Consider the following 121286-nt stretch of genomic DNA (forward strand, 5'->3'; position numbering starts at 1 on the left):
GATCCTGGTTCAGTACCTAAACAATGCCCTAAATGAAAAATGACCCCTAAGAAAGTCATGGTATCTGTTTGGTGGTCTAGTGCCGGTGTAATTTATCACAGCTTCTAACCAAACGGCATGAGCATTACTACCGATATGTACTGTGAAGAACTAAACACATTAATAGGGAAGTTCACACGTCTCCAACCAGCTTTTGTCAATCGCTCTGCTCCGCTGCTCCTGCACGACAACGCGCGATCTCATACTGCACAGCAGACTATCTCGAAGTTACAAGAGCTGGGGTTGGAAGTTCTCCGTCATCCGCCGTACTCACCAGATCTTGCCCCTACAGACTTCCACTTTTTCCAGAATTTGGATAACTTTTTGACGGGGAAAAAATTCAATACCCGAGACGCAGTACAAAATGCCTTGAAAGAGTTTGTTGCCTCCCGTCCAGCAGAGTTTTTCAAGAAAGGCATCAATAAGCTACCACTAAGTTGGCAAAAGTGCATTGATTCCAGGAATAGTTACTTTGAATAATAAAAATATAAAATAAAAGTGTGTTAACTTATTTCATCAAAAACGGCAATTTCATAGATAAAGACCTATTATTAGTTATTATACTTACATTTTTTATTAATATAAACGTAAAAGTATTATTTTACTAAAAAGTAGAAGTAAGTATAGGTAAATGTACCTAATAATGACTAACAAAGAAATGTTTAGTTTTTCATATTTCCTTTATCGTCAAAGTCTTAACTTAAGCCTATCGTAGTCCACTGCTAGACATAGGCCTCCACAAGTTCGCGCCAAAAATGGCGTACTCATGTGTTTTACCCATAGTCACCTAGTAGTCACCACGCTGGGTAGGCGGGTCGGTGACCGCAGGGCTGGCTTTATCGCACCGAAGACACTGCTGCCCGTCTTCGGCCTGTGTATTTCAAAGCCAGCAGTTGGTTGGTTATCCCGCCATCGGTCGGCTTTTAAAGTTCCAAGGCGGTAGTGGAACTGTGTTAATCTTTAGTCACTTCTTACGACACACACGGAAAGAGGGAAAGACTATATTCTTTACTACTGTAACCATACAGCATGCACTTAAGGATTAAGAAAGAAAAACAAACATGGTTGGTAGTGATAAATAATAATATTATCGCAAAACAGGGGATTTTTGTGACTCATGTTCTTAAAACAGTACAGTAGTACGAGGTTCTTCCCCAAGCACGCTTCCGTCATACGAAACCTTGAAACTGTGATACCAGTAAATAATTACCTTTAATTGTGGCAATTCTACGTACAAAAAGAAAATGACAAGCTTCCTAGCTAAATAGTTTCCGTATAATCCTTCTTATTTTTCCCTTAAAATTAATTTACAGAAAAATGACGGTTACTTTTTAAATATCGTATTCTTGTATATCAAATACACAAATTATTATTGAAGTAAAACTTTTTTTACGCACGCTTGACTTCGGAGTAATCTGGTGAATGTGTGACGAGAGCGTTACGAAAAGTGCGATCGGACGAGGCAAACGCAGCAAGAGAGAGGTGCAAACACATATTTCTTTCTTTTATAGCCAGTTACGCTTTGTATATCTAATACACAGTGCAGACCTATTGTGCAGAAGTTTTACTTCAGTCGTGTGGTCTTAGACACACTCGTTTTTTTTTTCTTTTAACTCAAAAAATCAAAAATATAAATTAAAATTAATCACTAAGAAACAAACAATAATCGTGAACACTTTATATAAATCTAAAAATCTATTTATTTAGGAAACAATTGGTTTTATGTACTTATTTAACATTGGTGAAGGTCTTAAACTTAAAAATAATTAAAGATTTAAAAATTACTTCTACAACATTTCCATTGTGCAGAAAAAATAAAATAGGAAAATATGTAAATAGGTGTAGTAACATTTTAAAAATGTCAAACAAGTGACATTATCGTGTTGTGTTGAGTTGTTTATGTGTTAATTCTTATTGCAATCATATTGCAATTGCAAAGATTAAGACTACATACATATTTGTATTTTTAGCAAGTACCTGATGCAATTTTTAAAGTGCCCCTTAAAAGTGCCTCCGCTAGAACGTAACAAAGAAAAATATATTTTCAAATCTCAGTGTTGACATTAACGAACTACATATAATCTTAGTGATCAAGTTGCAAAATAACTTTTTGTAAGATGTCTACCAGTGATACTATGAGTGAATCCAATTCTCCATATTCTCAAATGGAATCGCCATACAGTTCGCCTTCACAGCAAGTGCCCCAGCTTGCAAATAATATTTCAGAGTTATCTTGCGCAGACGACGCGTTTATACACAAAGGTATAAAGTATCTGATAATGAGGAAAACCTTTGTTAACAATAAAAATATTTTATAAGTTGAAAAAGTGTGTTAAATAAACTTTTGTTCACTTTTTATTAACTTTAATAATGTTATTGAAAATAGAAATTTTTCTATATAAATACCTAAAATTCACACCTAAAATACATACCTACTCATCTTTTTATTTTTTTGTAATTGTCACACTTGCTATTTATTACTTACTTTACTGTGTTTTTATTTTATAAAATGTAGTGTTATTACTTGGTTTGGTAATAATGTACATCGGCGGCAGGAAATTTATGGGGTTGGGGGGAAAGGGGGTGTGGGAGGGAGTGTGGGTTTTTCTCCCCCCCCCCCCCCCCGGACAACTATTTTCGTGTAAACCCCGTTGTTACAGAGATATCGTGGTTGAAGTTTTGAGGTTCAATTTGTAAATCGAAAAAAATTAACCTAAGAATAACGCTTGGCTCTGGCGCTGTGGGAAGTGCAGCCCTTCCGCCCTTGCGTGCGAAGCGAAGAAAAAAAAAACAACCAAAAACATTAATGACTGTCTAGAAATTTGTATCACAATGCTTGTGTATTTAAATAAAATATTCTGAGAATTACAATTTCTTAGCAGAAAAAATTACACGTGATCTTCGCATGGGAAGGGGGCAGTTTATAACCTCACCAAATATCACCAAGGGGGTAGGGGGTCCAAAAATTTTTAAAAATTACGTGATTAATGGACGACCCCTTATCATTATTTATAACCTGGATCTCAAAAATTAATATCATATAAACTTGTTTTCTCCATTTAACTCCTTTAGGGCTGCAATATATCCAAAATGTATTTATTTCTAATCAGAAATAGTAATATGTATATACAATAAGAAACTTTAAAGACATAGCTTTTCAAAAAACTGATCTAAGAGTAAAATTTTCATAGTTGATTTTTTACCTGTCTGAATGGTTACATTTTTCAAATTTCGTGTTTTGTTTTCAGTTACGTCTTTTGGATAGGCACTGGCGAATCATTTAGTTATTCAGTCAGGATGGACCGACTAGTTTTTGCAATAATTAATTTCTTGATTAATTTTGTAACAACATAATTAAAACTATAATAACTATTATCAATTTTTGTTACAGGCAGGCGACCTGAACTGCGCATTGTGGAGCAACCTCACAACTACTTTAGATTTAGGTATAGAAGTGAAATGCTTGGAACACATGGATCACTTCAAGGCAAGTCGTCCACGACAAATAAGCCTAAAACTCATCCAGCTGTTGAGGTAAAATATTTAGTTACTGTAGACATAACCAATTTAAAAAAAAAGATATTTCTAAGATTTTTGTTTTATTTGATAGTTAATAGAAATAAACTTATTTCTATTAATTGGGTTGTCTGGATGCATCGTCGATGGTCGTCTTACAGCATATGATTTAAATGAATATTTTCGAAGATATTACAGATTTAAAAATCGCGGTACGTAGCGTTTGCGGCGGTTCCGGCCGGCTTTTACTCTAAGTTAACGCGTGCGGGCCACGGGCAGTAATGAATAAATCAAAACTACTGGATCGATTTTAATCATTTTTTCAGTGAATGACATAGGCTATAATTATATTTTATACCCGTGCGAAGCCGGAGCGGGTCGCTAGTTTTGTACTAAAACACAGTTTATATATTATTTTTCAAAAGAGTAACTGCGGAGTTTCTTGCCGAGTATTCACTGCAGAATCTACATTCCGAATCGGTGGTAGCTTTACTTTTACAAAAATAATAATTTATTTTTAAAGTTTTAATTTGTAAAATGACGATTCGAAGGTGCTCTTGAGGCCTATTTGAATAAAGCTGTTTTTGATTTTGATTTTGATTTATATACAAACGATGATATATGAAGCGGATGATATATGGAGTTTTTTTGATAAATCCATCCCACTCCCGTCTCTCTGCCATCACGTGACATTCCTCCTACCTCATGTTTTATTGCGACAGCAGTTCCGAACAATTTTTTTTTATTATTACTATCTAAACCTATTTAAATTTGACGATTATATTCATCATGGAGAAGCCAGATACTTTTGTCATGGCGAGTATACTCGTAATGTGTAAAAGATAGTTTGTAATGTGTAGTAGTAGCAACATAACTTTAATTTCAATCAATCAAACAGGTATAAAAAATAAAATTATTTTAATACGAACAATTATACATTTATATTATATTCTGAAATGTGATATCACGAAATTTTGGACCCCTCCTCACCCCCTGTCACTCAAAGTCACACTTCGTGGACCCCCTTAACGTGTGACATAATTTATGGATGACCCCTAATAATCTGTTAATTTCAATATACTTTCATTTAAATTTTTCAATTTTATTATTAACAATAAAATAAAATAAAAATTATTTTATTAATTATTATATATTATAACTACATTCTATGCAATGCTATTAAGCAACACACGATAAAAATGTATTTTATTCGTTTTTTTTAGTTGAAAAATTTTTCTGGCAAAGCTCTCATAAGATGTACATTGGCTCGTCACGATAGCTCCGAAGAGCACCCACATAAATTACTTGAAGATGACCTAGATCGAGACGTGAGCAGTATCCTACCGCACCACGGAAGTTACAGAGTGGCGTATGTTGTTACATTTTATGTATTTAGATTAAAGTCAGGTTTTCTATATTTAAAAAAACTATTCGTTTTGCTCACGTGTTTGAAATTGATCCCTCCCTGATATAATGGCTTTTCCACTACAAACGGTACGTATGTATATAATACGTGTCTATGTAACTTAAATACATTTTTTAATGTTTTTTAAAAACTCTTTCCTCTCCCAATGAAAGTAAAAAACATATAAACATATTTTTCAATTTAATTTCTTGTGTAGCATATTCAAACAAACATCGACTGTTTCAATTTATAAAAAGAGCTCATTTGTTCTACTTGATCATATTTTTAATGCTTAATTAATAAGCATGTAACAAAATGCATAATCGTAAAAATAATCTTTCCTTCGGGCGGATTTTGAAAATATTATTTTAATATCGTGCTAATAAAATGTGTTAAGAACAGAAGTGGAATAAAATTTTTTTGAAAAGGTATTAACGACAAGCTATAAAAACTTTAATTTTTCCAACAGGTTCAGCGGTATGGGTATAATACAAACGGCGAAAAAAGATATCGCTTCCATATTATATAAAAAATATGTAACTGCACCTAATTCACCATACAATGAAAACAAGGTAGGTTTGGGTTACCTTCTTCCAAATTATCGTATGCTACCACATATTTTAGCGTTTAATAAACGCTGAAGAGGCTTACAATAACATACACCCGGACCTATGATATAAACAATTATATGCATGCAAATATTTGCTACGAACAGGAACCGATCCCGCGACCGTCGACGTTGTGGAACAGTTCGTAAATCAAGTTCTCCTGGTTCTTGTCTTTGTAGTAATCACACATAAAACGTCTAATATATTCTCTAAAGCTTGTGAGTTTCTTGTAGGAGCATTCTCTGAAACTGCTGAACCAGTATTAAAATTTTTTCACTAGCTGAAAGCTACATTACTTCTGAATGTCATAGAATATTTTATATTTAATCTTGGACAAAGTACTTGGGATTACTACTGGGACTTTTAATGTTTTGTTAATTGCATTAATATCTCTCTTATCTAAACAAATATTCGTATTATATATAAAGTACCTGGGTGACCGAGCTTAGCTCGGTATTTTTAAGAAATCGTGTTTTTGGAAATCATATTTAAATACGGATAGCATATTTATAAAATATGAATAATATGTTTTTTTACCGACAATAATAAAAAAATATGAAGAAATATAAAAAAATCAAATTTAATAAATAATTTAAAAAATAATAATGATAAAATATGAATAATATTTTTTGATTTTACCAACATAATAAAAAAATAAGAACTGGCTATTTAAATAATTGTGTTTGCAGGCAAACGAAGAAAAACCGACTTCAATTATATCGACAAGTAATACAACGTAGGTAGACGAAAAAATAGTCAAGCAAATACGCATTATCAAAGATTATTCCAAAAGTTATAATCAGATCATGGTTTCCTTATAATGCTACCAAACTAGGGATATCTCCTTTATAAAAAAAAAAGAATTATCAAAATCGGTTCATAAACGACGGAGTTATCCCCGAACAAACATAAAAAAAATATATATATATACGGTCGAATTGAGTAACCTCCTCTTTTTTTGGAAGTCGGTTAAAAAACGACTAAATATAGTAATCGAACTGGAAATTTGAGGATTTGAACCAAGGTCTTTTCGGTCGATCGCGACCGGCCGATTTTCCACCTGAGCTAATGACAAGTGCGAAATTTACCTTCGTATTCTAACGATATTGTAGCCATTTCTTCATTGTGTGTGTATATATATACAAGAATTGCTAGTTTAATAGTATTAGATTATAATGAATACGTTCATACATTTAGACATATAACGGATTCGGGCTACGCGGATAACTCCGAATTGAGTAAATTTTTGTTTGGTGTGTGTTATTATCATGGCAAAGTTTTTATAAAGAAGAATTTAAAAAAAAAATCGACACATTCACGAAAAAAAAGTATGGCTCTAAGAAGTTTTGCTGTTTAGTTTCAGGTAGCTTTACACATAGTTCTTAAAAGTGATTTATAAGTATTAACACTCGTGTTTGGCCTTGACGTTTCAAGTTTATATTGACAGCACGACCGGAAGATATAACGACCTTTTTTTTTTTTATTGTGGTCGTGGCTGATAAAAGCTAAACAGCATTATCAGTCGAATAGAAACCGCTAATAAGTATCTGCACTTCTAGGAAATATTATTCAAACTTGAATTTTTTTGCATAAGCAGTTAGCTTAATTTAGAAAAAAATTTAAGAAACAAAAAATATTGTGTAATTTGATCTTTATAAGTACAGTGACATCGAAAACTTACTTTTTACATGTAAACAATTTTTATTACAGTCACATTTTCTTTAATGGTATACATTAACAACAATCATATTTAAATGTATTTAATATACTTAATTCGGTATTTTCAGTGACCTTTTTTGTTTTTTTTCACGTATAAAAGCCTACCTATATAATATATAAAATCTGAAATAGTACCTACAATTAATTTAAAGGAGTGACAACTAAAAATACAATGGGCAGTCACATTTTGCCTAGAGGTCAATTCTTACTTTTCAACGTAACTAATATTTCTCTATCATTCCAAGAATCATATTATAACGATTATAAATTATATTACGTAAAGTTAAAGACCTTTTTAATTTTGTTAAATATTGCATCGCTTGAACTATTGAGTAAATCTTCTAGTCAAGGTACGCTTAATAATTGTATTTGTTCGCAAACGAGAATAATTGTGTTTACTCGCAAACGAAAAAAACCGACTTCAATTACATCGACGAGTATTACAACGTAGATCGACGAAAAAATAGTCAAGTAACTACGCGTTATCAAAGATTATTAAAAAAGTAGTTATCAGATCTCGATAAAATTTATATGTGACCACATGATAAACATCAGCTTTCGATTAAATTAAAAATTATCAACATCGGTACACCCAGTAAAAAGTTATTGCGGATTTTCGAGAGTTTCCCTCGATTTCTCTGGGATCCCATCATCAGATCCTGGTTTCCTTATCATGGTACCAAACTAGAGATATTCCCTTTCTAACAAAAAAGAATTATCAAAAACGGTACATCCAGTAGAAAGTTACGCGGTATAATACAACGTAGGTCGATGAAAAAAGCGCATCAAAAACGCATTATTAGATATAACTCGAAAAGTAATTGTTAGATCTCAAATAAATTTAAATGAGATCAAATGACACACACCACCTTTCGATCAAAAGAAAATTTGTCGAAATCGCTCCACTCAGTCAAAAGTTCTGAAGTAACATACATAAAAAAAAAAACAGTCGAATTGAGAACCTCCTCCTTTTTTGGAAGTCGGTTAAAAAACGACTATTAATCTATGAAAAAATCTCAAGTTAATATGCATTTTTAGAGATTACAAAATCCAGGTACACCAAGTAAAAAGTTACGCGGTAACACATAAATAATACAGTCGAATTAAGAACTCCTCCTTTTTTGAAGTCGGCTAAAGACTTAAAAAGTAGATAAGTGATAAATAACATACTATTATATATTAACTTAGAACGAGAGAAAAAACGCTAGCTTTTATCATTTTCTCAAAAAAGATATTTTGGATGTAAAGGATTTACTGTAAGAACAAAAGGTCACCAAAACCTTTTTTAGTAAACAGAGAATTTTTAAACGGTGGTCTTTAATAGAGTGTGAACAATACTGCGTAATCACTAATCAGTACGTTCCGTATGCCCAACTACGCTGGTCCTGCGTCACCATAACTATTAAATATTTTTAAATGACTGGCATATGTTCAATTAGCATCGAGATGTTCTTCTGTAAGGGTTGCGGTACGTTAATTGTACATTTATTATTTTAGCTTCGTGCCCAATGCGAGAAAGAAGCAAAGAGTATCAATTTAAATATCGTCCGGCTCAAGTTTACCGCTCACGATTTGGTAACAGAAAAGGAAATCTGTCCACCGGTGTTTTCAGAACCCATTCATAACATGAGTAAGTTTTAAAACTTAAGTATACATTTGATCTTTTAATCTTTAAAGGTTTTATGTAAATAATTTTAATTTATTTGTGTCTAATCGAAAGCGGATATTATGTTTATTTTTATGATGTCCGTATTATATTTATTGCGATTTTTTGTGTTGAAATATATTTAAAAGCTGTATTATAAATTAGATTATTATATAATTATAAATTTTTTACGTGATTTTAAATATTTTACCTGAATATCTTTCGATGCAGTCACAAATTGTATTGTGATATGTTGTTTCACATAAAGACATTTTATTTTTAATTTGTTACATAGGAATCCAACACAGTGTAGACCATTATGCAACGATACAATTTTTTAATAAAAAAAAAATGTTTATTTTAGAGAGCGCTGCGACGAACGACTTAAAAATATGCCGCATCAGCCGATGCTACGGTAGACCGAAGGGAGGGGATGATGTTTTTATATTCGTCGAAAAAGTTAACAAAAGTAAGTTTTCAATTTTCTTTTTTCTGTTCGTTCCTTTTGTACGCTACTGTACTATAAAGTTAAGTGAACCGAATAAGCCTTCAAATGGCTTACTGCTAGGCATATGACTCCTCTTCATATAGGCGGAGTTAGCAATTTAATCAACCGCTACTACAGAATTTGGGGATAAGTTATTTACCATAAACATATTGATAAATACCAGATGTGTTTGACAGAACAGGTACTAAGGGCTCTATGCGTTTTCCTAGATGTCGGAGGCCCATTACGACAGACATCCAAACCAGAAACAAATATTTGCCTTGAGCGGGAGTTGAACCCATGACTTTTAAGGCGACTACTTGTACCGATACATCAAAATGAAAAATTAAATTAAGCTGTTTTCTACCATTATACTAATCATTCGAAAGCAAAGTGCTGCGCTGCTAAATTCATTATAATTTTATTTAGTTAATATAATGATTTATTTTAGAATAGACAGTATAAGTACATGCTATATAATATTTCTTTACTTGTTTTTTTCTATATTACAATAATCGTGTATTTATTTGAAACATTAATACTTAATTGAAGAAAATAATTGTTATAGTCTTAATTTAAAGAACATAAACGTATCGAAAATCCAAAAAAAAAACGAGATGTTCGCAATTTCTGTATTTTTTTTTTTTTTCAGAAAATATTAAGATAAGATTTTTCGAACTGGACGAAAACGGTGTTCGCGTGTGGGAATCTATGGGTACGTTTTTGCAAAGCGACGTCCACCATCAATACGGCATAGTATTTAGGTAAGTTAGTATTTGTTGACTTTTAAAACAACTGTTGTTTAATTAATTAATTTATTTATCTATGTGTAGTATAGATTACAGTTACAGAGTATAGTTTATCTAATATTTTAAAGAGGCAAGATTCAATTTTTTCTTTATTTGTATACTGCACACAATGTATAAATACAAAAACTTTTTAAACAATTCTATCACCAGTAGAATGCTACAATACCAGTTTATGACTTGTTCTTGCGTGAATTATTTCTTTGAATGTAATTTATTTTTGGCCCTATGCTGTTGTAAGTTTGCTTATTGCTTATTGAGTTTGCGTCTGTGGCCACACAAAATATATCTAAATTTAATAGCTGAAAACAATTTTACATATTGTGTATATTGTGTACATGAAAATAAAAATTAAAAATTTAGAATAAAAATACACTCGAGAACATAAGAATCGCACACCCCTACATTTTCATTTTGACCGCAAATATTTTTTAAAATTTATTCTTGTTTGCGAATACAACTTAAATTACAAAGTCTGCAAATAAGCGTCACATCACTTCTTCTTCTTCAGCCTATCGCAGTCCACTACTGGAAATAGGTCTCTACAAGTTCGCGCCACAAATGGCGTGAACTCGTGTGTGTTGTCCATAGTCACCACGCTAGGCAGGCGGGTTGGTGACCGCAGGGCTGGCTTTGTCGCACCGAAGTCGCTGCTGCCCGTCTTACGCTTGTGTATTTCAAAGCAGTATTGGATGGTTATCCCGCCATTGATCGGCTTTATAACTTCCTAGGTGGTAGTGGAACTGTGTTACCCCTTAGTCGCCTCTTACGACACCCACGGGAAGAGAGGGAGTGGCTATATTCTTTACTGTTGGTCCACCAACACCAGAAGCATCGCAAGCGCCTTGCCAAACCTAACCCTCCAACCCGTTTCATGAGCTCTGGCCACCATACCACAGGAACACGACACGACTTGAGTTCCAGTGAGCAGGATATACTGCTATGGCCTACCTCAGAAAGGATATTTTATCGGAGATTCAATCGAAGTTTACAATACCAACCACTACCTCAATGAAATTGCTCAACGGATCAATTGATAATAATTTAAAATTCCAACAGGACCCCGCAGTACCGCAACGGGCAGATAACGTCCGACGTGAAGGTGTTTGTAGAGCTGGTGAGGCCTAGCGATGGTCGAACTAGCGAACCACGCGAGTTCATCTACAAGGTACTACCTATGTACTTTAATTTATTCATTGCAATCTATACTAATATCATAAAGCTGAAGAGTTTTTCGAACGCACAAAGGTAAGAAACTACTGGTTCGAGTTGAAAAATTCGTGATGGGTTGAATTATAGGAATATATAGTGTTCAAATTAACGCGGGTAAAACCGCGGAGAACAGGTAGTATTTAATAAAATGGATGACATAATAGGAAAGTGATGTCTACCGAGAACTAAGATTTAGTGTGCACTGAGTATTGTGACTGAGTTAAGGTTGCTGGATACCACTGGGAACATTACCTAAGTTTGTAATATTAAGTTGTAGCAATTTTTTTAATTGATTGTTGTTTTTGTAAAAGGCCGACTACAGCCAAAGCAAGAAGCGGAAGAATAATTCGTCGTACTCTTCGCTGGACAGTATTTCTGGTATGTGACTCGTTTATAATACACAACAGTCTGACCGCTGTGAGAATGTTCCTTCAAATGTAACTATGTAATCAATAAAATGTTACCTAAAATTTATTTCATCGGATAAAGCGTATGTGGGTGGTGTGGTGATTGGTGGCTTTTTTCTCGTCTTTAAAACTTAAAACGTTAATTTGCTATTTACTGATAACTAAATTCATATACCATCATATCGTTTTCTATTAATGAATCCTTTTCGAGAAGCCCTATTTGCCAAGCAATGAAATAGTAGTAGGAATTTGTGAATTTGTTTTATTTGCTTTTATTACGAATGACGATTTTTTTAAATTAATTTATGGAGGTTACCCCGATGTAAGGACCCTTGATAAGACATAAAATTGGGAACGAAATCGTGTGAAATAGTAACGCTGAACAGTGACGCTCCAAGTAACTCTTGCAAGCAAGATATATATATGTTGCAGTCAAAACTCTTAACCAGTCAAAAGCACTACTGACTAGCAAAATCAGTCAGAAGTACTTTTGACCGTTTGCTTTAGTCAATAATACTTTTGACTAAAATAACAGTTAAAAGTACTTTTGCCCAATGGAGCTGGTTAAAAGTACTTTTGACTAAATGGTTCCGTCAAAAGTGGTTTTGACTGGTTGTATCAGTCAAAACTCTTAAAAAGTTAAGGTGGTCGATAAAAATAACGACAAACGCACATATAAACTTTTTTTTATATTACTCATTATTAGTGGACAACGTGCTGATATTAGAACAAAAATGAGTGACTACGAAAAGAAAGAAGGCTTTTTGCAGAGAATTTTAGCGATGGAAGATATGAAAGATAGTCATTTCAATGTGATGACAAAAGAAATATTTAAAAAGTTTGCAATGGATGTGGAAGACGCGAAATTTAATGAAAAGGAAACACCATTACAGTACAGTAGACTACAGCGCTTTAACACATTGAAGTTTGTGATATAAAAAAATTAGTTACAAACACAGAACCTGTCAAATATTTTTGCGAAGGATGAGTCAGGCTTAGAAACCGATCCTGCACACTGAAATGAACAGCCGCTGCCAAGTCGATCTGATTGACATGCAGTCCCAAGAAGATCGTGGGCATAAATTTATTATGGTTTATCAGGATCATTTGACTAAATTTATTCACATCTAACGAGTTAATAGTGCTTTTGACTGACGCTTTTTTGCAGTTTAAAATACATTTGACGGAGAGCGTCAGTCAAAACTATTTTTAACCGTGAATTTGCAGTCAAAAGTACTAATAACCAATAATTTTCAGTCATAACCACTTTTGACCAACTTGTCCAGTCAAAAGTACTTTTGACTGATTTCGCTAGTCAATAGTACTTTTGACTGGTTAAGAGTTCTGACTGCAACCAATATATATATATATATATATATATATATATATATATATATATATATATATATATATATATATATATATATATATATATACATCCTGCTAATAATTAGGCGTCCCACATGGGCCGAAATGCATCTAAACTGGCGTCCACCTCCTTTAGACGTCCGCATATCGGACGCCACTTTTTTAATCGATGTCCCATTAGTCCTTTTGGCTCTAGCTACCTGTACAACAAAAATCGCCGGAAGCCAAAAAATCGTTGAGACATTTGCATTTGTATAACTAAAACTTCCGCGAAATTCCGCACCAACGGTGCAGCGCTAGTCTAGCGCGTATATCGACAGAGCGTATACTCTGCTAAAACTCTTCCGATACAACCGATTATTTGACGTCCTATTGCGACGTTGCCAAACTGACTGTATTTGAAGGTTTTGAAATATTCAATTAAGTCAAAACAAATTATTTAAAAACAGTTTGCCGAAGTTGCTACGCACGTGTCGCTGTTTATTTGACGCTCGGTTGCAATATACTGCTTAAGTAGTAAAATAAAATAAAAGTACACTTAAAAGGAAAAAGTGAGGCTTTAACGAATTTACGAATTGAATTTACATATTAAACGGAAAAGTGACACTATTTTGTCATAAAAATAAAAATATTTCTATAAGTTAATATACATTATCTATACTTTTTTTGCATGCACATGGAAGCCAGGCTGGGTAACAGTCTTTGAATTTGAAAAAACAAAGGTTCTGTTACATTTAATACATTTTTTCAATGATTTTTTATTTGGTTACTGAGCGCCCCTACTGAAAATTTGTGTTTTTTGTTTAGTGACGGTTTGGTCATGGACGTCGAATATGTAGTGGTTCGAATAGTAGGTATACAGGTTTACGACGTCCGTATATAAGGTAAGGGCTACGCAATACGTAACACATATACGGACGTTAGTTTGACGCATACTGTTATTAAGGATACGAAGTTTTTTTTGCAGCTGTTCTGGCTTTTGACCCAATCCAGGCTACACGCAATGCCGTCAAAAAACTTTGGGACACTTTTAGACAATGAAAGTTTTAGAATTGCTCTCGGTCTCCGGTTGGGAGCTCCACTGTGCTTTGAACACAGATCTCCGTGCGGAAAAGAGGTCGATTCTTTCGGACTACACGGGCTTTCCTGTAACAAGAGTTCAGGTAGGTTTTCCCGCCACGGTTCCCTAAACGATACCATAAAAAAGCTCTTGCCACCATCAACGTTCCTGCTCTTATCGAGCCTACTGGAATTAGTCGCAATGATGGCAAGAGACCTGATGGATTGACGTTGGTTCCCTGGGAAAGGGGACGGGCGCTTTTGTGGGACGCAACCTGCGTTGACACACTTGCTCCTTCTCATGTCAGGGAAACAGCCTTAAAAGCGGGAGCCACAGCGGAAAAAGCTGAAACGACTAAACGGCACAAGTATTCGTCATTAATTTCAAATTACATCTTTGTGCCATTTGCAGTCGAAACACTTGGACCTTGAAGTAGCAGTGCTAAATTTTTTTTTAAATGAGATAACTCCTCGCCTTATTGCCTCCACTGGTGACAAGAGGGCTGGTGCATTTTTTTGCCCAGAGAATCGGCATATCGATTCAACGAGAAAATGCTGTCAGCATTCTTGCCACGATTCCACGCGGACATGATTTATACCAAAACTATCTGTAAATATTTAGTTCTTAAGTTGTGAATTGTAAATATGTATAATGTTTAATAAACTATTGTTATCCACTTAAAAAAAATTAGAAACCTACTTAAAATATATACTTTATATTTTATAAGTAAATATTGTTTGACGACGTTTAAATTTGCCAGACGACGACTTAGGTAAATCATTCTAGTGAAATAGAGTTAAATAGTTAGACTATTTAGTCTGTATAAAAAATATTTTAGCCATGAGACATTTTTATATTGAAAATGATAATAATATGTTGTTTGTAAAAGCAGGTGACACAACTATTTGTGGCTATAAAACTTAATTAACCTATAAGATTCGTCAGCGAAGAAGAAAAAATAATATCCTCGTATTCTTGGATACCCAGTTACCCATGTTCTAAAATTACTTGAAATCCGTTTAGCTGTTTTGGCGTGATGAAGACACAACGACACATACAAACATATAAAAAAAATGTTCGATTCAGTAACCTGTATTCATAGACCGTATCACTTTTTTTAAATATCTTCAATGTACAGAAAGTATCCGTGGCAAGATAAGGGAACATTATTTATTATTATTCTTTGAGTCAAAGAATACTTATAACAAATGGACACAACGATAAATAATTATTTATTATATTATTATTCTGATGATGTGCTACGTCGTCAATAATTAAAATGTTAAAAGCCTAAATAAAATATATGTTACAGCTTATTAAGAGAGCTACTATAAGATGAAAAATTGGAGGTGTTCCTATGACCGTTACATGTTAAAATTTCAACGAGGGTTATAGAATTATTTCTTAAGTTAACGATAGATGATCACACCTACTAGAAAACTGGCAACGTCGCATTTCAGCTTACTTCTCATTCATTTTATCATTACTTATATAGGACGCTAAATAATCGGTGCATTAAGTGAGGTTATATGGATATATGGAGGAAGCAATAACATAAGTATCATGAAAGGGGTTCATAAATGGTTGGGCACAACTGTAAGCAGAATATTCTCAAAAAAGAACTTTAAAGAAATTGATATAACCCACGGAATTTAAAATGAAAAAAATAAGCAACATTCGCAGAAAAAACATATAAAATGTAAGCATAACTGAGGGACGTCGTAATAACGCAGTTCGTGCTTGACGCCAAAAATGTATCTGGATGTATATATTTATATAAATAAATATATATATATATATATATATACACATACATATATATACAGACACACAAACTTTTGCATTTCGTACATATTATTTATCAATGTATTCAATATTTTTTGTACATACATTTTATCCGCGTTAAATTGTCTATTGCACGCCTCCGATGAGGCGCATTAATATGCTAAAAATTACACACTTTTAAACAGAATACTGCTGCGTGGTTACGGCATTAAAGAATATAGCCACCCCCTTTCTTCTCGTGGGTGTCGTAAGAGGCGACTAAGGGATAACACAGTTTCACTACCACCTTGGAACTTAAAAAGCCGACTGATGGTGGGATAACCATCCCAACTACTGGCTTTAAAATACACAGGCCAAAGACGAGCAGCGGCGTCTTCGGTGCGACAAAGCCAGCCTTGGGGTCACCAACCCGCCTGCCCAGCGTGGTGACTATGGACAACACACATGAGTTCATGCATTTTTGGCGCGAACTTGTGGAGACCTGTGTCCAGCAGTAGACTGCAATAGGCTGAAATGATGATGATGATGATGAAACAGAATACACATCAAACTATAAACTAAATATCATTTGAAGTCTTTTTTGAATACTATTATAGTGAAAAGAATCGATTAAACTATTATTTAAATTATGTTGGACATTAACATTTTGGATGTACGGATGGTAGCAAAATAACACGAGAACCACTTGAAATAAGCTATTTTTTTTTTTATTATATCCGGAAACTATTAACTAAAAAGCCTATTGAATATGAAGGCTGAATAATTCTTTAATTATTTACAATAAATATTATTAGTTTCATACTACACAATAAAATAATGAATATATATATAACATAATAAAATAATGAATCAGTGCCATCTCTGATTATCTGCAAGAACCAAATCAACTAATCGAACTTATTATCGTTGTACGGTTGATCATTAAGTTCTAAACAAGCTAGTAGAGGCGTGGAGGCACGCGCTTTTTTTCTAATTATTGCCGTAATACAATAGCGGTGTAACTTGTTTCTATTTACAGGTAGCTCTGACAGGAGCTTCTATGAAATACCCGCGACCATAGACTTCATAAATGTAAGTTTACCCATCTTTATTATTTGTTTTTTACTTATTTCTTATCGACTTCCTTATACTTCTTCTAAATATTTTAATTTGAATTTATATGTAAATGGGACATTTAACCAGATTTGATAATATCCCGTATTATTGTGACGACCTGAGGTAATTTTGAGTTCCCAACATTCCAGAATATTGCGTGTTGCACACCGTGTATGTATGTGTGTATACAATTACCTGTTTCGGTTAGTCCATTTATTCTGATAAACGGATTTAAATTATAAGCTAACCATAATCTAAAAAGCTTTGTTTAAAAAAGAAAAACCTTTTTTTGCAGCGCAATGGTAATTTTAAAAATACGCAGGATGAAATCATGAAGGAGCCACCGCCGTATTCTGTGAAAGTAAGTATTTTTCTATAAATTATACAAAATTATACAAAAAGTTTTCGATTGTACATACTTTTAATTTTTTTTTTTGTGATACCTCAATCTACTATAAACTAAGGTATTTCGAAATACAAACATAGATTGGACGCTCTTAGGTCAGTATGAACCAAATTGATATTTAATATTGATTTTCATTAGACAGTCACGATAATTACGATTTATAGTATTGGAGCGAGAATTATAAACCTAAAGACGAGTAACGTCGCACTAATCGTATAGTATACATACATCGTAAAGAGAGAAAGACCCGTTTTACCCAATTTAGAATTTTAGCAATTAAAAAGTGTTTGAGGAAATAAAGCTTAAATGTCAACATCCACATTGCTCTTTTGTGTCATAAAGTATTGTGGGAAATCAACTTATAATATTAGTTACAAAAATTGCATAATATTCGATCTGTAATTGAAGTAAATATAATTCACACATTCAAACTATTAAATATATTCTACCCACTTCACATGATTGTACAGTGTGAGTAGACACTAAGCATACTCCAAAATAATAAGTGCCGTTTCTTACGACGTTGCAGAATAGCTGTATATATGTGTGTATTATTTGTATGTACGCTTACCAAAACACAAACAAATCTATTATCGCTATATCAGTCGTCTGTTATCTATAACACAAGCATTAAGTTGCTTATTATAGGAAAAGACGACCTTGTGTGTATGTTATAGATATTTACGATTCATCTGTGACATCCCAATGCTAGGTATAGGCATCTTTCTTCATGTAGGAGAGGAATTAGAGTTTAATCCACCACGCTGCTCCACTGCGGGTTGAATATAGGGAAGATATTATAATGACTACATAATACTATGGGTAACGATTGTTATCGGGTATTCATGATAACAACCAGGATGGAGGGCTTAAAGTGCTCTCTCCATTAAAAACGGAAAGAAATATTTGTACAAATACAAATACCCATCCCAATCGGTAATAAAAAAAAACCTACAACGCGCCGGTGTTTAGGCTCGTACATGACACACGAACCACTATACCAAAACAGTGGATATTTATTTACGATATACGATCTTATCAAGTGTACGAATGTCGTCAGTTACCGACGGGCTCGACGGCAGGGGACCTCTTCGCTGACGCCATCTGGAGCTCACAAGTGAGTGCAGGGGCGGGCGGGGTGGCGCTGGGCGGGGCGGGGGCGGGCGGGTTCGCCCCGCTGCTGAGCGCGCCCAGCGTGCCCGCACCGCCAGTGCTGGCGCTGCACTCGTCCGAGATGGACCGCATCCTCGAGCACCCTGTCGACATTACACCCGAGGAGAAGCGCCAGTTCCTCGGCGCGGACCTCAGCGGTACGTCTCGACGAACACAAATAACATTTTGATTTTGATACAACTAGGTCGGCAAACAAGCGTACGGCTCACCGATAACCGTAGCTTATAGACGCCTGCAAGACCGGAAGCGTTATAAACTCGTTGCCCACCCTATCCCCGACCTTGCCACAGGAACACAACCAGTTTGAGAGCAGTATTATTTAGCTGTGATCTACTTGTACTTTTGAGGTACTTCCGCAGACGGGCTGCTCCAGATTTGAGCATGATATTTCCTGCTGTGCCTTTCGAAATGAATAGTTTATCGGATTTACAATTGGTGTATGTACAATACCCACGTGACCTGGAAGCGAAAATAAAGATAGAGGGCGCTGTGCTAGCAACTACACGCTTTTCCACAGACCCTAAAAGAGACGTTCTTACTACTTAATAAGTTATTATACGAATGAACGACTTCTGTCCACCACTGTCATACCCTCTTCTTGGATTAAATATATATTTTTAACCGATTTAAAAAGAAAGAAGGAGGTTCCCAATTTGACTGTCTGTTACCTCATAGCTTTTTAATAATAATAATAATAATATTAGATAATAATTTATTTCTGACATCAGTCCATATTTTTGTTAGTTACATTTTTTCTTAAACTGTGTTAGTTTCAATAATTGTAACAAACAAATAATAGTGAATCAATATGCAATCTAGCTTAAAATTAAAATCAAAACAAAAATCAATATTAAAATTTAATCAAACAAAATTAAAATACTACTCTTTACTCGACGTGCTGAGTTTGATGATTCTTTTCTTATATTCGAAAGCTGATGCTTGTCGTGTGGTCCCATTTAGATTTAATAATAATAAAAATTATAATAAAAAACTTTATTGCACACAGTGACATATAACAATTACATAAGAATAAAGCTCAAAGGTTATCCCGCCATCGGTCGGCTTCTTAAGTTCCAAGATGGTTGTGGAACCTTGTTATCCCTTAGTCGCCTCTTACGACACCCACGGGAAGAGAGGGGGTGGCTAAATTCTTTAGTGCCGTAGCCACACAGCACCAACTGCTGGCTTTGAAATACACAGGCCGAAGACGGGCAGCAGCGTCTTTGGTGCGACAAAGCCAGTACTGCGGTCACCAACCCGCCTGCCCAGCGTGGTGACTATGGGCAAAACACATGAGTTCACGTTATTTTTGACGTAAACTTGTGGAGGCCTATGTCCAGCAGTGGACTGTATAGGCTGTAATGATGAAAGCTCAAAGGAAAAAAAATTACATCGCTTGCAACGGGCGGTCTTATCATATCAGATAACTCACCAGAAAGGAATTTGTTGAATTTAAGGGGAGGTGATAGACGTACGAACTTAAATTACGCGGTTTTTAAGATTGCAAACTTACTCGGCTCGACGTCGGTGACACACGTGAAGCTTATTCAGTCTGTATTGCGATGTCGTCGACAGAAGAAGATTTGTGTTGTTTAGAAATTGTATCGTATTATATTTTAAAAACCAAAAAAAGACGAAGTTCGGAAATTATTTAGTAATTTCTCAATCAAAAGCAACAAAATTTACAAAGACCAACAAACACTACAAGCGTTGCGCGCCCACAGACTGGCGAAACATAATCGTCGACAAGTAACACATCGTAGGTAAACGAAAAAACAGTCACGTAAATACGTATTATAAGATATAACCCAAAAACTACTTATTAGTTCGCAATCAAATTTAAATCGGAACACACGACATACAACACCTTTTGATTAAAACAAAAATCATGGAAATTGGTCCACCCAGTCAAAAGTTCCAAGGTTTTTAATCGAATTGAGAATCTCCTCCATTTTTAGAAGTCAGTTAAAATTGGCGGCTCGCGGCACCTACCCTACCCCAGCCTGCAAAATAATGATATTAGTAATAAAAACAAAATACTAATCGATAGATTTTCAATGGCTCAATTCAACTACGTCGTCCTTTTAAATTGCTCACCTTAAACTATTTAATTAAAAATCAATAAAGTCGTTGAAAAAAATTCATTTATCAATATTTTCAAACTCCTACATATAGTTAAAACTATTAATAAGTTAAACTATTTATATTTATTTAAAAATTAAGGAAAGTGGATCTGTTCCAAACTACTTGAGCAATTATAAATGTAACTTGAGCAGTTTTTTAACACATTGAGCAATTTAAAATATTGTATACATCAAAAGATATAGAAGTTTAAAAATTATTGATAAATGAATATTTTTATACGCCGCCGCGTTGGCGCAACGGTTACAGCCATGGATTGTACCTGTTGCGTTGGCGGTTGCGGGTTCGATCCCCGCTCATGACAAACATTTGTATTGGCCATACAGGTGTTTGCCGTGGTCGGGGTGTATGTGCAGTCCTTGTGGGTCTCCCCAGCGTGCCTCGGAGAGCACGTTAAGCCGTCGGTCCCGGTTGTTATCATGTACACCTGATAGCGATCGTTACTCGTAGTAGGATTGGAGCAGCGTGGTGGATTAAGCTCTGATCCTTTTCCTACATGGGGAAAGAGGCCTATGCCCAGTAGTGGGATATTACAGGCTGAAGCAAATATTTTTCAACGACTTTTTTGATTTTTAATTAAATAATTTAAGATGAGCAATTTAAAAGGACAACGTAGTTGAATTGAGCCATTGAAAATCTATCGATTAGTATTTTTTTATTACAACTATCATTATTTTGCAGTCGGGTGGGGTAGGTGCTCGCGGCTCGCAGTGCTGCCACAGGCGGGTTACGAGCAAAATTTCAAACTTGTCAGATCGCCAACGAACTTACTCGGTTTTAAAGTACGCCTACTTAGGGTGACGACACACGAGCGAAAAAGGTCGTCGAGACACAAGTACGCGAACTTACTCGCACGTCTATCACCCACTTAATAATTCGTATTTACTTAACTATTTTTCCGTCTACCTATTGTTCTATTACTTTTCGATGTAACTGAAGTCGATTTTTTTTGTTCGTGATCAGTTATCGTGTAATATATCGTGAACAGTTATGTTTGAGTAATAAATGACTTTGTTTCTAATTATTATTTTTTTTACTATTATTGATATACGTGTATTTGTGTATGTATGTGTATGTGTATGTATATGTATGTGTATGTATGTGTATATATCTGAATATATGTATATGTAAGTATTATGTATATGTAAGTAAATGTATTTGGTTTACATGTACGTTTGTGACTATAACATGTTCATATGTATGTTACATAACATTTTTGCGCCCCATCCCACACTTCTTATTTAGTCCTCTGCCCAAAGGTTGCCTGGAAGAGATCGCTGTAATAGCGATAAGGCCGCCTGTTGCATCTGATGCAAATTTTATTTTTATATTTCATTAGTTATGCTGTTAAAACCTTGTATTAGTGTGCGAAAGTGTAAATAAATAAATATCTTATGTTTTATGTGACCTTCAGATAACATAATATCAATTGTTTATTTTCCAGAATATTTCGCACAGTTCGATGGGAATGACAGGGTATTTATATTTTTATACTTTTTTATTGAAACTAATAAAATCATTTAGTACCTGAGAGATTATAGTTAAAATTGCAAATTATATATGCTTAAATTTTAACATTATTCGATTCTATTATTATTATTGTTCAGTTTTTATTGAAATAAATATGTAATTATATATTATTATGTGATATGCAAGGTTTTCTATTTTCAGCCGAGTGAGATGAATTTTCTTAAGGACGCAATGATGGTCGCAGATTCGGCAAAAGTGACGGTGAGTTTGTTTATTACGTATTTTGTTTATCGTGATTTGAAAAAAAACATAATGGAAAAAAATTAAATAAATATTAATGTGACTACTTAACTATTTTAAGGCAGGGCAAAGTTCGCTTGATTTTTTTCACACGTTGTTTTTAGACTGCTCATATTTATTGCTTTATTAATTATTTTTTTTTTGTGTGTCATAACTTAATGTAATACAATAATTACAAATACAATGAAAATAATTGCAGAAACTTAATAATTTCGACACAATCACCATAAAAGAAGAAAAAGGAATAAAAAAGAAACCAACGGGCGAATATTCCGCGGTATACAAGTCCGAGGACGGCGTGCTCGTGAAAAAAGTAAGTAAAAAATGAATCAACACAATGATACACTCACTCCATTAAATTACACGTGTAACAAATTTGTAGAAGATATTTCGATAAAAGGTGCTTAAGATTTTTTATCGCTTTTAAAAAATTATTATTTTACTTTTAATATTGTTTCCTGTAATAGTAGCAAAGAGTCTAAAGTATATTTTAAATAAATATGTGCACCGTTTAGAAGCGAAGTCATTAAATATCGAATTCCATTTACAAAAGTAATAAAACTGTTTAATAAAAATGAATATTAAATTAAGATCAACATCGTTAACAAACAAATTGGACTATGTTTTTTTTATTTTATTTTTTTATTTACGTCAGATTTTTTTTCGCACGTCTTTAATTTACTTACTTTTTTCTAATAAAAATTAAACCTAGCAGTTATCATGGTGATCATTGTTCTCCAGATGTCTTATGAAAATATACTGTATCCATTTAAATAATATGCACAGTATGAGTTATACTAACAGCAGTTCGTATTTTTATATACATATAACCTTTAAAAAAAGTTTTGTTTTGTTTGTTTATATATATAACCATTTATTAAAAGAGGACATTATCATTTCGATTGTATTTTTATGCGTGTTACCGAAAGCTGGTTCTTGTCACATGATAAAATTTAAATTTGAGCAATATATGACGCGTAGTTAAATGAGTTATCCTTAACGTATACTTGTCCTTAGCGTATTTTATTTACGTTGATGATGTTTTCATTTTATTGCTTGTCAATATAAATTGAAGTTAGCGGTTGTTTAACAACAAACACAATTATTATTTCTTTATATCATTTTGTTAAATTTTACCATGAATGTTATCATTAATCATTGTTTATTGTGGAAATTTTATTTTGTTTAATTAATAAGCTCTCAAGTTAACCATTGTTTTATTTTATTTTTCCAAATTGAATGAATTAAATTATTTACTTTAAAGTATCTATGATAATAAGCAACTTATTAGCCCATATCAACGCCTTCAAAAAAATGTTTTAAGGAACTAATTTATGGGCTAAATATCGAAATATTATGTACTAAACATAACTTTTGACCGTCGCACAAGATAAGCACATGATACAATTTTCCAAGAATATCTATTTACACCTCCATAACCACATATAAAATCGCAACATAAAATTAAATAGTTTAAAATCAAAGAAATCAGCTTAAAAGGAAGGTACGCATTTCAACATAGCAAGGAAGGTACCCAAGAAATATGCCTTTTTAACCGACTTAAAAAAAATCGAACCTTCCTCTACTTCTTTCTTCTATGATTCTTTTTCACGTGCAAAAGCTGGTGCTTGTCGTGTGGTCCCATTTAAATTTGAGCTAGATCTGACGAGTAGTTTTTGGGTTATCCTTAATAATTTACTACTTTTTCAACTAACCTGCGTTCACGATGTTCTCATTTTAGTACTTGTTGATTTTAATTGGTCTTATTATTATTATTATTTTTTGAGATCAAACACATGTACCATGTTTAAGCTCCATCTTATAAGTAAATAAATAAAAATCTAAATAAACAATACAGTGACCAAAACCCTGTCTCTTACTCCCAATTAAAAAAGGTTTGTATATCCTGCTTGGTATTACACAAAAACAATGAAATTAATACTCGTAATTTTAAAGTACCTTTTATTATATAGTAGTAAGTAATTGTGCTAAAATATCTCAGGTAGTTAGTTAGGTAGTTAAGTAAACTAATAATATACTGGTATAACCTTACTAGGCTTAATTTTCTTTTTTTTTTTAGTTGGTGGAAAAAATATATATGATGACTTCTTTAGTCATTAGTAGTAGTCTGTACCGTATGTGGTACACTGAGCTTTAACTATATCAATTTTTTTTTTAAATAAATGGTAAATACATACAAACACAAACACATACACATACATAGACATACATAGTGACATAGTGTGTTCTTGACATTTTTCACAAGATTCAAAAGTTTTTCTTTTGAAACCGGAATATTTAGATCTTTATCTTTTTTTCACCGCAGCCGTCACATCTGACAAAACATGGAGATAGGACTGTGTTAAGCTTCTTTTTTTAATGTCGTCAGAAAACTATGATTGTCTAACTCTATTCTTGTAGAAGATGTATGGTTAAGATGTACATAAACTTTTCCTTAATTTATAATTGGAATATTTATGTTGCATGGGCTTATGCTTCTATTCCCCGACTCCTTTGTACAGTAACAAGCAAGAGAGTAACATAAAGACGTTGATAAAATAACCTATTTTTGCTGCTAATATTTTTTTAGCTTTGAACAATAAAAGTGGCTGTTCCGTATATGGTACCAGGTCCCTTGAAGGGGTAAAATGGGAAATTTGACCAAAACTTACACTAAAGTAGTAATAATCAGCAGTTAGTGAATTTCATATTGTGCAAATTATGTAAATGGGTCGGCTATATTTTAGCTCGTCAGCGAATTGTGCGAGATGTTACGAAACAAAAAAGGTTACAGGAAGCAACTCGTCAGAGATAAACTGGAACGACTCTTCGAAATGAGATTAAGCAATGGTGACACGTACGTAGTATTAGTCCTAATAGTTTAATATTTATAAATAAGTATTTATTTTACAGATAACTTAGTATAAAGATACCTTGTATTAGAAAAAGTTTTTCCACCGTTGTAATACTGAATTCCATGTACACTTTTTGACTCTGACTTTTCCAGATTTTTACATATGACGTTGTGTAGTAACCAGCCCAGTCTGGAGTATATAGTGAAGCTGATCCACAGTGTTAAAATGTTTAAACTTTTGAATTTGAAAAACGATGAGATGCAAACAGTTTTACACCTCGCTATCGTTTACAACTTGCCAAGACTTGTTTCATTTCTCGTGTCAAAGGGTAAGTTGTTTTTATTGCTTTTTTAAGGTTAAATAATGTGTACCATACCATTTGCTACATGTCTTTCTTTCATATTAAAGCTATTAAAATTACAACTATATATGATCTCTGCAGGCCTAGCATGCGCGCCACGACAAAATTTTTAACCGACTTCCAAAAAAGGAGGAGGTTCTCAATTCGACTGTATTTTTTTTTTTTTTTTTTATGTATGTTACATCAGAACTTTTCACCGGGTAGACCGATTTCGACAAATTTTGTTTTAATCGAAAGGTGGTGTGTGCCAATTGGTCCCATTTAAATTTATTTGAGATCTAACAACTACTTTTCGAGTTATATCTAATAATGCGTTTTTACTTGACGCTTTTTTCGTCGACCTACGTTGTATTATACCGCATAACTTTCTACTGGATGTACCGATTTTGATAATTTTTAATTTAATCGAAAGCTGATGTTTATCATGTAGTCACATAAAAATTTTGTCGAGATCTGATAACTACTTTTTGAGTAATCTTTGATAACGCGTAGTTACTTGACTATTTTTTCGTCGATCTACGTTGTATTACTTGTCGATGTAATTGAAGTCGGTTTTTTTTTCGTTTGCGAGCAAACACAATTATGTCTACCCCTTTTCTCGTATTATCTCTCTATGTCTACAGTAGCTAACATGCGTGCACGCGATACTCTTCTCGTTACGTCAATAGAAGAGATAATCATTAAATTTTAGTGATCTGTGATATTTATCTCTACGGAAGCTAACATGACATCGTAATTTTGTCGTTTTAGGAAGAGAAACTTCTCGTTTTCAATATTATCGACGAGAAAGACGATAAATAAAAAATAAATAAAACCGGGTGCCTATTTTTTGTATACCATGGCGTTTCCCTATTATAATTATATAATTTCGGTATACGAAGAGCGGGAAATGCGAAAAGTCGAGTGAAGTGTGACATATAATGACACAAAAAACGTATTTGCGCCCTGTTGCTTCTTATTCTAAATAATAATAATAATAATACTTTATTTCAGACCAAAGTATAAGTCCATATTGGGTTAGTACAACAAGACAAGACAACATTCAGAATAAAAAACAAAACAAAATTATATTAAAAAAATCAATAAGTAAAAATAAAATTAAATAGAATAAAAGTAAAATCAATAATCAAAAAAAAAAAATTCAAAAATTCAAAAAATTTTAAAAATTAAAAAAAAAAAAAACTGCGTGATAGAATTACAATTATCTAATGTGCGACAAGATATAAAGCACAACACGAGCATATTGTTTTACATATATAATTAAATTCATTTACTTACGCCGTTTTATTTTCCATATTAGATTTTTTAAATTAGATATACACTTTTTATCTTAGCCAAAAGGCCGAGAACATTGTTAAATAAAACATGTGTCACTGGTTTTGAAATTATACAAATGTTGGCTCATCCCGGTTTGGCACGATTGGTCAATAACCTTGTAAATTCAACTTTACGACATAAGAAATAAGAATGATATTCAGTTGTGATTATGGTTGATAATGTTTCTCTACTCGACAAGGCGAAGTCTTCGGAAGAGAATTTTGTCTCTCGTAGTGCGCATGTTAGGGTAATCGAGAAAATACTCGATGTAGACATTATCTCTCTCTCTCGTCAAGAGATATCTCGTTGTATGCATGCTAGGCCGGCTGGTGTCTACTAATCCTAGTTTAATTATTATTTACTACTTCATTGAACTGTAAGTGAGCTATAAATGTATCAATGTAGGGCGAAAGCCTCCATTGTGCTGCTTCATTGCGGACTGGCTTCCCTATCATAAGAAACGATCGCTATTGTGTATTTTTTATAACAGCCAGAACCAACGGCTTATGTGCTTTCTTTAAAAAACAAAGGATGCAAGTATAGTTCGCGTCATGTAAAAAGAACGCTGGCCTTGAAGCTGCGCAGAAGCGATTTATCGGTCTATTTGGTGGTACGGGGTAGGGGGACGGGAGTGTTTATCACTGTCGCATGCTTGCCGGTGTGCTATTGGTTGACAGCGGTTGACAGTTCGACGTCGACTCAAATTATTATCGCGCACAAAAGTTTTAAATTACAAAATTCTCCATTTACTATTTATTTCACTAAAAAACAATTATCAATTTATCATTTTAAACACATAAAAACTATTAAGATACGAATATCGAGAGTACAGATAATTATTATTTTTGAATACGACATTTCAATAACTAAAAAATTTGTTATTGCTTTTGTTTAAAAAAAAATTGTAATTTTGTAAAGTGATAATTATTATACTTATTTAGTCCGAATTATTCGCACTTGTATTTCTAGTATTTTTTAATGTACCTACCAATAACTATTATACGAAGCCGCGAGTGAAAGCCTAATTAAAAAATAAAACAGTAGTACTTGTGCGCGAGTATACCCATGCGCAAACGCACCCCCTCCAGTTTCTTTCAGCGTTCTTTTTACATGACGCGAACTATACAAAATCACACAGAAGACAATATTTGTCTGAAATCCATAGGAATCTACCCCAAGCAGATGGTGAAACTGTGAGTGATGGTGTTAAAGCAATGTATTATGAGTTTCATTGAAATTTAAAATATATTGTAATCCCTCCCAGGTTGCCATCCAATGGAAGAAGACAGTGAGGGTAACAATGCCATTCACTACGCTGTCGTATATGAGTCTTGCATCGGACCTCTATTGGATGCTATCAAGAACTACCATGTGCACAATTGTGATATCAACGCATTTAACAATGGTAAGAAAAAACAGAATATTAAAAAAAACAGCAAAATATAAATTTTATAAATATAGATTATCTGCATATTGTCTATGGCAGTGTCTGGCAGTGTTGAATTTTTTTTTAAATTTATTTCTTAAGAAAACCAACAGCGTTTCAGTTCATACATACTATAAACAATTACAAAAAATAAGGCCAATAAGAGGTTTCCTTTATAATATTTATAAGTATAGTTACATTGTTGCATTCAGACCAATGGGATGGCGCGCTTACAATAGTCACAGCTATGAATCAATTTTTTTTATTATTCAATAAATTTATACGAATATTATATACTAGCTGCTGCCCGCGACGTCGTCTGCGTGAACGCTATACAGCGCCAAAAATACCTACGATTATACCCTTTAAAATAACATTCATTTACCTGTTTCTTCTTTACATTTCATATCTACAGAAAAATCTCATAGACGGCGCTACTTTAAAATTGTCTTGTTTACTTATATTCATTTAATCATGTTTATTGGCTTAGTTACTTATATTGCGTGATTTTTATAATATGAAGCTAGCTTATATAGTATGGTTATTAACATAATAACAACAACATTCAAATATGCTTCGTTAGATTACACGTTGTTACAGAATGCGTTGAGGAAATAAAGGTTCACTGCTCGTTCCCGGTAGGTGATAAGCATGATAATATGTAGCCTATATGTTGACCCGACTTCTTAATAACATTCGTGCCAAATTTGAAGTAAATCCATGCGGTACTTTTTGAGGTTATCCCGGACATACATACAGACAAACAGACAAAAATTCTAAAAACTATATTTTTGGCTTCGGTATCGATTGTAGATCACACCCCAAGTATTCTTTTAAAAAAATATTCAATGTACAGTTTTGACTTTCCTACCATTTTATTATATGTATAGATAAAGTACAGCGTGTTTGTCGATGTTTCAATATGTATAATATATAATAATGTTTTTTATCATATAATAAAAAGTAATTTTAATAATATTCACTAGTTAATTAAATAGGTATTAGGCAGACATATTATGTTGTCATCACACACTGTGTTGTGTGGATTAAGAGTTGACGCCCTAGCCCTACGATGTCAATATCTTGGGATCGGTACATGACTACTAAGGGGCGTTAGCTTGCAATAATGCTTATTATCTCGATAGCTAAAGATTCAAAAATATTTAGCGAAAGTCGTGCACATTTATTTACCTTTAGTTTTTAGTTTTAAGATTAGTTTCTTTTAAAATTAGCTTTAGAGAATGCAAATAAATCTATATCTTTGAATGATTCATTAAAGATACGTGGTAATCTAGTCAGTGCAGAATTGGCAGAGTAATTTCTGCTACTACAAGGAACAGACAACAGAGGCGTATCACGTGTACGACGTGTAGGTTCACAATATGACAGTGTACTTACTAGCTCCGGGGAATCCACGTGTCCATTAGCTATATCATACAAAAAACACATATCTAAGACATTGCGGCGTTCCTCAAGGGATAATAGGTTATTTCGGTGGCAATCTTCAATATAAGATTTGGAGAACTGTTGACTGCGATAAAGAATGTGTTTTAAAAAAATTTTTGGACCCAAGTCGGTCCTTATAAATATTATACATTGGTGACCAGATAGGACTTGCATATTCGAGAACTGCGAACGTACGAGAAGTATACAGTTTTGATGGCCTCAATGTCAGTAAAATAATGACAAATCCGAATTACAAAACCCAAATTCCTAAATGCTTTCTGCGTGATCAAAAGATTATGATTGGAAAATGTCATTTTGTCATCAAAATATACACCGTGGTCCCGAACGATGTTGACTCTTGCTATCGTATTACCATCACATTCATAAGAAAACTAAATGGGATGTCTTCTACGTGTGAATGTTATACATTGACATTTTTTTACCTTGTCACTTATTTTGTTTCGAGCATAGAACGTATAAAGGGAGTTAAGGTCTGAATGCAACAAGTTACAATCTTCAAGGTTTTTTATTTTTAAGTATAGTTTTTTATCGTCCGCATACATTACGTGATTTGCATTTTTGAAACAGGTTTTGATGTCATATAAGTACGAATTGTAAAGAGGCCCCAAGTGGGAGCCCCGTGGGGTGCCTGTAAGTACGCTCACGTAGTTAGATCTATAGCCACCTACGACTAATGCTTGGGACCTATTTGTTAAATAATATTTTATCTATCTCAACAGATCTCCGTGTATTGCCAAACTATATATGCAATGAATAGAGGTCCAATAAATAAAAATTAAACAGCTTGGTAACAAAAAATAAATTAACTATTGAACCGATATAAGCAAACTAGTACATAAATTAAAAACAAACAAGCTTATAATCCGCTTAATGGTAAGCGGATACTGGAGCTTATGAATATCTACAATACTAAAGTATTACAAGCTCCAGCTCTTCCAGAGCTCCTGGGGAGGGCTGGGGATAGGGTCGGTAGCACGCTGGCAATATTCCCGGTGTTGTTGGCAACCACAGCTACCATTTTTATCATGTGCCTATGTTTGCTATCCTTGTAATAAAAGAAAAACTCACCGCCTCTCTTCCCGTGGGTGTCGTAAGAGGCGACTAAGGGATAACACAGTTCAACTACCACCTTAAAAAAAAAAAAAAGCCAACCGATGGCGGGATAACCATCCAACTACTGGCAATGAAATACACAGGCCGTAGACGGGCAGCAGCGTCTTCGGTGCGACAAAGCCAGCCCTGCGGTCACCAACCCGCCTGCCTAGCGTGGTGACTATGGGCAACATACATGAGTTCACACCATTTTTGGCGTGAACTTGTGGAGGCCTATGTCTAGCAGTGGCTGTGATAGGCTGAAATGATGAATAAAAGAAAAAATCACGTCGGTGACTCTACCCCCGTCCTCACCACAGAAACATAACACAATTTAAAAGCAGTGGTAGTGTGAGACATAATCCAGTGACGTATGTATAAAAAGTAAGAAAAAATAAATTGATTAAAAATAATATTTTAAATTATATTAAGATCGGGTGACTTGATGCATGACCAAATACGTATACTTGTAAATCTACTACAAAAACACTCGTTTTTCCTTCAATACATACAACAGTCGATAATCAATTTTCGCTGTATTATTTTATACGCCGCACATCGCCGGCTGTATTATTTATCAACGACGATCTGTAAGGTCCCAGTCGGGCTGCTCCTAATTGTGAGCACGATATGTGCTATACCCCAATAAAGCGTTACGTGTGATGCAGAAAAGCAGACGGCGCTGCACGTGGCGGCCGTGTACGGCAGCGCAGAGAGCGCGGAGAAGCTGCTGGCGCACGGCGCCAGCTTGGCGGCGCGCGACGCGGCCGGCCGCACGCCGCTGCACCTCGCCGCCTACGACGACTGCCGCGCCGTCGCCGCCGCGCTGCTGGGCGCCACCGCCGCCGTACGTACTGTCACACGTAGTCTATGTACGCGGCCGGCCGCACGCCGCTGCACCTCGCCGCCTACGACGACTGCCGCGCCGTCGCCGCCGCGCTGCTGGGCGCCACCGCCGCCGTACGTACTGTCACACGTAGTCTATGTACGCGGCCGGCCGCACGCCGCTGCACCTCGCCGCCTACGACGACTGCCGCGCCGTCGCCGCCGCGCTGCTGGGCGCCACCGCCGCCGTACGTACTGTCACACGTAGTCTATGTACGCGGCCGGCCGCACGCCGCTGCACCTCGCCGCCTACGACGACTGCCGCGCCGTCGCCGCCGCGCTGCTGGGCGCCACCGCCGCCGTACGTACTGTCACACGTAGTCTATGTACGCGGCCGGCCGCACGTCGCTGCACCTCGCCGCCTACGACGATTGCCTCTTAAAATCGTATAAAATTAATCTTAGTTATCAACCTCTTCTCACATAAGTTATAAAAGTATAAAGCTATAAAATACAATAAGGGTATTTATTTATTAAAATCACTGAATTTGTTACAGATATGAAACAGTAATTTGTGTTTAAAAAATTTCAGAGTACGATTGACATGTTGGACGGGAATGGATATACAGCACTCCAAATAGTTTGTGAAGGAGAAATGAGAGCAAATACACTCGAAATAGCAAAACTTCTTTTAGAAAAAAAAGTAAGTTATACGTTGGATATACCTAGTAGTTCATGTAGATATAGCCCGTATTGTAGTAATCTTGCTGTTGATCCAATTAGTCGTAGATAACATATTGTATAAAGGTATTTGGCAAAGATCTCTGATCTTATGAATATTCGAATTTTAATTAAGAACTCGACTTAATGTTAAGGAATATTAACATTTGTTTAAATATCTGTATCAGAAATGAAACTATTATACTGAACAATGTAACAAGTTTAAAAAGTTTTAGTTCAGAGCCCAATATATGATAAATTATCTAGTAAAAATAAATATTAATATTAAAGGCGGATCCAAAAAAACACGAAGAATTCAATCAACCGGCGTGGAAATTAGCTCGCGACAAGCCAGAGTTATTGAAACTATTACAACAGTACATGGACCCGCTCGAAGACGTCAAATCTGAACCTGAAGACATAAAGTCTGAACCCGAAGAAGATTATGAGTCCGCTGACGATGATGTAAGTGATATTATAGTCTAGTGCTACCACAAACTTATTATTATTACAGTTGCATCGAGCCAAAATGCAGCAATGTATGCTACTTTTTGGACGTAGTTAGTAGATATATACTTTTAATTAAATTACATCCCAATACACGTTCAAGAAAAAATTAAGAATTTGATTTATTCAAAATATTAAAAGATTATTTTTGTCCAAACACGAATACCAAAATTAATTTTGCATACAACCTTAGTCATATCACATAGATTATAAACTTAAATAGCTAATTATTTAACTGAGATAGGGCAGAACATCCTGCTCAAAATCTGGAGTAGCAAGACTGGGGAAGTACCTCGACCTTAGAAGATTACAGCTAAATAATGCTGCTTTCGAGCAGTGTTGTGATCATGTGGTGAGTAAGGTGGCCAGAGCTCACAGGGAAGGGTCAGGGCTAGCGTCGGCAACGCGTTTGCGACGCTTCTAGAGTACGATCATTTGCCGACCTAGTCTAAAAAATGTCCGAGGTAAATTTCTGCGCCGATAAGTATAGCCAGCTCGATAACGTAAGTGTGACGCTCGCGCAGGAGATGCAGGAAGCGACGGAGGGCGGCGCGGGGCTGGCGGAGCTGGCCGGCTACGTGGACGAGCTGAGCGCGGCGCTGGAGCGCAGCGGCGCGTGGCGCGAGCTGGCGCGGCGGCGTTGCGGCGCGCTGCTCGGCCGCCTCGCCGCCGCGCCGCGCCCCGCGCACGCGCTGCTGCTGCATCTCAGGGTGGGTGTGTGTGCTTGTGCGTGTGCGTGTGCGTGTGCGTGTGGGTGTGCGTGTGCATGTGCGTGTGCGTGCGCGTGTGGGAATTTTCGCATAAGAAAATAATACTCCTTGAACGTATTTAACTTTTGCAGTTAATTTTTATTTCATGAGTTTAAATATTTCGTTGTATATTCAATACAATACAATACAAATATACTTTATTGTACAACCAAAAACAATACAAATAACATTTTCTAAATGCAAATTATTTTCAGGACTTTGACGATATTACATCAAAATCCTTGGCTCTTATATTAGAAGACATGGGACAACCTGAAGCAGCTTCCATTGTAAAACGATACATCTAATAAAAAGACGCAGACCAAAGGAATTACAATTTTCTAATTGACAAATATGGATGTTTTATTTTATGTTATGATACATTTTTTATATTTATGCATTCCAAAAAACCAGACTAGAGAGAGAATATTCAATAGATCTATTGAATATTGTATGAAATTATGTGTATGTAATGTCCATATATTTCTTAATATTTGATAATTATCATTATTGTGATGAATCGTGTTGATAAAAATGTGGATGTTTAAATTTAAAATATATAAAGTTCATTGTTGTATTCATTATTTAAATTGTAAATAATGTAAATACAGGGTGACTCCATTTTAATGAAATCAATATTATTAATGCAATAGACATCAATTTCACTAAGTTTGCAACTGTAGGTAATACATTATATTGATAAGGAAAGTTATTTTTAAGTGTTTAAAAATATTTATATTTTTAATTAATAAAAGTATGAGACATAAACTAAATTTTTTTCTTATATTAAATACTAGCTGACCCGGCGAACTTCGTATCGCCTAACACAAACTTTATCGTATGGTATTAAAGTTCAAATTGACTTTTAAGTATTATCACAGGAGGGAGTATAGAAAAGTGTTGTTTTTAGACTTTTTCAGAAAATTTTAAAAATTTTTTTTTAGAATTTTTCTCCGTAAGAACCATCCTCGTACTTCAAGGAATATTTTTAAAAAAGAATTAGCGAAATCGGTCCAACCGTTCTCGAGTTTTGCGCTTAGCAACACATTCAGCGACTCATTTTTATATTAAAGATTTTATAAAATAATCTGTATAATTTTCATTGGGAAATTATAAGTCTAGCCAAAGATTTCATTATTGGCCACGTGAACTAACTTCTTATTTTATAACTAATCAACGAGAAAACGAGATAACCTCTAATAAACTAATTCTTCTTTGTTACAACGCCAACTAAATATTCTATAGAAAGCGTCAAATAAAGATCAACAATTATTTTTACTTGTCCTTCTTGTTTTTATTTGCCATCTAATTTTAGTAACTCAGCCACGAATCTTACATCTTATCACCTCAAAAAAAAAAAAATATAATTCAAGCTTTCATAGACAGTATCATTTATTATACAGCGACCGGCCATTTGCACTAATCAGAGAGTGCCATTCGATTCATGTACCTACCGACGACAAGTTAGACACGTTTATTGTCGTTGTTGCGTTCGTATTGCAATTGTTTCATTTGTAATTAGTTTCCACCATACTCCTCCATACCACTCGCAATACAAGGTAATCCACCATTTTTGAAAAAAAGAAATCCCATAGACCTAAGCTCAAAATTAGACCGTTTATCGGCATAATTTCGTTCCGTGACATCTTCGGCGCTACGGTAGCCCTTCGCTCTTGCGTTAAAAAAACAGACGTACTACGCGCTTGGAATGAACGCAATGGTCATTTTTTTTTATTTGAGAGGAATCTAACGGAAATTGACATGTCTCGAAACGGTCACAAAACGGAAATAGCTTACCCCGACTCCACGTCGTCTTTTTGCCCTACCCCTTAGAGTGCTCTCTAAAAGCCGGAAGCACGGAGGGAGGGCAGCCCCCGCCCGCTGTAACAAAACGCAGACCCCCGGGCGAACCGGAGTGGCTGAGCCGAGCGTGGGTGTCTGCATTTTGTTACGCAAGGGCGAAGGGGCTGCATCTTCCGAAGCGCCGGAGACGTCACGGAACGATATTTAAATATACAAATTGATTTTTCAAAAATAAGGTATTATTTAGTTTATCTCCTCTCAATAATTTCTGGGTAATATTAGTGGCCATTATGTAACTATTTGATGGCAATTTTAGCTAAATTTTGACGATCAATTTTGGAACGAAGTTCCTTACGGCAGGCTTGACATTTGGCTGGGCGAGCGAACTGAAAAAAATTGTGATACTAAAACCGTAAGAAAAACATATAACGGAAGTGACGTAATATCAGTCACACGATTGTATAATATGACGTTTGTAAAGCTAAAATATTACTAGTAAACGTTTTTTTTAAATTATTTATGTAATTTTATACTGTCGACAAAAATAAATATATAATAGGAATAATAATAGGATACACTTCGGAGTGTGCGCAGGAACTCCATAACTTGATTCCCCCTTCCCCCTTCCATCATCGTACAACCAGACGCTCTGCGTTACGCCACCCTTATATGGTTGACATTCCCCTTATACGCACTAAGCGATTCGCTAGTACATTCTTGATCCGTACAGCCAAAGAATGGAACTCTCTACCAGCGTCTGTGTTTCCAGAAAATTATAACCTGGGGATCTTTAAGTCGCGAGTGAATAGGTTACTTCTAGGTAAGCGTGCTCCATCTTAGACCGCATTTTCACTTATCATCAGGTGAAATAGTGGTCAAACGCAAGCCTATCATTGTATTAAAAAAAAAAATTAATAAAGCCATATGTTTTTTTTTATTTCACTTACCTAATAGTTTAAATTATTATTATTATTTTGTTTGATTTATTTTATTTTGTGGTATTTGTTATTTTCTAAAATACTAAATTTCCTAAATACTTTTATGTACTTATCTAATTAAAAACCAATCAACAAAATTTAAAATAAAAATCAAGAACTAGAAAATATGTAAAATTCAACATTTTTTTTTTCAAATTGTTGCTTCTATACTATCCGAAGGAACTTCGTTCCTACCTGGTGTCCCAGGACACCGCATAATTTTTTGTTATTAATGTGGTATGAGTTAATTTAAAACGTTCCGATTTGAAAAATTAAAAGCTAATAGAATATCTATTTTGTCATAAATTATATTAATATTTTACAAGCTTATTGCTTGAATGCATGTTACAAATGCTAAAAATTAACCACCAGTTGCAGAGTTGTATTTAGAGTGGCTGACATAGAAGATATGCGTGTGGTTATGGCAATAAAGAATATAGCCTCTTCCCGTGGATGTCATAAGACGTGACTAAAGGATAAAAAAGTTCCACTACCTCCTCGGAAAAAGCCGATCGCGGAATAACCATCCAACTGCTGGCTTTGAGTTACACAGTCCAAAGACGAGCAGCAGCATCTTCGGTGTGACAAAGCCAGCTCTGCGGTCACCGACCCGCCTCACAGTGGTCCCGATTTAATAACATATGGATATTGATGCTAGAGGCACGAAATTTTTACTGATGGTAATTATACGGTATAAAGTATTGCTGTTTCTCTGCAATATTCCCTTAAAAGGCTAGTATTAATGTGTTGCCCAGATGAAATAGTTTGTAAAATAACTGCAAACCTTTTGATTAAATCAGGGTGAATGCTAGTTATTTCTTGAATTTTGTGTTTGTGATATTTCGAAATTTGTGAAAAACCTTCGTGCTGTATTACCGTCGTTGGTAGTGCCAAATCCCTGTTTATATCGATTAACAAACCAGTTCTACTAATACTCAGAATCACTTGTTTTCTAACATGTGTGATCGCCATCTCGACAACTCTTAGAAATTTCGAGAAATTAACAGAAATGTAATTTCTTTCGTACAAGTTTTTTTTCTTCTTTTTACCAAGAAATAGTCGTGGTAGGATAATAATATTTTTTTGTCTTATTAGTTATCCTAATGTTAACCACCAGTAAAATTTTCGTGCCTCTAGGATCAATGTCCATATTTTATTAAATCGGGACCACTGTGGCCTGCCCAACGCGGTGACTATGGGCAAAACACATGGGTTCGCGCCATAATGTCTGGCGCGAACTTGGGGGGGCCTATCGCAGTTCAGCAGTGGACTATGATAGGCTGAAGCGACATAGACGATAGCTAGTGGCTAAGATAGTATCATTCAGACGCTGGTTATTTGTGGCTGACTTATTAATTTGGAAGACAATGTAGATTTTTAGAAGCAAAAAATGCTATGAAAATAAGTCTGTTTAATTAGCACCCATTTCCATTTGTGTTCAATATAGGGGAACTAAATTATACAAAATATAATTTTGAGAAGTGTTTATTTATAATTATAGTCGGCATTACTCTAATATTTAAGCAGTTGAATTAATTTAAAACTAAACCATGCCCATGATTTATATTTTTGATATTGGCAGACCTAAACATTTTGTTTTGTATTTGGTCAAACGGAGCTCAGCAGTGAAAACGATTTCTTCTACATTGATTCTATACAAACAAAATATGTCGAAGTACATTATGCTAGTTTTATTATTTCTCTACAATAAACATGAAAATCACAGTGACAATAGCTTAAATATCAAACGCATACATCACATTACATACAAAAATCGACCTAATCAACATGAATTCTGGTACCATATGTATTGATAATATTATTTAGTTGGTGAAATGGCGATAATATGTTGTATAAATATCATAGGATGTATAACTGCGATAGAGGAGTTGGCGAACGAAAAGGGGTAACTGCAACATATCTTATTACAGTAGGAGAAAATGCTGAAACACCAAATTCCAGACCATATCTCAAACTGATCTTATATAACTTTTTTTGCTTGTAGATGATATATAAATGATAGATGAAAAGACGCAAAAAATTAATTTATTGAAAAAAAAATTGTACTAAATTTTATAATGCAATTACACCGTTTGGTTCGTTAAGCTTCTTGCATATGATAGTAGATAGCTTGAGTAACGGCGTGTATCGGTAGCGGCCGCTAGCCCGTAGCGCACTGCACGCGGTTGACGCCGGGGTGGTCGTCATCCTCTTCGTAGGCGTGACCCTGCGCAGCGCGCCGGCGCCGAGACTCTTGCTCGGGGTCTAGGTCCATCAACATGCACTCCTCTGCTAGTTCGGGGATTTCCACCTGTACGTTATTAATTAATAACTTTATTGTACACCAAAACTACATGTGCACATTAAACATATTTGAAAATAGTTACTGAGTAGTATGACAGTGTACAAATAAAAAACCTAGTGATCTAACGCCTTTGATGTTTGACGAAAACCCCACCTGCATGTCGTACTCCGCACCACGTAGGTATGTCACAGTTTTTGTTATAATTTCATTAAAAGATAGTATAATTATTTAGTTACATATTTTGAGTTTTTCAACTAAAAATTTTTATTTATTAAATTAAAACATCACGTTCGATATTATCTTTATTTTTTTGTGACTAATAATTAGATCTATTTGAAATATGATGTCTCAAAATTTAGAATCCCTCCCCACCCCTTGTCATACAATGTCACGTTTTGTCGATACCCTCCCTCCCCCTTACGGTATCAAATAATTCATGACATGGGCAAGACAAATATTTTCGGTTCCTAGATTTACTGCATTTGAAATTTCTGTTATTGAACTTAGCTTATTTATGAACCAATTGACATGAAACAAACACTACTGATTAAAAAACCACCACATGTGAACAGTCATCCGTCGTCGTAGCATTCGCCACCTCGCCCCGGATCTCCTACTGTACTCTACCTCAGGTCTTTGTTTTGTGTTTTTTGTCTGTCTTATTGTCTTATATAAAGGTGTTATTGAGGAATTTGTTTCAGTGTAATATGTTACTATATACCCCATATGTTACATATATTATGTTGTCTAAAAATGATTTAAATGTTATAAAATTTGCATCTTACCCTCGGTCTAGGCGGAAGACAGTTCTCCAATGCTGGAATGACTTCATGTGGAATGCTATTGGGGAAATTGACTAAAAATTGTATAATAAGTTGTCCCTTCTCAAATGGATTCTTGTAAATTGGCATACCTGAAAATTAAAAAACCCCATTTCATACCTTATTTCACATATTGTAAAAAATTTCAGAATCTAAGTTTATATAATTAATGAAAGCTACTACTAAAAAGAAAAAATAAAATGATTACCTTCATTCAAAACACATTTCACTTCACCATGCTTAGTAACCTCCCCAGGTAATACTGTGATGACAATATCTCTATCATCCAAAGTTCTAATAACCTTCTGAAAGCCACATAAAGCTTCAACTAGTTCAATATTAAGTCTTATAATAAGATCATTGCCAGATCTTTTGAACACCTGAAACAGGAACATTAGTTTTAATTCAACAAAGTACTTAACAAATTTTAAATTATAATTACTCTAAAAGCACCCACATCCACATTTCCAAGAATTTTCATAAAAATGTTTATGTTAAAACTGGAATCTCTTTATTTCATAACTGCGGACATGAATGATGTAGTGTTGACATTTTATAGTTAGTGTTAAAAAAGAAAACACTTACATCATGCTCCTTCTCATCTAAAACAATAATAAGGTCTCCAGGCTCCAGCTCAGGTTCCTGGTCACCTTCACCACCAAAAACAATCTTCTGCCCATCTGACATACCCTTATCTACATGAACTTCAAGAATCTTCCTATCGCGCACTGTTTTGCGTCCCTGTAATAGTTATGGTATTATTTTCGTAGCTTAGATAAAATACATTTTTATACATATTCACAAGCAATGTTAAAACATTGCATTGATGGTAAAACTTACTTGACAAACTTTGCAGCGATCTTTGGGGTCGATAATTTCCCGCTGACCTCTGCACTCAGTACACATAGTCTGGATCTGTTGGATCATACCAGGGCCAAGCTGTTGTATCTGGAATTGCATTCCCGTCCCTCTGCAAGTTGGACAAACTTGTACAGCCCCCTGTAAAGAAAGCACTATTTAGTTTCTAAAAAATTATTATAATAATAACACAACATAACATGAATGCACAAATATTTACTATTTACATACCTTTTTTCCTCCTCTACCTTCACATTTTTCACAAATAACACTCTTCTGTAAGGCAAGTTTTCGTACAGCACCTTTGTAAAGTTCTTCCAGGGTCACCGACAATTGATGAATGACATCCTTGCCCTTCCTCTCGCGTCCACGGCGTCGGCCCCCACTGAAGCCTCCACCAAAGAACATGTCAAACAAGTCCATGGGGGAAGAGAAACCACTGCCACCACCTCCACCTTCCTTCAATGCTTGCTCACCACCTTACACAAAGAGTTCAATTGTGTTAAATATATAAAACTATTAATAACACAATACAAAAACATTGGGCTATGATGTACATTACAGGTAGATTTTTTTATGGAAGGTTAAATTTTTGTTATTTCTGTCTCTACCTTAATTTCGGTGCTGCGGGAAATGTACTCATGCTCCGTTCTGCGACTATCACGCGTTATTTTCGAACAAATTTACGTAAAAACGATCTTTACTGCAAGATCAAAATACGATACGAACTGACCTTTAACGACTGACAAATAGACACTTTTAAACAAAATAAGGCATCAGACATAATATTCTAATAAAATTAGTAACATTACGTGCTAGAATATAAATATTGTATATAAGAGTTAAATTGTGTTAAATATGTAAAACTATTTGTTTTTTTTTTTTTGTATTTGTATTGGGCTCGATTTTCCGCATTTAGACGCAAAGGTGGTCCATTATGCGTGAAAAGTGGGCTGGCTAAACTAGTCAGCTCCTTCCAGAAGCTCAGAAGCCTCCTGGGGCGTTCACAGGCTTCTCGGAGCGTCCTTATTTCCTACTAATTAATATTACTATTAATAACATAATACAAAAATATTGTATATTATTTATGGCATCTTACCTTGATCATAAATTTTCCTTTTATCTGGATTTGAAAGGACCTCATAAGCTTGTGATATTTGCTTGAAACGTTCACCCTCATTTGGATTTTTGTCAGGATGATACTTGAGAGCTAGCTTCCGATATGCCTTCTTCAATTCATCAGACGTGCAATTGGGTTTCACTCCAAGAATATCATAGTATGTTGTTTCCTTCACCATTTTGACACCTTCAATAACTACAATAATGTTAATATAAAGTAAATTAATCAATACTGCCAAGTTACCAAAATATAATATAACAGATAATGAAGTATTATTTTGTTACATTAAACACTATGAATTTAACACTTATTGGATATTTATAATTGTTAAAGACTTAACATTCATAAAAAAAAATGTTTTTTTTTCTCTTACAAATTTTTTCTCCTCGACCGGTCGATTTCCCACCTGAGCTATTATAACGTTGTAAACAAAGGCAAAATTTACCTTCGTATTCTAATAATATTGTAACAGGTTATCTTAGACTGAAAACACAGACACAACGACATTTTCTAAAAATGAATCCTAGCTTGATCGATTTATCATCCCCAAACCCCTGCATACTTTTTTTTTTGGAATTCATTTTCATGAAAATCGTTGGAGCTGTTTCCGAGATTCAGATTATATACGAATTTAGAACTATTAGAATACAACAATATTTTAATGTGTATCCTTTTAAAGTGCCTTGATAACCTTTGATAATTATTTAAGAGTAATTGATAAAATTTAATTAGCTATATAGGTACACATACATATCATAATCGTACAAAAATTAATAATAGTATTGAATGCACAAATTGTTCAATTATGAACAATGAACGTTCGATACTTTACATTCATTAAAAAATGCCATTTAAAATAACTATAACTTATTCATAGCCGTACCACTACCTACTTAAGTACTTAGTGTCAAATAATAATAAAAATGGAGTTCCGTACGATTTTAGGTTTAGGATATAAAGGTTACACTTCAGCCTGTAATAATATGTAATATGCCTCTTTCCCCATGTAGGAGAAAGATAAAGATTACAATAAAAATATTAAAATCCGAATACAAGATTCCATGAAGCGTCGACATATTACAGTAACAGAAAAATACCATAGCAATTTCTTACCTTTTTGTTCCTTGATATAACACGACTATACTGAACCAGGTAGATATTTTCTAGTATCACTTATAAATGCGATTTACGCACGCGAGTCTGAGCACAAGTTTAGTTCACAAAAATCGTATGACGTCTGAAGCTACTACTGTGAGACAGCGAGAACCTTCGGTTTTCTATACCATTCTATACCTCTGTGCAGCAGTCGATTGCAAAAACGTGTTCGTTCGAGAATTTTCTAGCTATTCATTTTTTTTATTGTACTCTATATGCTCAGTTACGTTCCTTTCTACACTTCAGTAATAAAGATTATATCTATTATAAGTGCTAGTTCTGTTTTAATTACTCGAAAATATTATTAAAGCATATCGGTATATGTTTTTAAAACTTTTTCCCAATATACAAATTACTAATTTTGTATTATAATATACTAATTATAAATTGTTTACCATTAACTAAGTAGGCTTTAATAAATTTTAAACTTTATTGTTTTTAATTAGCTTAGCTATAAAGTAATATTAAAAAAAAATCAGATACAGGTTTTAGTTTAAAAATTCTGCGTTAAAACAACTGGTAAGCTTTTGTCATTGCTGAATTGCTCTATATGAAAAAAAAAGTTTTAACCAAAGAGTTATTGAAAGAGTTATTTATTGTGTGCTATTGTGAGTAAATTTTTTTAAAATAACATTTTGAAGAAAACTAATTATTGCAATATAAAAAAGATATTGTCATCAAAATCTTTATTTTAACCTCTGTTAGACCGGACTCCACCGAGTGCTAGCCCCAGTAGTCTCCTGCGGGGTTGAATTCAACATTTCAACCCCAATACTCTGTCTACCGCATCGCCTGCAGGGCGCTGACCTCGCATCTCCCGCTTAATATGATTTGATAAGCGCGCGCTACTTGAAACGTAGTTTTTTGCTCATAACTCACAAGTTTCTACACTTAGAACAAAAACGTTTATATTATTTTGAAGAGTATGAACTAACCTTTAATTTACTGTATAAAAAGTGTTGTACATGTGCGTATATCAATTATAAAATTGCGATATATTCTGACCTTCATCCTATTTCAATACTTCCTTTTTTGTCTAAAGTTCTTGAGCGTCTTGTCCATGAACAACTATCACTGTTCCTTTCCTCAAATAATCTCCTAAACCCCTATCAGTCCGGTTTCCGTATAGTATAGTACGGCTACGGCTCTCGTCTAAATCTCCGACGACATTACACTTGCAATGGATAATCGAAATCTTACGGTGTTGAAACTGCTCGACTTTAGCAACGCGTTTAGTACAGTAGATTTTGATTTATTGTTGGCTGTATTATACTCTCATAACATATCTCCATCAGTAACTGATTGGTTTCATACTTACCTTTACGGACGTCGGCAGCGGTTGCGTGTCCAGGATTCATACTCTGACTGGTCAATCGTAAACGCTGACGTGCGTTTCCTATTTTCAAATATCTTCTCTCTACCACTTGTATGCAGATGATCTTCAACTTTACTGCCATTCTAAATTGAGTGATCTGCCTATATGTATAAATAAGATAAACAATGACTTGGACAACATCTATAGTTGGAGTAACTCATTTGGACTAAAGGTTAATCCTGAAAAATGTCAAGTAATTGTAATTGGCAGTCCAAAACTAGCCGGTCGAATAGATTGGTCACTTGTTCCACCTGTCATCTTTAACAAAACTGCTATTAACTTCTGTGACAAAGTTAAAAATCTTGGTGTGATTTTTGATAACTGTCTCTCCTGGACACCTCAGGTGAACGAGTTGCGCCGCAAGGTGTTTGCTGCAATCAATTCACTTCGTCGACTACAATATTTCCTTCTACTGCCCACCAAAATTGCGTTAGCACAGTCACTCCTTCTACCAATTCTTGACTATGCTGATACTTGCTTTCTCGACCTTGAGGAGGAGCAATTAAATAAACTTGAGCGCCTCCAAAATCTCTGTATACGGTTCATATTTGGTCTTCGCAAATATGACCATGTCTCCAATTTCCGCAATCAACTCAAGTGGTTCCCAATCCGCTTCCACAGGAATACTCATATCCTTTCACTGCTATATCGCGTGTTGTTTCGTCCTGATTCACCTTCTTACCTCAAGGAACGCTTTGAGTTTCTTTGCGACACCCATGATCGTTCCCTTCGATCTGACACCAATTTAATCCTTAAAACTCCGTCTCATACCACTTCTAATTACTCTAACTCTTTCTCTGTTAAAGCTGTCCAACTTTGGAACTCTCTTCCTCTTCCTATTAGACAAGCTCAATCTCTCTTCTCCTTCAAATAATTGTGTTTGCTCGCAAACGAAAAAAAAACCGACTTCAATTACATCGACGAGTAATACAACATAGATCGACGAAAAAATAGTCAAGTAACTACGCGTTATCAAAGATTACTCAAAAAGTAGTTATCAGATCTCGATAAAATTTATATGAGACCACATGATAAACATCAACTTTTGATTAAATTAAAAATTATCAAAATCGGTACACCCAGTAAAAAGTTATTGCGGATTTTCGAGAGTTTCCCTCGATTTCTCTGGGATTCCATCATCAGATCCTGGTTTCCTTCATCAGATCATGGTACCAAACTAGGGATATTCCCTTTCCAATAAAAAAAGAATTATCAAAATCGGTACATCCGGTAGAAAGTTATGCGGTATAATACAACGTAGGTCGACGAAAAAGCGTCAAGTAAAAACGCATTATTAGATATAACTCGAAAAGTAGATGTTAGATCTCAAATAAATTTAAATGGGACCAATTAACACACACCACCTTTCGATAAAAAAAAATTGTCGAAATCGGTCCACCCGGTCAAAAGTTCTGATGTAACATACATAAAAAAAAAAATACAGTCGAATTGAGAAACTCCTCCTTTTTTCGAAGTCGGTTAAAATACCTTAAACTACATTATTTGTCACTAAGCACGTCATGATCGCCTATATCGTCTTTGTATGATATAATATATATTTACTATATATATATACATATATATATATATGTGTGTGTATTTTATATATGTAAGTGTTATGTATGTTTATTATTATTATATATCGTCTATTAGTACTTTGTTCGAGTATTCTAATTCGCACAATAAAGCGTTTGTTTACTTCCTAACTGCAGTTTCTATTTCGTGTCCTAGACCCAAAGGTTGTCTGGAAGAGATCGCTCTTTCAGCGATAAGACCGCCTTTGTACATCTTTCATTTTATGTTTTTTTTCTCTGTTGTTTCTTTTAATGGTGTACAATAAAGAGAATTATTATTATTAGCACCGTGGACCACATCCATACTGTTCGGCAGATTATTCAAATGACAGAAGAATATAATCAACCGCTGTGTATGACATTTGTGGACTACGAGAGAGCCTTCGACTATGTCGAGACCTGGGCTGTCCTGGAATCTCTGCAGAGATGTCATATCGGCTGGCGATATATCGTGGTACTGAAATCTATATAAGACGTGGCGACGATGACCGTTCATGTCCAGGACCAGAGAACAGGACCTATTTCCCTCCGGCGTGGGGTAAGACAGGGAGATGTAATATCACCGAAACTGTTTACCACTCCGCTGGAGGATGTTTTTAAGACCTTAGATTGGGGAGAACGAGGCATTAACGTAAACGGTGAATTCATCTCTCACATTTGTTTCGCCGACGATATTGTCATCTTTGCGAAGACGTTGGATGAGCTAGGCTACATGCTGGTCGGCCTAAACGAGTCCTCCCAGTGTGTCGGTCTCTGTATGAACTTGGACAAGACGAAAGTTATGTTTAACAACCAAGTCATACCGAGACCGGTATCGGTCGATGGTACCGTTCTCGAAGTTGTTCAGGATTATATTTACCTAGGTCATACTATGCAACTAGGCCGCAACAACTTCGAGAAGGAGACCGACAGGATGATTCGATTGGGCTAGGCGGCGTTTGGCTGGCTTCGTCGAGTCTTCATTTCGAAAATTCCGCAATGTTTGAAGACAAAAGTGTTCGAGCAATGCGTCCTGCCTGTGTTAACATACGGAGCCGAGACGTGGACACTGACGAAGGAACTGGTCCACAAATTAAAGTCGCTCAACGTGCAATGTAACGGGCTATGCTTGCGGTCTCTCTCAAAGACAGGATTAGAAATGAGACTATCCGCGAGAGAACGAAAGTAACCGACATAGCCCACAGAATTAGCAAGTTGAAGTGGCAGTGGGCTGGTCATCTGTGTCGCAGGACCGATGGCCGTTGGAGTAGACGGGTCCTAGAGTGGAGACCGCGTCTTGGCAAACGCAGTGTAGGACGTCCTCCGGCTCGTTGGACCGACGATCTACGTAAGATTGCCGGTGTTGGCTGGATGAGGATTGCGGAAGACCGGGATGTGTGGCGCGAACTTGGGGAGGCCTATGTCCAGCAGTGGACTGCTATAGGCTGAAGTGAGTGAGTGAGTGAAGCAGTAGGGATGTGTACCCCATTATACCACCATTATACACCTGATACTGCTCTTAATACATTAAGTGATTTTTCACACTTTTTGGAAATATATTCTATGTGGGAAAATTCAATTTGTTGTCGAGTATTATACCAAGAAAATTTTGCCTTGTCCACCGGGTTGATGCGTTCACCCTCATAAACATAATAAAGAAGAAGAAGAAAGAAGAAATCTTACTGTCAGTTATGTATTCTGTCAACGTCAAATTGACAAACGCCAGGTTACCAACTCTTTGCCATGTTGCCAATTTTGATTTCAAAACAAAATGTGTTGCACGTGTTCATTCAGTATATGTGCTTGACATAAACACGAAATTAACAATAATACTAAACATTTAGTTATAGTAAAAGTGACACCATGGTTCGACCCCTAAGAGACGGAGATGACCTCCCCGGCTTTGAAGCGCCTGTAGAAGATAATTCGGAAATTAATACTCTGTCAACTAAAAAACAAAAAAAGAATTCTGGAGGTTTTCAGTCAATGGGACTAAGTTTTCCTATTCTTAAAGGCATTACTAAAAGAGGTTACAAGCAACCGACACCCATACAGCGTAAGGTCAGTGGACGGTTTTATTATTATAACCTATAAATGAAATATTTTTACCAATATGTTTTAGTAAGATTTTCTTTTTATATTACTTCACTCATAGATCAACAAAAAATTCACATAACTTGTAGATTAATACTTGTGTTGTTTTGTTTAATTAGAGATTTTTAATTTAGCATAATTCTTTTAAGACAATCCCTATAGCGCTGGATGACAAAGATGTGGTGGCTATGGCACGCACTGGATCAGGCAAAACTGCTTGTTTTGTACTTCCAATTCTCGAAAAACTTCTGTCGCCAGTAAATAAACCTCTGCCCGGAAAGAATTTCAGAGCGCTTATTCTATCTCCTACAAGAGAGTTAGCCTTACAGGTATTTTTTTTTCTCTATAAAAAAATAATTAAAGTACTAATATAAATTGTCTTAAAAGTACATTACCTATCACAGTAATTAAAAAATTAGATATGTATAAAACTATAATTTATGTTATTCATAAAATAATTTTCGAAAATCATTACTTACTCCTGATGGATGCTTACTTCACTTTAATTACTGTAATATAATGTTTCAATCATTTTAACATACTTTGTATAACCTGAATAATACTTTTTACTTGTAGAGAAAAACATCTTTCTAATATTAGTTAACTATCTTCATATGAATCATTTAAAATTTAAATTGCAGACACTAAGATTTACACGTGAATTAGGAAAATTCACTGGACTAACTTCAGCAGCGATTCTCGGTGGTGAATCTATAGAACAGCAATTTGGAGTTATGTCAGGAACTTCTCCAGACATTGTTGTTGCCACACCTGGCCGTTTCCTTCACATATGTATAGAGATGAACCTCAAGCTAGATAATATAAGTAAGTAGGAAAGAGTTTCGCAATACTGAAGACATGATTTTTTTTAATAATTTAATGTTTCTAAAATTTAGATTGATTTAAATACTGTAAGCAAAATTATTTATTTTCATTGTCTATAAATTAAATTTTTAAAATAATTATTGTGATTGATTACTTTGTTGCAGAAATTGTAGTATTTGATGAAGCTGACAGATTATTTGAACTTGGGTTTGGAGAGCAATTACAAGAAATAGTAGCTCGTCTACCATCAAACCGACAAACACTTTTATTTTCTGCAACACTACCTAAGATGTTAGTAGAGTTTGCCCGTGCAGGTCTTAGCAATCCTGTCCTGATACGCCTAGACGTTGACTGGAAGTTACCTTCAACGTTATGGCTTGGTTGGATATATGTCAGATCAGAACTGAAAACAGCAGCATTATTATTCTTGTTAGACAGAGTATTGACTCCTACCACTCCTCAGGCAGTAGTTTTTGCTGCTACCAAACATCACGTGGAATACTTGCATTTGGTAAGTAATAATCATCATTTTATTGATTCTTCTGACCATCTATCTTTTACACCATTAGAAGAAGAATGACAGGTAGACAGTTGCAGTTTTCTAGATATATGCATTATATTGTGGGCAATGGCAGCTATTCAACATAAGATGGTATTGTCTATTACTTTGCTCTTTTTTTTTAAATATTTTTTAACCCTTCGAGCGCCACGCCTCAAATCCAATACCGTGCCCTGTACGCCAAGGCATAAAGTAAACAAAAATACTTACAAAGAAAATAGTGTTGCCAAGAGTGGTTATCGAGTACCACACAGTGACTTGTTTTTGTTAGTTTTTATGCAATAAATGACTAGTTATATAATCTAGGATGGTTTATTCTTTTGATATTTTTTTGTGTTATCTTGCACTCGTTATATAAACTTTCAATGACATAAATCAAAAACAAACCTTACAAAAAAAATCGTAGTAAAGCACAACACTATTCTCTATATGGTCATGATGTCACAGTCACGACTGGACGACTACGGCGCAGCTGACCTACGCTTTTGAAACTTTCTTAGAGACGTGCTGTGCCGCACGCTGTATATCGATTTCGAATCGAATAGATATGTAAATGAAAGGTAATTTTAAAAAATTTAACCGAATTTTAATTTTTAATTCTATATATTAGATAATTAATAACTAAAAATGCCTACTATTTAATTAGGGGTCGGTGCCAGCCTGAATATTTAATATATTCGTGTAAATATTTCTTTTAAACTAAGGCCGACCACACCGATTAAATTGTCACTTTATCGGACCAACTACTGAAGTTCATTTTTATTCGCAGCTGTGTAAACTTGGCACCCGACTTTGGAAAAAAATTTTTTTTTTTGGATTCATTTAATAGATATTGGTTAGTTAGGAAATTTTTTTCGGCACCAATAAATATTGCATCCCCCCACATTATAAAAAAAAATCTTTGATTCTTATAGAGGAACGTTAGTAGATGATTGTAGTGCATTTTGTTTTGTTTGTAGTAAGTTAGAAAAAAAATAATTAAAAATATAAAAATAATAAATTGAGAACAATTCGCGTCATGAATTTTACCTCTATAAAATCAATTTGAAAGCCTAAATATTTACAATTACAGGTAAATTTAATTTGCGTAGCGATCTGTAGTCATAGTTTTTTTTTTTTAGTTTGTAATTTAATTAATGTGACATACTCATATTATATAAAAGTATCAGATGCAGTGGAAGTAAGAAAAACCTGCTTGTTTTATATACTCAAATGTTGCTGGGATTATTTTGAGAAATATTGAATTAAAATACTAGAAATATTTTTTAAATGATTTTATTCAATATTTTTGTGATCCGGGTTTTTTGTCGCCTATAGACGTCGTTTGCGCACAGGGTTTTCAAGTACTTTTCAAGTATAGTTGACTTAGGCGTTCAAAGGATTAATGGTCAGCTCAAACATAAATAATAATGACAAGTAACTTTAAAAATTAAACTAAGTTAAAGTTTTATGAAAAGTTTAATATTAAAGTCGATTTGATTGCTTTCTTTATAATTTTTGTTCTATTTTCTTCCAGATACTACAACAAGCAGGAATCACATCGACATATGCTTATTCTGGACTGGATCCGTCGGCCCGAAAGATTGCTCTTGGAAAGTTTATGAATAAGAAATGTGCCGTACTTCTAGTAACAGACGTTGCTGCCAGAGGACTGGATTTACCTTCTTTAGATACTGTCATCAATTATAATTTCCCCGCCAAACCCAAACTGTTCGTACACAGAGTTGGTGAGTTGACTTTAAAACCCTTAAGCCTAGCCAAGGAAAGATTTCTCTTCAGATTATAATGTAGACTTTCTATTACATTATTATTTTACAGTATTTTTAGATGGTCTTATTCATGAAGTCTTACAGCAACTGTTAATTGTCAACAACCATAGCAATACATTTCAGGTATTGCAATAAACAAGTCAACTTTTGTTATTGCTACTCGCTTCAGCTTGTAATATACCATTGCTGAGGCCTCTTTCCTTATGTAGGCGATGGATAAGAGCTTAATCCAATGCGGGTTGGCGGATATATTCCCTGCTACGAGTAACGATCGCTATCAGATGTACATCATAACAACCGGGACCGACGGCTTGTTCTCCGAGGCACGGTGGGGAGACCCACAATGACTGCACAAACACCCAGACCACGGCAAACACCTGTATGGCCAATACAAATCTGTTTCCATCCGCCAGCGCAACAGATACAATCCATGGCTGTAACTGTTGCGCCAACGCGTTGTCTATCAAGTGTACAAGATAACAACCGGGATCGACAGCTTAACGTACTCTCCGAGGCACGGTGGGGAGACTCACAGAGACTAACAACCAGACCGGAAATAGATATTTGTACAAACATAAATATCCACTCCGAGCGGGAATCGAACCCGCCGACCGTCGGTATCTAGGCGCCTTCGACTCGGCACACGCACCAATACACCAGAGCGGTCGTCGGTTTGTTATTGTTACTGGTAGCTGTTAATAAATAGATATAAAAAGTTGATGATCATCTAAAGTTGCTATTTTTCTGCAACGCTGTGATGATCATGTCATCTTAGTGTCAGAGTCATGATCCTCACTAATAGTCATTTGCTCAAGGGCGCAGTGCGAGAGCTGGTCGTGCGGGGCGAGCTCTTTCCCTGGTATCAGCTGAAGACGTGGCTCACTTGCTGGACTTGCATCTATTCCTGGGTGCGAAGCTGATCATGCCTGACGAGGTTTGTACACGAATATACTACCGTGTACCGATACAAAGGTAGTAAAGTATAAAAACTGGAATTAGAGGAAATTCGGCTCAATGTTTTGGATTTCTTTTGAACTATATAAATGATATTATAATGATAATATAGGCCTAATAGTATATTTTACTACAATCATTAAAGAAACGCAATAGCGTCAAAATTTTATAAAAGCAGTAAATAAAGGTTACATAAAAACCTAAGCTTGGCAATATAGAATATATTTTTAAGTATTCTAGTATTCATGGTTTTTAATGATTACACAGTGACGGGTGTATCCATACGAAAATCTACAAGATTTATTTTTATTACTTATTTATTTAAATGATGGTTGTTAACGAAGACTACGATAAAAATTATCCAATAATGTTCATAAAATTGCTGCTCTAATTATAGGCAACACTGCATTCATACAAGTAACAAAATTTAAAAATTAACACCAGCAAAAACAACAACGAAAATCAAATAACTAACGATAAACTAAAATAACTTAAAGTTAATCTTATATATAATAAATAAACAAGTAAAAATATAAAATAAAAAAGTGTATTAATATAAGTAAAATATGAGATATAGATCGACGGGCCCGAAGAACAAAATCGTATCTGCAAAATTACCAAATTACAGTATGTAGCTTAGAAGTTCTGTTGAAATACAATCATTTACTATTTACGCAAATAAAGATGATGTTTGGAAAATTGTTGTAAAAGCTAATCAGGAACTTTGTTTATTTATTTCTACGTGTTTATAATGACTTTAACTTTTATTTTAGGCTAAAATTAATTCTTATAATATTATAGGGATTTGTTCTTCTGAACTACCCAGCAGTTATCTAAATATACGATTTTGTTTTAGGAAATTGAATAAAAAAATAGTAACCCATGTAAACATATGATGTTTTTCTCCGATAATTTAGTCGACAATATAATAGTATGTGCATATTTGTATTAAAGAAAACACGTTTATTTCAAATAATCAAAGCTTTAATAATATAAAAGTAACGTGGGATCTTCGTTACAAAAAAACTGTTAAAAATTCTCTTATTATTACTAGATAAATCATCATAAAATATAAAAGAAAATAACTTTAACAAAAAATAAAACAATTACTCTTATATGTTGGTCCATTCAGGAGATTATTTTTTTAAAATCACAGTTTTAATTATACGGTCTTACTTATAAAAATCTCGCTAAGCAATACTTAGCCACCGCTTAGTTAAACCGCTCTTAAACTATAAATCCATGTTTAACTTTTGTTTACTTATAAACGTTGATTAGCTGTTACTTAGTTAAGAAATGAACAAAGAACGATACATAGATGGTTGACACAGATTATACCTAAAATAATCGATTAAATAGAGAAATTGAATGAACGAAATTGTTAAAAGTTCTATTTTTTCCATATTATATCATCTATGACAATGTCCGAGTGTCGTGAATTTGACAGATAACGCTCATTTAGTAGGTATATTTTATAGCGGGAATTTCTATCTTAATAATTTTTTATCTTTCATTTTTAATAGTAGTACTTATTTAATTTTCAACATTTTCATTTAATTTATTAAAATTAAAAAAAATGAATGAGTTTTATTATAAACATGTTATTGAGTGTTAGTGTGATTATTGTATTCTAATTAAATTTTCATCTATACAAATAAATAAGATTAGAGTATCTGTTTGTAATATTAAAGTAATTGGAAAATTAAAAAAAAGACAGTTTTATTGTGATTATTGTATTCTAATTAAATTGTCATCTATACAACTAAATAAAACTGGTATGGCTGTTTGTAATATTAAAATAACCGCTTTTTTATTCATATGTATGCATACACGGTACATATACCAAAAAAACATTTTTTATAATTTTCTTCTCCTCAAAATCAGCTACTATCTATCTAGCTTAAATCAACTACGTCATTTTGGAAATCACGAAGATCTTCCAATCCATCCATGGTTTAAGCACAAATAAGTATAATATTTTTTTCTAACAAACAAACGCAATTAAGTAGATCAGACGTCATAATAGAACAGCAACAGCTGATGTATGTGAAATCCGCCATCTTGCCGCTTAGCGAGAGTTAAACTATGTCTCGGCAGTGTTTAATTTTGACGGCTATATAAACACTACTTAACGACTTCTTAACGCTAAATAGTGTTTATAAGTGAGGTTTTTGCTAATCCGTTGTTAAGCAATTGATTAAATATTAAGAAACGTTTATAAGTAAGACCGATAATTACTAGTTAAGTCCTAAACTTTCTACTTAGTTTTTATATTATATATTAGTTTTTTTAATCACAGCAAGTTAAAATTAAATCAGTCTCAAACTTTCTATCATTATTACATAAATCAATATTATGGTTAAGATTCATCGTCATATTATATATCGTTTCTTTCATCATTGCAATCAGAATTATAATATGGTAAAGATTTAAAGAATACTGCATTGCATGAATTTATGACACCAGAATCACACATGCTCAGTAAATCTTTATATTTAGCTTTTGTTAGCTTGAGAGGTGACGAATAAGCATACTCTAATACAGGTAAAATATTAGCTGAGTTTCTTGTATCGCTGCGAACAATTAAGCATTCATAAGTTTCTTGGTTTAAATCATACTTATAATACAATTTATTCGGTTCCAATTTATCAACGAAAACTTCCTTAATCTTAGTCCACAATATTTTCTGTTGTCTAAAATTCTTGTTCCACAATTTGTCATTTACGTGAGCCTTAAAATTAAGAAAATTTTCTTGTGTCATATTTTTTACTACATACGGTTCTCCTTCTGTTTTTGCCCATCTTACAAGTAAACGCCATTCATCTGGAGTGTAAATAGTTTTTGAAGAAGAGGACCGCTCTATAAGGGCATGCACACTGTCTCCCTCGTTCTGTGTATGTCCCTTTTCAAGAAATCGATGTGTGATTGATACCTTGTACTTTTTGGCTGCATACAAATATGAAAAAAAGACAAATCTATTCCGATTTTGACCAGCACAATTATCTGACCAGAAACGAAATTCTTCGGCTCCTTGTTCTACATGACGTTGAATATAATCTAGTAAACAGCTGCTAACTTCGTTAGCACCGCGTTTTGCTACTGTCTCGTCCCACATGTAGCAAACAGATTTTTTTTCGGCCATATTAAAAACAGTAAAATTAAGAACAGATAATTTTCTTTTATAGTAGAATATGCTTATTTGACCATGGGGACAATTTAAAATTTTTTGAAAGTCAAACACTGCAGCCACAACGGATCCTTGAGATTCTAATGCATCCTGTTTATCTCTTTGTTTTATGTTCCGGGCAGTTTTCTTTGCATTGACGTGGTCCTCATAACTCTTTTTATCATCACTAGTTGGCTCTGGATTATTACGATAAATATGGCACACTTCGCACTGATCTTTCTTCGGGATGTGAAAGCCAAGATTATAGTTTTTATTTACAATTTCGCGATATTGACGCGTGGTTTTAGCCTTTGTTGTGTACACAGTTTCATCAAACCATTCATTATATAGTTTGTACATTCGGCTTATACTGAGGCTGCCATCAAGATATAACTTACTTGAATCCTTGCGAATAAAATGCGATTCGACAGGAACAAAAGAATTTATGTGGTCACAAACACTTTTTATCATGTCATTATTAAGAACGGAATAATGGTGCTTATGTTTTCCCCGATAATCTTCCTCAATATTAGCGATGCCATCGTATTTTTGGAATGTTGTCTTTATTATATTTTCACTAACAGCAAGAGTTTGTAAAAACATTTTCTTACAAACATTGACAGTGGTTTTGTCTCTGCCAGGTAATTTGAGTGGTAAAAAGTATTTAAATGTATACTGACGATTATTTGGAGTGCTACGGTTTAAGCATCGCTTCTTTACTGTTTTATTTACATATTTTGCAACATAACTCCACTGTTTTTCTCTGCTTCCCAGCTTCCAGAATGTATTAAAGCATTCAAGTCTTTGTTCTTTTGTTATTTTATCCACACACTTATTCCTACAACTACAGGGCTTTCCCATTATTTTTTTACTAACAAATTTACCTCGCTTTGATACATAGCTCTTTCCAAGATTTGTCAAACTCTTTCTTTTCACGTCAGACCAGTCTTGCTTATGTACCAAGCGTTTCTTTGATCTTTGCTTTCGCGTCATTTCTGGTATTAAGTTAGATGCGCTAATGTTTACCGATCGAATTGAATCAACCCAACTAGTATGATCGGGACAAAAAGGGTCATTACATTTTATGTGTATATTCACGGGGGAAGGCATTGGAGTAGCTAAAACCATGTGTGACGATGATGGCGTAGAAATTCCAGGATCTTCAAATTCTTCAATGTAAACAGCTGGTGAGTTATTGAAACTAGAGGTTACTTCTATATTTAATGGTGTAAGCACTTCTTCAGTATTTGAGGTTTGTACTAAATGAGTAGGTGGTGAATCAAGATGCTCGCGGTTGGCCTGAAAAGTATCGGTGTTAACTTCGTGTTGATAGCCTAATACATCTGTGTGAACCTTTTCATCAAAAACATCATGCCAAATTTCTGCCATATCGACGTCGATATTCTGAGCCGCTAGTGGCAAAGGAGACGTGTTGGTGTTACGTTGACCGGCAGATTCTGTCAAAATGAAAATAAAAATGGTTTTAATTTGTGCGGTATTATATTTAAAAACTATTGATTTACATGCTAGTTATATATTTTTTCTTAAAAGTGGTTAAATTACATACTTTTGAGTAGAACATGCTCGCATGTTAAAACTTATACGACGAACAAAATCGTTTATTTAGATACAGCAACATTTTTTTGGTACAAATTCGAAAAACAAGATCGTATGTGCTTATGCGATGAATGATTTTGAACAGATTTTTGTCGAACAAAAACTTATGTGAAATTACTGCGGTAAAATTAAATACACCACAATTAAGTATTTTAGTGTCTATAAAATATAGGTAAATGAAATATGTTGATTATTAAGGAACAATTAAATAGGTTATAGATTTCTGTAGAACAACATTGTAAATTAACAAACGATCAAAAGATACACATTTTAGATAATTTTGTTAAATTACTTTCTAGACTAATAAAGTAACACCAGTAACAATTTTTTAATTACCACAATGAAAAAAAAAATATCTATTACTTACCTTGTTTAGATATTTCTTCGTCCTCGTTACTACAAGTAGTTGGATCGTCACTAATTTTATCCAAAAGAAGGGCTAAATTTAATATTCTTCTCTTTCTAGACACGCCAGACATTGTTACAATCACTTATTACTCACGAAACCTGAAATTATGATATTAAACCGAATTCTCGAGGAATTTTCGATGTCTTGCTAAAACATCTGACTTTGCCGAGTACAAACACGTAAATGACGATGGGTCGCGGCACGCGCGGTTTCGGAGTGTAAAGAACAAGCTCGTACATGTGAATACACGTTTGTTCGATGCAATACATTGTAGATAAGATGATGTTCGCTTGAGTATTTAGAAAAATAAAAGACCAATAAATAAAAAAAATATATTGCCATGTAGCTTTTTGCATGTTTAATACGAATCAATAATAAAACAGATTTCATCTTATTTTTCCATAAGATTTTGTTCTTGGGACCCGTCGAGATAGAACCCAATATAGTTAAAAATATTATATTGTATACAATTACCTGCAGGTAAACTGATTGTACTGCTTATTTTTTATCACTGGTAATGCTGAAATAACATTTTAATTACCTAAAGTAACTAGTAGTAGTAAATTATAGCGCGTTTAATTTTTATGCCGATATTTAAAATGAATTTAAATTTATGTCTTAAAGCAAGTTTTACGCCAAACATATAAATTCAAAAATAAGGTAATTTTCTTTTAAGGTAATTTTTGTAGTCTAACTTAGATTTAAGTCGAACGCTTTTGTGCCAAATTTATTAAAATGAGATATAATTATGTCAATTTGTTATGTTTGCTTATGATTATATATCATCGTTTCGTATTATATTATGCTATGTCAAGGTGACCGAGTGTGGGGACGCGTGTCCGAGTGGAGTGTGGGGGAGCGTCCCCGCCAGCGCGCTGGAGCTACGACACCAGGACGTGCTTGCCTGGGAGAAGAACCACTCGGAGATCGTGAGCAATGAACATACTTCCTAATCGAGCATACGTTTTATTTGATCGATCTCGGTTTCCACTCGGTTATCTCGAAATTTCACCGTTTGTAAGCAAATCGAATCAATCGAATCAACGGTTTTTTAGAACTGTTTCTTAAGTTACCTCTTACTACTACTTACTTATGGCCAGTTTCAATACTCTATCTATCTCTAAATTTGCTTACTAGAGATAGAATTTTGACGTTAACTCCATATAAATTGTGTCAAAAATCTATCGCTAGTAAGCAAATTTAGAGATAGATAGAGTATTGAAACTGGCCATTAATGTTACTTCGAAGTCTCTAAATTTTGTTTGAAAGGTAGCACGATTGCAGGCGTGCATAACGGTTTACGCTTACTACTAGGTTGAACGTACGCTTCTTTTTTATATAAAAAAAAAAATATGTGGTCGATTCAGCTTGTAACATCCTACTGCTGGGCATAGGCCTCTGTCTCTATGTAGGAGAAGGATCGAAGCTTAACACGCCACGCTGCTCCACTGCGAGTTGGCGGATATATTCCCTACTATGAGTAAGGATCAGTTGTACTCGTATATGATGGCAATAGGCAGTTTAACGTCCACTTCGAGGCACGGTGGGGAGATCCTTGTGAGTCCTTGTGGACGGACAACCAGGTCGGAAAGAAATATGATAAGGAATCGAACCCGCAATACCACTACGCCAGAGCGATGTCTAAGAACCATTGATTCGTGTGATCAGTCGGTACGGTTAATCGTAGCCATAAATAGGGTGCGTGGAGCAGTAGAGTTGAAGGCGAGAGTGGTCGGGCAGGAGGAGGCGGCGCGCACGTGCTCGCGCGGCTGGCAGCAGTACGTGCGCTGGCGCGAGCCCGCGTCCGCGGAAGCCAACCGCAAGGCCAAGGCCGCGCCGGCCCCCGCGCGCGCGCACCCCTTCCTGGCGCACGCGCCCGACCGCGCCCCGGACCTCGCCGACCTCGTGCGCAACTACACGCCTAAAGGGGTGAGTGACGTCGTCTTCACTTCGGATCGACTTTTGTTGTATGTGTTCGTGCATATTTCAGGCCTTTGATTATATTCTGTTATATAGGTTTGAATACATAGACTGTCCACTGCACTATGGTGGATGGTAAAACTTGCACAAATTGCTTACACTATCTTTGACAAATCATAATAATGACGAAGCGTTAGCGCAACGATCACATCGTCGCCCTGGCAGATGAGTAAGATGGGGGAAAGTCTCTGAAAAATCTTGCTATTCTTGTAGTGAGGCAGTAGGTACTGCTAGGCACCTATTGGTAGGTTGCAAGGTACTGCTTGATGGGGGTTATTACTCACGTCGACATGATAGAGTAGGTACTTGAAGTCATACGTGAAACAGTAAGTCTTTCAGTAGCTAGAGCCCAAAAAGGATTGACCACAAATAAACGACAAATTAACTTTATAAAGGATGGCTCAACTGTCAACTCTAAAAGCAAGCCTTTCTCAATCATAGGTTCGGCACCTGATTGGACTATTTTAATATACACGTATGACAAGCAATATAAAATCCCAGAGGATGTTGGCGTTTCGTCATCCAGACCTGACATATTCCTCTTTTCTAGACGCATTAAACATATAATACTTGTAGAGCTCACTGTACCATGGGAAACCAACATCTCTAAAGACCACACAATAAAATTAATAAATATTACGACCTAACAAACGAGCTTAACAAAAATAGTTATGTGGTTAATTTATACGCGGTAGAAGTAGGAGCGAGAGGTATACCAGCAAAATCTCTCTACTAGTTTCTGAAAGACCTTAGCCTGTCGAGAACTGCAGTAAATTCTATTTTAGAACGAGTGTCTAAGGCTGCACTAACAGGTTCCTACCAAATTTGGTTAGGCAGGGCGGGAAACTCGAGCAGTGAAGGTGAGCGTTGATGCGCATCTCAGAGGGGGCTTCCTTACAGCTACACCTAGGTCACAAGTCCTGGGAACTGCTCTGAGTTTCTCCTTCTGTCACACGATGAACCCGGCACCCGCACGGTGAATCCATGGAATGCTAAGAAGTTTGTCTCTCTTTCAGACAATTCTGGAGCTCGGTGGAAAACACGACTCTCCGATGTGTCTCGCCATGAAAGCAAAGAGACGTGTGCACGGAAAGACGATCCAGAAAACGAGGGAGAATAAAAATCAACAGGTAAATAAAACTGAATTATCTATAATTCTATATTATAGTCGTCACAAAATAAGAGGCCTGTTTTTATATTTGACAAATACGCGATTGAACGTAACTTGGTACGCGAAATTGTAAGAAACAATAAAAGAATTATTAATAACATAGAGTTTTTAGTAAATACATACATACATATTGTACTGTACATATTTTGACGCATTAAATAATATGATAGAATATATTGGGAGTATTCTTTTCGCGCTTACTTTATAGTAGCATTTCAAATTACCTACAATATTAAAGTTTAAGTTAACATTCTGATCAAAATTTAAATTAAATGCACTTTACATTACATATACGTCGGTAAATTGTATGCGAAAGTGTTGATTGAAAGGGTTGTGAATGAAACAGATGAAAAAGTATGGGATGCACAAACGGGATTTAGAAAGGGAATGGGATGTACGGATCAGGTCTTTTCCTTGCGGTGCATAGCCGAAAAGTTTTTAGCAAAAAACAAAAAGGTCTATTGCGCGTTCGTGGATCTGGAAAAGGCCTATGATAGAGTGGTGAGGAATGAATTGTGGTCAGCATTGTCCGTGTACGGTGTGAGCGGCGCACTCATGCGAGCACTACAATCTCTTTATAGGGATTCTAGTGCTTGTGTGAGGATAAACGGGGCATACACTGAATGGTTTAATATCGAAAAAGGTGTTAGACAGGGATGTGTAGCGTCACCGTGGCTGTTTAACTTGTTCATGGACAATTGCTTGACAGAGTTAAAAGAGAATGAAAGTGGGTTGAGAATGGGTGAGTTACTCGTCAAATGTCTTCTCTATGCTGATGACCAAGTACTACTTGCGTCCTCGGCCGAGGAGTTGCAGGAGATGGTAACTGCTATGAGTGGAGCCTTTGTTAGAAAGGGAATGAAGATGAATGTAAAGAAGACGAAAATGATGGTGTTTGAAAGAGATGAGGTAGTGACAGACTGTAATATCGTGATTGGAGATGAACAAATTGAACAGGTGAATGAGTTTGTGTATCTGGGTTCGAAGTTTACAAGAGATGGAAAGTGTGAGAGTGATATTGAAAGAAGAGTGAATGCAGGAAACATGGTGAACGGAGCTTTGAACTCCTTTATGAGCAGTCGGAAGGTGTCTAAAAAGGCTCGTTTGGCTGTGCATGAGGGGGTGTTGCTTCCGACACTCATGTACGGAAGTGAAAGTTGGGTATGGCAGAAGAGACATGAAAGCAGAATAAATGCAGTTGAGATGAGAGCGTTAAGAAGTATGATAGGAGTTAAACTGAGTGACAGGATGAGAAATAGTGAGATAAAGAAACGGTGTGGTCTGAAAGAAGATGTAGTGACAAAAATTGAGAAAGGTATGCTGAGATGGTTTGGTCATGTCGAGAGAATGAATGAAGAACGACTGACGAAAAAAGTGTATAAGGCGAGTGTGAGTGGAAGTGTTGGAAGGGGTAGACCTAGGCGGACATTTCAAGACCAAATCGGGGACGTCTTGAAAAAAGGCCAGGTCAAGAGTACCCTAAACCGACGAGCATGTATGAAGGGAATAATGAAAGTGGATGAAGCGAAACAAGTATGTAAGGATCGTAGCAAGTGGAAAGAAGTGGTCTCTGCCTACCCCTACGGGAAAGAGGCGTGATTATATGTATGTATGTACATTACATAACCAAATCGATCAAATACTCATACAAACTTAAATCGATTCATCGTGAGTATCGAATACAAAATCGCATGGTTACTTCGATAGCTATTTACGTCCCGATTACAAATGTTCAAACGGGCCTATTATTTTGTGACGACTATAACGAGACACAGCTAGGAACACGGTGTCGAACACAAAATATCGATACTGTACTGATGAGTAATATCGAAAAAGCATTATTATTATTATTATTATATCGAAAAAAAGTATCGATACTTCTAGGTATCGAGTACAAACACAAATTACTCGATACCTAGACGTATTGATCTTCGACTTCCAAAAAAAAGGTCGTAGCTTCAAATTATCGTATAAATTTCAGTCAATCAAAAAACAAAAGTTAATAGTACTCATTTAAAACTTTCGATATGATACCTGCAAAAAAGTACTCATTGAGTAAAAGTATCGAATGCAAAGTATCTAGTGCAGGGGTTCACAAACTTATTTTGTCTACTGCCCACTTTGAGAATAAATTATTTTATTGTGTCCCTATTTTTTCACCAACATAAAAACCACTATAAATTCAAATTAAATTAATTGTTGCGAGCTATATTAGCGGTGATTAAACATTAATTCTAAACGAGACTTTTACTATAAACCCGCAAGAGTTAACTAGGTACTTTAGTAGGTAGTACACAGTGGCGCTCAGGTCTCAAGTTAACCCTTACGGGCTACACCTGCTAATGATAATGATTATTAAAACGCCACTTTATAGTGTTCAGACAGAGTATCTTTTATTCAAAATAAAACAAACTTAAGCGATTCTAATATAAAAAGTAATATGAAGAATGATTTAAATCGATTCAAGCCTCTACACAATGCCACCATTTTTTTCTGGGTCTCTTACCGCCTCCCTTTAGGCCTGCAGCGCCCACAAGGGGGCCTTATCGCCCACTTTGGGAAAGGCTGGTCTAGTACAAAACTATCGGTATCGAATGATAATGTACTCGATACCACAAACTATCGATACTTTTTTCGTGTCCCTAGGTACAGCTAGTATATTAAAAAATGTACCCGTGTCGGGCCGGGATGGGAACTTGGTCCTGCTAGACACGGCGTCGTCGGGATTGTTCAGAAGTGAGCCGGACAGTCCCAATGGAGGAGAAGTCTGGCCTTTTCGTCGAGGCCAGCCTGTTGCTGGAGGGATCCTATTGCCTGCAGATCTGGGACCCTCCAATTAAAGTGGCTGAAGTCCGCAGGGGTTTTTGTCGGTATTGCACCCCCAAGTGCTGAAGCCGACATACGGTCTAGGAGTGCCTACCTGGGCATCCTGGATATCACGCGTAAATGGGTTCTCCTGCGATACCAAAATTTTTTTTATAAAATGTAAAGAAATAAATATAATTATATAATTAGAACAAAAGTAGGTCATAATAAAAAAATGAAGTACATAGAAGCAACAATTTACGTTTAGAAGAAAAACTAACTTGTGCCTGAACCACATCTCCTGTTTGAGTGATTTTTTCTTCATAGCAACAAAATAATGTTTAATATATGAGGTGTCATTTAAAATCTCTTGCTCGTAGCCAACCATCTTTAATTACAATGTTTTTTTTTTGTGTCAGTTTAAAAGGTAAAATTACGTATATCCTTATTCAGGGAGATGGGATTTTGGATGAAAATCACGAGTCACCGAAGGAAATTGTGAAATTAGCAACTGTGAAGAAGAAGAAAAAGGTTCCACAACGAGATGAAAACTACATACCTCATTTCGCTAGCGACCAGCATACTGAGGCTGGGTGAGTGCATCTCACACTCTTTATATCTTGTGTATGATGCTTTGCAAATAAGACTTCAGTTTCCTTCTTCAGTTCGCCCACCCCTCTCGAACAGTTCCAAAAAGTAGTCCGAGTACTCCAAAGTATCGTTTCAAAGTTATACTATATTTTTTACGCTCTCTTACTAGCTGAAAAACTTTGAATAGTATTAAATTATAATTACGTATACTTTTACAATGGCCGTCGACACGAGTCACACGGGCTATTTCTACGGTCACAGTCGACGTAATCTAAAACGGTGGTCTCGTTTGATCACTCCACCAGTATGGCGGTGAACTTCGCGGCGGGCGCGTCGTCGGCAGAGCTGGAGCTGCGCGGCGACTGCGAGGCGGGCCTGCGCACGCGCCGCGCGCAGCTGCGCTGGGACCGCAAGCGCAAGCGCATGGTGCACGTCGACCCCGTGAGTGCCGCCCCCCATATCGATTGCGCCTGTCGCGGCCCACCGCTACACTGGGGTTCGATTCCCACCCCGAGTCTGGCTGTTATATGTGTACTATTTGTGTGTATGCTTATCGAAAACAAAAATGTTGCTGTATCAGTCGGCAGTTTCCTATAACAAGCATTAGGTTACTTACTTACCTTAGGAACAGACGACCCTGTGTGTGTTGTAGATATTTATTTGTTTATTTATTTATTTATTATTAAAACAAAACTTCCCATCGCTGGGGGTAGGCCTCCGTGTAGGAGAACGAGAGCTTGATCCACCACGCTGCTCCATCCTGCATCCTGCATTTTTTGAAGGACGTTGATTCAATCGCGCAACTAGATTTAGTCCAGTGAGAAGTGCGGCTGCAACTACACTCGCGTGCAACTGAATCGACTCAAGCCGTATATTGGTATATAAGTTTGATTTTTCGGAAAATGGCTTATTCGATTTTTGTAAAAGTTTTTTTTATTCCAAAGACATATATTTTTTTTCATAAATATAGCCATTTTCAAATAAACAATGAAAAAACTTTCTAAATAAATACGGTCAAACATGAGCGTTACAGGAATTACCCGTTGCGGTACCCATGAGTTGCGAGACTAAATCATGTATAAGAGCTCACGTGACCCATATTTCTTATCAATCACTGAAGAAATCCAATTTAACTCCTAAACGGCCAGCCAGAGGCCCGAAACTGACCGCAGGTCACCGTCAAGCCCGACTTTAATTTGCTCGTGAACACCTCAATTGGACTATTGAGCAATGGAGCTCCATCCTGTTCACTGATGAGAGCAGAATGTGTCTCCATGGCAATGACAGAAGATACCGAGTATACAGGCGTCCAGGGGAACAGTTCTCGCAATGCTGTTTCGCTGAAACAGTATCATATGGCGGTGGTTCAGTCACGATGTGGGCTGGAATATCATATGAAGGGAAGACCGAGCTTGTTTTCGTGACTGGTGGTGGTCGGAGTGGTGGTCTAACAGCTCAAAAGTACGTGGAAAACATTCCTCTCGATCATGTTGTACCTTATGCAGGGTACATAGGAGAAGATTTTCTATTGATGCATGATAATGCTCGGTGTCATACAGCAAGTGTTACTCGCCAGTTCCTTTAAGAGGTGCATATTGAGACGATGATGTGGCCAGCTCTCAGTCCTGGTCTGAATTGCATTGAGCATTTATGGGATGAGCTCAAACGGAGGGTGCGAGCTAGAGATACGGCTCCATCAAGCATCGTCGAGCTCAAAACTACGCTAGAGGAAGAATGGGATACGATACCTCAAGATTTTATCAAAAAAGTGATAAAATCAATGAAAAATCGCATGCAAGCCGTTATAAAAGCTAGGTGAGGCAATACAAAGTATTGAAAATTTTAATTTTCTTTACCTCTATCAAAAATAATTTTTTTATTCATTATGTTGTTGTTTTCCTTTTTCTTCATTTTTTATGCATTTCTGTCAAATTAAATTTTATCAATAAATACTCAACCGATTTTTCTCATTAGGATAGCATTTTTAAGAGAAAAGATTAGGCTTTCAAACAAAAAAAAGAACAAGAAAATCGGATAAGCCATTTTTCTAAAAATCGAACTTTTATACCAATATACGGCTTGAGTCGATTCAGTTGCACGCGAGTGTAGTTTTATTGTACGCGTAGGACCATTTGGACTTATAATTTGACAGTAGACGCCTGGGTATGGCTACTCCCCTCCGTGTTGCTCTATGCATAAAAGTATTCCATTATTTATTTGCTGGAATTGCGATATTCTAAAAATACGATACGTCAATTCATGACAAGAGAAATTTACGTTATTGTCATAATGAAGATATTTTCGACAATTTGATTAACATGGTGTTAATTTAAAAAAAAAACATCGTATGACTGACTAGTAAAGTAGTAAACTTGCCAGAGCTCCAGTAGTCGGAGGCAGAGTCGGCAGCGCGGTTGCAATGCTCCTGGTGTTGCAGGGGTCAATAGGCTATGGTGTCCGTTTACCATCAGGCGGACCGTACGCTTGTTTGTCACTTTTATAGTATACTAACTACGCACACTACACAAACGCTGTTCTGCTATGGGATAAGGATACCGTTATCACCTAGGGGTATAAAAATAGTCTAAAATGTAATCTCAGACTTTCTAAATATATATTTAAAAAATTCATAAAAACCTATCGAAGCGTTTCGGAGGAGTTCCGTAACAAAAACTGTTATACGAGAATTTTATATATTAGTTAAAAACGTCCACACACACCCATTATTGATATTATAATATATATCTATTACTAATTAACTTGCTTAGGAGTTTAATCTGTATTCTTAAGTGAATAAATTGTTATACTGGTCCCCCAGTGGTCGAAATTCGACAATAATTAATTTAAATTATAAGTTTGAACATTGTTAAGGTTATGTTTACAAAGACTATACTTGTATAATAATAAACAAAAGAGTATACACGCATGCGTCAAATAAATGTATAATGTTTTTTTTTTTTTTTACTGATTTAATGTATTTTTTATGCATAATAAAAAAATATTAGCACTCTGCACCCCTGCTCTATATAAACTAAGTGTGTACGCGTCATCCTGTAATATTCCACTACTGGGCATAGGCCTCTTTCCCCATGTAGGAGAAGGATCACAGCCCAATGCGGATTGGCGGATATATCGATCGCTATCACGTGTACATGATAATAACCGGGACCGACGGCTTAACGTGCTCTCCGAGGTACGGTGGGGAGACCCACATGGACTGCACAAACACCCAGACCACGGCAAACACCTGTATGGCCAATACAAATGTTTGTCATGTGCGGGGATCGAACCCGCAACCGCCAGCGCAACCGGTACAATCCATGGCTGTAACCGTTGCGCCAACGCGGCGTCTAAGTGTGTGCATTTTTCTTACAAAGGGGTACAACGTTTTTGCTGCACCAATCTTAATATATATAAATCTCGTGTCACAATGTTTGTCCTCAATGGACTCCTAAACCACTTAACCGATTATAATAAAATTCGCACACCATGTGCAGTTCGATCCAACTTGAAAGATAGGCTATATTTTATTTTGATATATTAATACGGTACAAAGTTCGCCAGGTCAGCTAGTTAATATATAGATGATAAATGGACGTTTAGTCACATGTGGCGAATGTGCGCAGGACGGCGGGCGCAAGATGATCCGCACGGAGAGCGGCGGGCGCGTGCCGGCGTCGTTCCGCAGCGGCCGCTACGACGCGTGGCGCGCGCGGAACGAGCCCGGCGAGCACGAGCCCGGCGAGCGCGGCGAGCACGAGCCCGGTGAGCATCTGGCGAGGCGTGGCGACCGTTCGGATAAGCATTGTAATCACTCCGGTGCTACGATCGTTCTTTTCCTTTATTATTGAGCGTTCTGGTGTTCAGGTCAGCTGTACGAGTACCGATGAGATGAGTTCTATAACCAGCCTGTTCGGTGAGGCTTCTCAGTTTTAGCCTCCGGCGGCGGCGTGGTTTTAAGTACATAATTATATCACAAGGTCTGAAGGCATCTAAAAATACAGAAAATTAGTAACGATAAATATTTCACATTAATAAATTGGACGTCTGGAGATTGTATACAGTGGTGTTTTCACTTTCCAGTCTCCTCCTTGTATAATAAACCTAACTATTTGTATTTCTAGCGTCTGAATTCCGACCTCGGTGGGTGAAACATAACGAACGAGTGGCTAAGAAAAAATCGGAGGCCTCCTCGAAAGAATTCCGCGACAAACAACAAATTGTCAAAGAGCGCTTGCGGAAAGAAAAAATCAAGCAGAAGCTGAAATACAAAATGCGTCTTAAGAAGAAAAAGAAGTGAGCAGTACTGGGCGAATAATAAATTATATAGATACAAATATAGTGTTTTATTTTAATAACAAAGTTATAGAACATATAATGTATTTGCAATTTTTACTTTAATGATTAATAGTCTTCAGTTTAGTCTATCGCAGTCCACATCTGGACATAGGCCTCCATAAGTTCGCGCCCCAAATGGGGTAAACTGGCCGCAGGGCTGACTTTGCCGCACCAAAGACGCTGCTGCCTGTCTTTGGCCTGTGTATTTCAAAGCAAGCAGTTGGACGGTTATCCCGCCATCAGTCGGCTTTTTAAGTTCCAAGGTGGTAGTGGAACTATGTTATACCTTAGTCGCCTGTTTCGACACTCACGGGAAGAATATTCTTTACTGGCGTAGCCACACAGCTGAGTGGCTTGTTAGCTCTCGTTTACTCTCACTCACTACGTCAGTATCTCGAAATTGAATCATAAACCTAATTAAGCGAGTGTAAAATCTTAAATCTTACAAGTTCTATATAGAACTCACTAGACGGTGCCGCGGTCGCTTAGAACCGAATATAAAATCATCATATCAAAAGTTTCGATCTAAAGGGTACATCGTTCCATAGGTTAATTGTCTAAAGCAACCGACAGTCAGTCGGAGATGCAGGTTCGATCCCCGATTTTTGATATGATATTAAAAATTGTTTAGAATTCCCTATTGTGGATATAATAATATAATAAATCGTAATCATCATCACCACATCAGCCTATCGCAGTCCACTACTGGACATAGGCCTCCACAAGTTTGAGCCAAAAATGGCGTGAACTCATGTGTTTTGCCCATTGTCACCACGCTGGGCAGGCGGGTTGGTGACCGCAGGGCTGTCTATGTCGCACCGATGACACTGCTACCCGTCTTCGGGCTGTGTATTTCAAAGCCAGCAGTTAGATGGCTATCCCGCCATCGGTCGGCTTTATAAGTTCCAAGGTGGTAGTGAAACTGTATTATCCCTTAGTCGCCTCTTACGAAATCCACGGGAAGAGACGGGGTAGTATATTCTTTAACGCCATAGCCACACAGCAATAAACACAATTATAATAATAAACATACACAAACACATATACAATACACAAATATATACATAGCCAAATCGTAATAAACAATTATTTCATGACATGAAATAAGTCTAGGGTGTTAAAATTGTCTTCTTAAATTCATTAAACTCACTCTCCAACTTTTCCATGCTTGATGCTAAAGATTCTCTATGCGGTACTTTCCGCAACTGATTCTTAAATTCAGTTATCCGTTGTCCAAGGGAATCAGCAATACTACTGTGAACCTACAAAATTTGAATTCGAATTTTGTCATTTTAATGCATTTATTGGAACGAAGTTCCTTATGGCAGGCTTGACTATGGCTGGGCGACCGAACTGAAAAAAATGTGATTCTAAAACCGTAAGAAAAATATATAACGGAAGTGACGTAATATCAGTCACACGACTGTATAATACGACGTTTGTAAAACTAAAATATTACTAGTAACTTTTTTTAAATTATGTAATTTTATACTGTCGACAAAAATAAATAGACATGTTTTTTTATTTCACTCAATAGTTTGAATTATTATTATTATTATTTTGTTTCATTTATTTTATTTTCCGGTATTTGTTTGTTATTTTCTAAAATACTGAATTTCTTAAATACTTTTATGCACTTAATTAAAAACCAATCAACAAAATTAAAAAAAAAATCAAGAACTAGAATATATATATAAAATTCAACATGTTTTTTCAAATTGTGTTGCTTCTACACTATCCGAAGGAACTTCGTTCCTACCTGGTGTCCCATGACACCACATAATTTTGTATTACAAAATTTAATTTCCTTTAAATTTAATTACTGTATGTCTTTAAATAGAAACGAAAAATACAAAAGATATGTTGAATTGTTGAACCACAAAAAAAATCTGCATACTATTTCTTCTTATTACGCATTATATCGGCTATTAATCTTCAAGATTTCAGTTCTCAGTTTTCTTCATCCAAAATTATGTAGATTAGGGCTTTCTGGGATCATAAATAATGAAAGGCAAATAAAAATTTTCATATATGTATATTACTTAAAAAATTAAGGTAATTGATCATAAAAGTATTCTATTTATCTGTACATGTTGGATAAATAACATGAATAATCAATTTCGAGGAGAAACATTATTTTATTAAACAAATATATTTACAGTCTAAATATTCTAGTTAACTTATTTAAAGTAAACGAGTTAAATTTTATAGTCGTAATTAAATATTACAAAATAATGAAGGAAAAAAAATCTTATAAAACATTAAAACCATTAAACTGAAAGATTTTTTTTTTACTTTATTACCAAATTTATTTAAAGGTATATTAAACTTCGGAAATTTAAGTGTACAGTTTGTATGACATAACGTTCTTAAGTTTGTTTTATCTTTACCATATACAATTTTAAACCGACACATCTGCATAATTATAATATAATTGTGTAACACAAACACGAGATAAGTAACGAACATTTAGCATAACTTTTTAATTACTTAGCCTTACATTTTTCAAACTATTTAATGACATTTATATAATTCAACGGAAGCGTAAATTGAAATCAGCGATTTTGTGGCATATTTCATTTAAACCAAGAATTACGTTAACTGTAACACACTCCCAACTACATCAAAGTTCATTAGGTAGGATACTTCATACTTCACAAGATTTTTTTCAATTGAACACGATTGTGATTGTGAATTTATGGTGTTATAATGCAAACCAATTTGATATAATACAAAAGTTTTATGATAACGATGTAGCACATGACTTCTATGATAATTATTGATTAATCATCGACACAAATTGAGATATTACTTATTAAAGTCTAGCTAAACAGGAAAAACAAATCCTATTTTGCATTTTCCAGTCAAAATATGGTCTTAATTCACATTTTGGTGTTTTAGCATACCTATCTAATCAACGATAAATTCATTTATTAATAATAATAATAGATTACTAACTAGATCATGTTTTCTCATATCGACAATTTGGCGATTATCTGTGAATAAATTTAGAAATCACATTCGCAATTTGTTATTCAAAACAATTTTTATATGTACATGATAAAACTTAAATTAATTTCGTTAAAGAACCTAAATCTAACCTCTTTTCATCCGTGAAACAATCAGTCTTCTTCATTGCAAAAGTTATCAATCTCTTAATATTTACATTTTCAAATTTATTTAATGAACGATAATAATGAAAACTAGCCAGTAAGTGTTTTTCGTACTTCTTTTTGAATTTATGTATTATTTCGACTATTGCCTTTTAAGTTGTTACACAATACGTTGATTAACTTCATACTTTTATACAAAAGTGCTTCATGATTTTCTAAAGTTACTAAAATGGACGGGTCAAAGTGTATTTCCATCTATGCAATATTGAGCGAATAATGTTATGTTAATCTAATATAATAAAAAAAACACTAAAATTGCTGATCGAGAATATGAGGAAGGACTTTACTGTGTGAAGTATAATTTGTAATAATTTATTCTAATTTGTTTCTATTAGTTTTTCATTTACAAAAGTACAATTGTGATGGTGTTTTCTGTTTTTACATTCTCTTGTTAACTGTACACAGGTTTAAGACTGTCTAACAAATCTTTGCATACCATTCTGATTGTCCGGTCTCAGGAGGGTATGGCACTAAAATAAAAAAAGTAACTATGTCAATAATAACGAATAATCTAGTCAAAAAAATTCATGTCTTTTTTTTTATAAAACAATAAAAAAACTAGAAGGGTAAATTTTAATTGTATTGATTTTTATACAGTTATTTTATGACAGTACAGACTGTAATTTAACATTGTAAATGTAATACTATCATTATAGTTTTCGCATTTATATTTTTTTCATTGAGAAGTTAAATTTTTATTTTAATACAGAATTTTAATCACTTATTTAAGCGACGTTAGTCGCTAATTCATTAATGATTAAAATACTTTTTGTAGTACATACATTTAACAACGTCGAAACATATATATTTTTAGTACGACAGACACACTTGTAAAATTTTCACATTAAATTTATTTAAAAATCGGCGTCATCAAATACGATTTCTATTTTACTCTACTTCACGTTCTATATTTACTCACGAAAATATCTCAGATTGCGAAAGGTATTACAAGTAAATCTTTAAAATACGGAGATGACGTCCAACTAAGTTCGAGAGAAACATAAAAAGGGGTCACTACGGGCGCTATGTTATTTTTAATTTTGACCGCGAAAGGGAGACTAATGCATCGGTTTCTTTGGAACTCAAGGGTGCAATCGAGAAGCGAGAGGCAGAGCTCCATGGGGCTATAGGATGGCGTCGTTGAAGTCCTAGGGGTCCATGGCGCTACTGGATGCCGTTAGTGTAGCACTAGAGTTCAGGGGGATAAAGGATGGCGATGGTGTAGTAGTAGGGCTCCACGGGGCTATAGGATGCCGTTGGTGTAGTACTGGTAGTTGTCGTAGAGGCGCGTGGAGAGCGAGTGCAGCGCGTCGCGCACGAGGCGGTCCACGAGCGCGCGCAGCTGCGGCTCCGTGCGCCCGAGGTGGAAGCGGCCGCGGAACGACGCCACCGCGCTGCTGCTGCGCAGGCACGCCAGCTGCCCGCCTGCAACGTTCGAATGAATCAATCAATATTGGTAGGATTCGCACACGGCCGTCTTGTTGTGTTATAGGTAACGGCCGACTGACAACATTTTTCGATAATAGCGGTGGGCGTTATTTAACGTAATCGGTTTCAGTAACTAGTTACGAAGCGAATAACCATATACGTAGTTTCGCCGATACGAATGTAACGATTATTTTACGTACGCAGTTTTTTTGCGTACGCAGTTTTATCAAAAACTTGACACAACGACCGGCGCATAAGCGTTTTGCCTAATAACGTAACAGGTTACTAATATTAATCATTACAATACGCAGATACGCTTACGCGTAGGATTAAAAGAGATGGCTATAAGTACTATAGATGCATCTTTGTTTTCGAATATGCTCATGGGATTTTGTACGCAATTGACTATGAGCTTAAGTTTATTTTAATACGCACAGTTTTTTTAAAGAAATTTTAATTTCGGTCGTGTTTCTTTTTAAATAATTTCGAATTTACTATTTAGCAGTAAGTTAAGACAGTTGACGAGTGATTAATTATTAACGATTAATGTTATTGTCTCGTGTTAAAGTATATACTAAAATAGTTTGGGTTTTTTGTTGTATTTTTAATTATATGTATGTATGTATGTATTTCGAAAAATAATTAAAAACTGTACATAAAATCAAATGAACTTCTAAATACGCCTGCATCGATTATTATGACTATACAAAAATCAAAAAGTAATTTAAATAACATGTTTTGCAGCCAGTCGTAAGCCTGGATAAAATATGAAGGGAAGTTAATTTAATTATACTATCCATCAATAATAACGTACGTAACGGCATTCGTATATGTTACAAGTTATAACATATAACTACTTCATAACCATAATACAAACAAAAGTAATATAACGTCGCCGTCCCGTACTGATACTGTATACAAAAATAACTAGTTTCGAAAAATAAGCAGTTTCGAAACTAGTTACGCGTATCCACGAAACTACGTATAACCGATTACACATAAAAGACGTTACGACCCACGACTATTCGATAAATAAATACATATATCACGCCTAGACTCGAGGCGGAAATCGAACCCACGACCCCCGGTTGAGTAAGCAGTTTAACTGCAAACTGCTCCAACGGGCTAGTCAAACATAAATAATATTTTATATGTATAGACACGGATATTGAACGCTCGGAGATAAATCGTATCGTACAGAAGTCGCTGGAAGAAAATTGTTTTGTTCAATACAAAAATATTAATAGTGTTCGGTTTACATCGATACAATACAAATTATTAGATAGGTCAAAAACTGCTGGTTAGATCTCGTTTAAATTTAAATGGGACTACACGACAAGGACCAGCTTTCGAATAAATAAATAAAATCATCAAAATCAGTATTTCTGTATTTAACAACGTATTAGGACGAATTGAATTTAAGCACCATCTAATATTGTCTCTGTGAGTGCATTTCCTTAGAATGGCGATCGATAAGTTATTAAAAAAGTATGAAATTTAAAGAAAATAACGTCATAAAATTCAGCTGTTTCTCCAACTATCTATCGATTGCGAGTGTTGCTCCATCCCTATTAATTTTCGCTGTTTCCTTTGTTCGCCTTTCCTAACTTCATAATTTTTGTTACAGAATGTAAAGATTTTTATGTAAGAAAGCACGAAAACACGTCTTCTTATGGTAAAAGTAACATATAATTATTTTCCACGCACCCATCCGCATGACATCGACGAGGTGTATGATCTGGTCGCAGTGCTTGCGCGCCGCGATGAGTCCACGCAGAATCAGTATCTTGAAATACGCAAACATGTCCGAGCTTTCACCGTCCATTACTTCTACGAATTCACTAGTCAACTGGAACATACATATTATATATTTTTCAACCGAACGATACACATATAGCTGCAATAAAAAATAACGTGCTTATCACATATTGATCACATATCTCATCAATAAATATTTTAAAATTTAATTGAAAACTTTATTTTATATTGTTAAAGGTAATTTATTAATAAACAGGTTAGGTTACCTTAAAGGGAGAACTCTCAAAACCCAAGTTCTTCGGTGATATAGAAAATATAAACCCAAAGTCAATGTGGATGATGTGCCCGGCGCTGTCCAATAAAATATTCCCATTATGCCTGTAAAAAGTGAATTAAATAATATAAATGATAATTTAGTAAAATTCCTAAATATTATTATTGAAACATCCGCCCATTGTACTACGCCCGTCTGTAACTATGTTCATGCTTTGTTTGTAATGTATTTGTGGTGTACAATAAATTATAAAATAAAAATAAATAAAATATATTACCAATGACAAACATTTTTTTTTAATTCTGTTCTTAGAAAGTGAGTAGAGGGCCAAGTACAGAGTAAATCTATACAAATAAAAATAAAATTGAAGTGTCTGTTTGTAATAATAAAATAACCGCTTTTTACTAAATGCATATGGATGTATACACGGTACTTATAGCAAAATAACATTCTTTACAATTTTAGTCTGTCTGCCTGTGTCTGTTTGTTCAGGCTAATCTCTGAAAAGGCTTGACCGATTTTGACTGGACTTTCACTGGCAGATAGCTGATGTAATAAGAAGTAACTTAGGCTACTTTTATTTTAGAAATTTATTTATTTCATAACTCTGCAAACTGAATAATAACCTTTTTGTTAAATTACAGGTGGACGAAGTCGCGGGCTCAGCTAGTATTAACTAAGCTTGTATTTCTACCAATCTACCAACTTTTATTTTTCGTATTAGTGTTTTTTAGGAAAAAGTTATAGTGATATTTGTACATCATATGGATGTTACTTAAAATCATATCGATTTACCTTTAAAAAAAAATCTAAAAACAATACTTTAGTACTGCAAGAATAATTAGGATAAGCCCACTGGTTTTCTCTTTTTAATTTGTATGTTCCCTTAGTCCATTTCGAGCAGCACCTGTCCTTCAGCTGCAGCAGGTAGCTGGTGAGCGCGTACGCGGCGGCGGACTGCACGAAGTTCCTCTGCGCGCGCAGGAAGCCCTCGCTGGTGGGCGGCCCGTGCTCCAGCTCCAGCCACGCGCGGAGGGACTTGCCCGACTGCTTCTTGATCTGGTGCAGCGACACCGAGTTCAGCACCTGGACATTTGTACGATCCCTTGTATTTCATCATTTTTTATACGACTACGTCGGCAAACGAGCATACGGTACACTTGGTGATAAGCAATTACTGTAGCTCATAAACACCTGCAAAATTAGAAGCATACCCCTGACCCTCCCCAGAAGCTCTGGCTACCTTAGTCGCCACGAGAACGCAACACTATTTGATAGCAGTGTTCCTCGGTTGTGATACGTAAATAAATATTGATTATTATTGGTTCTAGAGTTCTAGAGATCGATTCGTGTTGACTTTTATTATCAAATCGATTGTTTTAATAGTTTTTTTTAATGTATACAACAAAATAAAAATATTTTTCAAGTTTTCATTTTCTGCAGTGATATCATATATTACACTAGATACCAATAAAACGAAAAAAAAAAGCCTTATTTACTACAGTTACAAATAATTACAAAATAGTAAAAATATGCACTATTTTATTACCATTAAACGCGATAAAAAAGAATGAGGAACTGATTATTATAATACATATAATTATATAAGTACATACTACAAGATTTAATAAATCCATACGTAGTTATTACGTTTAGCTTTATTATTCTTACATTTGTGTAGATGTAGAATTATGAAGAACAATATTGTTAAAAGTAAACAATGAGTATATTAAAAGAAAAACTGTAGTAAGACAAAATTTTGAACACAAGTACCTAAATGAAATAAGTAAAAACAACTCCAGTTGTAACTTTTGTGAAGGACATTGTTAATTTCTAGCGATTTATAGACGTTCTATAACAAAAGAAAAAAGATTTTTGCGTGCTAACACTCGCTATTTGTACTACGCTGTCTTTTTAAGTATAAGTATATCATTTCGTGTTCGTCTTTGCGCTCATGATGTAGATCGGTACAGAGTTTTTAAAGACCAGCAAATAACTCGGTTTTAATTATAGACATCTGATATTAGTTAATTTTATTGGCAGATAAGTAATTAAAACTGTGTGGTCAAAATAAACATTAATAATATTTATATAAGATGCATATTTTTTATTCAATAGGTCGGCAAACAAGCGTACGGTCCATGGCAAGCGGTTACCGAAGCCTATATACGCCTGCAACACCAGAAGACACAACTACTTTGAGAGCAGTATTACATAGCTATGATTTTTTGTCAGGTTGAGGTACTTCCTCAGACTGGCTGCTCCAGATTTTAAGCAGGGTTCATCCTGCTATGCCTCACTTCACTGACAATACTGTCGATTTCTGACACGAGAATGCCAGAGAGTTGTATATGAGTGTGTATTGCGCAGGGCGCTAGTACCGGCTGTATGAGGCCGCTCTCGCGGTCGAGGCACAGGATCTCGTAGGGGCGCAGGCGCAGCGGCACGCGCTCCAGCTCCCACACGGCCTGCAGGCGCCGCAGCAGCTGCGCCGCCAGCATCTCTTGGCGCAGGTCGTCGCCCACCTTCACGATGCAGCCCAGCAGCCGCCAGCCGCCCAGCGAGCCGTACGGCGACGTCGAGCGCATGCGCGCCAGCTTGCTCTCCCACGACTCCTGCGGACGGGACGTTTGCGATACACTATTGTGTAGCCTATTCCTATACAACATATCTCGACGAACCGACAGATACATGCAAACAAAGTATTCCGCTTAAGCCATAATTTCTCCAGAGTAACTTATTCTAAGCATAAAAAGTATCCAAAAAGGAAAAATCTAAGACTATATTTGGTAACTCTAATGTTCAAAGTTCGTATTTTTGTTTAATTATTAATACGCTGCGTTATAGTCGAAATTTACGACATTTATTATGTTTTTTTCGAATTTTTTTTTTTTTTTGTTCTAACGCGACGATTATACCTTTCTATTGTAAACATGAGCAATTATATTGATTGAAATGAAAGTATGCAACATACTCCTATAATTCGACAGCCTCTTGTGGCAGACAAATAAACTTGACATTTTCGCGTCATCTCACATCATATCACCTAGTTCGTGGCCTTAGAACATCGAACATTATGTTAAATTTTCAGGAAGTCATTTACAAAACTAATTCATTACGATTTAAATCCATTTTACCACAGTCCCTAAAAGTTCACTTTTTAAAAGTAACTCCTAGTTATGTTTAATAAATATTAATAACGTTTATTCTGGCGCAAAGAAATGATAACATATTGAGTATAATTTAATAATCGTTAATAGTATTTACGTAATATTTTATTTATACATATACAATGTTTAGTTATACAACTCTTATTTGCTGAGAAATGGTAACTATAACATAATGATAATGTATAGGATCAGTCGTATCGCGTGTAACCAACCTCGCATTCCCCATAGGACTGATTCATGACTAACACGTGCTACACTGTGGTTTCCCCTGTTTCACAAATACCTACTGCTTCTAATCTTGTATTAATAAATTAATACAAAAACACTTTCAAAGCAATTTAGCTTTGAATTAATTTGCATTGCAGTGCATACAAGACAATCTATAATTTAAGTGAACCGCAAAGAAAGAGGGTCGGTTAGAAAATCTTCAATATCTTGAAAAGCCTAGGCCTCTAGGTTCTAGGACCTAGCTTTATGAAAGAAATATAAAATTAAAGAATATTTTAATTTGCTTAGATGAAAATTAAAAAAAAATTAATGTTTTTTATTTTTTATAAATATTAAAATAAAAATGCGTAGTTTTTTCAGTATTTTTGTGTATGTAGTTCTGAGCTGTATGCGGGCGGGCTTTGTCTTGCATAAAACGGCATTGTGCGAGAATCAATCAGATAGTGTTTGCCTAGTGTCAAGAAGTCGGTATCACCCACATGGAGTGGCCAGCACGCAGCCCCGATATAAACCCGATTGAGTATGTATGCTTTGCTGCTGGCTTTGAAATATACAGGCCGAAGACGGGCAGCAGCATCTTCGGTGCGACAAAGCCAGCCCTGCGGTCACCAACCCGCCTGCCCAGTGACTATGGGCAACACACATGAGTTCACGCCATTTTTGAGGAGGCCTACGTCCAGCAGTGGACTGCGATAGGCTGAAGTGATGATGAAGTGATGAGTATGCATGGGCGAATTGGGACGACGTGTACATCAGCGGAATCTATTCTCAATCACGGTACAGAGCCTCCGCCGTATGGTACTTCTTCAGGTTTGGTTATAGTGCTCTCCCGGTCTTCAACACACTCTTTTCTTCCCTTCCCTTAACCTTGAGTTTCTGTAGTCTCTATCTAGTTTTGGGTTATCGCCTTGCTTTCATGGCTTGAAATTTGCTTCAGGCAATTTGTAACAGACCCTTTTTCTTTGGGGTCCAGTGTATAATAAAACTGTACCGATTTATGTCTGTACATAGGATATTTCAGAACAAAATGTATGGGTGAAAAATGTGTAGTAAGGCCGATAAAAACCAAAAATATAATTTTCAGTAATTTTGTGTGTCTCTCTGTCTCTATGTTTATCCACGTATCACGCACTATTATTATAAATAAAATTTGACGCGGTTCTCGCTATTATATTGCTGGAGGTCAAACTTGAAAACTGACGCATATTACATCTTAATACGTCGCTTAGGACCTGTGATATTAAAATTATAAGTTTATTGTTACCAATCAAAATGCATTATTCCAAAAAAAAACTATTTGAAGTAGTTCTTCTCATTTTAAGATTCTTGTCCACTTATACATACATGGGCTTTTAATATTAAGTATTTTTCGTTGTTTTGTTTTTTAGTTCTACCGGATTTTTAAGCTAACATAAGAGTACATTAGAAACGGTAACTGCGAGAGTGACACACATGTACCAAATATATTGCGAAACGCAGAGCGTAATATCCGGTATTAACCTAAACCCCAAGGTAAGTAAAGTTATTTCACCAAAACGTTACTTTTCTGTATCTTTTAATTAAAGTTTATTATGTAGTACAATTATATAACTTTAGTTTTCATTAAAAGTTATATTGGTATCATTGAATCCCAACATTAAAACTCAGTTCGACATGTTATATGCATCACTTAAAATAAAATTTCACATGCCATTTGACCAGGGTAGATTACACGTATTTATTAGTTTGCTATAGAATTTAAAAATTTTAGTAGGAAACAAAACACCAATTTTAAATGTAATATGAATCATTGTCGTTGGAAATAAAAATTACATTTTTGTCCAAGTACAAATAACGATGCAAAAAAAACCTTCAATAATTAAAACTATGTTCGACAAACTCGTTCAAATAGAAACTACGCGAATGGTTTTTCTATTAACATATTTAATATATAAACCAATTTTCGAAAAACTAAATTGGTTTAATATAGTGTAAATATATTGAAAGTTCCAGTAGCAGGACATACGATAGTTGTTGTGTGCGATTTACTAAAATCAGATGCTGGTTTACCTTGCGTACTCGAGTACTGAATCAATAATAAAAATTGAATGTCAACTGCGAGTTGGCAATATTTAATTTAGACAACTATGGAAATTTTACGCCCAATTCGTATTATTAATATTACAAAAACCATTTCCGTTCCTTATGGTCAGACTCATGGTTTTGTATAAGTCAACTATAAATATAATTATATAATGAGTAAGAAGCTAAATTTAAATATGAAACCACTTTGACTAAGGAAATAAATGAGGACAGTCTACAGAAAAAAAAACATAAGCGATGGATTTAAGGTTTGAAATAATTATAAATAAATTATTTATTGAATTGTTTATTTATTGTTTAAAGGCGGGTTTAATGCTGCTTACATTACATCATCAACCTACCAAGGTTGATGTATATGACAAAAATTTATTTATTTACACACCAGTGCAATTAATTATAAAGAAATTTTCGTCATATATTTTTGCCTGAAAATTTAGAAATGTGTACTAAAAATGAATACGATATTTAAATTTTTTGTATTTCTCTATAGGTCAACCTCTTTCTACTACCAGATTGTGTGTAGATACTGTGCATATAGCAATTGGTGTCGATAGCCTAAACTGATAGTTGGGCACCAGCAAGGGGGTTCGTCCTAAAGAGCGCTGGTGCAGTGCACTCCCACTCCAAATATAATTATATTCTTTATTGACTTAAAAGACATATACAAAAATATTAGTACAATTGGCAGTTGGCAAGGGCGAACTTATCTCCAAAAGAGATCTCTACCAGTTTACCTATAATAACCTGTGTAATTTTCAATTTTATATTTCTGTAGGCATCCATCCTCCTACACATTACATAATTAAATATTCTACCACATTTCTTTATATTAAATACTATACTACACTACATTGAATTATTTCTATTCTACTATTCCAAAACAATAGTGTATTATTATATTACGTATATTTGGCATTAAGTTGTACGAGTGGAGTGCCAGTGATTGCGTGCCAATGAAACGAAGTTTAGTACGATTCCTAAAGTACGGACGCGCAGCACAAAGAATTTCGTACATTGACCCCTCATCTTTTGTTTTTGTCGCTCGCGTATAAACATACAGCCGTATTCACAGATTGTCAACCTTTTGACTTTTATTTTTTTTACCAAATTTAACTCACAGGATTCATCGTTTTTCATTTTTAATTTAACTCAAAAGTTAACAAGACTTATATTAAATGCGAATGTGTGTTTATTGGTGCCTTTTTCACACAGCAACAGATCTAAAAAAAATGCATATACAAAGTATATAAAAATTGCATAAACAAAGTATAAATTGTACACTATATATATATACTAGCGACCCGCCCCGGCTTCGCACGGGTGCAATGCTGATACTAAATATACTACAGAAAGTCTTTATTTATAGTGTGAAGCTAGCTTATAGCATGGTTATTATTAACATAATAACAACAATATTCAAATATGCGTCGTTAGATTACGCGTTGTTACAGAATGCGTTGAAGAAATAAAGGTTCACTGCTCGTTCCCCGTAGGTGATGAGCGTGATAATATGTAGCCTATATGTTGACCCGACTTCTTAATAATATTCCAGCCAAATTTGAAGTAAATCCATGCAGTACTTTTTGAGTTTATCCCGGACATACATACAGACGAAAAGACAAAAATTCTAAAAACCATATTTTTGGCTTTGGTATCGATTGTAGATCACACCCCAAGTATTCTTTTAAAAAAATATTCAATGTACAGTTTTGACTTTCCTACCATTTTATTATACGTATATATATATATAAGTTATTTTCTCTGATTAAACAAAAAATATTTTATTCTGTGTATATGTATACAGACAGCGTAGATTTAGTGTAGTCTGCAAAAAACGAGTTCTAAGATATCCCAAATTCTAAACTCTACCGATTTTTGAAAGCTTCGTACTTTATATAAAAATTTTGAGAACCACTGGCAGTAGGCAAAAAGGTCATTGTGCGAAATTCTTCGTGTTCCGCGTCCGTACTATAGCACTGTATTCAATGAGTGCGAAAGAGACAGGACGTCGCGGGAAGTATATCATATTTCAAGAGCACCGCTTACGCGCGACGTTACGGGTTCGACCGTGCGGCGTGCGGCGTGCGGGGTGTGCCAAGCGCCACGGCCTAAAACTATGCGCTGTTGCTGTTCTTATGTATACAAACAAACGTGTCGGCTTCGTCAGATATTAAGCAGTTTTTTTTTTTTGTAAATAAGTACCTGGATGACCGAGCTTAGCTCGTTTTTTTTGGTAAATCGTGTTTTTTGGAAATATTATTTAAATATCCAAATTACACACTGATGAATTATGAATAACTTTTTTCGATCTTACAGATATAATAATAAAAAAATATGAACTGGTTATTTAAATAAAAAATCACGACTGCAATTAAAAAAAAGGAAAAATAATAATTCATCTGAAGAACATGAGGATTTGAACCGGGTCTTTTCGTTTCGGGACACACCGATTTCCCACTTGCCATATAGACAATGGCGAAATTTACCTTCGTGTTCTAATGAGATGATAGCCATTTTTACATTGCCTAAAAATACGGATCAAACGACATTTTTTAAAATGAATCCTAGTTAGATCGATTTATCGCCTCCTAAACCCCCTGCATACTAAATTTCTTGATTAAAATCGTTGGAGCCGTTTCCGAGATTCAGATTATATATATAGGTACAAGAATTGCTCGTTTAGAGGTATTTGATAAAAACATTTTGTGTTAAAAATGGAAGAATACAGTGTACCTTATTAAAAATTGTGAAGACTAAAAATGTGCCTCGAACTGAAATTTTGCACATACTACTTACTCAAAAATGTAGTACGAAAACAAAAAACAAAACTCTTTACAAACCAAGTCGAGTAAAAATGTAAATTTCTGAAATATAATTTTAAGCTTATACCTACTTAAAAAAAAAATACCAACTTTTTAGTTTAAGCAAACTATTTAGCTTTGAAACTTAAAGAAAAGCGGACTTGACTAGTTTTGAAAATTACCACCTAAAATCTCGTGATTGTCCGGTGTGTTTAATGTGTAGCCTTTAAAGCGGGATTTCCCAAAGTGGTCGATTCCGACTTCAAGCGGTCGACATAAACAGAAAAACTGCAAGTTTTTAAAATGGTCTTTTGAATCAAGAACCAAAAAAAAACCTAATAACTATTAATCTACAAACTAAATCTACTTTAAGGCAAACGACCGGTTCCGGTGCGTAGAAATGTGGGAAATATCGTCGACGATTATATTATGTAAACGGATCGTTAGCTTACCTTGAGCGCGAGCGCGGAGGGGTCCGCAGGGTCGTGTCGGAAGGCGTTGGGCGGCGGCGCGGCGGTCGCGTCGGCGAGCCGGCGCCGCACCTCGCCCGCGCCCACCGCCAGCGACTCGCGCGAGCCGCACGACGACGTTGACTGCGCCGACGTGACCGACATCGCCGACACCTACCACATTTGTTGCATTCTTTATTAAAGTCAAACTTCTTTTTACGCACGCTTTACTTGGCGAGTAAGCTGGTGAATGCGTGTCGAGAGCTTTACGAAAAGTGTGATCGAGCGAAGCCGAACGGAGCGAGAGAGAGGTGCGAGCACACATTTTTTTTTCTCTCTTTCATAGCCAGTTACGTTTCATATATCTAAGATACACTGCAGACCTATTGTGAAGAAGTTTTACTTTGGTGTGGTCTAAAGTACACTCGATTTTTTTACATTATCTTATTTTTACATTAAAAAGGTGGTAGACAAGCGTACGGTGCGCCTGATGGTAAGCAGCTTATGCGCCTGCAACATCGGATACATTAAAAGCGTGTTGTAGAACCTATCCCGGACCCTCCACGGAGCTCTGGCTACCTTACTTACCACAAGAACACGACAATACTTGAGAGCAATATTATTTTTACTGTGGTCTTCTGTAAGGTTGAGGTATTTCCCCAGTCGGACTCCTCCAGATCTCGAGCAGGACATGTCCTGCTGTGCTCTCAATAAAATTCACACCAATTCATTCATTCATTCGCCAATGTCACGTAGAAGTTTATGCAATAAGAATTTCACAGGAACTATTATTTAACTGGATGACACGATCAAATATGTGTATCGCTGGAATAATGCTTATCTGAGATTATTTCACTTTATCACAGAGAAGACAACGGAAGCGTTTTTACCCATGTTTAATAATTCGCATCGTAGTGCAATGTTTATGAGGCTACTCTTCTCAAAAAAAATCCTATCGTTTAAATAGATCACGTTTACGTATTTAACATATAAACAAAACGAAGAGAACTTGAGATTATTTTGGTTGTCTGCTACTCTGCACTACTAGTAAGTGAATAATTTTATTGTTGCTCATAATTTCTGAGCACATACCAATCAGTCAGTCATACCTGTGACAAGCTGTCGGGAGCCGGTGGTTTAGCGGCGTACTGGGTGCTCAGGTCTTCATCGTCGTGACTCCAGCAGTCGCCAGCATCTACATCATCGAGGGCCGAGTAAAGTGAAAGCGCCGGCCACTCGGGCACGAGATTTTCTTCACTCTTCGTGTGTCGTATCGGAGGCGAGTGCGGTGCGGGAGGAGCGGGCGGCAACAGTCGCAACGGAAGGGGTTCGTGCCCTTCCGTCTCGAGCACTTCGACGTACATTATGTACGGAGCCTATGATACATATCTTAGTGAGACTCTTTTTGCCATTGTTAATCATTTTTGTTAAATAAATAAATTCATTTAACGTACAATAAAATACGCACACTGTCAGTATATAACAGTATATATTACGTCCATGCTCTTGGGAGAGAATCGATCCCGCAACCCAAGCGCAAAAAACAGGGTCACTGCTAAGTGTACCAGCGGGCCACTCGTAGTTCTTATATAATAATTAGAAAATATGCAATTTTAAAGTTACCGCAAACATGATTGTTGATTGGATAATCACGTCCTCTTTTTTTCTCCGGGTGACGATAAAAATGCATCTTATTCATAATTTTTAAAGCGGCAAATTAACTGTAAAACAGCTTTAGATACCGGTGACATCAATACATAAGATTATGATATTTAACTTGCAAATATTTTATGTAGCACATCGCGTTTATGTAAATTAATAATTTCATAAAAATTAATTTGAATATCAGATGCTTAAGAAAAATTTGATTTTACAAAATAAGACCAAAAGAGTAGTTCTTATATTATTGCGTGCTTTAGAAAAACGTTTTTACTTGTTAAAATTGTTAAATATAATTATTCTATTGTAGAGTATGAACAGAAGTGTCAAGGCTAGTAATTTACTGAATATATTGTATTTTCGATCATTAAACTTTTTAGTACAAATTGCGTTGCTATATTATAGAATATACACAAGCAATAAATATGCAAAGTAATTAAGTAGGGTGAATTTCTAAATTTTAAATTAACGTCTCTCGTTGTATTTATACAAAAGAAAGTGAAATGTTAAAAATTTACACACACACACTAATTAATTATTACCATAGTCCATAACCCAACATTATGATGTCTCTTACTAATTACTATATTAATTCAAATTATACTTTGAGGAATTATACAACTGTTTGAAATTTATAAAATTTTAGCTGTTCTGTTTTTCTCGGTGAAATATAGCCCTAGTTCACCTTGTATTTTTTTTTTAAATCGGTTCATTAGTTTTTGAGTTAATCCATTACAAACATTTAAAAAATACAAATCTTTTATCTTTATAATATTAGTGTAGAAATATAAACAAACAATGTTCGTACCTTATCTTTGCTGTTGAGAACAGCGGCAGCGTGAGGCGGTATCCTCAAGACGTAGTGAGGTTTCTGATGTAAAGGTAACCAGACTCGGGCTGGTAGGTTTAGATCTAGAGTCGCTAGCTCCGCTCGTAGCCGGCCATTCCGTCGCTCCTTATCAGCCACGGTGGCCAGTCGTCGACCGATATTCGTGAGAGCTGTGAGAAACTGGAATATACAGAAGAATTAATAATGCATTTTTTTTTATTTTCATGGGCTCTTGCTTGCCCGTGCCTTTACAATATACATAATGCAAATTTTGCTTATCCGCGTGCGTTAATTTTTTTATTATAGTGACACTAATGCACATTTTTGTTTGAACATGCAATGTAAACAACAATATTTAAGGAACAAGACAACGCTGTAAAATTAAACATCTCATTTCTAATGCCAGTTACACCTATGTTCATTTAAGTGTTTTTATCTAGCACTCCTCTGTGAGAGGAAGTATTTTACCAAATGTATTGGAACATATTTAAATTAGATGTTTCACACATACTTATTATTAAAATATGAGATTAAAAAACATTATTAAAATATGGCGTTAAATCTTATCTTTGCATTAGATTTGAGATAATAAGTTTTTACGCATTATTATGAATAAACAAAATAGTTCTTTAGTTGATCTTTAGTTTACGTTGTAGTAGTAGTTATTAATGGTGCGTTGCATACAGAAAGAAAAAAGAATAGTTTGTATATGAACAAAAAAGAATAGTATGTAAATGTAAAAAAAAAATATTTTATTATTGTACAAACGTGTCAACAACGTGTTACAGCACCAACTTTGTATTCATGTACTTTATATACAATGATAGGCTTGCGTTTGACCACTATTTCACCTGATGATAAGTGAAAATGCGGTCTAAGATGCAGCACGCTTACCTAGAAGTAACCTATTCACTTGCGGCTTAAAGATCCCCAGGTTATAGTTTTCCGGAAACACAGACGCTGGTAGAGAGTTCCATTCTTTGGCTGTGCGGATCAAGAATGTACTAGCGAATTGTTTAGTGCGTATAGGGGGAATGTCAACGATATAAGCGTGATGTAACGCAGAGCTTCTGGTTGTACGATGATGGAAGGGGGAGGGGGGAATCAAGTCATGTTGCCTTTATACAATTATAGCTGTGTCCGCGGCTTCACCCGCGTGAAATTAACCAAAAAAGTTATTTTTCAGTTCGCAGAGTTATAAAATAAATAGCTTTCTAAAATAAAAGTAGCCTAAGTATAACAGATATATTTCGCTGACAGATAGCTGATATAATAAGGAGTACCTTATTACATCAGCTATCTGTCAGTGAAAATCCCGTCAAAATCGGTACAGCCGTTTCAGAGAGTAGCCGGATCAAACAAAAATGCAGACAGACAAAAATTGTAAAAAATGCTATTTTGGTATATGTACCGTGTATACATCCATATATATGCATGTAATAAAAATCGGTTATTTTATTATTACAAAGAGACACTCCAATTTTATTTATTTGTATAGATGTATAGATATAAAACTTACTAATTAGTCTATAAATAAAGTACAATGGCGCTCTATATTTTTTGGCGGTTTGGCTTGTAATATATAATATACTAAACAACAAATATGTTACTCTGGATCTCCAGCTACATATGTACGTACCTAAGTTTAATTACTAAACTATTAATTCAGTTCTCGTCGTTGAATCGTTATAATATTATTAGGATCAAGGTTCAGGTGATGTCCAGAACTATAAACCAATAAACAAATAGTTGACGTCATCCTTACCAAAATAAAAATGTCAAGCATTTTTGTAATAACTGTGTTTGCAGGAAAACGAAGAAAAACCGACTTCAATTATATCGACAAGTAATACAACGTAGGTAGACGCAAAAATAGTCAAGTAAATACGCATTATCAAAGATTACTCCAGAAGTTGTAATTAGATCTCGATGAAATTTAAATGTGACCACATGATAAACATCGGCTTTCGATTAAATTAAAAATCATTAAAATTGGTACACCCAGTAAAAAGTTAGGCGGATTTTCGAGAGTTTCCCTCGATTTCCTTTCATGGTACCAAACTAGGGATATCTGCTTTCCAACAAAAAAAGAATTATCAAAATCGGTTTATAAACGACGGAGTTATCCCCGAACATACATACATACATACATATACACACGCGCACACACACACACACACACACACACATATATATATATATATATATATATATATATATATATACGGTCGAATTGAGTAACCTCATCCTTTTTTTGAAGTCGGTTAAAACATTAAAATTGTATATTTTTAGGAACTACTGATTCGATTTGAATTTATTTTTGTGATCAATATTATCGTTTACCGAAGAAGACTATAGACTATATTACATCATGCTCCGGCCAATAGGAGCTGAGCTAATGTTACGAAAACGGAAAAAATATCTTATTTTAGAACTTTTGTTGCATGCGCTGCGTAAATGGTTAAAGCTACCTAAAAAAAGGAAGTAATTGCCAATAAAAGTTCTAAAAAAAGTTTACAACTACTAATGTCTATTTTTTGAGGTTAATTCATTATAACATTTTTATGGTAATCAATTTTAATCTAAAATAATGCATTATTTGCGATTGTGGTTTTATAAACATGATATACATCCTTCTCCATAAGTACGTTGTTATTGATGCGCATGTGCAAGTCGCCCAAGTTACACAGTAATAGTTTAAAAATATTTTAATTTATTACGTTTTTTATTCAAATTAACGCGGGTGAAACCGCGGTGCACGGCCAGTTAATGTATACGGAAACATTTTCATTGCTTACATGTAACCGGATAAACTTAATACATACACACTTACCGTTTCCGACAAAATAATGACAGTTAAGCGGACGCTTTTGAAATTTTAATAAGATTATAATGTAAGAAGAGGAGGGAAAACAATTACGGATATCAACCGAAAATACGGTAAGATAAAAGTTCTTTTATACTATAAATATGAGACAGTTCAAATATATTTTATTGTATTGTTATGATTATCTGCATGTCCTTTTCTGATGTGGGTCATATAAGATATTATGTTACAAATTAGTAATGGAATCATCGTTTGATGTCAACTAATTAATTCTTCTTAAGAAATTCTCAAAAAAATATATATTAAATATTACTTAATTTTTTAAATAAGGTAAGGTAAATCAAAAGAACCATTTTATTTTTAAATCCATCCAACCGTCCAGAAAACAAACTGCACGCGATTTACGTAATATAACAATTATTAATATTATGTAAATTATACTCATTTGGTAATAGTGTTTTATACATCATTGCCAATTATTACACATTTGAGGAGCGTTCATTAAAACTTTACATGACAGGCTACTTCTGTAATGTATATCCAGAATAAAGGCAATAATATAAAGTTACACATAAAAGTTAATATTAATTAATGTAATTAACTACAAAGATATCTAGGACGAGTATAAAATAATAATCAATAACAGTGACGCGTGTTCCAAATGTTCACGTTTAACGTTAAAGTTGGAACGAAGCTAGGCTGACCGCAATAATATAATATAACATGTCTAAATTCCTGATAAATTATATCACTCCTTGACCTCTTAGAATCAACTAAGTAAATAGTTAAAAAATGATTTTAAATAAACTAATTAATTCAAAAGCATTTTAATTTTTATGCATATTTAATTCATAGAATTAATAATACTACCCTTAAAAAATTATTAATGTGTGATTTTATCTATATAATATATATAAAAGCGAAAGGTCACTCACTCATCACGAAATCTCCGAAACTATAACACTTACAAACTTGAAATTTGGCAAGTAGGCTCCTTATAAGACGAAGGCATCCGCTAAGAACGGATTTTACGAAACTCGACCCCTAAGGGGATAAAACGGGGGTTGGAAGTTTGTATGAAAGTCCTATATTTTTGAAGTAAGAGACTTGAAATTTACAATGTATGCTCTATAGATGGTGAGGAGTTGTCCAAATAATGCATCGTGATCTATATATATAAAAGAGAAAGGTCGCTGACTCACTCATCACGAGAACTCAAAAACCGCTGGATGGTGGTCCCATCCACCCAGGATGGACAAAGATGAAATTTGGCAGGGGGGGGGGGGTTAGATTATAGTTAGTAGACTTCCGCTAAGAACGCATTTGGTGATATTCCACCGCTAAGGGGGTTTAATTTGGGGTGATAGTTTGTATGAAACGTATACAACAGCTATAAGTTCGCCTGATAGGTTATTTAAAAAAATAATTTGCGTTAAAAATCTTAATAGTACATATCTTCATAACTATGCGAACGTAGTCGCGGGTAACAGTTGTAGTAACAGGTACTATAAAACAAAGTCCACAAAAGTGTATGTGATCGATTCCCTCAAAATCTACTGAACGAATTTTTATGCGGTTTCACCGATGGAGAGAGGGCTTCAAGAGGAAGGTTTACGGAACGGCTAAGCCGATTTTGATGATAGTTTCACTGGAGGTTTACCGGGAAAACTTTGTGACACACTGATTTCAACGCGAGCGAAGCCGCGGGCACAGCTAGTTAATTAATATTTACAATACTTGAATTTTAAGAAATGCAGGAAAAAATAAATCTGAGATCTGATTGTAATAAACAATGGAATCTGGAATATGTTATATATATATATAAATAATATTATATAAATATACTATCCAATTTTGTTTATTTGTATATATATATAAAAATTGGAGTGTCTGTTTGTAATATTAATATAACCGCTTTTTATTAAATTCATATGTATGTATGTGGTTGTATACAAGGTACATATGCCAAAATAACGTTTTTTAGAATTTTTGTCTGTCTGTCTGTTTGTTTCGGCTAATCTCTGAAACAGGTGGACCGATTTGACAGGACTTTTACTGGCAGATAGCTGTTGTAATAAGTAGTAATTAAGGCTACTTTTATTTTAGTTTTTTTTTTTATAACCATGTGAACTAAACAATATTTATTTTGTTAAATTCGCGGTTGAAAGTCACGGGCACAGCTAGTTAATAATAAAATATGATGTAAAGACATTTACCTGTGTTTGTGGCGCTAACCTTGGCGCTCCGCATGAACATTGTTCGCCACAGAGACAACCGCTGTCAAACGCACGACCGGACGCGAGGTCTCCTAGATGTCTTCCTGATGGCGTAGCCAGCCTTAACGCCGAAGCGTCAGACTGCGATCTGTGATGACCTCTCCTTGCCGCTGGCCTGATTTCCTCAGCGAGAATAGAGTCTCTTAGCTTCGTCGCTCTCGACCTCTTTGCCTCTCCACTGAACGCTGTTAACAACCACGCTAGTCGAAGCGAAAACTGCGCACTTTGTTTACACCGATATACCAAATATGGTCTTAAAACGTCCGCTACGTCTCCCATTTCTATGTACATAGTAGCTAATTGTGGGAGGTAAAAGTCTACATCTTCGTGTGGGAATGAGAACAATTTGTTAGCTAGGTAGGTTTGCACACCGGGTTCTTTAGAGTTGAATAGATACGAAATGGCCATACTCATATCGAACAGTTTACTTTCGAATAGTCTTAAAAGAAAGTCTTTATTTTTCGATGTTTCAGTAGTACTACTACTAGACGTTGCCAGCGGTTCGACGATCGCATCGGGAGGATCCGGAGGTTTTTCTGTTTCTTCTGGATTGCCGGAATCGAGACTTTCTCTAGATCTGGCAGCTGCAGGAGGCTGCGGTCTTTCTTCATCATTTCCGTCAGGCGGAGTATGAATTCCTGAGTCATCGGAACCAGTGGGAACTTCTGGTGGTAATGCAAGCCTGGGGCCAGTCGCTTCGCACAAAATACGAAGCGGTACACCGTCCGGCGACGTCGGGGTCATATCCTCCGGTATCCTTTGCAAAACGGAATCCAAGGATCTGTTTCTTTGATGGCCACATCCCGCCGGTGGCCCGTTTGCCACCGTCACATGTCTGAGGACAAACGATAAAAAAAATTAGATACTTATTACGTTGCAATTATCAATATTATTTTATGTAATTTATATGATTTATATAAACATACATGTCAAAAGGATCTTCGTAGTGCCGTATTCCTACGACTATAATTTTCCTAACCATTTGTAAAACTACCTGGTTTTAGAGACCTAAACACAAACACAACAACAGAACAATTTAATATAAATAAAACACATAATTATCTGCACATCACACTCAACTTAAAACATTTAGTGTCTCTGCACAAACTATTAAATGAAGTCATTATAGGTGATGGTTACAAGCTTAGCTCATTTTTTATAGCGCATAATTAAACATAAACATAACACAGCCAGCACACGTCCAACTACTTCGTGACCACACGTTAAACTGTTTAGTGTTTACGCAATCGTAGGCAGTAGGCAAAACGCACCGCATACCAGACCAATAAGGATCACCTCGATTACGCAGCCAGAACGCGACTGATTTAACGAAATACTGGATTAGAGTTTTTGCACACTTATAAAATTTTAAAATACGTAATTTATCACATTTGTAATTAGATATGTATGTTAAAATTTTATAAGTACCTTTAGATGTTTAGTTAAAACTTTTAAAAGTATAGGAGCTATTCGTTTATAATATAAAATTAATTAAAAATAAAGTATTTTGGTTTTAGTATAGAAGGTATGTTTATGTCATTGGAAACAGAGAGGGCGGCAGCGGTCAATGAGCTGAGTGAGATTGGCGACAGTGGGAATTGTCCGCTGGTCGGTCATTTATGATCAGGACGGCTATGTCCTGTTTAGTTAAGCAGTGTAGCTTAGTTTTAAATTGTTTAGTTAAACAACTACCAACATAGATATAACTTTTTGAAATTATTTTCTGTTTTTTTACTAACAACTTTATGGATCCTAGTTATACGAAATAAACTATTGTTGAATTAGTCTCTCCGTATACATTTGCAACTATTATTTCAGTTCGTAAAAGTTTTATTTATTTTATTTTATTTCCATGCTATAATTGACTAAAATATTAATCAATTTAGGCATAAAATCGTGTACTTGTGTCCGTTGCCAAACAGACAGTAACTTTATAGCTATATAGCTAATGTAAGTACATATGGATTTGTAACCTTGTTAATGAATCAATCAAATTAGTTGCAAAATTAAATTATACGAACTTTGTAATTTATATTCAAAATAGTTCTTTTTACCGTTTGATGTTAAGAATATCAATGACAAATTGGTGCGACTCAATTGTAATAACTGATATTTAAATAAATGTGTGTAAGTGTAACATGCGGTGTGTCAGTGTTTATGTGTAATATTAATCATCGGTTTGTTATTATTAGACTTTGAACCAGTCTGATCGTCTCAGACATTACACAAAGCAGTCATTTTAATTAAATAGTTCTTTATTTTTAAAGATTTAGTTACAAATCTGTTTGAACGGAAATAAATACATACAAACATACAAAATGAAGGACTCGTTTCACTATCTACACACCTTTAAAGTGTGATTTGTTTATTTCGTATTTTTATTTAGTTTAATTAGCATGGCATAAAGGTAACGAGTATTAAATGTTAATTAGAAACGAGAAATCAAACCGACTATCAAGTGACGATTTATGCAACATTGAAATTGCGTATTATTTTTCTTACGCCAATTTTTAATTATTTATCAAATATAATATGTTAAATTTGAGTAATATATTTGTACAGATTTCCTTATTAAATTCTCAAGACGTGTTCTTTTGCTTGACGAAATATATTGTAACTAGCTGCCCGGAAAGACTTCGTTCTGTCAAAAGTTCATAGTAAAACTTCATTTTTTTTATATATATTAAAACTTTCCGTGGGCCTTAAGGAACATACAAAAAAATAAATTAGCCGAATTGGTCAAGCCATTCTCGAGTTTGCGCTTAGCAACATTCATTTTTATTTATATAGATATAGATAAATTAGAACCCAGTAACTGAGATATCGTTTTCTATATTTCGTTGATTTTTGTTCAAAAGCATCTCGTTACCAACATCGGTTTGGTTGGTTTATAAGTTTCTATCGTTCTATACTTCTATCTTTTCTTTGTTTGCAACTTCTTATTTTAAACACACTTGCAGATCGATCGAGGATAACTCTAGTTTATTCGTCAAGTAATAAAATTCTAATCGACAAATTAAATGGCGGGCTACTTAAATCATTCACAAGTTTCCTTACTAACTGATGATTATAGTAGACGCTGACAGTTTACTTGGGATTGGTGAACGAGAACCCTAATTCTTAAGTTATAATTTAACACGTGTCAAGCAAGATAAAACATGGTTATTTTTGGATCATTATAATTTATGGGTCAAACGTAGCACGAGTCTTCTAACATATGTACTTCGTCTATACGTTTAACTATGTTTTCTATAAATAAACTGGCGGCTCCGTGTGTTTAAGTGCTGTTGATGTTTTCACACAATGAAAAATAATCTTACCACTTCTTCATTTATATTCTTAGCCGTAACTTAACTTTAACGTGACGTAACAAAAAGAAACAACTGGTCAAATTGTATGATGACGTTCAACACCACACCTTTAAACAAGTAAATAACTTTGTATAAAGATAATTTTACATCTTTTATCGTTATTTTGGAAAAATACCCATTAGATCTATAGTAATTTCCAACGTAAAAAATAAACGCAGGTAGTTTTAATTTTTGTCTGTTATTATTGTTTTAATATAATGAATGATGGGAATTTGAATGGAAAATATTTAGTAAATTGGCACACCACTTAACCTTAGCATTCGATATAATAATTTCGATTAGATCTTTGTTTACTTTCAACGCCTGTGCCAACAAGCTTATGTCAGTTTAAACTCGCGGTCAAAAGCATAATTGTACTTATTAATTTGCATCTATTAATAATTTGAAACGTACTATTTGCTCAATAACTATATTTTTATTCTTGCACTAATCAAATTAAATACACATATTACTAATCAAATTAAATTTAAAATTAAGTAATGTATTCAATTATGCATTTTAATTTTAGTGTTTAAATGGCATGTCAATGTGCAAATAAATAATTTTACATTTAATTTATAGTGGTATATGTGCATAGTACCTATATATATTTACGCAGCATATTTATAATTACATAATGTAACAGGCTTTACTTTTTAATATTGTGACTCGCTATTTAACGAACATATTATGAGTAAACACTTATACGATTTCTGTTTTCACTTGTCTATAAATATTGATGTCGGCCAAAAATGATATCTATTTGTATCTTCACTTAAAATGGAGAATGAGGCGTGAAAGTAAACGACTCTTAACCTTATTGTCTTACTTAACGAGTACGTTTTATACTTACTTTCTTATGTAGTTATGTAGTTTTACAACTACATTACTGAAGCAAATATTTCAAATATCGTAACAAAAAATTGTGCTGTTTTTGCGTTAAATTTTTACGTGGCATATGGAACATAAACGATATACCTAAAAAAACTGTTACATTTTATTTATTTGACTGTGTTTATATCTTCGATGTTATTCAGTAACTAACTTGTACATGTATACTTGTATGGCACGTTATATGAACAATCAGATTAATATGCGATGTGTACACTATTTGCTAATAATCAAAAGGATTGCTAAAGCATACTCTCAAACGCTTCTGGACCGTAGCGCAAAACTTTCGTAAGATCAAAATTATTTCATACAAAACGACACCATATGTTTACACGTTTTAAGAAGAAAAAAAATAACGTTTTAGTGGACACATTTTATAATAAAGTAGGTAGGTACTAACTGTACTTTTATTTTTTAAAACAAGAACAAACAAAATATTTCTACGTAAGTTAGCTAAAGTTGGTTTGAACCGAAATAATATAATGATTAACGATATAGACCGGAGCTAAAGAGTTTGAGGTGTTTGTAAGTGATGAAGAACCTCGCCTATATAAATCGAGATGCTGATTGTCAAGTAGACGACTATCCTATAACGGAGCAGAAACAAATTTGCGTAGGAAGCAAAATTTTTATTTCATTAAATATTGTAATAAGCATTTACGTGTGCATTTGAATTGCGCTCTTTATTACCTATTTTTAAGCTGACAGATAGCGCACAGACTGAAACTTGGTTTAGCTTAGGTTAGCGACAATTTTGTAAATCGACTTCTGTCTGAATACAAAAAAAAAAAAAAAAAAAATTTTTCATTCGTTAAAAAATCGTAAGTAGTCGCCTACTACTATTCTATTCTATATTATTTTTACCCAATTTCGTAAAGTTATGGAAACTTAAAAGTAAATAACGATTTTTTTCTACGAGACATTGGCGATATCGTACCTATGTCATTTTTAAACTATTTAAACCCTTAATCCAAACGAACAAATGACAAATATTGTTTTATATCTTTTCTAAGTCTCTAGTAGTATTTAGGTACCTTCTAAAAGATGTCGTATTGTTGTGTATTTTATTGTTTCTATGTCAATATTATGTATAGGATATAAACATGTACAAAATTGGTTGAAAACAAACTTGATAATAACATTTGAACAACTGAAATATTATCAAATATTATAAATATATTCAAGCATTATAACAACGATTGTATTTTCCAAAGTGAGCATGCGGGTACGTAATCTAATAAATTCCTAAGCCCATTCCACATATTAACGGTACCCGGCGTCTGTCGTACGGCTTCATTGACAACGCTCTGGTGTCGCTCATTTTGTGCAAGTGACATACATTTTAAATAATTTTTTCACAGAAAAGAATACAAATACAATAGTTACATAGGTATTAATTGATTCATATATTACACACAGCAAATTATTACGAATTAATAAAAAAATATGACAGTCCCTTATTGTTTTACAAAAATATTAAAAATACATATACTTAGATTAAAAGAAAATTTTAAATCTTAATATGGAAAAAGTAACTATTTTAGGCCCCGTATTCATGGTAAACATTTGTTTAGCAACAGTTGCTAAACATTGTTGGTGAGCGGCGAGAATGTTGCTAGCAACTATGTTTAAATCAATACAGGTTGTCCACACGCCAGTCTGCGTTAAAATGTTGCCCGAGGAGGTAGTGTTGTTGTGTTCTCTGTATCAGATGTATTGTTTTATAGAACAATCCCATAATAATGGTTTTGATTGAAATAATTCTATTAATTGCATTATTTTATCATTGCTCCACACTACTGCCATGTTTATAAACTGTTGCAAACTCGTCCACACACGTCAACAATTGTCGCTAAACTGATGTTTACGCTTGTCGGGCGAGAGCTTGTCAACATGATGCTGTCAACTCTGCAACACGCAGTGTTGCCAGCAACATGTTGATAGCAACTCCGCAACACGTTGATTCAACTTTGTTGCTCAACAAATGTTTCCCATGAATACGGGGCTTTATAGTGATTTTGATTACTAAACAAAAAATTACAGGTCCAAATACTCTGTGTATGTAGGTGTACAATTTTGTGTTTTTTTTTTTACTGACACAATTGTACATAATATCTTAATTCAATTTCAGTAGAAATAAATAAAGACCTCACATTTAAAAATGTATTACTACTGGTCCGCCTACATTTGTACCGACAAAAATATCAAACACCGTGACTCATTGAATCGAAATACTTATAGGTACCTATATTCATTCTTTTTTTTCTCCCGCTTTTTTCGCAGCTTTATTCTCGTTTATATTTTAATTAAATCATCATCATCTTCACCATTATCATTATCATCATCATTTCAGCCTATCACAGTCCACTGCTGGACATAGGCCTCCACAAGTTCTACCGTCCGTCCGTCTGTCTCTACGGCCTGTGTATTTCATTGCCAGCAGTTGGATGGTTCCCACCATCGGTCGGCTCTTTAAGTTCCAAGGTGGCAGTGGAACTGTGTTATCCCTTAGTCATCTCTTACGTCACCCACGGGAAGAGAGGGGGTGGCTATATTCTTCATTGCCGTAACCACACAGCAAAATTAAATAATAAAGTAAAATAAAATGTGAAGTATACACATGCGTTAATTTATTTTTTCGTTGACAAAGTATTTTGAGCTTTGATTTCTCGAAAATTAGTTGAGCGTGTATAAATTACCAGTAAAATAATTTTATTTGAACTGTGGAGACATTAACCTCAAACGGCAATAATCTCTAAAGCACTTGACATAGAAAATCTAACATGTATTCCGTTGTATATAATATTGTGAGTAAATAATATATAGCGCCTACATATTTTACTCGCTAAAATGTTATTAAAATTTTCTTCTGGATACTTTTCCCCAGAGCTAAAAATAGAGGACAAGTTTCAGCGTGCGGTAAAAATAACTAAGTTAAAATAATATAAAACTGAATTCATTTTCCTTTTTTTATGAAATTACAAAATGACTATAATATAAGAAGGAATGGTCTTTTGATAATTCATTAATTGTAATATTAGGGTACTTTTTATTACGTGCTTTATAATTTAGAAACATATTTAATTTTAATACCAATTGCGGGATGAAATACTGATCACCAGTTACAGATTATGTGAAGAAAATGTAACGATTAGCTGTTTCCTTCATATTATTTGCTCTGCAAGGTTGCGTTGTTTAGAATGTAACTAATACTCTGTAGACATATTATATTGAATCAGTACAACAATATAAAACAAATGTTACGTATTCCTTTTGTTTGTAGGTATATGACGGCAGACAAGTGATTGATTTACAAGGGTGATAAACTCTACGGAAATTGGGCCACGGCAATTTCCTTTTGCTGTTTGGATAAGTTATAGGTATTATGTATATTTTCTGAATTAAGCGTATTGAAATAAAGATACGTATTCTATTTTTTTTTGAATAAAGCTTTATTACTAATAATAACAACCGCTCTGGTGTAGTGATGCGTGTAGTCGCCTAAAACACCGATGGTTTGTTGTTCGATTCCCGCTCGGAACGTATATTTGTATTCGTATAAATATTTCTTTCCGATTTGGTTGTCTGGCCTTGTGGGTCTCCCCACCGTGACTCGAACAGCAGTTTAAGGAGAAAGAGACATAATAGCATGGGGTGTTGCTGAATCGTGAATATTCGTATATTTACAACAACAAAAAAAAAAAATAATAATTTAGTTGACTATAATATTATTTTTCATGTTTTGTTGGCAAATATACGAAGAGGTTTATTTCAAAATGGTTATTACTAAAAAAATCGCGATTCATACAAATTCAGTGTGGGTCTTTCGTCAGGTAGGATGTTGGTGCAGCTGTCGCTACGTGCGAAGCTGATTGGTCTCTGCGACAAACCATCTGTCGCGTCAAGGTACATGTTTTTGCAAATTGTGAATATGATGAACAGATCTAGACAATGCGTTTAATGAAATCTTAGACATGAATCTTAGAATCTTAGATAGTTCAATGCGAATAGGTTGTTGATGAATGATGATAGAAAGTTATCATTAAGTAATTAAATGATAATTTTTATATTAGTACTGCGTACTGTGTGTAATAACTAACCTGCATAAAATTACCTTTTTATAATACATTACTAGAAAACCTAAAAGATAAATTGAAAATAGTGAAAAACTTCACTAAACGCTGGTAAAATCAACTTTATTATTGAATTTACTAAATAATATAAATATTATTAAAATAACTTTATTCAGTATTTTTATTTAAAGTAGTGGTCGTCCAGAGGTTGAAATTTGACCATAATTAAAAATTTAAATTAAATAAAAAATTATGAAAATAAAGAACATTTAAAAAAAAAATTAATTTGACAAGACTAACAATCAACAAAATAGTATAAATATGCGTGTGATGTCAAATACATAGTAGGGTGTATAATGTTTTTTTTTTTAATTGATTTAATATATTTTTATACATAATTAAAAAAAATAGCATTCTGCACTCCTCTATATAAACTATAAGTGTACGAAATTTCATATTCCTCCGTCTGCGTGATTTTCGGAAAAGGGGGTACAAAGTTTTTGCTTCACGTATTAATGTATTGCTGTGTGCAATTTTTTCCTAATTTATTTTAATTTTGTTGGGAATAGAGGCTTTTAGATAATTTCAAGAACAGACAAGTCAATTATTGGACACGTAAAATGCATTTATACTAATAATGCAGGCATACAAATACACGTACAGCAACCAACTGATACCTATTAAACTTGGGTAACTTTTGAGTGAGTGATACAAATGAAACATCATACAAATCAGTTACTGGATAGACACAGTGACCTCATAAGGCCGGCACTCTGATAATTTCGTTTATGTTAAACATAGGAAATCATTGATAACACTATTAATTAGTTACGAAATTGTATTCTTAATGAAAGTTCTTGTTTATTTATTAATAAATGAAAAATTATAACGTCATTGTTATTTATGTGTTAAATCGATACGCCTGAACAATTTTTAATTTATCTGTAAAATCGAATGTGTTGAATTTCGATGCACTATTTACTTTCATCAAACATCCAAACAAACAAAAATCTCCGTTACATATTTCACAAGTAAACTTATTCATCACTAATATATAATATTTTCACTAAGACAGGTTATTCTTAGGCAGTGCCTAATTTCGTTGTTAAACCGACCAATGTTAAAAACACAATACTTTGTTCGTAATCCATATGACGCACGCGACATTATAAAATTGTAGGATTATATAATGTCTTACTGTCATTGCTAACATTTATTATGTGATTATAGGCAGAAGTTTCATAAAAGGCCCGTCGTCGATGCGCACGAAGCGCTGATATCGCATATATGACGGCGGGTTTTTTTGAAGCGGATTTAAATTGCATTATGATTTATGTCTCTTTCAAAAATATGTATTCAAAAATAATTGTAATGTTCATGTTTTATATATCATTTTTAGTAACATGCCAGGGTAGGCAGTACCTTTCTTCCTATATGAAATGCACGCTACGGAACACAGTTCCACTACCGCCTTGGAAATTAAAAAGCCGACTGATGGCGGGCTAACCATCCAAATGCTGATTGTGAAATACACAGGCCGAAGACGGGCAGCAGCGTCTTCGGTGCAACAACGCCAGCCCTGCGGTCACTAATCCGCCTGCCCAGCGTGGTGACTATGAGCAAAACACACGAGTTCACGCCATTTTTGGCACGAACTTGTGGAGTCCAGCAGTGGACTGCGATAGGCTGATGTAATGTATTAATATATAGATAACTTAAATACGTATGTAGTTACATGAACAACATATAAATCGATTTTATAACAAAAAATCACAAATGTTAATAAAAAATCTTGAAACTATTAGGAAACTGATGATTTGTCTTGTTTACAACATTACAACAATGTTGTAGTATACTCTAGAATACAAAGCCTTGTAAAATAAAAAAAAAATAAAAAACAATTATACTTTCCTTATTGTAATAGCGAATCGACTTTGTGAAACGTTCAAACAAAGTTAATAATAGAAATTTTCAAGATTCTTGTCATTTTTTCTTTACACTAAGATTTTTTAGTTATATCTATTATTTTGAGTTATTCTTTTTAATAGATTTTACGCTTGTATGGCTCCTCGATTTTTTTAACTTTTTTATAAACAAACTTGTGCCTTATGATAGCTATTGGACGAGCGTCATACGGTTGTCTCGACTCGACCCTCGTCGACATTCAAAATTATTCTTCCGTCACGCATGGTAAACGGCTTTTAGCATCTGCGCGGGAAGAAATCTAATTACTTAGCATACAATTAACCTTTTGACCGCCACGCCTCAAAACCATTCCCGTGCCCTGTACGCCAAGGCATAAAATAAACAAAAATACCTACGAAAAAAATAGTGCTGCCAAGAGTCGTTATCGAGTACCACACAGTGACTTGTTTCTGTTGGTTTTTATGCAATAAATGACTACTTATATCATCTAGGAAGGTTTAATTTTTAATATTTTTCTTGTGTTATCTTGCACTCGTTATATATACTTACAACCAGGGATATTCCGGTATGGGTTATTTACCTTTATAAAACGGTACTTATCGAATTAAAATAGCGGTAAGAGAATCATTCGGTAACCGAATCATATCGGTAATACAGTATCGAAATAAACCGGTAGTAGGCATAACGTTCGCGTCGTAAGTATAAGCGGGCAATTCCCGTTCTTGTAGCTGCGCTGCGCTAGCTCGGATTGCGGTCCGAACGTACACCATATCTCTATCTCATTCGCTCCCGTGTGTTGCGTGATTTTACTTAAAACTTATTTATTTATGATAGACGACAGGCCCCGGGCGTGGCGCATGCAAGTCTTCATCTCTTTTTCGCGTTAATGTTTACATTGCATATAACGAATAATTCAAAACAAAAAACTTAATTACTTTTATAGTTAAAGAAGCCAGTCTTATGAAAAACCAAGCATTATCAATAAAAGCAAAGGAACATTACAGATTCTTCATTTCAAACGATGGCTCACAGATTTTGTCTCCCTCTGTTACTTCTCCGAATCATTTAAAACCGAAATACATAACGTTATATTTCGGTATTACAGTTTAATCGGTAACCGTTTTATTACGGTTTTGGAACCGAAATAAAACGGTAACCTTTTCAATCGGTAACCGATTCATACGGTAACCGTTTCAAACGGTTACCTTTATGAATCGGTTTGGCGAACCCTGCTTACAACAACATAAATAAAAAACAAACATTACAAAAATAATCGTAGTAAAGCACAACACTCTTTTCTATCGCCATGACGTCATTGTCACGACTGGACGACTACGGCGCAGCTGACCTACGGTTATGAAACTCTCTTTAGAGACGTGCTGTGTCGCACGCAAGAAAGCCGCAGGCTATATATCGATTTCGAATCGAATCGATATATACATGAAAAGTAATTTAGAAAAAAATTAACCGCATTCAAATTTGTAATTTTTTAATCGACTTCAAAAAAGGAGGAGGTTACTCAATTCGACCGATTCGATATATATTTTAAATTTTATGTATTTATGTTCGGGGATAACTTTGTCGTTTATGAAACGATTTTGATAATTCTTTTTTTGTTGGAAAGGAGATAACCCCGGTATAGTACCATGCTAAAGAAACCAGGATTTTATAATGAGATCTCGAAAATCTGCATAACTTTTACTGGGTGCACCGATTTTGATGATTTTTAATTTAATCGAAAGCCGATGTTTATCATGTAGTCACATTTAAATTTCATCCAAACCCGATTACAACTTTTTGATTGATCTTTGATAATGCGTATTTACTTGACTATTTTTTCGTCTACCTACGTTGTATTACTTGTCGATATAATTGAAGTTAGTTTTTTTCGTTTGCCTGCAAACACAATTATTATCTTATTAGATAATAGTTTATTATTTAAGGTTCATTAAAACAGTATTCCACTGTGCCTCGTTCCATAGTGCCCCATAAGGCCAACGTTTTAAACGAGTTTTATAAAAACTTAGGTTATTGTTTGAACTTTCCACACAATTGTCTCAAATGATTAAAATTTATGCAAAAAAAATTACATTTACCTATTCTATAAGCTTTTTTTACTAAAAAGAAAGTACTTTTAAAGAAATCTCAACTTTTGAACAAGAATAATTGTGTTTGCTCGAATACAACGTAGATCGACGAAAAAATAGTCAAGTAACTACGCGTTATCAAAGATTACTCAAAAAGTAGATATCAGATCTCAATGAAATTTATATGTGACCACATGATAAACATCAGCTTTGGATAAAATTAAAAATTATCAAAATCGGTACACCCAGTAAAAAGTTATTACGGATTTTCAAGAGTCCCTACGCGCTGTAATTGGTCGAAGCGTTACCACACGAATTAGTTTAGAATTCAAATTTTTATCGACACTGTTCCATAGTGCCCCGTGTTCCATTGTTCCCCAACTCAGTAGTTGATCCTATAATAATTAATATAATCGGTGCGGTCGATGCCAGCCTTAGTTTAAAAGAAATATTTACATGCGTTAAATAATTTTTGCTTAGGTAGCAAATAGTACTAAAACAGTACTGAGTAAGTAGCAATATTTCAAATCAAATATTTCACGACACACGACACGACATGGGTCTTAGAAAAAAAGCTTTTATGAGAGTGGGGGTTACAGATGATATTGATGCTGCCAGATGATTTTGAGAATGAGAAAGAAAATTGTAATTTCGATCTTAACCTTAGATAAACAAAATGAAAAAAATATTTTTTTTTATTGTATATTATTAAAATCATCGACGCCTTCCAAAATGCGACGATGTTCTAAGGTATCGTTCGTCTTGCACTTCACTAGTTTTCTCGCTATTCGCTTATGACGTCATCAGCGTGTCGTCTATACTTGACAACGGCGTGTAGAGAACGGATTAATGACTACGCGCTAGAGATGCGCCAGATTTGAGATATCAGGTTTATTATGGCGATTTGATTGATTTTAGTTGATTTGATTTTTTATTCATTTGCTATTTATGTGTTAGCTGATGATAGTTTTATGTTTTTTACCTTTTGTTTTATTCAAATATTAAATTATTTATAGAAAATATAACACGTTTGAGTTGAATTTTGGATAGCTAATTGCAAAAATGACTTGTAATTATGATTTTTTTAAAGTGCAATAAAGAATATATAACACAAGCATTAAGTTGCTTACTTTAGGAACAGATGACCGTGTGTGTATGTTGTAAATATTTATTTATTTATTATTTATTTATACCTCTTGCGTCACATCCCTAGCGGTCAACTATAGACGACTTCGGCGTTCTGGACATATCATTTACGTGGAATAAAAATGCATGTTTTTATTTCAATGTTTCTCAGTACGTGTAGCTCTAAAAGACTTGTTTTTATACTCAAATGTTGCGGGGATATTCTATTTTCATAAATGTTGAATTAAAATACTAGAAATATTTTTTTAATAATTTTATTTAATATTTTTGTGGTCCGGGTTTTTTGTCACCTATAGACGTCGCTGGCGCACAGGACTCGCGAGCCCTTGTCAAGTATAGGTGACTACGGCGGTCAAAAGGTTTAATAGAAGGAAGTTAACCTAATTGAGACATGCAATTTATTAGAGATTAAAAAATAATACTGTGCTACACGTAAAATTTAAGCTTAACTTTATAATATTTAAGAAAAGCTCTCTACAATTTGGGAAGTAATTTTAAATTTATAAAATCTTACCAGTTTAAATATAAAACCTTTTCTGACAATATTGCTATGGGCTGATAAAACTGAAAATCAAAATTGGGACATTAAAAAGAATAAAAACTAAAAAAAAAGAAATTTTATCTTCACACGTGGTTAAAAGTTACGACCTCAAACTATAAAAGAATCGTTGCAACTCTTTAAGCGTTTCTCAATTCTATTGTGAGTTAAATGCAACTATGATTAGAATAGTAGCATAAAATCAATACCGATTTTTATGAGATTTTGATTTAATATATTAAAAGGCATAAGAATTCGCTACAAAATAATTTGAAATGTATAGTAGAATGTAGTATTACTTGATAAGTCTTGCACGAGGAAGAAAACACATAGAATTAAATTTATTTTATTATGAACATTTGATAAAAAAATAGGGAACATATAACATCAGGACAAGTGTATCAAAATTTATATTTCTGCACAAAATCATGAATTTATAGTTCAATTTTAAACATATATTAACATTTAATAATATCATTTTAACAATACTATGTATCAAAGATACAATCGTACGCAAAGATTATGCTCAAAATATTTTTGAGCAATGACGTGATAAAATAATTATATGAAAAAGACCTTCATCCACAATAAGAATAGTGAACTCTCGAACCGTGGGTGAGAAATGGGAATGCTGATTGATGATTTCCGTCTATTGTGCCCTCAAAATGCCCGCTCTTACAGTCCACGCATTGTTACTTATATTTTGTTAATCTATATCTGTTTTAAGGGGACATCCATTAATTACGTAAGCTCAGAATAGGGGGAGGGGTTCAATGAAATCTCACCAAACCTCATTTAAACCGAAAATCTCACCTCAACTTCAAAAAATATAAAAATAAACCCGGCCAACTACGAGTCAGACTCACGCACCGATAGTTCCGTACAAAGAAAATTATTAAAAATATTTTTAATATATGATATAACTAGAAATGTATGCTTTTCGTAATTTTTCTTTATCTGTGCTGTAAGATGTTTTTTTTTATTTAAAAAAAAATTACATCCACGGGCTCAAAATGAGGATGCCTTTTGTTAAAAATTCATTATAATAATATTATTCATCATCATCATCATCATCATCATGATGATATTAAAATAATAAATATTATTATATATTATATAATATTAATACCACAGGCTATTTGTCATACGAACTACAGATCGACAGTCCTGTGACTGTTCATTCATAATTTCTGAACATTTTATTCATTTTCTTATCTATATCTGTCTATATCTACACTTATTTGCTAGTTATCATATATGTACACTTATTTCCTAGTTACCACATATTTACACTTACGTTCTACTTACAATATACACTTAGCCTATGTTACTGTTAGTAAGGGTTATATATAATTAAAAACAAATTAGATATATTCTAAAACAAAACTGAATGTAAGAAATACTAGTAATTTTGTAGAATTGGCGATGCGGAAAGTAAAAATTTACGTAATAATCTCATACATATATTAGATATATTCTTACTAGGAAATGAAACTACGTAAAATTATACACTGTTTGCGTAGACAAATTAAATAGTATTATCGTAATTTATGCCATTAAATTAATGTACAAGTTTATCTTATCTAATCTCTAAAGACCGATTTACCTTAGCCAAGCCTGCTGCTTGTCATGTGGTGTTTGATTAAAAAAAGAATCATCAAAATCGGTACACCCAGTAAAATGTTCTCAGGTAACATACACAAAAAATACAGTCGAATTGAATACTGACTAACCGACAAAAATATGAGGTTCCTCTTTTTTTTAAGTCGATTAATAATTGTGTTTGCTCGCAAACGAAAAAAAAACCGACAATCAATTACATCGACGAGTAATACAACGTAGATCGACGAAAAAATAGTGAAGTAACTATGTGTTATCAAAGATTACTCAAAAAGTAGTTATCAGATCTCAATAAAATTTATATGTGACCACATGACAAACATCAGCTTTCGATTAAATTAAAAATTATTAAAATCGGTACACCCAGTAAAGGTTATTGCGGATTTTTAAGTTTCCCTCGATTTCTCTGGGATTCCATCATCAGATCCTGATTTCCTTATCATGGTACTAAACTAGGGATATCTTCTTTCCAACAAAAAAAAAAAGAATTATCAAAATCGGTACACCCAGTAAAAAGTTATTGCGGATTTTCAAGAGTTTCCCTCGATTTCTCTGGGATTCCATCATCAGATCCCGATTTTCTTATCATGGTACTAAACTAGGGATATCTCCTTTCCAACAAATAAAAAATTATCAAAATCGGTACATCCAGTAGAAAGTTATGCGGTATAATACAACGTAGGTCGACGAAAAAAGCGTCAAGTAAAAACGCATTATTGGATATAACTCGAAAAGTAGTTGTTAGATCTCAAATAAATTTAAATGGGACCAATTGACACACATCGCCTTTCGATTAAAATAAAATTTGTCGAAATTGGTCTACCCGGTCAAAAGTTCTGATGTAACATACATTAAAAAAAAAAAAAAATACAGTCGAATTGAGAACCTCCTCCTTTTTTGGAAGTCGGTTAAAAAATTAAAAGATGTAAGACCCAATAAGATAAGGTAAAACATGATTTATTCAGCCAAATATTCGAAGATTCGAAAAACGATCAAACGAAAAATGGGATAACCCTGTGAAAGACTGAAAGTTTTATGAAAAGAAAGACTGAAAGTTTTCCGCAGTAACAAAAACTTTTTAATTTTAGACAGTTCTACCACGAATTGAAAAAAAATATACATATAATTATGTTTGAATTAATAGAACCGTGTTTGCATCTATGGGTTAATAATAAAAACTTAAACATACGTTAAGTATGAGACGTAAAAATTGAAATAGATTAAATTTAGTACAGACTCCTTTTTTTAATAACATAATATAGCGTGTACGTTTAATGAACAATTGGATTTTCTCGTACCTATATATATACATTTCTGGCACTGTTCTAATGGGTAAGCATATAAAATCACAATGAAAAAGGCCTTGGTCGGTCCACCGCACATTGGTTTAATGGAGGTCGCTTACATTCTATTCAAAAAGTCAATTGTTCTTTATTGATAAGTTATGCGAGAACAGCTCGTAAAAGTTTTGCGTCGAAAATAGCACTAATTAAATTTATAATAGACATTAGATGCATATAAAATATTGACATCTCGGGCTGACTTGCACGCATAAGTTTTCGTCAATGCCAGGTTCGAATGTTGGAGGCCCTGGCTGAAGGAGTGGTGGCCCCTAATAATATGCGTAAACTAAAGCATATTTTTAAATTGTTAGGTTTATTATTATATTAAAAATAAAGATGAGTGGGTTTAGTTGTTTTATTTCATGTAAAATATGATTAAATTTGCAAATATTGGCTGTTTTTAACCAAAATAAAAAAATCTCATTTAAACCGAAGGGGGGATAATCGAAAATCTCAGCTCAACTTCAAAAAATATAAAATATTACAGATATTAAAAATAAGCTATTACTAATAGTATTACTAATATTGCTTTCACATGACGTCATAAAATTAATAGTTTATTATATATAGGGCATTTAAACAAAATTTAAAAGATAGTATTATATAATAGGTTTTTACCTATGAAATTGCCGTTTTTGATAAAATAAGTCAACGAACTTTTTTTTTTCTATATTTTTACTATTCAAAGTAACTACTCCTGGAATCAATGCATTTTTGCCAACTTAGTGGTAACTTATTGATGCCTTTCTTGAAAAACTCTGCTGGACGGGAGGCAACAAACTCTTCCAAGGCATTTTGTACTGCCTCTCGGGTATTGAATTTTTTTCCCCGTCAAAAAGTTATCCAAATTCCGGAAAAAGTGGAAGTCTGTAGGTGCAAGATCTAGTTCTTCACAGTACACATCTGCAGTAATGCTCATGCCGTTTGGTAAGAAGCTGTGATGAATTACACCGGCGCTAGACCACCAGTTACCATGACTTTCTTAGGGGTCATTTTTCATTTAAGGCATTGTTTGGGTACTGAACCAGGATCTAACCAACTAGCTGAGCGCTTGCGATTTTGCGAAGTAACAATGCGATTCAATATGACTTCGTTTGTGTGTCTGTTGAGCAGTGCAAGGCACGTCTCGACGCCTATTTCACGCTGGCGTTCATTCAATTCGTGAGGCACCCATTTGTCGAGCTTCTTTACCTTGCCAATTTGACGCAAATGGACCAATATTGTTTTAGTGCTAACTTCAAAAGTTACTGCTAATTCAGCTGTAGTTTGAGAATCATCAGCCTCCAACAACACACAATAGCCTTTAATTCGCCCGACCACGTAGTTCATTTCTTAGGTCAAAATTTCCGGAACGTTCGCACCGTAAACGTCGTTGATGTTGCGTTCCGCTTCTGCCGCTTTGCTACCACGACGGAACTCATACTCCATAATCACTCGAATTTTTAACATATCCATGATGACGAAAAACGTATAAATGCAATGTAAACAGAACGCTAACCATTAAACAAATGACTAATTATAAATAAAAGTTCCGTAAGCCTTCCTCTTGAAGCCCTCTCTCCATTGGTGAAACCGCATGAAACCGTTCAGTAGATTTTGAGGGAATCGATCACATACACTTTTGGGGACTTTGTTTTATAATACACTAACTGTTGCCCGCGACTACGTCCGCGTGGTTATTTATTTATATATTTTGAAATATAATCAAAAAGGCCAATTACGACCATCCATCCGTTTAAAATTTAAAATAACAAACGTGAAAAAATAAAATAAAAGGAAAAACACAAGAAAAAAAAAAAACAAACTTGTTTTCATATTAAACCTATAAATACCCCTGGGAAGGATAATTTAAAAACAATTAACTCTATATGGAAGGAAATATAACATATATAATAATGACAATAATAATAGTGTAATAATATAATATAAAATTAAATTAAAATATAGTAATAAATTATATAAATATTTATGAAATATATATAAATTATATATATTTAGTTGTAGTTTTGATTATTTTTTTAAAGAACTGTTGTGTTATTTTGTTTTGAAAAATATTTTTTGAACCATTGAAAATATCTACGTTTTGAAATTTCAAATTGTATGAGTTAGGTAATCTTGTAAGTATAGAATTCTGTGCATAGTTGGTGGAGCAGTTCGGGACATATAATAAAGCAGTGTGTCTTGTGCGCCGTGAAGGGTTGTTTAGTATAATGCGTTCAACAAGTTCCGGGCAGTTGATGCGGCCACGAAATATATCATACAATAGCCCCATGTCTAATACCTCCCTGCGTTCCGTTAACGTCAGAAGGTTATAAGCTCGGCAGATATCTACGTATTCATCACTTATATCGGCTTTTTTACACTTAAATTTAACTATAATTTACCTTCCTGCTAAATTTCATCTTTGTCCCTTCTGGATGGATGTTCTCGTGATGAGTGAGTCAGTGACCTTTCTCTTATATATATCTATATATATATTACGATGCATTATTTGGACATCTTCTCACCATCTATAGAGCATACATTTTAAATTTCAAGTCTCTTACTTCAAAAACACAGGTCTTTCGTACAAACTTCCACCCCCCCGTTTTATTCCCTTAGGGGTCGAGTATCATAAAATCCGTTCTTAGCGGATCTCTACACCCTATAAGGAACCTACCGGCCAAATTTCAAGTTTATAGCTGTTATAGTTTCCGAGATTTCGTGATGAGTGAGTCAACCTACCATCCTCCGTTTTAACTCCAAAAGGGAGTTGATTTCTAAAGATACATTATTTAGACACCTTCTTACCATCTATAAAGCTTACATTTTAAATTTCAAGTCTCTTACTTCAAAAACATAGGACTTTCATACAAACTTCCAACCCCCGTTTTACCCCGTAGGGGTCGAGTTTCGTAAAATCCGTTCTTAGCGGGTGCATACGTCTTATAAGGAGCCTACCTGCCAAATTTCAAGTTTGTAGGTGTTATAGTTTCGGAGGTTTCGTGATGAGTGAGTGACCTTTCGCTTTTATATATATAAATAATATATTATATATATAATATATATATTAAGTTCGAGTAAAGATTAGTGAAAGCGTTGTTACCTTCCTTTTGTTATTATATTTAAGTTTCTGAGGTGCGTGTGTTATACTTTCGTTAATTAACTACTCACAATATTAGAATCACAAATTTTATAATAAAGATGGTAGTTCCGCAAGTGCGCGTATTATTGCTTCTTTAATGATGTCTGACAGTAAGCAAATAACTTATATTTATATTCAGTGTTAAGCATACTGATAGCGTAAAACGCAAAAGTAATTGACATCGACATTCGCGTCTGTTATCCTGAATATCAGTGTTTCCCAAAGTGGGCGATAACGCCCTCTTGTGGGTGCTGCAGTACTAAAAGCGGGCTACTAGGGCGGTAAGAGACCTAGAAAAAAAAATGGTGCCGTTGTGTAGAGGCTTGGGGGGGGGCGATTTGTCCTTATCGATTAAATAATCTATAAGGACTCTCGATTACAACTTGTGAACATCAACTAATATTAATTAAAGTATTGCTCAAAGGGAGCACTATAAAATAATTTATTCTCTTAGTGGGCAGTAGACAAAACAAGTTTGAGAACCGCTGCTGAATATTAATACAATTGATAATAATCAATATAAAACCTTGCTATCTAGATACCGTGATACTTATTTTAATTTTAGATTGTTTACTACGACTTACAAATACTTTCATTAATTAACTATGACTGTTAGCGTTGTATTGAAATGTTCTTTATTTTAGATTTGATCATTTAATGGGGACAGTGTTTTAGTCGAATAGTAAAAAAATAAAGACGATGTTAAACTTTTTTACCCCTAATGTTTAGATACTGAGTACAACTCACTAAATTTATGTAGCTATCTTGTAATGAACTTGAACGAGTTAATTTACCGTAATTTCACCTGGAAAAAATGCCTGCGTTACTCAATCATATTGTTTTTAAAATAGGTCCAATATTTAGTTATTAAATTTTTTCGTTACAATATACAAAACTACAAATCTTTCCTTTTTATAATATTAAATATAGATTGTGGAGGATCTATAAAACGAAACATACATGATGGTTTTTGAATATTCTGAATTTTAGTTCAATATAAAACCAGTGTTCTCTGTACGGCGCGCGGCGGCGTCAGGAAATCAGGTGCTGCGTTCCGCCGGACCGTACGTCGGCCACTTTTACTTTCGCTCCCGTCCGTTCACCCGATCTTGAAGAATGCCCTACATAGTTTACTATACTAATATTTACCTGGTCCATGTGCTATGGCCTAGATAAAGTAATGGAAAGCTCAAATTTGTTTACACTATGCATTTTTATAGTATAAAACAAATTTTTAAAATATTTAAGATCAACAATATTGTAATATTCAAAAATTTACTATTATTTACTTAAATTGTGATTTTAATTTTTAAACTCCTCCAAAACGGCTTGACCGATTCTCATGAAATTTTGTGTGCATGTTGGGTAGGTCTGAGAATCAAACAACATCTATTTTTCATCACCCTAAATATTAAAGGTAGTCCACGCCTAAAATCTTTTTAAATTATTTATTCTTTATTTTATATGATTTGGCATTGAAAAATAGATACAACCCTAAATTTTCACCCTTCTACCACCAACCCCTATTTTTAAATAGGGTTTAGCGGGCAAGACCACGTTTGCCGAGTCCGCTAGTAAATTATATAAAAAATATTACTTTAAGCATAACTTTGTAAGCTTCTAAAATAGTTAAATCCTATTAATGTTTACAAATTCTGTGATTAAACTTAATACTGTAAGAGAGATATAATTTCTTTATTGAAGCAAAACGAATTATCGTATCTATAATGATCATAAAATTTGTAACATAACATTCATAACATTCAAAAATTTTAAAACATCAAAAATCTAAAAATTCACAATTTTACCAACTCAGTCGGGAATCGAACCCGCAACCCGTGGAACAGAAGCAGGGCCACTCAGAATTGCGCCAACAAGCTAGTCAAGTGAATTATTTATACTTAATCATTTAAGTAATATAAATAATTTTTTCATTTAATTGAGTTTATGCCATTTTTTGCGTTAACTTGTGGAGGCCTATGTACAGTAGTGGACTGCGAAAAGCTGCTGTGATGATGATGTGATGAAACAATCAAATAATCTCTTTATCTATATTATTCACTAGATATGCCCCACGGTTTCATACACATTAATTTTAACACTTTAAAGGCCGCCTTGATTTTTTAGTTTTTCTAGGGGACTGCTACGTAGTCGACACACAATTATTCTGTTGATGCCAAGGGGCCACCACATGACCGCGAGCCAATGTCAACTTAAAAAATATGACTTAGGAAAATATGTCAGATAACATAAGGTAAAATAAGCAAGTTCTTTAAGAATACAATAAACATTTATCTTTAAAATTTTGTAAATAAGCAATTTTAATCTGGCCCCCTGGGCTAAATAAGTGAGGCCCAACTGGTGACCCCTATGCCGTTCAACGTGTTAAGGAAAGAACTAACTAAAATATTATGTAGCCTTATTGCCTGTCTAGTTAAATCTATATAACAAAAAAGTAATTTTTCAATTCTAACCTCCCTTTTCTTGAGATTAGCAGTTTTAAACAAACAAGCAAACTTTTCAGCTTTATAATATTAATATAGATTACCACATTAGTTTAGTACAAATACCTATTTATTTTTATATATGTAATGGAAACTTCCTTTAATTCTTATCACTTTTATGACTGAATAATAAAGTACTTCTAATTACAATGAATATGCCAGCAAATAAAATGAAGTAACAGATTGAAATAACTGCTCACCATAGCATTGCAGATACAATAACTTTAATAACTTATTTTATAGTAAAAACTAAGTATCTTTTTTTACTAATATCGTGGCCTACAAGTATATGGTCCACCTAATAGTGAGCAGATATGGTAGCCTATGGACACCTGCAATATCAGAAGTCAATACTTGTCCTGGACTCTCTCCAGGAGCAACACTAGTTTTGAGTTGTATTATTTTGTTGTAATTTTCTATAAGGTAATGGTGTTTTCTCAGTCAGGAAATATCCTGAAATTATCCAGAGTCGATACTCTATGTTTTGAGAAGGATATTCCCTGCTGTACCATAACTATTAGCAACTTTTTAATTTATTCCTAGGTATGTTTAGTCAAACTGGGAAATAGCTGGAATACAAGAGGTAACCTCGGTATGTTTTAGATTATAGGCCAACAAGCAGTAATTATTGACTTATTTACATTAAGTTTAGAGTACACTACATGCTTCCTAAGCAATCTTTATTAACACAATACATTGACAAGAATTACAGATTAAATGGACAGAAAAAAAAACATGTATCAGGGTAAATGAAAATTTTGTAGCCTACTTTTGTACCAGCGGACAATTAGGACACATCTAATAATTCCTTATTTGTCTAAATATGATAAGTAGTATGAGAGATATTAGGGAACAAATAAATAGACATACATACATAGTCTGCTAAAATTATAACCTTCAAAAAAAAGTAAACTCATACAACATCACATTGGAATAGGTAGGCCAAGGAAGACATAATATGTTTGTGTGAAAAATCCAGATTCTGAAGGTAGCATATGACCAGATGACAAATGATAGAAAAGAAAAAACATATTGTTCAAAACTTGTTTGAAAGTGAAATCTGAATTATTGTCTTAAATTAAATCCAGTGAAATCACAAGTTACAGTATTAGGTAGTCAGGGTTTTTATTTCAAGGATTGACTGGGCTTCTTTACTTAATATGTTTATAATATATACTATCTATTTATACATATATATTATTGTATTATTAGATTGTAGGATCTACTTTGTTTTTAATTTTCTGTTTTACCTTTTGATAACCCTACTTTTTTTATTTTAAAATCTCCTCTACCCCAAGGTTGTCTGAAAGAAATCGCTTACCTAGCGATAAGACCGCCTTTGTGCATAATATTGTTTTGCAAATTTTATTTTTAAAGATGTATGTTATGTTAGCTTGTAATATGCACAATAAAGTATATTTCTTTTTCTTCTTCTTCTTCTTCTATGTAAGGTTTTGCAACAGAATATGTTATTAAATTAGACATTCTTTTATTGTCATGGTATTTTATGCAATAAAACACAAAAAATAATTACATTTTCAATTGTAGTAGAAATAATACACATATTTTAAAAACAGAAGTGCCATATGTGAAAATTATTTTTTTGAAAATAAGATATATTTTAAAGCATTTATTTTCTGATTCTTCTTTTAAATATAAAAAAGTTACCAATCCATATTTTTAAACATAATAAAAAGGAATAAATATCCTGATAATAGAAAACTTCAGTGAATACAATGATAAACAAATGTTATAAAAAGATAACTGATCTGATAAGGGCAAAAATAGATTAGTAAATACAACCTTTTTCCATAAAAAAAAAAATATGGCGTAGATGGTTAATTAATAAACAGAATATAGAAAATAAATTTTGTATGATAATAATTACATAAAGTACATCAAAGCCTCTTAGTTTCTCGATGTGTTCATAGTCCAAAAATAAATAACATCAAAATTTATTTACTTAAATACTTAACAAATAACTTAATTTCCATTTTTAAATTTAAACAATTGACCACAAAGTGTATAAAAGTCATACACAAATAGTCATGTAGATAAATAAAGTTGATGTTTACCCTGTTAACATGATATAAACTTACCTAAAATCCAAGCTAAGGTTTCTTTGATGTGTAGGAGGTTTGCTCTTGAAATCACTTCGACTTCCGTGTATGGGAACATCTTCCAACATGCTCACACTGATTTATCCACAACACAGAAAACCCATAACAAAATAAAAAGTGAAAAATCAAAGAGTAAATAACAACATGGCGTCGATATATGTACCACCATCAAACTGAAACTTTTAGGTACAATAATAATTGTATGGAAATAAAGACCTAGAAATTTTTGCACAGAGATTTTAAATCACACTATTTATCCTAACATAAATAAAAATCCACAAAATTTCATATGGAACTAGTTTCGTTCACTATAAAAATTTAGTACATTAGGATGCAACGAACTCGATCTCAACAAAAATAATTATTGACTAACATTGATCTTTTTCACGTTAACTTTTAACAGTTTTTATTATTTTTACACCTTCAAAAGTCACACACATTTAATTGATAACGACAATGCCAGTAAGCATAAACCAGTCAATGGTTTTTCCAGACGATATAACTGGGAAGTAGTGGGAAGTGGGTACGGTTCTACGTCTATTATTTTTGATCACTTTTTAATAGCTTGTGACAGATACGTACAGATATCATTAAAATGTACTTTTGGTTTTCACAGTGTGTAACTGTACTCTGCATACTCTTTGGTACTCTGTTGGTACTCTGTAGTAACTAGTAGGTATGACGATCTGAAATCGATTATTCGAAAAATCGATTCCTCGGACCAAATAAATCGATTCTTAAATCGATATGTTGTACTGAATCGATTCAATAAATCGATATTTCACCGCTTAAAATTGACATTCGCTTTGTTTTGGTAAATGCCGTAAAATTATTTACAATTAGCTGAATGTACTCGTAATATTACGGTGTAGCCGGTTAAATGGTTAATTATTCAAAAACTCGCGAAATAGTATTCCTTGTATCCACTTTCTCAGTTCATTCACTATCTACTCTTCATATTGTTTCTTTCCATTTGCTATTGCCACTCATTAGAAAAGATATATTACAGAATATAGAGGGTGTGTAGATATCACAACTTAACTTTTATGACAATTACTCTCAAAAAAAAAACCACAAATACCAAACAAAAATTTATTTACAAAACAGAAACAGTTGTTATTTTTCATTTCCTTAAGTAAATACTTCTTGCACTGTTTGCCTCGCTATACAAACCATCATCATCAAACAATCATGACCATGGGTTGAGTGGAAGAAATCCACCTTTGCCATAAACCTTATTATTATGTTTTTTTACATGTATTTTATGAGTGCAATAAAATTATTGAACCAATGACTGATTTTAGTCGGTAGAGACTTAACTGCTCCTTTATAACTTCAACCGGGACCGCTAAAATAAATAACTTATATTCTTTCTGTACCCGACCAGTTGTTGTGTCTGTATTTGGGGTCGGTGTTTTTTAGTGGCAGTATTATTTCTAACTATCTTTTACCCGCGGCTTCGATCGCATTGATTTTTTTAAAAATAAAAAGTATCCTATGTTACTTTTAATACCTCCAAGAATATGTATACAAAGTTTCATGATGATCGGTTCAGTAGTTTTCGCGTGAAAGCGTACCAAACAAACACACATCACATTCACATTTATAATATTAGTAAGGATTCTTGTAAATGTTCGAATGCTTTGAGTCTAACCGGCCTCGGTACTGTTCGGTTTGATGAGTTTGTGTTCGAGAATTTTGTATATCTATAGATGAAGAAAAGAAATAAATTATCCTCAAATAGTGTTTGTTAAGTGTTCCTGTGGTGAGTAAGGCCGGCAACGCCCTTGTAATCCTAATGTTGCAAGCTTTCATGGGCTATGATAACCACACCAAAGTTAGTACTACTAAACTATACTAGGTAATAGTATAAATAGAAAAATATTTGTATATGTCGGCATCTGTGCTGCCGTAGGTTCTCTGTAGGAAAAAAGAATTTTTACTGTTTTTTGATCCTGGAGAGTATTTAGTGTCCCCCCCTTGTGTTAACACCGCCCTCCGCAGCCCCCCGGTGCCAGTTGTACTCGTGGAGTCGGAGAACGGCCGGTGTACTTGCGTGGTGCACTATCCCCGCAGGGAAGTGGACGCTGGATGATCCTGCACGTTTTTGATGAGCAAAGACTCCTGCAGGATCACAACGGTGGAGTAGCCCGAGGACCAGGACTAACAGGCGCGGAGGGTTAAACCGCTGCCTGTTCGCGGGCCTAGCTGGACCTCCCCTAGGGGTCTCACCTGGCTGGGTGGCACGCGTTGAGGGTAATCGGGATAACCGGAAGCATCTAGGGACGTTTTGCGATTTGGACAACCCTTGAAACCATGTTTGAGGGGGGAGAACCACCACCTCCCTTAGAGCAGCGATTGCGTGTACGCGGAGGAAGGTCGGGAATACCTCGCACGATCGTGAGGTGACATATTTTCGTCAATACTGTCGAACGTGTGGCCACCCTCCCAGCCCCCCGCCCCCGAGTAAGAGTCTCATACGCCCGGTCATCCGCGGCGGTCGAGGAGGGTCACGGAGACGCTGATCCCGACTTTGCAGCCGCTGTAGCTGACGTTACAGTGAGCGCAGAAGGCGCGAAGCGATCTCGGCCAGTAGACTCCTCGCCAGAGTCACCGGATAAGGCAAAAGAGGACAAAAGTCCGAAAGTACTATACGACACCAAATACGTCAGATGCGAATGTCGTCCGTCATCACGCGACAGTCCAGGAGACAGTGGAAAGGTTCCTGTCGGGCCCCACTCCTGAGCTCCAGTTAGGTGACCTCATCTCCCTGTCAGAGCTCAGGAAAGCGGTTGCCCGCCTGCCTAAGCGGAAGGCCCGGGGGCCCGACGGTATACTAACTGCCGCATTGACGCAGCTGCCTATTGAATGCCTCGCAGCGCTCACGAAGGTATTCAACGGGATACTTCAGACCAGACACTTCCCCGCGGTGTGGAAGACCGGGACGATCGTTGTCCTACCCAAGTCGGGGAACGACCTTCGACTCCCGGTAAGCTACCGGCCCATCACGCTACTCTCGCACATCGCCAAGCTGTTTGAGCGACTGCTGCTGCGGAGACTCGCACCACATCTGCCCATGCGCGAAGAGCAGTTCGGCTTCCACAGCAGCCACTCGACGTCGCTCCAGCTGGTGAGAGTCCTCAGTCACTTGGAAAGCGAGCTCAATAACCGACACTGCACGGTCGGGGTCTTTCTCGACATGGAGAAGGCCTTCGATCGTGTATGGCATGCCGGGCTCCTGGCCAAGTTGATTGCCACTACGGCACCGCCCACGTATGTACGAGTGGTAGCGTCGTTCCTTGAAGGCCGGAGCTTCTTCGTCTCGGTGGACGGGGTGGATTCCCAGCCACGCCCAATCCGAACTGGAGTACCCTAAGACAGCTGTCTGTTGCCGCGTTTCTACGCGGCATACACGGACGACATCCCCACCCTCCACAACCATTTGCATGAGGGGGAGGAGGTGCTGTTGACCCTGTATGCGGACGACAGCGCGTTCTTTGCATCGTCGTATCACCAAATCGTCACCACCAATAAAATGTAGCGTCTGCTGGACTTGCTTCCGGAGTGGCTGGACAGGTGGAGGATGGCCATCAACATTGGGAAGACGGCCGCTCTGCTCACCGGTGGCTACAGGCCGCTACGCCAGCTCAAGCTCCGAGGCCAGGACGTAGAGTGGAAGACCTCGGTTAGGTATCTGGGGTGCCACATCGACCGGAGGCTGCGCATGGTTCCCGCCGTTAATCGTGCGGTGAGCCACGCAGCAGCCGCCCGGTCGAAACTCCACTCCATTTTTTAATCAAGACTGCCCCTCAGAACCAAGCTGGTGGTCTACGGTGCCTACGTCCGCTCGCGCCTAACGTATGCGGCCCCAGTCTGGTACGCGCGCAAAATTGTAAACGCACAACTTATAATTAAAAAAACTATAACAAATAACAAAGGTTCGACTTATTCCTGGCACATATTAGTTGGAGGTTAAAAATGTCACTTAGCCGATCATGCTCCGAAGCACCACGTGGCACCGCCCGTAGCACCAACTTGTACCACGGGGTTAAGCTCACGCAGCTCCCCACGATTTCTGCCGACGTGAATCAAGCATCGCCGACAGCCACAGGGTCGACAACGTCAGAACCGGGAACGTTGGACAAATTGTCTCGCCACGTGGTCAGTCCAGAAGCATCCGGAACCTCTCGTGACCGGCTCGCCAAGGACACTGGAAGGTCGAACCAGAAGGTGAGCCTTCTGGGTTGACACGAAAATGGCCCACTAGAGACAAAGCAAAACCTAACATCTTATAAAATCACTCACTCACTCACTTCAGCCTATCGCAGTCCACTGCTGGACATAGGCCTCCCCAAGTTCGCGCCAGACATCCCGGTCTTCCGCAATCATCATCCAGCCGACACCGGCAATCTTACGTATATCGTCGGTCCAACGGGCCGGAGGACGTCCCACGCTGCGTTTGCCAAGACGCGGTCTCCACTCTAGGACCCGTCTACTCCAACGGCCATCGGTCCTGCGACACAAATGACCAGCCCACTGCCACTTCAACTTGCTAATTCTGTAGGCTACGTCGGTTACTTTCGTTCTCTCGCGGATAGTCTCATTTCTAATCCTATCTTTAAGAGAAACCCCAAGCATAGCCCGTTCCATTGTACGTTGAGCGACCCTAAAATTGTGGACCAGTCCCTTCGTCAGTGTCCACGTCTCGGCTGCGTATGTTAACACAGGCAGGACGCATTGTTCGAAGACTTTTGTTTTCAAGCATTGCGGAATCTTCGAAGTGAAGACTCGACGAAGCCTGTCAAACGCCGCCCAGCCCAACCGAATCCTCCTATCGGCCTCCCTCTCGAAGTTGTTGCGGCCCAGTTGGATAGTATGGCCTAGGTAAATATAATCCTGAACAACTTCGAGAAGGGTACCATCGACCGATACCGGTATCGGTATGACTTGGTTGTTAAACATGACTTTCGTCTTATCCAAGTTCATACAGAGCCGACACGACGGGAGGACTCATTTAGGCCGGCCAGCATTTGGCCTAACTCATCCAGCGTCTCCGCAAAGATGACAATATCGTCGGCGAAACGAAGGTGAGAGATGAATTCACCGTTGACGTTGATGCCTCGTTCCCCCCAATCTAAGGTCTTAAAAACATCCTCTAGCGCAGTGGTAAACAGTTTCGGTGATATTACATCCCCCTGTCTTACCCCGCGCCGGAGGGAAATAGGTCTTGTTCTTTGGTCATTGACATGAACGGTCATCGTCGCCGCGTCGTACATAGATTTCAGTACATCGATATATCGCCAGTCGATATGACATCTCTGCAGAGAGTCCAGGACAGCCCAGGTCTCGACAGAGTCGAAGGCTTTCTCGTAGTCCACAAACGCCATACACAGCGGTTGATTAT

At 35.1% G+C, this 121286-nt stretch overlaps 4 protein-coding genes across 5 annotated transcripts; 2 read left to right on the plus strand and 2 right to left on the minus strand.

The window, feature by feature from the left end:
* Positions 1 to 2109: 2109 nt before the first annotated feature.
* LOC123655138 (nuclear factor NF-kappa-B p110 subunit) lies at positions 2110 to 34729 on the plus strand. Its single transcript, XM_045590974.1, has 23 exons — positions 2110 to 2301; positions 3431 to 3573; positions 4779 to 4924; positions 5430 to 5532; positions 8785 to 8917; positions 9297 to 9401; positions 10072 to 10183; positions 11285 to 11393; positions 11749 to 11815; positions 17076 to 17128; positions 17448 to 17513; positions 18619 to 18868; positions 22318 to 22349; positions 22545 to 22604; positions 22843 to 22956; positions 25391 to 25500; positions 25651 to 25826; positions 28441 to 28581; positions 31830 to 32008; positions 32578 to 32688; positions 32997 to 33170; positions 33746 to 33922; positions 34177 to 34729. The coding sequence occupies exons 1-23, from the start codon at positions 2157 to 2159 to the stop codon at positions 34267 to 34269; spliced, it is 2799 nt and encodes a 932-aa protein (XP_045446930.1). The 5' UTR covers positions 2110 to 2156; the 3' UTR covers positions 34270 to 34729.
* Positions 34730 to 38212: 3483 nt separating this feature from the next.
* Positions 38213 to 43242, minus strand: LOC123655290 (dnaJ homolog subfamily A member 1). Of its 2 annotated transcripts, none has more exons than XM_045591102.1 (8): positions 42959 to 43242; positions 41825 to 42040; positions 40957 to 41204; positions 40708 to 40866; positions 40453 to 40608; positions 40076 to 40247; positions 39832 to 39959; positions 38213 to 39052 (listed from the first exon to the last, which is right to left on the minus strand). In XM_045591102.1, exons 2-8 carry the CDS (start codon positions 42021 to 42023, stop codon positions 38903 to 38905), a joined length of 1212 nt encoding a protein of 403 aa, XP_045447058.1. In that variant the 5' UTR covers positions 42024 to 42040; positions 42959 to 43242; the 3' UTR covers positions 38213 to 38902. The 2 variants fall into 2 exon arrangements, with proteins under 2 accessions (XP_045447058.1, XP_045447059.1); XM_045591103.1 differs by lacking the exon at positions 42959 to 43242 and adding an exon at positions 42739 to 42757.
* Positions 43243 to 43532: 290 nt separating this feature from the next.
* Positions 43533 to 68205, plus strand: LOC123655289 (ATP-dependent RNA helicase DDX54). The gene is made up of 14 exons (XM_045591101.1): positions 43533 to 43608; positions 47785 to 47989; positions 48172 to 48351; positions 48664 to 48847; positions 49012 to 49358; positions 50923 to 51133; positions 51991 to 52109; positions 58137 to 58250; positions 59062 to 59250; positions 60318 to 60431; positions 63731 to 63870; positions 64174 to 64309; positions 67495 to 67633; positions 67993 to 68205. The coding sequence occupies exons 2-14, from the start codon at positions 47792 to 47794 to the stop codon at positions 68166 to 68168; spliced, it is 2247 nt and encodes a 748-aa protein (XP_045447057.1). The 5' UTR covers positions 43533 to 43608; positions 47785 to 47791; the 3' UTR covers positions 68169 to 68205.
* Positions 68206 to 70224: 2019 nt separating this feature from the next.
* On the minus strand, positions 70225 to 116142 carry LOC123655291 (phosphatidylinositol 4-kinase beta). The gene is made up of 10 exons (XM_045591104.1): positions 115862 to 116142; positions 91101 to 91995; positions 86037 to 86237; positions 84679 to 84945; positions 83573 to 83743; positions 77221 to 77454; positions 75747 to 75925; positions 74832 to 74943; positions 74515 to 74656; positions 70225 to 72804 (listed from the first exon to the last, which is right to left on the minus strand). The coding sequence occupies exons 1-10, from the start codon at positions 115948 to 115950 to the stop codon at positions 72623 to 72625; spliced, it is 2472 nt and encodes an 823-aa protein (XP_045447060.1). The 5' UTR covers positions 115951 to 116142; the 3' UTR covers positions 70225 to 72622.
* Positions 116143 to 121286: the final 5144 nt, after the last annotated feature.

The sequence above is a fragment of the Melitaea cinxia genome, chromosome 7 (assembly GCF_905220565.1).
Source record: "Melitaea cinxia chromosome 7, ilMelCinx1.1, whole genome shotgun sequence".
Lineage (NCBI taxonomy): Eukaryota > Metazoa > Arthropoda > Insecta > Lepidoptera > Nymphalidae > Melitaea > Melitaea cinxia.

Coding starts and splice junctions, on each gene's coding strand:
- LOC123655138 (XM_045590974.1), top strand. CDS start 2,157: ATGTCTACCAGTGATACTATGAGTGAATCCAATTCTCCATATTCTCAA. Junction 22,350..22,544: donor AGTTCGATGGGAATGACAGG/GTATTTATATTT, acceptor TTCTATTTTCAG/CCGAGTGAGATGAATTTTCT. Junction 33,171..33,745: donor ATGAGTCCGCTGACGATGAT/GTAAGTGATATT, acceptor CAGGAGATGCAG/GAAGCGACGGAGGGCGGCGC.
- LOC123655290 (XM_045591102.1), bottom strand. CDS start 42,023: ATGGTGAAGGAAACAACATACTATGATATTCTTGGAGTGAAACCCAAT. Junction 40,609..40,707: donor ATCGCTGCAAAGTTTGTCAA/GTAAGTTTTACC, acceptor TAACTATTACAG/GGACGCAAAACAGTGCGCGA. Junction 40,248..40,452: donor TAGATGAGAAGGAGCATGAT/GTAAGTGTTTTC, acceptor TTCCTGTTTCAG/GTGTTCAAAAGATCTGGCAA.
- LOC123655289 (XM_045591101.1), top strand. CDS start 47,792: ATGGTTCGACCCCTAAGAGACGGAGATGACCTCCCCGGCTTTGAAGCG. Junction 58,251..59,061: donor AGAAGAACCACTCGGAGATC/GTGAGCAATGAA, acceptor GTGGTCGGGCAG/GAGGAGGCGGCGCGCACGTG. Junction 59,251..60,317: donor GCAACTACACGCCTAAAGGG/GTGAGTGACGTC, acceptor TCTCTCTTTCAG/ACAATTCTGGAGCTCGGTGG.
- LOC123655291 (XM_045591104.1), bottom strand. CDS start 115,950: ATGTTGGAAGATGTTCCCATACACGGAAGTCGAAGTGATTTCAAGAGC. Junction 84,946..86,036: donor TTCTCAACAGCAAAGATAAG/GTACGAACATTG, acceptor TATGTATCATAG/GCTCCGTACATAATGTACGT. Junction 74,944..75,746: donor CTGCTGCAGCTGAAGGACAG/GTGCTGCTCGAA, acceptor CACTTTTTACAG/GCATAATGGGAATATTTTAT.